Source organism: Emys orbicularis, chromosome 2 (assembly GCF_028017835.1).
Source record: "Emys orbicularis isolate rEmyOrb1 chromosome 2, rEmyOrb1.hap1, whole genome shotgun sequence".
NCBI classification, from domain to species: Eukaryota; Metazoa; Chordata; order Testudines; family Emydidae; genus Emys; species Emys orbicularis.
The window spans coordinates 285679307-285823485 of record NC_088684.1 but is presented as its reverse complement, the minus strand read 5'-3'; the positions used below and the strand labels follow the sequence as shown (position 1 = coordinate 285823485).

Below are 144179 nucleotides of genomic sequence, written 5' to 3'. Positions count from 1 at the left end.
TCATAGCACAGGACCTACCCCAGAACTGCATTAATTGGTATCCTTGTTGGCAGTCTCAAACAATAGGCAAGGGACTGAAGAGACATAGAGACTTAACTGCATTCTTCTGAGGTAGAGGGTGTCCCTAGATCGGGGTGTGTCCTGCTGGGGGAGACGGGTGGAAAGCACTCTACTGCTGCTGTGGTTCTGTGGGCTACCTGGCAATAGGAGTTGATATGTCACCTTTCACAAGCCCTGGTGCCTGCTCTACACTACAGAGATTCCAGCCTGTGCAATGTTTGTAAGAACATTCTGTCTACATACATAAGGGCCCCAAATGGTCTAGAACAGCCCTCCTGTCAGCAGATTTAATAATGGATAAAGGCTCAACCAGTTCAGTGCCAGGATGGACGCAGACTAGCTGAAATAGTTCAACTCATCCTCCCTGTTACCATCCCACAGCTTACCAGTGGGCCAATGAAAAAACCTCCTAGAATAGGAGCTGAGCCAGGAATTGTGGAGTAGGTGCTCACAAGGCATTGCAACTAGTCTGGATGCAGGGAGGACCTGAAACGGATTCAGCTGGGCTAGAGAGGGCTCATTGAACCGTTTAGTATAGACCTGGCCTAAGCACCTGATCCTGCACCACGAGTCAATAAGCATATGCCAATAACTTCAATGAAAGCAGGAGCAGGACCTAAAGCATTACAAAGTAAAACAGTGATTGTGATGTACTGAAAACTGTTAAAATTGTAAGCTATCACTTTACATTTCAAGGCTTTTTCTGGTGCTGTTTGCTGGGTAGGGAATTCCATGCAATCTGGGCCTAGTAGCAGGCAGTCTGCAGTCAGCCACTGTGCTGTAAGGTTGAGTGAGTTGTGCCTCAATGTTTTTAGAGAGCAGCCTGTTTTGTCTCTCTCTGTTTTTTGCTCCTTGTGTAAGTTATCATTCTGAATTCAAAGAAATAAAGTAGTGTTGCATTCCAAGCTTCCAGCAAGAGTACTTGTGTTTTTATCTAATTTCCCTGTGTGTATGCCCTGAACATAACAATGATGATGAATAATGTAGACAGGCTAGATTATAGACAGGTCTGGTCCAATAGGCTGCAATGCATTGCAAACTATTAACTGTCATACTCAAAGTATCCCAAAGTGCTTTCCAGTAATGAAGACTGAATTGCTGTCATGGGACAACAGAGTTCATTATTTTCATTCCTCCTAATGCCCATCATTTTTGCCTGCTGGTCAGTGGTTGATGGGTGAAGAGGAAGAGGCAAACTTTGTTAGAGACTTTGGAGACCACTCCCTATGCAGAAGGCTATTCAATCAGACACAACACAGCAGGGACAGAAGTGACCAGAGCCAGGGCAGTATAGGATATTCCTCCCACACTTTAAGGCGCTGCATTTCAGCCAGTGCAGCTGGGCATTGTTCTTTCTACAGTGCTGCGTAGTTAGGGGGTTCATGCTGGGAGGCGCTGAGCACCCCTTTGAAGTGCGGAGTGCCGTCAGCTCCAAATAACATCAACAGGAGTTGAGGGTGTTCAGTTCCTCGCAGGCATGTCCGGTATCTGGCCAGATCAAACCCTTGGAGATCCATCTCTTTAAAGCCAGCCATTGTCTTGCAACATCCCTCCAAGATGGGAGGGCAGACTTTCCAAAATCTAGTGGGATCCCCTGTTTTATCTCAACCCACTGCTTGCCACCTTTATTACCACCATCATAGTATCATCACACAGTATGATTAGAAGGGTCACTTTAGATGTGCTTTTTCGACAGCCTTTCTTAACTGTGATTATGGCAGTAACATGATTACAGGTTTGTGATTGGGGCTTGTAGAAAGGTGAGAGGTTTGTAGCTCCAACAAGACTCTTCAGTGTTGAGAGACATATGAAGAGTATAACATGAAGAATAATGCGCATCTTACAAAGGCGCTGCAAGGCTGCAATTTTAGCTAATGGTTCTTCTTATCCTATGTAATAAACTATGGCAAAGTAGCACAAGATGTTCCTGTCACAGGAGCCTGAGCAGCAACAATCCTCTTTGTAATGATGACAAGATAATGACCCTGAATTAGGGTTTACTTTCTCACAACATTTGGTTCTTCTGCCATGAAACGTGCACTGTGCTACTTGCTCCTGGCTGTTCCAGAGACTGATTCTGATCTCAGTCAGTCTGAAATAACTCCACTGGCTTCAATCACTGACACCGGGCGTGACTGAGATTAGAATCTGACCTTTGGGGTTAAAGAAGCAACATCTTGCTCAACATCCAAAGCAACTTGTGATAACAGGTTTAAAATGGCACAGTCAGGGCTGTTGCCCTAAGCAAACCGATCACAGTCACTATCTGTAGGGGAGAGCTGGCCCTGGGCACCCTTATTTCTAGCTGATGACAGAGGTTGTTAGGAGTCATGAGAGGCTAATATCAGAGACAGGCTCACGGTGCACCATTCAGATCCCCAAATCTGAAAGGTCCAGAGTTCACTGGGTTCCAATCCAAGGTTTTGGATCAAGTCTTCCGTTAATTTATTCAGGCCAGGATAGGTGCAGTCTGTCAGGCACTCGGAACACAGCAGTCTTGGCCCTGGGCCCTGCACATAGGGTCCTTCATCAGAAGAGACAGCCTGAGCCGCATGGGGCCTCACACAGTTCAGGTGAGGGCTAGATGCTTTCACTGGGTGAAATTCTATGGCCTGTGCGACACAGGATGTTACAATGGTCCCTCCTGGCTTTAAAGTCCATGAAAGGCCTAAAATCCCGTTTCAGGAAAGGCTTCCTCCAGAGTCAGCAAGGTGCTAAATATTCCACACACAAATCTGTGCTCCTCAGCCCCAGAGGGACAGGGAAGGATCGTTTTGTTCTGGGCTTTTGTGCATCATAGTTTTGGCCAGCACCTATATACCACAGTGATAGGCAGACAGACTGACCAGGTTAGACTGGACAGAACCACTGACACCTCAGAACAGGGGAACTGAAAAAAATGTGAGAACCAAGGGGTGTCTACACCAAACAGCCTGAACCGTTCACAATCTAACTGAACGGATACGTTCACAGTACCCAGGCTGAGAGCTGGATTAAGGAAACCTGGCGCCTCAGGCACACCAAAACACAGGATGCCCGAGGGCTCCACCCACACAATCCCATCTCCATGCCATTACCTACAGTGGCAGTGGGGGGACCCCTCAGGAACCATTGCTTGGGTGGGTACACCAAGGTTACCGCCTATCTGCTCTTTCAGCCACACAGAATCCTCTGCTGGGGTGATGTTCTCAGCCCCCCAACCCCTGCCCCCAGAGGTGTGAGTCTTGGAGATAATCCCCCATTGTGGTGCACAAGGTAGGTCACACTTCTCAGAGCTATTGTTTCAGGCTCTCTGCACCCAGGCAGACGTCCCTGCATTGGTTACACTGGAGTCACATTTGTTCACAACCACAAGAGCTACAAACTTAATTTTGTTCGAATGAATGCTGAGATTCTGAGGTAATCACCTTGCACTCAGGAGCCAGGGCCCTAGGCATAGACCTTCTGCCTTAATCCAGCCTAGCCAGGTTCTTTCATTTTAAGAAGGTTTGCACTTCTGCTTCACATCCTCGCCTGCACTGAACTACAGTGAATCAGTTGCACTGCCCTTCAGGTAGTCCCCCAAAGCTCCTGGAGCAGCTCTCAGCACCAATGGCTACTGGGTGATTTTGCAGGGCTTGTGAGATACCTCCAGAGCATCCAGGGGAACTGAGCAGGGAGAGGTCAGACTCCTATAATCCCATTGGTAACATCAACATGGGCTCTTGAACCATTTAAAGTTACCTGGTTAAGTGTTAAAGGTCTTAAGGCCATTTGCTCCACTCTAACTAGTAACAAGAGCCGATAGAAGTATAGACTGTTAGGGGTGGACACAAAGTGTTTGACCAGGCTTAGGCTGATTCTGTGAACACAAGACTTACTGTAGTACCTGAGAGCGTTTCAGTAGTACGTCAAGTGACATGACTAACATCTATCATGTGTTTGTTCTGTCATCCTCTCCCCAGGGGAGAAGTGTGTGCAGGGGAGTGTCTTGTTTTGTTATTATATATATGTATATACACACACATGCACGTGTTGCTATATGTTTATATTAGAACAGGCAGGTCCAGAAATGCACCTTGCACTTTGAGTGGAAGGTACAGAGCTTTGGGATGGTCCTTAGCTCCTGAGGGAGTTCATGCCACAATCTCAGACCGGCTCCCCAACAAAGTTCAGTCTTGGCACAGATGAGCTTTACCCTTATTGTAGAGAGTTCCATTGTGCCAGAGGAGTCTAGTTGTCGACCACAGCCTGAATCCTGGAGCTTTAGCGGATCTTTTAGATACCCTGAGCCTAGGTCATTGAGCACTGTGAAAATAAGGATGAGGTCTGATGTGCTCGCAATAGCCCGTGTTGCTGAGGAGATTCACTGCAGCGTTCTGAACTAGTTGGAGTTTCCTAATTGCTGAAGGTTTCATGGCCAGGTATATCTCATTGCTGTAGTCCAGCCGAGAGGTCATGTAGGTGTCAGTAACTGAGGCCAGGTCATCACCTGTTAGGATGGGACAAAGTCTCCTAGAGCGCATTGCTCGCAGCTGCTGTTACGTGAGTTCTGTGTCAGCAAGGAATCGAGGAGCACTCCTAACTACAGACTGAATTGGCTAGTCATGGGTGTGAACCTTCAACCAAAGGAGACTGCAACATGGCTCTTCAAAGTGCTTTCCTCTGCCCACCAGCATCACCTCAGTCTTGCTCAGGTTCAGCTTCATCTCGTCCAAGCACTGGGCCATCTTGGTGGTAGTAATGTGGTCGAATGTGGTGAAGGATAGTTAGAGCTGTGTATCCTCTGCGTATTGCTGGCACTTGAGTCCATGTCATCTGACCAGTTCACCTAGTAGCTGCATGTAGCTGTTGAAAAGGACGGGAGAGAGAGTTGATCTTTGTGGGACTCAAGTGAGGAGTCTAAGGAAAGTGCTGTTTCCCATCACCACTCACTGGGTGCATCCTTCCCAGAAGGACTCAAACCATTTTAGATCATTACCCTGCACTCTTGCTACCTTTTTTAAGCAAGAAAGCACTGTTGCTTTCTGCAGCATGGTCACGAGGATGAGCATGGATGTCTGCCCTCTGTCCATTGACAGGAGGAGATCTTCCATCAGTGCCTGTAAAGTGGTTGCAGTTCCATATTGTGGCTTGAATCCAGATTGTGCTGGTTTTAGAGTGTTGGCTTCAATTAGATGAGCTTGTAGTCACCCTTTTGCTAGCTTCTCTATGAGTGTGCTCGGGGATGGGAGATTTGACATTGGGCAGTAGCTAGCTAGAACCGATGCATCTTAGGTAATTTTCTTCAGTGTCGATTGGCCAATTGTGTGTTTGAAGGAAGAATGGAAGATTCTTTCCCTGAATGATGCGTTGGCTATTTTGGTCAGGAGTTTTCACCAGTTACTCATGATTCTCTTTCACAAGCCAGGAAGGGGCAAACTTGGATTCATAAATCTTGGACTGAGACTCATTTAGGGTGTTCAGAACTTCTTGATAAGTGAATGTACTGAATTCTGGGAATGCAGGCAGACTATTGGTTGGTGGAAGTAGGCAGGTTGGATCCAGGTTGTTTGGGAAGCCTGGCTGAATATCTGTGAACTTTTTAGGCTATGTCTACACTTAAAATGCTGTGGTGACACAGGTGCAGCTACACCACTGTAGCACTTCAGCATAGACACTCACTACAGTAGGGTGACCAGATGTCCCGATTTTATAGGGACAGTCCCGATATTTGAGGCTTTTTCTTATATAGAAGCCTATTACCCCACACCCACTATCGTGATTTTACACACTTGCTGTCTGGTCACCCTAACTACAGTCTCCCATTGCTGTAGTTAATCCACCTCCCCAAGAGGCAGCACATAGATCGACAGAAGAATTCTTCCGTCAGCCTAGTACTGTCTACACTGGTGGTTAGGTGAGCATAGCTACACCTCTCAGAGATGTGGATTTTTCACCCCCCTAGATAGATGTAACTGTGCCAATGTAACTGTTCAGTTCACTTGAGGCTATAGGCACTCAGCAGTGATGGAACAGTTCACCATCCTGATTAGCTCCTTTGGACAGGATATGGCAGTTTCAATGGAGGCTGAGGGGAAGGTTCTCTGTGCCTGTAATATTGCCTCAGCAAGGGCTTGGAGGAATTCATTATGTTTCATCCTCTCTCTATCAGCCTTCATCTTCCACCAGTGTATCTAGCCACTAAGGTCCAGATCCTCAAAGGTATTTAGGCTCCTAATTTCCATTGAAATCAATGGGAGTTAGGTGCCTAAACACCATTGAATCTGGGCCTACGCGACCAAAGGGAAGGAGATAGGAATGAACTCATTCCTTTAAGGATTCCAAGTGGCATCGGTTTTGCAAACCTTTGTAGGGCAGGTCACTGGAGCACTTGGGGTACGTCTATGGAGCTAGCGGCTCGACAGACTTGGGGGAGTGGGGCTCACACTAGCACTTAACAATAGCTGTGTAGTCAGGGCTTTGAAGTTGCAGTTTGGGCTGGAGGTCAGGCTCTGAAGCCTGGGTGGGCTTCAGAACACAAACCCCGACCCGAGCTGCACCTTCAAAGCCCTGTCTACACAGCTAGGTTTAGAGTGCTAGGACGCGCCCCACTACTCCAAGTCTATCGCCCAGGGCTAGGAGGCTCACTGCTGCAGACTGTGTAGACATACATACCCTTGGAGACCAGGAACCCAGTGACTCTCAGTCAATGCTTTGTCCAGAACAAGTCTTATTTTTAAGCCTGTAAATTCCTCGGGGCAGGGCCTGTCTCTGTTTTCCATTGTCAGAATTGCTGGGCGAGCAGCTGAGGCAGGAGCAGATGCAGGCTGGCACAGGGGCTGGCTAGTGTGGAAACGGCCGTGGGCTACAGCAGGAGCAGTCTATTGAAAGTACTGGCAAGGAGAGTGTTCCTGGCCAGGTAGCGATGTTGAGCATACCGGAGAGACTCCTTCCCTTAGCAGCCTCTATACGTGGATCGCCTGGGTGGATCTTCGCCTGTGGCTTTGTTGAACCCTGGTTGAACGGCCTATGGCAAGACTTGCAGGTAATTGCCTCTAATGACTCATCACACTCTCTGGCTCAGGGATGACTCATGGGGTTTAACCAAGCTTGAGCTCAGAGGTAACTCACTCAGGTTTAGGCAGGCGCCGAGGTAACTCGTCACATCGCTACACCACTGAGCTGTCTGTCAGCACTTTAAGAGCAAACTAAATAAACAAGCAGCTAGCACAGCAGCAGAATAACATGCTCGCGTGTCCCTGATGTTGAACAAATGCACAGCGTCCAGGGCTCATGTAAGCCATAACAGCTTCAACGGTGGAGTTCCAGCCTGTACCATTCTTTAAGGAAGGAATGGCTCCCGGGAGCTGTAAGCCCTTGCTGTAGGCAACTGGGATATCTTCCTCATCAGCGGCATCTGATTTTCTTTCTATATAGGACAGGCTTTGTGTATGCCACATATAGAGGCGAAGCAGCTTGGCCCATGCAATAGGGCCCAAAGTCAGGCTCCAGGGCTAACGCTCTGTACCTTATTTACCACCAGATTGAATTATTTAGTAAGTCAAGCCCATTTTTTTTAATATAGCTTTAACAGTCAAGTGGTGTCATGTTACTGCTGTGCCATGAACATCCCACCTCTGGTATTCAGGGATCATTTGTCAGACGAACCCTGTAATCCTAAGCGCAGCAGGAGTTGTGCAAAGCCCCAGCCTGCCTGTTGCATCAGGCTGTGAGCAGAGCTGAGGTTGACACATTATGGATGTGATATAACAAGGGGCTCTCTGCAGTCAATGGGATGTTGCAGAGATTTGAGCAATTAGCTTTGCAGCCCTTTTTAATTGATGTTGTCCCATACCAAGTACTGAGGGCCAGTTTCGAGGGGATGGGTTGGATTTCTGGCATGTGTATATCAGCTTTCACCAGCGTATCCCCAATTGATCTGGGTTTATCCTCGCAGATCATCTTTTTTAGTGTATGCGACGAGAAAATGGTGCACCCAGGATTGTGTTGCATCAGACAGCACGTGGAAATGTATGCCCTTACCATGGGCAGCCTCTAGGTCTAGCAGCTTGTCTTCCAGCAGCTCTGTTGGTCTTTGTGAAAGGAACATATGATCTACAACCATAATTAGGGATGTGGTGAATGCACTCACCATATTAGCTGTCACCTATGTAGGCTACCCCACCCCAGCAGGTGAGAGGAAAAGCATGCTAGCACCGATGCAGAGAGTCCATGATGACACCAGGTCTGCTGCCCCTTCACAGTACTGCATGCTAATGTGATGCTTAATGGACAGCAGGAGCTCTGCCTCAAGCAATAAACAGGGGCAGAGGGAGAGAATTCTATTGACTTGCATGGTCCGTCCTTGACTGCCTGATGGTTGGCTTGGTTTCCAGTGAGGTTTCTTAGGACTCATGCTAGCTACTTTGGTGCCCTAGGCTGCTGCTACCCAGGGCAGTAAGGATGCCCTTACAGGGATGCTCTCCCTCCCAGAACTTGCTTGGCTGGTGGGAAGGGAATAGCCGGGCTGGGCAGGAGTCATGCTAATGTGTCAGCTCCTGGTCTGATCTCTGGAACTACCAGCAGTGGGAGGGGAGAGGTGCCCTTAAAGGGATAGACTGGCTTAAACTGTCCTGGCTGACCTGAGACATGGCCCAACTGGAGAATCACTGTGGCCCTGCTACTGCTGCTGCTCCAGCCGTGCATTGGAGATGCTCTTATAGCTGCTGCCTGTGTAACTTGGTCCCACGTGGACACAGGAAAAGTTTGCTTTAGAGATGCCCAAGTCTCCCCTTCAGCTCATCAGGAGTAGTGACTGACAAAGTGGAGTGGATATGGGACAATAACAATAGCCAAGGGTTAAGAAAGCCCAGTAAATGCAGCTCTTCCACAGCGTCCAGGCTTCAGACGACCTTTCCCATTATCCACCACATTGTCCTGGGCATAACAGCTCCACCAGTCAGGCTGAGAACAGATGGCTTGGTCAACTACCAGGGAAAATAGTTTTCTGCAATTTGGCAAGAAGACTGCCACAATCTGCAGGGAAAGAATAGATGGAGAAAACCAGATCTGCATTCCACAGCTTCGTAGTCGGAGAGATGGCATCATGTCAGATGGCAGGACATAACCTTGAATGACCTCACACAACAGAAATGTAGCATGATTACTGACTTTCCAAGCAGTCAGATACTTATGGAGATAGAGGGCTCCAGCGTTGTCACGTCAGCACATCACATGGACTCATCCGTGGCACTGCGGAATTGGTGTCTACAACCCCGACACAGACTCTGCAGGTCTTTGTCTTTCCAGCCCTTGCTATCACATGCCCTGTCTTGCTCAGGGGGCATGACTTGCATTCACTGTAGCTCCACAGTTGCATGCATGCACATACAGACAGACTTTCCACGTGCACTAGCAGACCTGTGCATGCAGATCCCTGCTCTGGGTACACAGGGCCGGCTCCAGCTTTTTTGCCGCCTCAAGCAGCGAAGAAAACAAAAACAAAAACGTTTGAGCTGCCGCCGAAGAGGAAGAGAGGGAGTGAAAGACCCATCGCCGAAGTGCCGCCGAAGACTGAAGTGGAGCGATTGAGTTGCCACTGAAGTGCCGCCGAAGAGGAAGAGAGGAAGTGAAGGACCCGCCGCCGAATTGCCGCCACAGACCCGGACGTGCCGCCCCTTTCTATTGGCTGCCCCAGGCACCTGCTTCCTTCGCTGGTGCCTGGAGCTGGCCCTGTGTGTACATGCATGGCTAGCCGGGCAACTGTCTAGCTAATGTGCGCACACAAATCCAAGATTTGCATCTATAGGGCCACATGAAAAGTAGGCCTGTGTTTGAACACATGGAAATGGTCTTCTGGAAACTCACTGTGCTCACCCTGAACATCTTCCCACTCTTCCTCTCTCTTCACTATAACAATCATTTCCCTTGACGTTACAAGGGGCTGGCATTATCAAGAGACCATTGTAAGCCAATGCATATTGTTGCCCCTTGACCTGAGCAGCTGGCCAATATTTAGGGTCTTGCCAGGTTGTTTCCATTAGGAGGAGAAATTGGTGATGGAGTCAGATATTTCTTTGGTGCAATGCTGTTTATTTACAAAGAATGTACGCAAAGTCCTGCTTCCCAGAACACAGCGGGAAGTTGCTCACAATTTTCAAGCCTGCCTTTCCAGCCATTTCTGTACCCCGAGGTGCTCTGTCTGAGCTCCCACTCAGGGCCACGCACACAACTGCTTCTCTGGCTTTCTGCTGGCTTTCGCCTCCCTTTCCGACTGCTTTCTGCCTTCACAGACAAAACACAGCTGCAACCAATCAGTTCCTCAGCCCCTGCATTTCCAGTCCTCAGGGAACCCTCTCTTACTTTCCCTGAGTTAGTTCTTACTCAGGCTTTCTTAAATGGTGCAGTGTCTTGGGAGGTGGCTTCTATTGTTTCAGCTATCTTACTCCAGAAAGGAGCTTAATTGCTTCTCCCATGTAGCCTGAATGAAGGGTGACTAGCATGGCCATCAGCTTTAACCAGGTCTGTGATTGCTTACATGAAAGACATGATTGTTGGCGGCTATTAAAACCTTCCAGCATAACAGTATTGTAAACACAGGTCCCTTTTGTGAGAAGCGTAGGAGTTAGCAGAGAGCAGAGAATATGGTGTCTTTAAGATCCTTTCAGTCAGCCTGGAACTGTATGTACCCTAGGGTTTGTCTACACTTCACTTTCACAGCCTAGCTAAACCGGTAGAGCTATGGCGGGAGAGACGTCTAGTGTAGATGCAGCGTAAGCTGAGAAAAGGAATTCCTTTGATAGCATCGCTACACCACCTCCCTGAACTACTTTCGCTAAGCTGACAGAAGCACTCTTCTGTGTCAGCATAGTTGCGCCTACGATGGGGGCTTTGCTGCCATGGCTACGCCCACTAGTAGGTGTGGTTTTTTCGCATGCCTCGCTGACATAACATAAGAACATAAGAACATAAGAAAGGCCGTACCGGGTCAGACCAAAGGTCCATCTAGCCCAGTATCCTGTCTACCGACAGTGGCCAATGCCAGGTGCCCCAGAGGGAGTGAACCTAACAGGCAATGATCAAGTGATCTCTCTCCTGCCATCCATCTCCACCCTCTGACAGACAGAGGCTAGGGACACCATTCCTTACCCGTCCTGGCTAATAGCCATTAATGGACTTAACCACCATGAATTTATCCAGTTCTCTTTTAAACTCTGTTATAGTCCTAGCCTTCACAACCTCCTCGGGTAAGGAGTTCCACAAGTTGACTGTGCGCTGCGTGAAGAAGAACTTCCTTTTATTTGTTTTAAACCTGCTGCCTATTAATTTCATTTGATGACCCCTAGTTCTTGTATTATGGGAATAAGTAAATAACTTTTCCTTATCCACTTTCTCCACATCACTCATGATTTTATATAGCTCTATCATATCCCCCCTTAGTCTCCTCTTTTCCAAGCTGAAGAGTCCTAGCCTCTTTAATCTCTCCTCATATGGGACCCGTTCCAAACCCTTAATCATTTTAGTTGCCCTTCTCTGAACCTTTTCTAGTGCCAGTATATCTTTTTTGAGATGAGGAGACCACATCTGTATGCAGTATTCGAGATGAGGGCGTACCATCGATTTATATAAGGGCAATAATATATTCTCAGTCTTATTCTCTATCCCCTTTTTAATGATTCCTAACATCCTGTTTGCTTTTTTGACCACCTCTGCACACTGCGTGGACATTTTCAGAGAGCTATCCACGATGACTCCAAGATCTTTTTCCTGACTTGTTGTAGCTAAATTAGCCCCCATCATATTGTATGTATAGTTGGGGTTATTTTTTCCAATGTGCATTACTTTAGATTTATCCACATTAAATTTCATTTGCCATTTTGTTGCCCAATCACTTAGTTTTGTGAGATCTTTTTGAAGTTCTTCACAGTCTGCTTTTGTCTTAACTATCTTTAGCAGTTTAGTATCATCTGCAAACTTTGCCACCTCTCTGTTTACCCCTTTCTCCAGATCATTTATGAACAAGTTGAATAGGATCGGTCCGAGGACTGACCCTTGGGGAACACCACTAGTTACCCCTCTCCATTCTGAGAATTTACCATTAATTCCTACCCTTTGTTCCCGGTCTTTTAACCAGTTCTCAATCCATGAAAGGACCTTCCCTTTTATCCCATGGCAGCTTAATTTACATAAGAGCCTTTGGTGACGGACCTTATCAAAGGCTTTCTGGAAATCTAAGTACACTATGTCCACTGGATCCCCCTTGTCCACATGTTTGTTGACCCCTTCAAAGAATTCTAATAGATTAGTAAGACACGATTTCCCTTTACAGAAACCATGTTGACTATTGCTCAACAGTTTATGTTTTTCTATGTGTCAGACAATTTTATTCTTAACTATTGTTTCGACTAATTTGCCTGGTACAGACGTTAGACTTACCGGTCTGTAATTGCCGGGATCACCTCTAGAGCCCTTTTTAAATATTGGTGTTACATTAGCTAACTTCCAGTCATTGGGTACAGAAGCCAATTTAAAGGACAGGTTACAAACCTTAGTTAACAGTTCCGCAACTTCACATTTGAGTTCTTTCAGAACTCTTGGGTGAATGCCATCTGGTCCTGGTGACTTGTTAATGTTAAGTTTATCAATTAATTCCAAAACCTCCTCTTGTGACACTTCAATCCGTGACAGTTCCTCAGATTTGTCACCTACAAAAGCCAGCTCAGGTTTGGGAATCTCCCTAACATCCTCAGCTGTGAAAACTGAAGCAAAGAATCCATTTAGTTTCTCCGCAATGACTTAATCGTCTTTAAGCGCTCCTTTTGTATCTCGATCATCAAGGGGCCCCACTGGTTGTTTAGCAGGCTTCCTGCTTCTGATGTACTTAAAAAACATTTTGTTATTACCTTTGGAGTTTTTGGCTAGCCGTTCTTCAAACTCCTCTTTGGCTTTTCTTATTACATTCTTGCACTTAATTTGGCAGTGTTTATGCTCCTTTCTATTTGCCTCACTAGGATTTGACTTCCACTTTTTAAAGGAAGTCTTTTTATCTCTCACTGCTTCTTTTACATGGTTGTTAAGCCACGGTGGCGCTTTTTTAGTTCTTTTACTGTGTTTCTTAATTTGGGGTATACATTGAAGTTGGGCCTTTATTATGGTGTCTTTAAAAAGCGCCCATGCAGCTTGCAGGGATTTCACTTTAATCACTGTACCTTTTAACTTCTGTTTAACTAACCCCACCATTTTTGCATAGTTCCCCCTTTTGAAATTAAATGCCACAGTGTTGGGCAGTTGAGATGTTCTTCCCACCACAGGGATGTTGAATGCTATTGTATTATGGTCACTATTTCATAGTTATGCCCACTCATTTTAAGTCTCAGAGTCAGCATGTTTGCAATCATCAGAGCCCCTGAAAATTTCAGGGGGCACAACATGGTCAATGTATTATAGACAGGTGCCTTAACCTTACTGTACTTTTCTCTCGCTGCATTTTAACTAACCCAATAGACTGAAATACGAGTTAAGCTCTGGAACCAAAACCAAAAGGGATAATTTAAAATGCAATGATATGAACATGAAGGACAAGAATGATTGTTGTTTTAAATAGGGTCTGGCCGCCGCGCGTAAACAGTGTCTCCAGTGATGAAATACCCTATTGCCATCCAGCTCAGAGATCATGCTTGCTATGAGCTACCTAGGAAATGAATCCTTCTGGGCTACAAATGAATACAAACAATTAACATGAAGTATCCCCTTTGCCCAGTGAAATGACATCATACCATCGCTCATTTTTTGGTTCTGGCCAAGCACAACATAGGACACATCTTATGACTGAGAAAATGTTTTAACACTGTGGTTCTCAACCTTTTTTTGGTGTGTTTGTGTGGGGAATGAGACAAAAAAATCACCCTATGACTCAGGAGCTGCAAAGGATTGTGGGATTTGGGTAACAGGAGGATTTTTGAGCCATTTTGGGGTGGGGCTGGTGATACTGCTGGTTGAGGAGCATGTGGTGTGGGAGCTTATGCTGTTGGATGAGGGTGCTTATATGGTGGACGGTTGGTGTTGCTGTGGGTGGGATTTGGGGTGAAGGATTGGTTCTTCTGGATGGGGTGGTGGTGTTGCCAAGTAGGGCACCTGTGGGGTGGGGGAGACTGGTGTTGTCAGCTGGTGCTTATGGGTGTTGGTGGGGGAGACTAGTGATGCCTGGTGGGGGACTTGTGGGGTGGGCGACTGGTGTTACTGGGGATGGACTTGTGGAGGGAGGGTAAGCTGATGCAGCTGCAGGTGGGCTTGTGTGATGAGGATGAGCTGGTGCTGCTAGGTGGGTGCTCATGGGTTAGGGGTGGGGCTGGTGTCACTGGGTAGGAGGGGCCTATATTATCGCCTGTGCAGTGTTGGTGTGGACTGTTGAACAGCTGCTGCGTTCCTCACCAGAAAGGGAAGGGAAAGGGGAGATAGCTCAGGGGTTTGAGCAGTGGCCTGCTAAATCCAGGGTTGTGATTTCAATCCTTGAGGGGGCCATTTAGGGATCTGGGACAAAAATCTGTCTGGGGATTGGTCCTGCTTTGAGTAGGGGGTTGGACTAGATGATCTCCTGAGGTCCCTTCCAGCTCTGATATTCTATGCTGGGTGAAGACAGTCCTTCAAATCCCTTTAAAAATTAGAATGTATTTTTGTAAAGCCAAAATCCCATTGGTTTCCTGATCAAAACAGCAAAACATGAAGTTTAATACAGTAATGAGTATGACATTTTACCTAGATGTGGCATATAGGAGACTCTCACCTCTAATCTTTATATTAGAAAAACATAATTGACCCCAAAAAATGTACCACTGTGAGTATGTCTACATGGTAAAACCCCATGCTGCAGTGAGTCTCGGAGTCCGGATCTTCAGACTCAGGCTTGCGCTGCAGCTCTAAAAATAGCTGTGTAGACATTTGGGCTCAGGCTGGAGCTCGGGCTCTGAAACCCGCCCCCCATTCCAGTCTTCAGAGCCTGAGCTCCAGCTGAACCAGAACATCCACAGGGCTATTTGTAGGGCTGTAACGTGAGCCTGTGAGCCCAAGTCTGTAGACATACCCTGTTTCACTCCCGTTCCAGGAACCATCTGAACATATGTTTTATCGCCACTTCCACATCTCCTTTTAACCAGGATGGCTTCTTACCCACTGTAACTTTTTTCATGTCTGTGGAATTGTGGCTTTGGGGGCATCCAGTAGGATGTCCTTGAACAATTTTCAGGTGCCATTAGCGCTTCCCACTTTAAATTTATATTCCCAAACAGTTATGCCAACAATTACTTTAAGCTTTGGGGGGAAATGGCCCTTTTAAAAGTTCCAAATTCACTTTGTTGCCATATTTTGTTTGCAGAAGGGAAACGTAACCAGATCATGATCACTGATACTCGCTAATTTTTAGATACGCAAGTATCTCTTTTTTGTCTGCCAGGATGATGTCCAATATTAGGCTGCCCTGCATTGAGTGCAAGACTCTGTGTTAAGAAATCATCATTTATTATTTTGGGAAACTCTAAGGAAGTTTTGTCACTGGCCACATGACATGCCCAGCAAATGTCCCCAGTTTTAAGTCACTCATCAAAACACAGTTTTTCTTCCTATACATTATGGACAGATGTTTAAGGAGCAGGTTTTCCTGTTCTCTAGTGAGATTTGGTGGGCTGTAACAGATGTCAGCAGTGTCCCACTTCTTTAGTTTCACCAGTTAGAACTATAATCTATAAGCATTCAACGTCCTGTGATTTTGAATCATCCATAACTCTGTAACAGCTAACAATATCTTTGGAGTAAAGTGCTCCTCCCCCCTCCCCCAGCCCACTTTTCCCACTTTATCCTTTTGAAACAAGTTGTAACCGTCAATTTTAATATTCTAATCACAAGACCCTCTCCTATCAAGTTTCAGTAATACCAACCATATCATACTTTACCCTCCTATATAAGCATCTCCAATTCCTCTTGTTTAATGCTAGGCTTCTAGCATTAGTATATACTTGAAAAATGTGTTCCTTACATACCCCAACGTGCTTGGATTTATTGCTGTAAGGCTGGTTTATATATTTGAGTGTTTGTACCATGATTGCCCAGTTGTCACCCTCCCCTTTCATGGATAGTTTAAAGTCCTCCTGACTACCCTAGCTAATCTATCACCCAGGAGATTGGTCCCCATACTACCGAGATGGAGGCCATCAAGACCATACAACTCCCTTTTCCCAATGTTCCACAAAACCAGAATATTCCTTCACACCACCTACTTAACCAATTGTTCACTTTCTGTATCTTCCACCTTCTTTCTTCTCTCACTTGAAGGGACAGGAAAGATGTCTGAGAAGATAGTCTGGATATTCCTCTCCTTCAGTAAATTCCCTTCCGAGATCTCTGAAGTCTTCCAGGATCTGTGGAATGGTGCTTGATCTGCTGCCGTTGCCTCCAATGTGGATCACTGCCAAGGGTGTCTCTCCTGCCAACTTCAGAATATTGTTTATTCTAGTGGTGATGTTCTTTGACTTTGCTCCTGGAAGGAAGCAAACTATCCGGCTCTCCTTCTGCCTCTTACATTAGCTGTTCAGGATACAGAGAAGGGAGACTGCTCCGATGAAAGGCCATAGGACTGTGTTGTACCCCAGCCTGCGGGCGTTTTCTGTGGCTCTCAGTTTGCTTATGTTAACTTGTTTTGATTTCTGATTCTGAACCAATTCTTATTAGACGACGAGCTTCTTGGAGCAGGGACCATCTTTATTCCAGTGTTTGGAAGGTGCCTAGCACACAGTGGGTGCTACTGTACATAAAAAATAATAATAAAATGATAAACATCCCTTGTGGAAAGCCCTTGCTGACTGCATCCATATTCCATTTCTGCTGAGTCAGCCCACCTGCTCACACTGCTGTCATTTGCCTGAACGTGCACATACTGGGCCAAATACTCATTTGGCATAGATCAGTGTAGCTCCACTGAAATCAATGGAGTTACACGGAGTTATGCCTGCTGAGAATCTGAACCACATTATGTTTTTTAAACCATGGCATTATTGAAGAGAGAGTGAGAGATGCAGTGGTGTTGTAGCTGTGCTGGTGCCACAATATTAGAGAGAGAACGTGGATGAGATAATATCTTTTCTTGGACCAACTTTTGTTGTTGAGAGAGACGAGTTTTCGAGCTTACACAGAGCTCTTTTTCTGCCCAGATTTTTAAAGGTATTTAGATAACTAAAGATGCAAATAATTACTTAGTGTAATTTACAATGGTGCCCGGACACCTAACTCTCTTTAAAATCTGATCCTGAGACCCTGATAGGTGGTTTTTTTAGTTATTATTTAAATCAAAATAAACAAACAGTGGGCTAGTTAACTATAACTTCACCTTGATCAAATGTTGATCAACTTAACTTTTTAAAGATACCACTCCCCCACTTGGATGACTTTTTAAAAAATCTAGTTCCTTTTGTCATATGCTAAATATTTTGTATTTGATGCTACAGAAAAGAGCATACACTTTATCTTAAAAGGCACAAGAACCGTTATGTAATATTAAAGGTCATAAAAGTAAAACAGAATATTTTTTCCACTCTCAGGAAAGGGCTTTTAGTTAATATATGGGAGAACCTAGAAAATATTGTCAAGTGCAATCAAATAACTTAGTGATTTTAAAATTAAAATCTATCAGTACAGATGCTCTCCACTGCTCTTACAGATCTTGCAAAAATTCTTCACTGCTTCAGCTTCATTTGTACTTGCCATAATATACAAGATTTATCTATTTGCAGATCAGAAATTATATCTCATTGATAATAACTGTATCTAAAAAGCAGCTCCCTTATAGATCTGTGAGTGAATTAAATGATAGTGTGCCAGGATATGTATGCATTCTTTCATCATTTAGATCCAAAGTATTTTCGTCAAGATTTGGCCTTTGTATAGTTGAGCAAAAAACAAAAAACAAAAAAAAAATTATTTGATGTAATGGTGCCCTTCAGTGGCTATTTTGGTTAATTACAAGTATAAATGCTGTTATACAGTTCCAGATGATTAATGCAGATATTGGGTGGAAAGCACAAAGGGCCATATCATGCCCTTGGGCTCTGCAAGCAGCTATGAGATTGAGGACAGAACAGGGGAGTGCACAAAGAAGTTAATGAGCTGGAATGGAAGCATTGGTAAATTAAACAGCAATTCTGTAGTTTTAAAATGTTTTCCTCCTATACAGCTGAAAGGGATTTGGCTACGGGTGGGCGTGTAGCTTCCCCACATACTCCTACAAGCTCCACTGCTCATATTGTAATCAACCAGAAAATGAATCTGTTACCTCCAACTCCAGTAACAGGGGTTGAGTGCTTTTTTTCTGCTAGTTTCATAAACTCAATATCACCCCTGAATGGTTCTGAATCATCCTTTAAGCAGTTCACAGAAGTATTGTGTCTGGTAAGAATACACATTGTTACTAAGCTCCGATTATCTGGGATGGTGAATTTGGACATCCCAACACCTCAGTGTGTATTATCATCATCACAGGGCTGAAACAAGAGCTTCTCTTGCAGCCTTTGCTCCAGGCCTGCCCTCGCCACTCCACCAGCCATTCCAGCCTAGAAGCCATTGATCTCCCTCTGTCACTCTCGTCCCGCATGGAACTCCCTCTCCATTCCAGTTCAGCAAGGGCCTGATCCTGCTGACATCAGTGACAAAGCTCTTACTGAATTCAATGGTGCAGGCTCAGGCCACCACCTTCTCATTCAAATGCCGCCTAAAATCTGACCTCTTTTGCCATTTCCACAACAAGTGATTTAATAATAATTTTTTAAAATCCAAGCTAGCTCTTTCCTCTGGATTTCCCAATGCCAAGTTATTTTTCTGTGCCTGCCTTTTGAGGCCCAGTCCTCTCTCATAGAACTGGAAGGGACCTCAAAAGGTCAGCCCCCTGCCTTCACAAGCAGGACCAAGTACTGATTTTTGTCCCAGATTCCTGGGTGACCCCCTCAAGGATTAAACTCACAACCCTGGGTTTAGCAAGCCAATGCTCAAACCACTGAGCTATCCCTCCCCCTAACACATAAGCAGGTTGGGTTCGGAGGGATGATTCCTAGGTGTAGTATCGCTCATATGCCAAAGTGTTTGTGGGATTGGGGATTTAAATCTTGAAAACACTTAGGCCATGTCTACACTGCCACTTTTTTCAGTATAACTTATGGCACTCAGGGGTCTGAAAAAAAACATAAGTTACACCAACAGACGCGCGGTGTGCACAGCGCTATGTTGGCGAGACAGCTTCTCCCACTGACATAGCTACTGCCACTCACGGAGGTGGTTTTATTATGTGGACAGGAGAGCTCTTTCCTCTTGGCATAGTGTGGCTACACGAGCACTCTTATGGCTGTGCTGATGTAAGCTTGCTAGTGCAGACATGCCTTTAAACACATGCTTAACTTTCCATGCTGTGAGTAGTTTCCAGTGAGTTCCATGCAATTGTTCCAGGTGCTTAAAGTTAAGCATGTGTGTAACTCTTTGCAGGACTAGGGGCTTGGATTATAAGCTCTTTGGGGCAGAGACCATTGTCATTTTTGTGTCTTGTACAGCCCCAAGCGCACTGTCAGAACTTAATAAATACTATAATGAAGCTTAATTTGGCTGAAAACCGTACCAAGGACAAATTGATTTATTCTGCATTAGAGTGTGTAACTGAAGTTGCATTCTCAATGCTCAGGAATGAACTACATGATGCGAACTCACTAGTTTTAAATAAAATGGTGTTTCTTCTACTGATTAATTAGCTGGATTTATCTCTGATGTGTCTTTGTCATCAAGAGCCATCCATCTAATGTACTTATATGGTTCCCATTACTGTAGCACATGAGCAGCTCACAATAGTTAATGTATTTAAATGGGGATGGGGAACTAAGGCACAGAGAGAAGTAATGACTTGTCCAAGGTCACAAAGGAAATGTCTCCAGAGCCCCAGACTACTCTGCTAGCCATTGGACCCTTCTTCTTTAGAAGATTTCTCTCTAATACCTAGAACCACTGAGAAAATTAAACCGTTTGAATTTGTAAGTGAGCATGACATGCCTCCTCATATCATTCTCCTACACAGTTGACTGGGAATAAAGCGGGGGGCACATTCTGTTCTCAGTTATAGTAGCATGATCCCACGGACCGCAGTAGGGAGCCATTCTGCACTGGCAAGGCAATAGAAATTGGTGATGAAAACATCTCGTCTATAAATTGCATGAAATCAGGCACAAACGGCTGGCCGAGGCTACACAAAGTTTTTCTCATCTGCATTTTTTATTGTTTCAGAAGTTTGAGTACAAAGGGAATCACTTCCTATCCACGGAGAAACATGAGTGCACGAGATAAAGGGAGAGAAAGGGATCACTTTCTCCCCTCTAATGGAGCCCTATCCCAACCAAAGGCTTGTCTACACTTACCGGGGGATTGATGTGCAGTGGGGATCGATGTGTCACAATAAAATGCCCCCCACCCCCATGGGGTCCCCTGGGTAAGCACCAGCATTGTATATTGCTCATGCCTTTATATGCATTGGAAAGTATCTTGAAGGTGTGAGTGTGGAGTGGAAGATTCCTTTGCAGGTTACAAGAGGCCGAAGGGGGAAGAAGGGAGAAAGGAACGGGTTAACTTGACGATCCAGCTAGGCCCGAAGATAATGAACGAAACTGCAGCCCAAGGCCAGCGCACACAAACAAGCTCTCTGCTGCCAAACAGCCAGAAGCCTGTATCTCAACCCTGGCCAGCCGTGAGAAAGGAGAACTGAGACAGACAGAACTGAAGGGGTAGCAAAACTAGTAAAATTGCAAAGGTCAGTGAGTTGAAAAACAACAGTCTCGCGACCCTGAAACTGATGTGTTTTGGGGAAACTAAGGGAGCCGTGGAAGGCCGGTTCGGACTGGTACAGAGAGCACAGGGGACGAGGGTCCCTGGATGACAATGACCCCGGAAGAACCCAGGGCTTAAAAGCCTCCCGAGAGCTGAAGCAAGTCGGAGATTTACAGCAGACCCTAGACAACTTGTGCACAGGGCAGAACTCTAGTCTACCCTTCCCCCTCTTCTTCTTACGTTACACCCAGGCTTGGCCAGCCTTGGGTTGTGCATGTGTAAGTATGAAAGTGGGTTAGGGCTCGGGCACTAATGCTTTCTTCCTTCCTCTGAGTGACGTGGGGCGCGCCCAGCACTCACTGCTGTTATTTGGTTAATAAAGCTTTAAACTTAGTCACTTGGTGTGCTCCTTCATCTCCTTCCCTAAAGGTCCTGCGGCCTCAGCCTGATCACCTGAAGCCCCAGGCAGCTTAGTAACATAAATCTGTCACAGATGCATCAGCGGTCGATTTAGCCGGTCTTCAGACCGGCTAAATTGACCGCAGATCGCTCCCCCATCAACTCCTGGACTCCACGTGAACGAGAAGCACAAGGGGAGTCGATCGGACAGCGTCTCCCATCGACATAGCATAGTGTGGACCCCATGGTAAGTAGATCTAAGTACATCGACTTCCGCTACATTATTCATGTAGCTGAAGTTGCGTAATTTAGATCGATCTCCCCCCGTAGTGTAGACAAGGCCTAACTTTCAGAGAGTTGAAGGCCAGAAGGGACCATCATGATCATCTAGTCTGACCTCCTGCCTAACCCAGGCCATCGGACTTCACTCAGTGATTTCTGCATCAAGCCCATAACTACCATTTGATCTATAGACTATTTTTTTAGAAAGACATGAAGTCTTGATTTAAGTTAACACACCGGACTGGCATGAGTTGTGTTGTGCCAGCGCATCAACAGCAGCAGCAGCATGTGAACAGCTGTGCATAGCCCGCGCACAGGTGTGCTTTCTGGTAGCTTGCCTGCATCTGCTGCTACTGGTTCCATTAGGAGGGCAGCTGGCATTGACACCATGCTGTTCTCAAGGTGTCTCTTTGATGGATAGAACCTCAGCGATGACACTGAAAAGTGCTACAGCTGTCAAGGAGGTGGGTAAAATGGTCTGAATTTCAGATTTTCTCCACGGACAGGGCTTCTCTCAAGTGTTTGGGTTTCTTGCACATTTAGCTAAGTGTACAGTAGTTGTAAGTGGTCAGGGCCCTAGCCTGGGATTTGGGACACCCAGGTTCAATACCCTGCTTCACCACAGTGTGATCTTGGGCAAATCACTTTGTTATTTTGAGCCTCAGGCTAATAGCACTGCCCTACCTCACCAGGGTCTTGTGAGGATAAATGAACTCGAGATTTTTCAGGTGCTCAGATACTCCAGTAATGGGGGTTATAGAAGTACCCAAGACAGAGAGCTTTAACTCTGAACTTCCTGGCTTTTTAATGGTGTTTGTTTGTTTTACTAGCCAGTGTTCTTGTAAGGATTTTTATCTTCATGTCATGTCATGTCAATTTTAACTTTACCTTAATGAAGATTTTTGTCTGTGGGAATACATAAAGGGAACCATTTTCTTCCCCCATTCTGCGAGCAGAATGTTCTCTAACACCAGTGGCAGTTTTATGCAGCGTCCGAGAGTAAAGTGGCACGTGAAGTTTTTTCCTACCTACATGCACATGTTTTACTGAATCTCAATGATCACAAAGAAAGGATCAACTGGAAGCTCAGGGAAAATACTCCAAAATGGTAATTTGTTTCTGTCACAGATCCTTGTTGAGTGCCCCCTTGTGGTCACTCACTAAACTGCTGTGAGGGGAATCCAAGCCCCTGGGTAAGTTAAGCCTCCTTTGGCAAGCTGCAGCACTGTTCTCTCCCTTGGTCACTGGTACATTTCCTAGGCACCAATTCTCAGTCTACTTCTTCACAGAAATGGAGCCCTACAGCCCACATGCCTTAGGCCCAGTGCTGACCCCCAAGATACCCCAGTTGCTAAACACACCCTCCCCCAGAATGTCACCGAAAGGTGCAAGCCTTCTGTGTTAGAGTTTAACTCTCTCAGGAGGCACTTAGTAGATGTGAGGTATATAACACACATATAGCCACGGTGCAACCACAATGCAATCTCCTTTGATTGAAGCTTCACATCCACGATTGGTCAGTTCAGTCAGCAGTCTGACACTGAGCTCTCACATCATGATGGCCAGGAGTAATGCCTTCTACTATCTCTGGTTGGCTAGGGGACTCCATCCCATCCTGGCAGGTGATGACTTGGCCACACCTTCACCATCTCTCAGCTGGACTACAGCAATGCGATATACCTGGGAATGAAGCCTTCAGCACTTAGGAAACTCCACTTAGTTCAAAACACTGCAATGCATCTCCTCAGCAACACGGGCTACTATGAACACATCAAACCTGTCCGCCACGCTCTGGCTTCTAACAGAATGTCAAATCGGCCCTTATCTTCAACACACTCAATGGCCTCAGCTCAGGGTATCTAGAAGATCACCTCAAGCTCTGGGACGAAGACTGTGGTCAACAACTTCACTCCGCTGGCACAATGGAACTCAATAACAAGAGTAAAGCTTGTACGTATGGGTGACAGAACCTTCTTTGGGGGGCGATCTGAGACGTGGCATGAACTCCGCTGGGAACTAAGAACCATCACAAATTTCACCATTTTCTGCCCCAAGTGCAAGGCTCATTTCTTTGACCGTGCCTTCTGTAACTGGTATATTTAACACACACAAAAAACCACCCCTCAAAACCCTACCAAAGTGGGACACTCCACTCCACACACTCTCCCTCTGGGGAGAGGTAGAAAGAACAAACAACATGTGACAGATGTATAGCCACATGGCTTAATGCAGTACCGGAAGACACTCAGATACTACGGTGATGAGCATGGTAAGAAAAGCCTACATAGAATAGAACAATGATCCCTCACTTTCACAGACCTTGGGAGGCAGGCCAGTCCTCACCCACAGACAACCCGCCAACCTTAAGCATATTCTCACCAGCAACCACGCACCGCACTATAACAACTCTAACTCAGGAACCAACCCATGCAACAAACCTCGATGCCAACTCTGCCCACATATCTACACCAGCAACACCATCACAGGACCTAAACAGATCAGCTACAACATCACCGGCTCATTCACCTGCACGTCCACCAAAGTTATATATGCCATCATGTGCCAGCAATGCCCCTTTGCTATATACATTGGCCAAACTGGACAGTCACTGCGCAAGAGGATAAATGGACACAAGTCAGATATCAGGAATGGCAATATACAAAAACCTGTAGGAGAACACGTCAACCTCCCTGGCCAAACAATAGCAGATGTAAAGGTAGCCATCTTACAGCAAAAAAACTTCAGGACCAGACTCCAAAGAGAAACTGCTGAGCTCCAGTTCATTTGCAAATTTGACACCATCAGATCAGGATTAAACAAAGACTGTGAATGGCTATCCAACTACAGAAGCAGTTTCTCCTCCCTTGGTGTTCACACCTCAACTGCTAGCAGAGCACCTCACCCTCCCTGATTGAACTAACCTCGTTATCTCCATACTGATTTATACCTGCCTCTGGAAATTTCCATTATTTGTGTCTGATGAAGTGGGCATTCACCCACGAAAGCTTATGCTCCAATACTTCTGTTAGTCTTAAAGGTGCCACAGGACCCTCTGTTGCTTTTTACAGATTCAGACTAACAGGGCTACCCCTCTGATACTAGAACAGAACAGATTCTTTGCACGGAAATCTAACACATTTTCTCCTTTGCTTAATCATATAAAGCACAAGAGAGTATAGATGATTTAAAAAACAACAAGCATTCTAACTGCAATGCCCCTCACTAGCTCACCCTCCCCTTGGGAATCCTTGGAGGGTCCATCTGTGTTCAGGAAAGCAGGCAGGTTCCTCTGCCTCATGAGGCTGCTACATGGTGGTAGGGTTGCCAACTTTCTACTTGCACAAAACCGAACACCTTTGCCACGCCCCCGGCCCTGGCCCTCCTCGGAGGCCCTGCCCATGCCCCGCCCCTTCTTCAAGGCCCCGCCGCCGCTCACTCATCCCCCCTCCCTCTGTCGTGCACTCTCCCCACCCTCCCTCATTCACTCATTTTTACTGGGCTGGCTCAGGGGGTTGGGGTGCAGGAGGGGGTGAGGGCTCCAGCTGGGGATGTAGGCTCCAGGCTGGGGCCAGAAATGAGGAGTTCAGAGTGTGGGAGGGTGCTCCAGGCTGAGGCAGTGGGTTGGGATGCGAAAGGGGGTGAGGACTCCAGCTGGGGGTGCAGGCTCTGGGGTGGGGACAGGAATGAGGGGTTTGGAGTGCAGGAGGGGGCTCCAGGCTGTGGGGGTGGAGCCGAGGGGTTTGGAGTATGGGAGGGGACTCTGGGCTGAGGCAGGAGGTTGGGGTGTGGGAGGAGGTATGGGCTCTGGGCTGGGGGTGCGGGTTCTGAGGTGGGGCCAGAAATGAGGGGTTCAGGGTGTGGGAGGGGGCTCTGGGCTGGGGCTGAGGGGTTTGGAATGCAGCAGGGAGCTCTGGGCTGGGGCAGGGGGTTGGGATGTGGGGGGTGTGAGGGCTCTGGCTGGGGGGTGCAGACTCTGGGGTGGGGCTGGGGATTAGGGGTTTGGGGTGTAGGAGGGTGCTCTGGGCTGGGACCAAGGGGTTCGGAGGGTGGGAGGGGGATCAGGGATGGGGCAAGGGGTTGAGGCACTGGGCTCAGGGGTGCAGGCTCCGGGTGGCGCTTACCTCAAGCAGCTCCCAGAAGCAGTGGCATGTTCTCCCTCCGGCTCCTATGTGGAGGCGTGGCCAGGCAGTTCTGCACGCTGCTCCGTCCGCAGGCGCTGCCCCCACAGCTCCCATTGGCCATGGTTCCTGGCCAATGGGAGCTGCGAGGGCAGCGCTTGGGGCGGGGGCAGCATGCGGAGCCCCCTGGTTGCTCCTACACGTAGGAGCCAGAGGGGAGACATGCCGGCTGCTTCCCAGGAGCCATGCAGCACAGAGGCTAACAGGAAGCCTGCCAACCCCGCTGCGCACCACCACCAAACGGTCAGTCAACAGCCTGGTCAGCAGTGCTGACCAGAGCCACCAGGATCCCTTTTCGACCGGGTGAAAACCGGACACCTGGTCACCCTACATGGTGGAATACTTCTCCATCAGGAAGACTTTTCCCCGTTTCCATGATCTTCCTTTCTCCTCCCCAGTGCTTCCTGTGTCTGTGTGGTGCTCCTTGCAGGGCCGGCTTTAGCAAGAGCGGGGCCCGATTCCTGGGCCCCAGGAATCGAGCCGCGCTCCGGCCGGGGTTGCCGGGCTTGGGTCCGGCCCAGAGCCGCGCCGCGCCGCGGGGGCCGGAGCCGCGGGGGCCGCGCCAGGCCGGAGCCGCGCCGCGGGGGCCGGGGCCGGAGCCGCGCCATGGGGGCCGGAGCCGGAGCCGCGCCGCGGGGGCCGGAGCTGCGGGGGCCGCGCCGGGCCGGAGCCGCGCCGTGGGGGCCGGAGCCGGAGCCGCGCCACGGGGGCTGGAGCCGGAGCCACGCCGCGGGGGCCGGGGCCGGAGCCAGAGCCGGGGCCGCGCCGCGGGGGCCAGGCTGGAGCCAAGCCGGGCCAGAGCTGCTGGGGCCTGCGTGCTCGGCCGGAACGGGCCGCGCCTCCCCGGAGCCCTTCTCGCGCCCCCCGCCACCCCAGCTTACCTGGTGCTGCCTGCCCGCCCCTGCTTCTTTTCAGACTTCCCGCGAATCTCAGAGATTCGCGGGAAGCAGGGGAGGGGGCGGAGCGTTCAGGGGAGGGGAGGAGGGGGAAGTGAGCTGCGGGCGGGGTGGAGAGCTGCAGCGCGGGGCCCTCTTTGCGCGGGGCCCAATTCAGCCGAATCGGCTGAATCGGCCTAAAGCCGGCCCTGGCTCCTTGTTTCCATAAGCTCTACCTTCCCCAGCCAGAGGAATAAGTGTCTTCTTGCCACTGAGCAAACCACTTAGCAGAACCATTGTGGTCAAAGTATGGTTGTTAAAAGTTAAGAACCTCCCCATTGTCCCCAGTCTGGAATGTACTTGCTGGATGTGCTGTCAGCACTGGTGGATCCTCATGCATATAGGCCTTCCCTGACAGTAATTTCATGATACAATTTCATAACATCATCCGGAATCCATAAGATGTACAGACAGAGCCCCCAACTCATCACATTCTGTCCTTTCAATTTTCCGTAAGTTATTTTGTGTTGTAAAAGGTGCCAAGTTGACAACCCTGAAGTCCTCTATTCACAGTTCATTCAGCAGCACCTTACGCTTCCCAACACTGTTTTGGCAACGTGACTCACTCTTAAGGTATGTCTGCAGTTCAGTCAGAGTGTGTGTGTGTGTGTGTGACTGCAACACACATACACTTACCGGAGCTAGATTTAATCTAATGAGCTCAGGCACCAATAGCAGCCAAGCCACAGTAGCGTGGGCTTCAGCATAGACTCTATAAGTCTGCCCAGGATGCTGGATACTTGGCTGTAGGGCTACCACCTTTGAAATGCAAAAAGGGGGGCCCCCTTCCCCCACAAGGCAAGCCCACCACAACCCCAACCACAATGCACCTCCGCAACCCACCCCCCTTCAACAGCCACTCCTATAGTAGAGAGAACACCTATAGAACAGATTCATAATATGGCATGTCTCCTCACTCTCGTGTGACTCAAACCCTCTCTCACACACACGCACGGTGCGCTTGCCTGTTGGTGGGCAGACAGCTGCTGTACTTTCAACAGTTTTGATCCGTTATCGGTTAAATTGCGGAAGTGGAAACACTGCAGCATCTTTAGCTGGACACAGAAACAGTTAACATTGGATATCCCAGTGTATTGTGATAATAACGCAAATCTTTACACCCACACAAAAAACCCCGGCAGATTCAATTATTTTTCTGGCACCTGGCAAAGCCATAAAAACACCAGCCAGGCCGAGCAAATACCAGCCAGGTGGTAACCCGACTTGGTTGGCTAGCCTGGGCCAAAGTCCATGCTGCCGCGGCTTCAGTGCTCTTGGTACCTAGCTAGCTTGAATATATTTACATGTGCTGCAATCACACCTCCAATTGCAGCGTAGACATACCCTAAGACCCTCTCTACACATGGGCGGCAGAGCCTGCCCAAAAGTGGGGGTCCAGGGCCCTCTGCCCCCACCCCTCCTCTTCCACCTGAGGGCCGCCCCCCTGGCCCAGGGGGAAGCTGGAGCTGACCAGTCCCTCCATCGGCCCGGGATGTGGGGGTTGCGAGCAGCCCCCAGCCTGTGTCCCCACCCCGCGGGCCCCCCGCCCAGGGCAGGAGGGTCCGCGGCTCCTCACAGCTGCCCGTGCGCCATGCACAACTCTTACCTGAACCCAGCTCCGGCCAGGGAGCCACAGCCTGGCCATGGTAAGAGCCTCCTGAGCAGCTGTGGGGAGCCATGGTGCACCCTCCACCTGCCTGGGGCGAGGGGGGTCAAGAGCAGTCCCCGGCCCGTGTCCCTGCCCAGGCAGGTGGAGGGTCCGCAGCGCAACGCCCCACAGCTGCCCAGGCTCTTTGAAGGGTAGCCGACTTTCTAATCTCACAAAACCAAACACACCTGCCCCACCCCTTCTCCGAGGCCCTGCCCCCACTTGCTGCAACCCCCCTCCCTCGGTCACTCGCTCTCCCCCAACCTCACTGACTTTCACTGGGCTGGGGCAGAGGGTTGAGGTACAGGAGGGGGGTGAGGGCTCCGGCTGGGGGGGTGCGGGCTCTGGGGTGGGGCCAGGGATGAGGGGTTTGGGGTGCGGGAGGGGGTGAGGGGTGCTGAGTCCCGGCGGTGCTTACCATGGCACCCGGAAGCGGCCACCAGGTGCTTGCGGCCCCATGGCACATGGGCAGCCAGGGATCCTCCGTGCGCTGCCCTTACGCCCACAGGCGCAGCCCCCGCAGCTCCCATTGGTCACTGTTCCCAGCCAATGGGAGCTGCAGAGCCGACACTCAGGGCGGGGGCAGTGTGCGGAGCAACCCTGGCCGCCCACGCGCTTAGGGGTCGCAAGGATCTGGCAGCCACTTCTGGGAGCTGCACGGAGCTAGGGCAGGCAGGGAGCCTGCCTTAGCCCCAGGCCCTCGCTGCGCTGCTGGCCAGATTTTTAACAGCCCGGTCGGTGGTGCCGACCAGAGTTGCCAGGGTCTCTTTTCGACTGGACGTTCCAGTCAAAAACCGGATGCCTGGCAACCCTAGCTCCCCGGCCAGGGAGTTAGTTTCCTTAGTGTAGACAGGGCCTAGATGTTGAGTCTTCAGCTCAGGGCTGAGAAGACAGTTAAGTCTCCACAGCTCATTCACTCTTTGGCCTCTCTACTAAGACTGCCAATAAGGGTGCTCATTTGGGGCCAAACGTGGTAGTGGACACATTCACTAGGAACTGGGCTGAGGCCAAACTCAGTTCTCATAGACCTACAAAGAAATCAGCAAGCTCTCATTTACTACTGACCTGGCCTGGATTTGAACTAGTGATGGAAAACTCTGTATCCTCCTTACTCCGACTGTCCCAGGAACTATCCAGTGTCTCTAAGCTATGAGTATTCCTAATAAAGCACTGGTATGTATGCTCTAGTTATGTGACATCCACGTGACAAGTACAACAGCTACCATATCCCATCCCATATGCACTACGTTGGGTTTCACTATATATAAGAACATAAGAGCATAATAACATAAGAACAGCCATACTGCGTCAGAGCAAAGGTCCATCTAGCTCAGTATCCTGTCTTCCGAAAGTGGCCAATGCCAGGTGCCCCAGAAGGAATTAACAGAACAGGTAATCATCAAGTGATCCAGCCCCTGTCACCCATTCCCAGCTTCTGGCAAACAGGGACACCATCCCTGCCCATCCTGGCTAATAGCCATTGATGGACCTATCCTCTATGAATTTATCTAGTTCTTTTAGAACGCTGTTATAGTCTTGGTCTTCACAACATCCTCTGGCAAGGAGTTCCACAGGTTGACTGCATTGTGTGAAAAAATACTTCCTTTTGTTTGTTTTAAACCTGCTCCCTATTAATTTCATTTGTTGGCTCCTAGTTCTTGTGTTATGAGAAGGAGTAAATAACACTTCCTTATTTACTTTCTCCACACCAGTCATGATTTTATAGACCTCTATCTTATCCCCCTTAGTTGTCTCTTTTCCAAGATGAAAAGCCCCAGTTTTATTAATCTCTCCTCATACGGCAGCTGTTCCATACCCCTAATCATTTTTGTTGCCCTTTTCTGAACCTTTTCCAATTCCAATATATCTTTTTTGAGATGGGGCGACCACATCTGCACACAGTATTCAAGATGTGGGCATACCATGGATTTATATAGAGGCGATATGATATTTTCTGTCTTATTATCTATCCCTTTCTTAATGATTCCCAACATTCTGTTCGCTTTTTTGACTACTGCTGCACATTGAGTGGATATTTTCAGAGAACTATCCACAATGACTCCAAGATCCCTTTCTTGAGTGGTAACAGCTAATTTTATATGTATAGTTGGGATTATGTTTTCCAATGTGCATTACTTTGCATTTATCAACATTGAATATGGAATGCACAGTCCTACAGGTTTTTAATTCATTGTTGCTTTATTATTATTGCAGCCAACCCATTCTATTAATGTGACCATAAGAGAGAGAGAAATTTAATTAACAGACATATCTTTTCATTCAAACAGTAGTTCACATTCATGTACAAACTGATCCTTCCTTAATATCCACCATTATTCTCCATAGTCTGAAAAACAACAGAGAAATGGATTCAGTACAGAATATATTCAGTTTTCTTCTTACATTATTTTTAAATGACTGAATAGGCCATTCCTCAGCTGTGCCAGACCTCCATCCTGCAGAGCTCAGGAGCGTGGGGGGGGCAAATTGGACTATATTCCATCCCTGGGTTCTCCCATCTGGAGCTGGTGGGGCTGGTTCAACTCCTGGTGCAAATTAGAGCAGTTTTAGGGCTGTTCCACCTGCCGGGAATTGCCCCTGTACGGCAGCACTTGAGCCATGCCCTCTTCATCACAGTCATGTCTTTGGCATGTCCCCTGAGCCAGAGGGTTGAGGGAGGCCAGAAGATGGCTAGCTATGCTAGCTTTATACCAGCAAGGGGTTCTCCCATATTAGGGGAATTCCCAGCTGGCTGGATCCACCAGGCTTCCAACTGCAGCTGAAGCGGGGCTAAAAATCCGATAAGAAGACAACAACTTTCCAAATATACAGAGTTCAGGTTAGTCACGGGCACTTTCCAACTAAAGGGTAAGTTACTTCAAATGAATCCATTGAGTTTTGTCCTATCTCCTGTTGACTGTAATTGGTGTAGTGCAGATAAGACTCCATTAAACCCTTTGAAAGTTGGCTCCCCAGGGCCTATTTTTACTAGGTGAGAGGGATGCATTGCAGAGACAGCCATCTCATGGAATAAAGGGTTGTCCTGTTTTTATTCATAATGGTTTAGAACATCCATCTTGTTTCTATGGAAGTCTGGTACACAGCACATCTTACAAACATGATTGTACTACAGCATTTTCCTGTGACCCTTGAAGCAGATGCCCCATTGTGGTACACAATGTTGCTGGGAGCAAGGGATCTTTGGACATTTGCAAACCCCAGGCATTGACTGCATTGTGGGAATCAGCTGAACTGGGGTAGCTACAGCACTTGTGCATTTGTAGATACAGTCTACAACTCTATTGCCCCAGATTGGATTCAGAGATACAATAGGAGACTGCATGGATTCCTGAGGAACACGAGTTAAAGACCTCATCCCAGATATTATAACCAACTGGTACAACCATGCTTGTCATAATCACCTGGGATGGCTGCTGTATGTGTGCACAAAGCATTGTACAGGTGTCAGTCTCAAAATATACCAGGTAATTCATGGATCTTAAGGCAAAAAAGGACCAGTATGATCAGCTAGTCTAATCTCCTGCATGACACAGGCCATAGAATTACACCAATGGTTTGTTGCAGTGTCTTTTTGCCTTGTGTGGGTAAAGCCTAATTGATCAGATTTCATACCAAGCAGGATTTGCCAGCCTTAAGTGTTGTACAGTAACTCCCCACTTAACGTTGTAGTTATGTTCATGAAAAATGCGACTTTAAGCGAAACGATGTTAAGCGAATCCAATTTCCCCATAAGAATTAATGTAAAGGGGGGGGGGGTTAGGTTCCAGGGAATTTTTTTTCGCCAGACAAAAGACTATATTTTTATATATATATATATACACACACACACACATATACACAGTATAAGTTTTAAACAAACAATTTAATACTGTGCACAGCAATGATGATTGTGAAGCTTGGCTGAGGTGGTGAAGTCAGAGGGTGGAAGAGGGTGGGATATTTCCCAGGGAATGCCTTACTGCTAAATGATGAAGTAGCACTCGGCTGAGCCCTCAAGGTTAACACATTGTTGTTAATGTAGCCTCACACTCTACAAGGCAGCAGGAATGGAGGGAGGGGAGACAGCATAGCAGAGAGAGAGATACACACATAGTGTGCGTGAGAGAGAGAGAGGTGTGCATTGCCCCTTTAATATGTCGACCCCACTCTAAGTACATTGCCTTTTTAAATAGATCAGCAGTTGAGACAGCAACTGCTGCCAGCAAGCTCCCTCCATCCTGAGCCCTGTTGTGTCCCCACCCCACGCTGTGGAAATTGGGTACAGGAGCCAGAGGCAGGAGCGGGGGGAGGGGGCACCCTGCCATTAGCACCCCTCTTCCCCGCCTCTTGCACAGCAAGCATTGCGCAACTTTAAACGAGCATGTTCTCTAATTGATCAGCAACGTAACAACATTAACTGTGATGACTTTAAGTGAGGAGTCACTGTATTTCAATCCTAGTATTTCCGGACAGTGACTGCATTCATTCTCCTTCATTAAATTTATTTGAATGTGCCAAAAATAAGGCCAACGCATTTTGGATTTTAAACTTTCAAAGTTTCTTAATTCTGTTCTTAATGTAATAAATGAATGGAGTGGGTCAAACTTATCTCTGATATTACTCCATTAATTGCATGGCAGTACATCCAAGATGAATTTAAACCATTAACTTTGGAGGAACTTACATTGTAGATCCAGTCGATGTAAGCAGATACCCGTGTGAAGACTGTAGGCTTCTGATAGGTGTTGCAGTAGGGGACAATCCCATAACTAACAATCCCATGAATTTGCCAGCGACCATCCCTGTAACACTGCAACGGGCCCCCTGAATCACCCTGCAATCAGAGCGGGGAGAAGTGACACACAGTTAGTTGCACCCAAATTTTCTTAGCAGTTTAGAAAATGGGCTGGAAAAAGTGGTGACAGCTGATTAATTCATGAACATTCCAATCAATGGGCCCAATACTGTGACATGCTGAGGACCTTTTGAGACATGCTGAGTACTCCCAATGCCTATTGAAATCAATGGGAGCAAAGAGTGCTCAGCACCTCCCAGAAGGTACGTGACACATTGCAGAATCAGGCCCATAACTATTTGTTCTCTGAACTATTCCTGGGGGGATTCTGTATCAAAACAATAAAAATTATGTGCCAAAAAATTAAAAATTCTGCACACAAAAAATTAAAACTGACTGAGAATGGGAACAGTTAACTAACAATAAGATCATTAACAATGGTACTATGCAGACAGGCTGCAACATTTCTGCCTCAGAGAATTAGATCAATTAACCATCAACAGCAACATTAAAAAAATGTATTTTTTTTTTTACAAAAGCTATTTTCTTTAACTTAAAAACAAACAATTTTCAGTAACATGATACTAATATTTAATTACGTGTTTTTTACAATTCTCAAGAAGTTACCGACATTTTACTAGGCAGGCAGGCTGCTACATTTCTGCCTCGGGGACAGAGCCTTCCTCCTGCATAACAAAAAGACCTACCCTGCTCCACGCCCCTCGAGCCACAGTATCAAGCGAGAGGGATAGCGTCTCTCTCGCTTGTTGGCCAGCCGCGCCCCCTGACGGTGATCAACGTCTCCCCCACAGGCACACTCGCCCAGCCTCTCTCCTCCTGCAGTGATCTGCGTCTCTGAGGCTATTCCAGGCATGCTGGAACAGACGCGCTGCCTGGGCTGCTGGGGAAGAGACGCGTCCCCCTGCAGATTTCTTTTGTGTTCTTCTGTGCAGGGGGCACAGAAATATGTGGGCCATATGAATTCTGCGCCCATTCTGTCAGGAGTACTGAACACACACACACACACAGAGCAAGATAACTCTTTCTGCCTGCTCCCATTCAATATAAATTGATGTTTAAGGCACTTATCTACTGCCTATTGAAGTCCATCAAAAGACTCCTACTGAGTTCAATTCAAAGATGAGGCTCTAAATGAATCAGAACACTCTTCAGGTATTTGGACCCTGCAGGAAGCTTCAGCCTCTAGCAGCTCCCATATTCCACCAGGAATGTTCCAATTCTTCCCAAGCAGAGACAAAGTCAAAGGATCACTGAAAGCTACAGCCCATGGATTTAAAGAGATAGCAGCACAAGAGAGGCTATAACTAAAACAACAGAAGAGAAAGACAAACAGACTATTGGCTCCTGCTGGGTCTTAAAGCCCTGGGTTTTTTCAGGTTCCTTTATAATGAATTAATACTGGAAATATAGTCAAAACCAAATGTGTTGCCCCTTGTTTTTAGGGTTTTACACCATTTCCTTGACTTGACTGCACAGCTGCAATGGAGGTCTGGGTCCCTGGTCTAGTACTAATGCCCAGGATCTGATCAATGGGGTGTGCTGGTGGGATGGCAAACCTTGCCCCCTCCCCCCGCCCCAGGAACAGCTGGGGAGAAATATGTGCAATGATGTGCAGTAATTGAGGTTCTTCGAGATGGGTGTCCCTGTGGGTGCTCCACTTCAGGTGTTGGTGTCCTGGCACTGTTGATCTGAGATTTTTTGGTAGCAATGTCCGCGCAGGTCGTGTGTGCACAATTGCCGCTTTGACTAGCATGCACAGAACCCGACCCCCTCAGTTCCTTCTCTACCATAGAGTCCTTACTGCAAACTGGAGTAGAGGGGAGGAGGGTGGGTAGTGGAGCACGCCCAGGGACACACATCTCAAAGAACCTCAGTTACTGCACAAGGTGAGTAACCTTCTCTTCTTTGAGTGCTATCTCTGTGGGTGCTTGCTCCACTTCAGATGATTGTAGAGCAGTGCCCTTGTGCGGATGGAAGGGACTTCGGAGTTGTGTTCATAGTGGAGGTTAACACTGTTAGACCTAGCATTGTGTCTGAGCTCAAACCTTGAGTAATTGCATATTGGTTTGTAAATATGTGTTCAGAGGCCCTGGTGGCTGGTCTGCATATGTCTATTATTGGTACATTATTTAAGAAGGCTATTGAGGTAGATACTGATGTTGTTGAATGAGCCCTGATCCCTGATGGGGATTCTGTTTTGAGTTGTTCATAACACATCTGGATACAGTTGGAGATCCATTTCGATAGTCTCTGTGTGGATATTACAGACCCCTTGGAATGCACCGTCATTGAAATAAAAAGCCTTGGGGATTTTCGGAAAGGTGTTGTTCTGTCCAGGTAGAATGCTAACGCACGTCGGATGTCTAACATATGTAGGGCAGTCTCTTGTGTATTCACATGAGGTTTGGGGTAAAATGTAGGCAGGTGAATCAATTGATTCAGGTGGAAAGAGGATGATATTTTTGGTATAAATTTTGGATATAGTCTCAATGTGACTTTGCCCTGGAAGAATATGGTGTACGGGGGAAGAGCCATGAGAGCACCTATTTCGTTTACTCATCATGCGGCTGTAATTGAGATCAGGAACGCCACCTACATTGAAGTAGGGAGCAGGTGGCTAGTGGCTCAGATGGGGCTCTGGTAAGGCTTTTGAGCACCAGGTTTAAGTCCCATGGTGGGGTGGGTTCGTGTATTTCTGGGTACATATTTTGTATGCCCATGAGAAAAGGTTTTGTCATCGGGTGCGCAAATATCGATACGCCATTGACCTTATGGTGAAAGGCAGTAATGGCTGCTAAGTGTACTCTAGACGAGCTTGTGGAAAGTCCTGAGTTCTTTAGTTCTAATATGTATTCCAAGATCAATGGTAGTGGTGCCTTGAACGCAGATACGTGCTTGTTCTGGCACCATAAGGAGAATCTTTTCCATTTTTGGAGGTAAGTGGTACATGTGGTTGGTTTTCTGCTGCTTACTGACACCTGTTTTACTTGTTCCGAGCAGGTTAACTTGTCATGGTGGAGCCATGGAGGAGCCAGGCCTTCAGGTGAAGTGTGATGGGGCATCTGCCCCACACTGGCAAAAAAGGGGTTAAAAACAGCCCTAGGGAGACTGTGCAGGAGGCAGCCAATCACAGAAGGGCTTATAGGAGCAGCCAATCAGGGCCAGGCTGGCCCATATAAGAAGGGCTGCAGAACAGAACAGTGGGAGTCACTCCCTGGAGCTTGAGAAGGGAGGAGGACTGGCTGCCTTGCTGGCGGAGGGCAGCAAGCACCCTGGACCGAGCAGTGTTGTAGGCAGAGACTCAGAGGCTAAAGGCAGCTCCTGTCAGGCTGCAGGGATCTGCAGACTGAGGCCCTGATGCAAGGGCAAAGAGGGTGCTGGAACCACTGAAGGAAGTGGACTGCGGTTTGTCACTGAAGGAAGTGGCTAGACAGTGGACTGCAGATCCCCCCAGACGGCAGGGAACATAGAGTGTGGCACAGTCGGAGGGCAGTATCACTGAAGATGACGTTGTGGTCCTAGGAGTGATGTGGGACCAGGAACAGAGGTGACAGCAGGCGAGACACTACCAGTAGAGATCTCAAAATTGTTTTAAATCATCAGCTGTGGTGGGAGGTGGGGGCATAATTGTGTCAACCGGTGAGGATGATGAGAAATGAAAATCAGTTGGATCCTCTGGGTCCGAGAATTCCTCCTGTTCTTCAGCCCCGTGTTCAGAGGTGCCAGACGATGCCTGAGATGTTAATATAGGTGGTTGGTGTGTGCCAGTTATGGCACACTGGTAGGTGCACACTGTTGCTGCTGTTGGGGGTATGTAGTCCACTGATGCCAGAATGGCCATTTTGGTTGGAAGGGCACCGTGGGCATCCAAGGTTGCCTGTACCAGGGCTGGTTCGGAAGGTTTGCAGGGAAGCCTGTGCCTGGAAGGGCATGTGTGGTGGGAGTAGCCACAGGAGAGGAATGTTGTGGTGCGTGTCCAACATCCTCCTCTCCATCTTCCTCTTCACTAGACAATTGTGGTGCTGAGAGACATGGGGACCTGGGTTGGCTGATTACCGCAGGTGCTGACGTACCGTCGGTGCCGAGGAGAGAAGACTCCGGTCCTATGAATTGTTGTGAAGTGCCCGGTATCGGTACCGTTAGGGTGGTAGGAAACAGTTCCGTGTGCAGGAGAGTGCTCATCAGTGACAGTGTGTGGCTGGAGTGCATAATGCCAGCACTAGGTGGCAGCATTAGTGGCAGAAGTGCCGGTATACTCGGTACCAATTGCTTGATCACAGTTGACGGTACCGCAGCATGGGGTTTCACTTTCCCCTTGGTGCCTGTGGTGGAGCCTTACTGCTTAGAAGCTCTTGGTTTCTTGGTACTGATGGTGCCAGAGGGACCTGTTTTGTCAGCCATTGACATGGCCGGTGCGGTCGGTACCAGAAGAGTTTGACCGGTATCGGAGCACCTTTTCTGGGTTGACTCCGGAGTTGGGGACGTGGTACCCCATTTTTTTGCTGCCTTCTTGGCAGGTTGGTCAGGAGCCCTTTCCATGGAAGAGGGGCCCTTGTCTGAGGCTGCAGTCGGTGATTACTGGCCGGGAGGGGTGCATACCTCAGGCTCAGATGTCGGGCAAAGAGATTTCTCCATGAGGAGAAGTTTTAGCTGGAGATCTCTTGCCTTTCTGGTGCGGGCTTTCAAGTTGTGACAGTGCAAGCACTTCTGAGGTATATGTGCCTCACCGAGACAGCGGACGCACTGAGAGTGCCCGTCTGAAAGGGGTATTGACAGCTTGAAGATAGTGCAGCGTTTGAACCCTGGGGAGCCAGGCATGGCCCTTAGCGAGCGTACTCTCTCTGTAAGATGGAGAGAGGTACAGCTATCGTGCTGCTGCAATAGAGCAGAACGGAAACTTACAGTCCTATGAGGAGAATTAAAATAAATTTTTTTACAGGGACGGGGATAAGTAGGAAGGTTAAGTATTCTAATCTATTCTAACTAAAAACTATAAACTAAGACTAATGGAAGAAAGGGTATTCCTAAGCTGCGAGGCACTGCTGAGTCCTTTGACTCGAGCCAACGGCAGTAGAGAAGGAACTGAGGCGGGGTTGGTCGCACAGCGCCAGTTAACCAACTGAAGCAGCGCGAGACGGGGACCACGCATGTGCGACCCAACCAGGTACTGCTACCATAGATCTCCGGCTACAAGCGCAGGGGCGCATCGACACCTAAAGTGGAGCACCCACAGGGACAGCACTCGAAGAAGAACTGGGGGGTTCAGGTCTAGTCAAGGTGCCAACGGTGCTGTGAGACAACTACTGCGCAAGCGCGGCCCTGACAGACACTGCTACTGAAAATCTCCGATCGACGGCACCAGGACGCACTGACATCTGAAGTGGAGCACCCACAGGGACAGCACTTGAAGAAGAACTTTGGAGCTTTCCTCTCCTTTACCCCCTTCCCATGGGTTCTCTTGTGGGAGGGGGCAAGTAGGAACAATAATAATTAAGAGGATGGTGCTCAAGAAGAAGTAGTTAGCTTGTCGGGAAGGCCTGAACTCCTGAGATGTTGCAAGCATTGGGGGAGCGTGTTGTAAGTAATTCACAATTCCTGTAGGAACAGGGTTGTATAGGAAAGAAAGAGTTAAGGGGGAAAAGAGAAAATATAGCACTTACACTGCACCCGGACCTCACACCATCTCCACCAGCACACACCATGCTCTCCTTTGCTTGAGACCCCCACCAGTTATTCTGAGAGCAGATGGCATGGTCAACCACAGGGAGCATCACTTCTTGAAGTCTAGCAGGAATGCTGCCACCGACTAAAGGAGAAAGGACAATATTCTGCTCAAAGAGACACTATAATTAAAAATAAAGGCCCACCTCTGCCCCCCTTATTCACATTGAGTAGTACCGTACTATGCATGACTAGTTACATCGGGATCAGCAGTACTACTCACTGAGTAAAGTACAACTCAATGAAACCGTAGTGGGATTGGGCCCAGGACGAGGGTAATATGTCCCCTGCTGACTCATGGGATCTTCTCCCTGTGTCTAGTCAGTCATATCTGCTGAGTTTAGTGATTAAAATAAGTTTTTACCACGTAAATCATGATAGCTGGTCATGGTCAACCCTAGGTTGCATCCCAGGATGAACCACTATCACTGACATGTTAAACACGACAGTGCTTGTCCACACTGAGTGCTAAATGGTGCCAAACATCATGCTATTTAACAAATGTTTATTCTGGGAAAACGCATCATGTGATGACAAGAGCTTATCACGGCATTCACCCCCCTGCTGAGAGCCATTAGAAGACCCATGCACCACTTACATCCTACTTAAGCTGTCAAAGATGTTGCATAGCAACAGGTTTTATTTACAAAAAGAGTTGTGCTGGGTCTCTGATCTGGGTCAGTCTTTCTGGAATGAGGAGCAACTTTTTTCCACTTACCACTAGCCAGTCCCCATCCAGTAATATAACATGGATAATTATTAGGCAAAATGTCTCCTTCAGATGGAAGCATTCCTATCTCAACAAAGCCATTACCATAGGCAGGTACAGAGAGATGCAGCAGGGCAATGTCATTTCTGAAATAGGACACAGATATTAGCCCTTCGGATGCCACAAGGCAAAATTCTTGAGTTAGTCATGACCAGATCCCGAACACTCTTGCTCACTTTTTACTTATCTATTTAGGCACTTATATAGCCTCCACTGCCATAGTATCTGAGACCTCACAAACATTAATAATGTACCCTTAAAATGCCCCTGTGAGGTAGGGAAGTGTTATTAACCCAATTTTACAGATGGGGAATTGAAGGCACAGAGGGATTAAATGATTTGCTCAAGTCATATGGGAGGTCTACAGACCAGAAACTGAACCCATATGTCCTGAGTCCCAGTCCAGTATTTTCTACAAGGCCATCCTTAACCTCAGTGGGTGATGGATAGAATATGTACATAAACATTTGCAGGATTGGCCCCTAAGTAAGGACATCAGTATTCATTCCCATGCCAAAGTCATATTCAAAAACAAATTACCCATTCCCAATATCCCTGGGATTCCAGTCTTCATGAATAAATATTTTGTCCACACCAACAAAATATTCAGTGCCATCCAATTCAAAGAGATTGTGCTCGCCCAGAGCCACTTGGTAATTTGCTTGTATTGGCCTGAAAATGAATTGAAAAATAATTACCATAAAGCATCCCCTTTGCTCCACATTGGTGCCTTTGTATGATAGCTTCTGCAGCAGTAAGATCTTTCTCCTGTTATAGTCATTTCTACAGCACCTTTCATCTGAGGACCCTCAAAGTGCTTTAACAGATATACCTGTGAGCTAGGGAAGAACTATCCGCATTTTACTATTTGGGAAACTGCAGCTCTTGTATCTGACCTCCTTGTTCAACTGCTCATAACGTTTTCAAACCAGAATCTGGAATTGTTCCTGTTCCATCTATACTTAAAGTTTTATATATAAAATTATGGAATATATATATGGAATGTTAAGGATGTGTTTATTATGGATACTTTATTTATGGATACATTTGCTAAGGGCATCTGTAGCTAAAGATATATTTCTTCTTACTATTATAATGAATTGTTTATATGGTGTCAAAAATGTGAGGAGCTTTGTGGATCATATAAGCAGACATGGCATGCAGAGGGGGTAGGCAGGGTTTCCTTCCTCACTCTGCCTTTGTGCAGGTTTATGCATATTTAAATTTATTTTCAATAGTTACATGTATGCAAATTTGTATGCATTTATGTAAATTTGCAATCAGCTGTTTTTTGCTTCCAGGAAGTTGGCAGAAATGGGTAAATATGGATCAGTCTTATAATATTTACCATAGGTCACAAACTAACTGTGGTTAGTCACACTTGCTTGTCTCAGAGAATGAACATGTTGAAGGCTGTGAGTATTTGAATGGCCCGGTAGCAGTCCAGAGTGAGAAGCAGAACTGGGATTTGTAGCAAGAGTTAAAAGTCTCATATTATTTTACTTACATTTGGATGCAGTGGGCAGCAGTCATGACCCAGTTGGGACTAATAAGGGTGCCACCACAGATATGAGAAAAATATTCAGGATAATATGCATCAGCTATTTGGAGGGACACCTGTATCAAATGGCAAAATATTTAACCTCAGCATTCCATTCCGGACTCTGCAGCAGTTTACAAGTGCTATTTTGACATACCCTGCAATCCACCCATGCCCTCACTGGAGCTTGCTTTCTGTGTCTGCTTAATTGTCTGCTGCCCTTAGTCCAGTGGTAGGAAGTAAGTCTTCTCCAAGGCCTTGTCTAAACTAGGAAGAGAAGGTACTTTTTTGAATTGAGTTAGATCAATCAAGATGGCTTAACTCAATTGTTTACTTACCATCAATGTAGACCAAGTTTAACACCTTTAGGAGCTAACTCGATTGAAAGAAACACTTTACCTAGTGGAAGCAAGGCCTGATTGAGGGTTCAGATTACCAGAGCAACACAACACTTAACTCTTTAGCATCTGAACACTTGACATTAGTATGCTACAGAAAGCCACTCCTTCAGGATTAGTGTGCAGGTGAAATGTCGGGATGTGGAACATCTTTATCATTAATGTATGCAGAATCCATATGCTTGAGTATAATTAACAGGTGTGAATAAACTTTATGGGATTGGAAAAAACATTATTTAGGATGAAAGTTCAAAGAAAAATGACATATGGGAGGACAACAGCTTCCATGTGGGGATTGGAATGGGAATCCCTCACATGGGTTGGCAGAGAACCATCCATGACTTTAACCTCTTTGTGTGGGTACGTCTACACTACCCGCCGGATTGGCGGGTGGTGCTCGATCTATCGGGGATCGATTTGTCTAGTGTAGACGCGATAAATCGATCCCCAATCGCTCTGCTGTCGACTCCTGTACTCCACCTCGGCGAGAGACGGAAGCGGAGTCGACGGAGGAGCGGCGGCAGTCGACCCCACACCGTGAGGACACAAGGTAAGTCGACCTAAGATACGTCGACTTCAGCTACGCTATTCTCGTAGCTGAAGTTGCATATCTTAGGTCGATTCCCTCCCCTCCCCCCCGCCAGTGTAGACCAGTGTCTCATTTTGTCCAGCAATAAAATAAGGATACCACCTAGATATAGACACCCTTAATCTAAAGATGTTGTGTCTAAATAGGCTTAGCTCTACTTAATTAGCTCCTAGGTAGCAGTGTCTGTCTGAGCTTGCTCTGAAACCTGGCTGCAAGTTAGCCCATGAAACCCCAGATTGTTGGCTAGCTCATGCCACTGGGCAGGGTAGAGTTTTCAGAACCACTACAGAGGCCTGCACACCCCATCACAATAACCTTTAAACCAAAGATGGTCAATTGGGCTATTCACAAAGATGGATTACCAACAATTGTGGTTTTCCGGGGGGGGGGGGTTAAAATACAAAATTTAAACATCAACAGTAACCCTTTAAATAATTTCTGTCGGATTAGATTTTATATTAACTAATATCAAACTTGCAAGCTGTTTTTGTTATACTACAGGTCAAATAACTAAGGTCCAGAGTACAAAAATATGAAAAGATATTATGTAGAACATGTACAAAATAGCCCAATAAAGTGAATCATCAATAACTTGAGAGTGCAGTTTCCATTTAAAATTCATCAGTTTATTTAATATTAATATTAGAATTGTGTCTTGAGTGAAATCGTAAGCCGTAACATCATTTAGTAAGTGCTTATATCTTGCTTGGTATTTTCCTCGTATTTTTAAGGGAAGCTATTTGCCCGAATTTACTCTAACAATGGGGATAATTTTTCTGTACATATATTTCTCAAATGTAGAATAATCCATGCTGTATAAATGCCTAAATCAGAACACTCTTTAACCATTTAACATTCCCAGATTGTATTTTTATTTAAAAGGAGAATGAAAATCATTGCTTGCTGAAACTTTTTGTTCCTAATTGTGTTATTTTTACTGTGGAAGTGTGTGATAAAATGGGAATTTTTGGCCTCTACAATGCATTACAAAATTTCCTGTTGTGGTTTTATGGTCTGACTAAATATTATCAATGACATTTGGGTATGAGATATCAGTGGTAGCAACCTAATCACTTAAAGTACTAGACACATTTGTACACAATGCCTATTATTTTTAGTCTGAATATACATTGCTTATCTTCTTCAAGACTGAGCCTCACGACACCAGAAGTTCTGTTTCAGCTGTATTTCTGTGATGATATTCTAAAATGGCTAGTTATGTTAGTTACTGAATTAAGATAATAGACATAAGGTAGTTTTAAACAGATTTCAGTATGCCCACACAGGGGTTTGTACTAGTTTAACTACATTGATTTAAAAGCAGATTGTAGTAATGCAACTGATGCATGTAGACAAAGGTTGGGAGTCACAGCCTTCTACTGAACATAAATGTTTGTTAAAGAGGAATTAAGTTTGTTAAAATGCAGCTACATTCTGAAAAAGTGACTCTGTAAAAATGGCATCAAAAGATTCCAGGCTTATTGTTTCTCAGTGGTTTTCATATTAAATAACTTAGTTTACACAGAACAAGATTTTCTTCTAAATGCTGGACCTGTGAATTCAAGTGGGATCTTAAAGTCATGTTGGTTTCCATTGATTAATAGATTCCAAGGCTAGAAGGGATCATTGTGATTATCTAGTCTGACCTCCTGTGTAATGCAGGTCAGAGAACTTCCCGGAAAACAGTTCCTAGGGCAGATCTTTTAGGAAAACATCCAATCTTGATTTAAAAATGGTCAGTGATGGAGAATCCACTACAACCCTTGTGAATTGTTCCAATGGTTAATTACCCTCCTTGTCAAAAATTTCCACCTTATTTCCACCCTGAATTTGTCCAGCTTCAACAGATGATTGGTGCCTCCCCATACTGGTGCCTCCCCATGTAACCTCCCCATGTGACTCCTCCCTGCCCCGCCCCTAGCCCACGTTCTCCCTGTCCCCTCCCCACCCCACGTTACCAGGCTCGACTTCTGGGGACAGGAGCCGACTCTGAGCATCCCGGAGGGGCGTGGGGGCTCCAGCTCGCTTGGCCACTGTCCCCAGAAGCTGAGCCTAGGCGGGGGGCAGCCTGCTGCAGCCGCAGCCAGGCGCTCTCCCAGTCAGCCGCTGCGCTGCACCAGGCAGTGTCCCAGGCACTGTGGCTGGAGGAGGCTCTGGCCCCGCCTCTTCCCTTCTAGCTCTGGCCCCACCCCTTCCTCTCCCCACACGGGCTGGCTCCTGGAGAGGCACTTGACCATGCTGGAGGAGGGGCACTTGACCCTTCGTGCCCCTCCCACGAGTCGCCTCGAGTCCATTATTAAATATTTATTCCACGTGTAGATACTTATAGACTGTAATCAAGTCACCCCTTAACTGTCTCTTTGTTAAGATAAATATATAGAGCTCTTTGAGTCTATCACGGGAAAGACTGTTTTCTAATCCTTTAATCATTCTTGTAGCTCCTCTCTGAATCCTCACCAAATTTAGCAACATCTTTCTTGAATTGCAGCTATGTCCGCACTAGGGAAAAAAGGTGCCTTTTAACATGTGTTAGAATCCTAGTATAGACAAGACAGTAATAGTTTAATAAGTGTTAGTTGATTGAGGTAAATTAGTGGAGCCTAGGGTTTAGGCTCCACCAGCTAACACCGGCTACAACTTGCCTTTTCTATTCTTGGATTTTAACACGTTAACTAACATGAGTTAAAAATACACCTTTTCCCAAGTGGAGACAAAGCCTGAGAGTAATAAAAGGTATTGGAACTTAGCTAACAATTCTGATGGCACATAAATCCAGAATCTTTCTTAATCCACTTTACCATATCTTTATTAATTCTCTGGTGCTAACTGGAATAAAAAAACTTAGCAAAAAAGTATTTTTGACAGTGAAGCAAGCAAAAATTATTTTGGAGATATACAAAAGAAGCAGACATGTCAGTAGGGAGATGCCATTTTAATCTACTCACTCTTCTAATCAGAATCATATTTTTTTTTAAAAGAACAACAACAGGAAAAAATCCCCTTCTAGGAAAATGCACCCTAGTCAAAGCAAAGCTCCATTATTTTAGTTTTATATTATGAATTTTGGAGATACTGTTTTTCTAAATTCTTGGTACCAAACTACCACAAGCAAAGAAGCTCCCTGATGATGTGGTCAAGGGATAGTTTGTAAACCACAGCCAGGGCTGGTTCCAAGCACCAGCCCAGCAAGCAGGTGCTTGGGGCGGCCAACGGAGGGGGGCGGCACGTCCGGATCTTCGGCGGCAATTCGGCAGTGGGTCCCTCACTCCCTCTCGGAGCGAAGGACCAGCCGCCGAATTGCCGCCGAAGACTGAAGCGGCGGCGGTAGAGCCGCGATTGCGGCATTTATTTATTTATTTTTGCTGCTTGGGGCGGCAAAAACCCTGGAGCTGGCCCTGACCACAGCTTCTGTTTCTTATTAATGTGCTGGACTGACAGATTTAAAGAAAGTTGACTAGCACTAGAGAAAATTCATCCATATCTGATATCCCATATTTCTGCTTTGCTGTCATGTTCTCAAACCTTTTTTTTTTTTTTACTAAGCAAAAGATTTCAAATAAAAATTTTACCTGCCACTTCCAGCTGTTTCGCGCGGCCTCGTGTCCTCCAATTACTCGCTCTATTAGCATATCATTGTGAACCGGATGGCTCAGAGGGCTTCCAGAAATTGCCCCTAACCACAAAGAAATGAATGCAGTTCATCATGTGGATCCTTAACCAGGCTCAGTCAGTTTGGTTTAATGTCAGCTACAAACCTGTGCTGCACACTGCAATCAAGTAAGCAAGACTGAAAGCTCAGGTAACTTTTTCAGTTATGAAAGAAACTGGTTAAAACACAGTGGACTGTGATAGCAGGAGGTTCTGTTCTTTGTTTCTCTTTCAGGTTCATATTGATTTTTAAATGGTGACTTTAAAAAAGGAAGCTATATTACTGCATGGTACAGAGCTTTCCATACCAGCTCCTCAAAACACAGAAACTCATGCAGGAATTAACACTAGTAAATGGTTTTATTTTTGTATCCTTTTAAAGGAAATGTCTGGGCTAGCTGGTGGTAGGTTCAAGGCCTATTCCATGAATTTGGGATTACCTTCATTAAAATGCTGTAGCCCTGTCTAGCGTCTCTCTTGAACTTTGCATGATGGAAAATTTTAGGAAAACAATCCTAGTTTAAACAGCTTTAAAGGCCTGACCTCCTCATGCAATGTTAAACAATCTCTTTTTTACCAAGGGCTGCTGGATATCCCATTGCACTTTCTGGAATGAGCAGGGCATGTTTTTGGTGTCCTGAATAATCCTTCCTTCAAGAAAAACAGATCCTGAATATCTGCATGTAAGCTCTTGAGCTGTTCAGCTAGCTGCATAATCATTACAATGCTGAAGCTTCCCTCAGTATTTTAAAAAACCCTTCATGAAATAACTTGCACGGCGTAAAACCAAATTCTACTTTCTTCCACATGAACTCGCCTATTATCAATGAGATATGCTGGAGTATGAATGTGAACAAATATCATGAGATTTCTCACACAGTGAAAGTGTCTTAGTGTGATATATCCCACTTGAATTCAATGCTATCATATAAACATCCTGTACAAGAGACCTGGTTCGATTCCCAGTCTCTCTCCCACCCACACCTGTGCTGCAGTAGCAACATGCTCATCCCTTAGGATGCAAGACTCCCTTTGCGTAAAGACAGATTTTCTGGTAGGTAACCAGTCTGACAGATTCTGGGGGGATCCTTGTCTAGCCCAGCTCAGTTAAAATGTGGCACTGACAGGATAGTTGTAAATTATGAAGAAAAAACAAAATGCTCGAAGGCTCCAGCAGTTGTTCAGCAAATCCAACCACCCTCCCTCTCCCAGCTCAAATCCTCTAATTATAACTTACCCAGGCAACTAAGAAGGATCAAATAGTGAATCATTTTTTAAAATGCAATGACAACACTTTCCCAATGAAATACGTTTTATACTGAACCATTTGATAAGCAGCTCTGTTTGAACTAGTAATTAATATCATTTATCTGCACTGTCTCATGATAAGCCACTAGGCTGACCAGAAATGGTCTATGTATAGAGGGGGGAAATGATAACCATTTAATGACACAGCACAAGGTTACATAAACACTTCCACACCTGCAAAATTCCCATGGACTTGAAAAAACAATGATATATTTAGTGGATACTCAAGTTATGAGCTCAGGGAAAAATTATGCCACCATGGCATAATATTAAATATTAATACCTTACCTGTCCATATTGCATTTAATCCCAAAATTCTTTGGAAATTAGCAGCCAAATTCTTCTCCCACCTACACCTGTGCAACATCAATTAAACCAATGGGTTTGCATTCATGTAAATGAGAGAACTTGGCTCTTTCACTGTTAATGGCACTTCACCCACTATTGAGATGCAGTCGCCAACAGGGTGAATCTTAACAATTGTATAACAGCATGCATAAATACAACAGTTTAGTACAGGAAGTGAAGAACATAGGAATCGCCATCCAGGATCACACCAGAGGTCCGTATAGTCTCATAACTTATCTCTGACAGTGGCCAGCACCAGATGTTTCAAAGGAAGGAGCAAGAAACCCCATAATGGAATAACCTGTTCACAGGAAAGTTTCTTTCTAATCCCAATCAGTTAGTGGTTGTTTGGGGCCTTGAAGCATGAGGGTTTATATCCCTTAGGGCTGGTCCACACTAACCCCCCACTTCGAACTAAGATACGCAACTTCAGCTACGTTAATAACGTAGTTCGAACTTACCGCGGGTCCAGACGCGGCAGGCAGGCTCCCCCGTCGACTCCGCGTACTCCTCTCGCGGAGCAGGAGTACCGGCGTCGACGGCGAGCACTTCCGGGATCGATCCGGGATCGATTTATCGCATCTAGACAAGACGCGATAAATCGATCCCAGAAGATCGATTGCTTACCGCCGGACCCGGAGGTAAGTATAGACGTACCCTTAGAAATGATTTTACCCCATGTAATATAGCTGTGGATGTTATCGTAGAATACTATTTCCATTAGAAACTGCAGTGGGGAGTTAAACAGGTGGAATGAAATCACCTGGCCTGTGTTGTAAATAAAGAGGCTTCAAAAGCAAAGTCTATCCAAACAGTCTTGAATGACAAGGTCACTCAGATTTGAATTAATAGATCTATGAACCTATTTTTCTAGTTCCATTTCAAATGTAGCTGAAATCTCTTGTGAGCAGCCATTCTCACAGGATTTTAACTCAAGTTAGCTTCTCATAGGATTTCCACCAACCAGGATGGTAGAAATCGTGCAAGACCATTTGGCCTTATGATGAGTCTGCCATTTTGGACCAGTTAGTTAGGTTTTGATGGCAGCACATTTGAACCCCGGTCCTGACACAGCCATGCATTTGAAAGCCATTCTAAACATCTCCTTGATTACACCTTGCCACATATTCTCCTAACAGTAAAGATGAATCCATCTAATTTTCTGGCATTTATAAAGGATCCATCTTGACAGTATTTGAGAGTCTAGTCAGAGTAATAGTATAAGACATGAGTTAAATGTGAACTAGGGCCTAGCCCTTGCAGAAGTGTGTAGTGGGGGACAGAGCAAGGAACCTGCCTCCCACATTGCATGCTCATGGAAGGGAAAATGGCAGTCCCTGTACTTGGAGTGGGGGAAATGCTGGGACTCATCCGATGATGTACCCCTTAGGGTACACCTAGCCTCAAAGGGAACGAGGCAAGGGCAGCCTTTATCGTACTGCACTGGCCCACAGAGAGACTCAGGCTTTGTCTGCACTGGCAACTGAACGACAAAAGTTTTGTCGTTCAGAGGTGTTAAAAAAACACATCCCCGAAAGACAAAAGTTTTGTTGACAAAAAGTGCCGGTGTGAACAGAGCTTTGTCAGCCGGAGCACTCTCCTGCCGACAAAGCTACCACCGCTCATTGGGGGTGGCTGTTTTTTGTCGGTGGGAGAGCTCTCTCTTGCCGACAAACAGCAGCTACACTGTGCGCCATTTAGCGGCATGGCTGTAGCGGCACAGCCATGTTGCTAAAAGGTGCATAGTGTAGACAAAGCCTCAGACACTGAGTAGTAGCCAACACATTCCCTAGGCACACAGAAGAGCTTGGAGCGTTACCTCTTGGGCGCTGCAACTCCACACCCCTCTCTATTGAGGTCTGTCCTTTAAGAGCCAGTTCCACGAAAGCTTATGCTCAAATAAATTTGTTAGTCTCTAAGGTGCCACAAGGACTCCTGTTCTTTTTGCAGATACAGACTAACACGGCTGCTACTCTGAAACCTGCAGTAAATAGGAGTCTTTCCATTGACTTCACTGATCTCTGGATCAGGCCCTAATGGCACAATCTAGCCCATAAGGAAGTGTTAATGAAACAAATGCTGGAACATACCTATTGCCGTATAAGTAGAATCCACTGATTCGTCTTGTCCATATCCTGTCACCAGCACTGGGCTTTAGAAGAAGCCTTTGAAGATTTCACATTACACTTCAGCAGTGGGAGCTTCTTTAAATTGTTGAAAAATATGTTTGTTTTCTCCCCCTATAGCACAGTTCATTTTTAGCTTCTCTCTCTTTCTCAGTCAGAAAGGGACCTTCTGGCCAAAATAGTCTCTTCACAAACTTCCACTTAATTCATAGGTGCTGACTTTTTTTTTTTTTTGCCGGTGGGTGCTTTTGAAGAGGTGTGTGTGTGTTTGGGGGGCTGGGGTGTCACTCTGCCAGTTTTGTGGGGAGGCTATTTTCAGCATATTTATACACGTCTTTCATATTCTAGTTATTGAATGTGTCTATCATTGGTGTCTTTCCTATTTCAATAACGATTCAATTGTTATGAACTACATAATTACTAGGGATGTCAATTAATCACAGTTAACTCACGTGATTAATTAAAAAATTAATCATGATTAAAAAATAATTGTGATTAATTGTGGTTTTAATCGCACTGTTAAACAATAGAATACCAATTGAAACTTATTAAATATTTTGGATGTTTTTCTACATTTTCATATATATTGTATTGTGTTGTAACTGAAATCAAAGTGTATATTATTTTTATTACAAATATTTGCACTGTAAAATGATAAACAAAAGAAATAATATTTTTCAATTCACCTCATATAAGTACTGTAGTGCAGTCTCTTTGTTGTGAAAGTGCAACTTACAAATGTACTTACAAATGTATATATTTTTTGTTACATAACTGCACTCAAAAACAAATAATGTGCATTATTTTCTTTTTGAATGCAGGTTTTTTTGTACATAATTCTACATTTGTAAATTCAACTTTCATGATAAAGAGATTGCACTACAGTACTTGTATTAGGTGAATTGAAAAATACTATTTCTTTTTTTTTTTACAGTGCAAATATTTGTAATCAAACATAAATATAAAGTGAGCACTGTACACTTTGTATTCTGTGTTGTAGTTTTGTATCATCTGCAACCTTTGCCACTTCACTGTTTACCCCTTTTTGCAGATCATTTACGAATATGTTGAACAAGCTCTGCTCCCAGACCAGTACAAGCCCCTCAGGGGACACCACTATTTACTTCTCTCCATTCTGAAAATGGACCATTTATTCTTTTAACTGGAGTTCCAGGGAATGCTTTCAGGATCATCTAATGATTCTCAATTTAGTTTAATGACAAGCCTTTTGTTATCTTAATTCCCCTGCCTCTGTTTATAAAGAAACTCCCTGCCCCAAGGGCAGAAGTTGTTAGCAGCACAGAACTTATCACATACCACAATCAAGCTCTGGCTCCTGGGTGTTGAGCACACACTATTCCTCCCCCCCCCCCATGGGTGCTTGAGCCCTGGAGCACCCACAGAGTCAGCGCCTATGAATGAATTATTCATTTTTGTTAGGCCTGGCAAGCTCACTTAGTTTTTGTTGCTAATTTGCTATTCCAAAGGCTATTGCTTGTTCCCAGGGTTGAAAAATACTGTTGTTTGTATATTTTGCTTTTGAACATCATGCCATTTAGCTTGTTTGTCCATAATCTGTACTTTACAGTAATACACAGGGTATCATATTCATTTTGGAGCTGAATTGCTTTGATGTAATGTCATGTTGTAATACCAAAGGAGAAATAAATTACACCGATGATGAACTACAGCTGTTTGCAGCATTCCTCTGCTTTAGCTGTTTTAGGGTAGAGCTAGGGTTACCATACGTCCGGATTTTCCTGGACATGTCCGGCTTTTTGGGCTCCAAATCCCCGTCCGGGGGGAAATCCCAAAAAGCCGGACATGTCCGGGAAAATCGGGACATGCGGGGCCGGCGGTGCTGGGCTGGGGACCGGGCCGGCGGTGCGGTGCCGGGCCGGGGGCCGGGCCGGTGGTGCCGAGCTGGGGGCCGGGCTGGGGGCGGGGCCGGGGCCCCGTGGAGTGTCCTCCTTTTGGAGGCTCAAAATATGGTAACCCTAGTAGAGCTCTTGAAGGACTGTCTGATTTCTGTTCTGTGCTATACTTACTGGCCTTGTGAAAAAAATGAATCTTGAGGAAGTATCTGAATAAAGAGAGGAGGTAGAGCTAATGCACTAGGAAATTTGCTCCATGCACAGGGCGTTTGTGACACATGGCTAGAAAGGGTTAAACATCCTGCAAAATAAATAACCCTCAAAAGACATGTGGGGAGATAATGTTTGTGTTTCTGTGTATTTACATATGTATGAGTAGGGTGGACAATGTAATCAACAGTCCCTGGCTATGCTGTATTCTGATAATTCCGAGGTCAAAAGAACATCCTAGCATGTAAATGAATTGTAAACATGGGATATCTCAGTATTCATCTCTCTTTGAAATGTACTGGGAATGGTGGAGGAACAAGCAAATGGCCATATGTTACTTTGTATTGCTAAGTACCGGTGATGGACCTCCTTCAAAGTCATCCTAATGACCTTTTGTTCCCTGAGGCATTCCAACTTGTCAAAAGACATGACATTATATAAACGATCCTTGGGTCCTGATTCTGTCATCTCAGATCTGCTTAGACTTCATCAGGGGAAGTTTGAGTCGCAACACTGAGGTTCCAGTTAAGCTGGTATGCCCTGTATATGAGATTTGGACATTGGACTATGACCTATGAACTGAATTCTAAAGGAACTCTTGGCAACTACAAAGCACACCATCTCTGCTGTGAATCTGAACCTCAATGAATTGAACTCATGTCTGTATGTATATTGATCTTTTAACCATACTCTCTCCCTTTTGTTTTTTAATACATTTTAGTTTAGTTAATAAGAATTGGCTGTAGCATGTATTTGGGTAGGATCTGAAACATTCATTAACCTGGGAGGTAATGTGTCCGATCCTTTGGGATTGGTAGAACCTTTTCTTTTATATGATGAAATAAGATTTACAGAAATTTTCATCATATTTGACGTGGCTGGATCACTTTAAGGGAACTATGTTGTTTGGACTTCTGAGTAACCAGTGAGGTAATAAAGCAGCTGCTTTATGCTGGCTTGGTAAATCTAAGTATTGGAATATCCACCAGCTTTTTGGGTTTGGCTGCCCCATTCTTTGCAGTTCACCTTAATTGAGTGACCACAGCTGGCTCCCCACTAGGACCCCGGTCACAGGGTTGCATGGATGAAGTTATAAAGTCAATAATGGGAGAAGGAAAAAAAGCCTGGAGACTGGTGTCACTGGCAGAATGAAGGGGCTGAAGGGGAATGTGAAAGATTGTTTATTTGTATTGTATTGTAGTCAAGCCTACGGGCTCCAAACAGAGACCAGAGCCCCACAGGACTAATTGCTGTAAAAACAAGTAGTAAGAACCCAATCCTGGCCCCCAAGAGTTCACAATCTAAATGCAGCAAGTGGGTGAAACTCAAAATAGGATGAATGTGGCTGGAAAAGAGAAGTAAAACAAAAACATTTTGCATAGGAAGCAGTAGCCTTAGCTCGCCACCTGCCTAGCCATTATGAGCTATAAGATGTAGGCTAAGGAAGAGGATTTTTCACTGAAGAATTAAGTTGAAGAACTAGTAGCTTTTCGAGACATCTACAGAGAGCTAAGCAATCTCAGTCTTCTCTTCCATCACACACTAAGGCTCCAATAAAACCTGGAATTGATTTTCTGGGGAATGTCTCTACCTCACTACTACCAAATTCATGGCCAGGAATATTGAGAAGATATTTCCAGGGCATCACAAGTTCCATGCTGTCAAATTCTACTCATCAAAATATAGACCATAACTTATGCAATACTGTAAATACTAGCCTTGGGTGAACACAATAGAGTTTGAGATTTTGTAAGTCTTGAACAATTTGTTTACAAAGATTCAGAAAACCAAAGTTGAAGTTTAATATATCTACAGTATATAAGATGAATGATTTCATGATAACTATACTGTAGTTTTGATATTTGTATGTGCCACAAAGTCCTATTCATTTACTAAACTATATTTACAGTACAGTTACAATGTGCATGAAAAATAACTTCATTGTAGTTACTGTGTATAATTCAACACATAATTCTTAGTTGAAGTTTACCAACATTATGAACCATTTTTTGTCAATTACATGAATTTCTTAGTAGATATAGTGTATTGGTACTTAATCTATAATTAGAGAGAAGTTCAAACCAAAACCTTGAATCCAAAAATACTCCCAGATCTTGGGAAACCTCACATCCAACTCCAATAATCACAGAAAACCTCTCAATATAAAATGAACAGAACAAAAAGTCTGAATTTGAACTTTGCAGTTCAGACTCTTCTCTATGTTGCAGTAAAAGCTTTGTTTCCTCTCCTTTATGGCCCCAACTCAGTAAAGCATCGCTATTCAAGATAGCACTTAAAACACATACTTAACTTTAACCATGTGCTAAAATTAAACGTGCTTAAATGTTGTCCTGATAGGGATGAACTTAAACACAAGTTTAAGTGCTTTCCTAAATCAGATCCAGAATTATGTATTAGTGAGAGAAGATCCCTGCCAAAAGCTAGACTTACGTAAGTAACCTACATTTGGCATTTCATTTTTCATTCAAGTTTCTTTCTCTGCACCCTCTTCTCACAGTCTCATCTAAGTGGAATGCAAACTCACAATCACTCAAGCTTGATTTGAACTTTCAAAGTCAATATTAAAGTTGGCTCAAAATTAGGCAAGATGAGTATGTCCACCTCTAACAGAACCCCATAACTACATAAGCAAAAAGAGTTTGTTGATACATAATAATGAAGACAAACAAAACTTTAATCAGTTTAATTTACTTTATATATTGGTCTCAGTCATCAATAAACAAAGGAAAAGGGACAAATTACTTTTCCTTGCCCTGCCTTCTGCTTTTGTTATTGGAGGATGAATTATTTATTTCAATATAACTGATCTGAATTGTTTGATTATTTGAAGAAGCTGTGAATAAAAATGACATTTCTCTCTCTGTCAGCCAATGCTCCTCCTGAATTAACATAAATTGTGGAGAAAAATTATGTTATATCTAAATATATATATATTTCAAAATGAATTCTCAGCAAGTGACCAAAAAAAAGTAAAATCAAATAAATGAATGAAGAAGCTTTAAAAATAAAGTTCAAAATAAAAACCATAACACGCCTTGGGACAGTACTAGTTCATTTATTTTTTTAAAGCATAGATTAATAGATTTTTTTTCAAAAGGATGACTTAAGTCTTATTAAATATAAATGTCTAAACCATATTTGTTGATAAGACACTAAAGTGGTGTCTGATCTGAATAACCAGTCATTGGTTAAACACTATAGAGTTAATACATACAGAAATACACACTTCTTTGAAAAGAACTTTAAATATTACATTCAGTAGGCAAGTGAGTCCCACAGGCATGCCATAAAGGGAACCTTCCAAACTTTCCTAAACTCTGTACTTAAAATATTTTTACAGTACTTTGATATATTGTAAATTAAATATATTGAGCCTGAGTCCCATTTACAGTAAATCCTCCTTACACCACTCTGGTAGGGTAAAGGGGACTTAAAGTGCATGTAAACATAGTTTAACTCTCACTTTAAGACTCCTTCACTCTAATAGAATGATAGAAAGGGGCCTTATTAAAAATGAGAATCAGGCCCACTCTGTTTTCTTTTAAACTGAATCCTGTAAATAATGTAGATAAGATAAAGAGGATACTCTCTTCTGCTGAATTTACAATTCCCCTTTGTCAGTCCATATACACAGTTTAATGGCCATGTCTGAAGCTTAATAGCTGTTTATTTCCACATGTTTTCAGTAGCGTACTCTCTGCAAAGAGGCAAGGCTGAGTTTTGTACTAATTAGAACATCTAAAATGCCTAATAATCTTTACTTTAAATATGTTTTTATTTCTAGTGCTCGTTGACATATTTCTAATATCAAAACATTTCATATTATCCAGACTTTTATTTTTTAGGGTTTGAGAGCTGTTTGAGCCTTTTCCAAAATCTCTTCTCTAATTTTTGGGTAACTTGGGCATATCTTCAAAACCTAGTGAAAAAGAAAAGATGGACAGTCAATAAATTAGGCACAATCTATTTCATGATCTAATTAAAAGTTTTCGGTAGAACTTACATCATGACAAACTTCTATTGCCTCCACATATTTCTTATCTTTCAGGTAATTGAAAGCAAGTTTGAAACCTGCAGAAGGGATGGAAAAGATGTGATTTCATTGAATTTGAACACAAAACTACATATAGTCTTACAACTTAACATTTATTAAATAGCACTTCAGGCAAATAACTCTGATGAACTCATGTTAAAATATGATAGAATTGCATCAAAAGAATTTACTTGTAACTTGTGGTGCAAATATTTTCTACAAGGGCATTTTAATTGGATTAATTTATGCGTGATGTTAGCAAAATGAAAAGTCAGAAGTCCTTAAAAGAAAAATCCCTGATAAGTAGACAGGGTTTATGCACCCTTTGAACCTAACTCAGCTTGCAGTAAAAGACAGTTACCTTTTCCGTAACTGGTGTTCTTCGAGATGTGTTGCTCACGTCCATTCCATGTTAGGTATGTGTGCTCACCACATGCACCAGTGCTGGAAGCTTTTTCCTCAGTGGTATCCATAGGGGACCAGCTCTGGAGCCCTCTGGAGTGGCACTCACATGCTGCGGTATAAGGGCACCGCCGGCTCCCCACACCTCAGCTCCTTCTTGTCGCAACTCCAACAGCGGGGAAGGAGGGAGGGTTATGGAATGGACATGAGCAACACATCTCGAAGAACACCATTAGGGAAAAGGTAACTGGCTTTTCTTCTTCGAGTGCTTGCTCACGTCCATTCTATGTTAGGTGACTCCCAAGCAATACCAATGGAGGCGGGTAGGAGTTCATAGACGTGTAGCTTGTAACACAGCTCTGCCGAACCCAGCATCATCTCTGGCTTGCTGGGTGATGGCATAGTGAGCCGTGAACGTGTGAACCAAAGACCACATTGCGGCTCTGCAAATGTCCCGGATGGGGACATGTGCCAGGAAGGCCGCCGAGGACGCTTGCGCTCTCTTCGAGTGGGCCTTCACCAGAGGCGGCAGTTGGACCTGCGTCAACTCATAACAGATCCGGATGCAGGTGATCCAGTTGGCGATCCTCTGAGAAGACATCGGAAGGCCCTTCATCCTGTCTCTTGTCGCGATGAAGAGCTGTGTCGACCTACGAAAGGGCTTCGTGCGCTCCAGGTAAAATGCCAAGGCACGTCAGATGTCCAAGGCATGCAACCACCTCTCCTCTCTGATCTTGTGCGGCTTAGGACAGAACATCAGGAGGAAGAAGTCCTGGTTGATATGGAAGGAAGACACCACCTTCAGCAGGAAGGCCGGATGGGGTCTCAACTGTACCTTGTCCTTGCAGAAGACTATACATGACGGTTCCGAGGTCAGGGCTTTAATCTCCGACACTCGTCTAGCCGATGTCACTGCCACAAGGAAGGCAACTTTCCACGAAAGGTGGGAAAGGGAACAAGAGCTCAAGGGTTCAAAGGACGGACCCATGAGTCTAGAGAGAACCAGATTGAGGTCCCATTGTGGGACAGGATCCCTAACGGGAGGGAAGAGCCTTTCAAGGCCCTTCAGGAACCTGACTGACATCTCGTGCGGGAACACTGATTTACCCTGGATTGGCGGCTGAAAAGCTGAGATGGCAGCTAGATGAACCTTGATAGAAGAGAGGGCCAAGCCCTGATTCTTCAGAAGGAGCAGATATTCCAAAATGGACTGCAGAGAAGAGTGCGTTGGGGAGACACTATGTTCAGACGCAGAGTGGGAGAACCTTGTCCACTTCGCCAGGTAAGTCGCCCTAGTGGAGGGTTTTCTACTTTCTACTGCCGCACCTCCCTGGAGCAAGCTTGTTCCTCTGGGTTCAACCATGCAGCATCCACGCCGTGAGGTGGAGGGAGGCGAGGTTGGGGTGCAGGAGGCGACCGTGATCTTGCGAGAGAAGGTCCGGGTGGTCGGGCAGAAGCCACGGGGGGGCTACTGCCAGATCCAAGAGCAGTCCAGGATCTGGCCCAAAGTGTATAACATTCATTAGTCATATGCAGTAGGTCTGGAAACCAAGACGGATTCTTCCTTTCAGTCTTTCAGCTTATAAGAAATCTTTTCCAAATATGCTAATACCTCCATCTCTACAGAGATCTCTTCTGCACTCCTCTACATGCAACTATTTTGTACTTGGCCCTTCTGCAGATTTTCACTTTTCTTACACTATTATGCAATATTAAAATTAGCTGTCAATAAACTCTTAGCAGCATTCTGGATCAAATACTGCCCTTAGTTACACCTCTGTAACACCACTATCTTCAGTTTGGTTGCATGGGTGTAACTGGGGGCAGAAGCATCTATTACATCATCACAATTTGTTACACTTTCAGGAATAAATGTGCTGGATGATATTCAGGTGGAACTTGAGCTAGAACAGTACATTCTCAACTCACCAACAGCAGGATTTGCTTGATTACTGTATTTCCACGCTAATTCATAATTAGTTGCAGCATCCTTATAGGCCTGTTCTTTCTCCATGATAAAACCCATATATTCATAAGCTTTTGAACAAGACTAAAAAAACCAAAACCACAAAATGTTACATCATTATTGAGAATACTTAGCATACCCAAATGTCATAACAGCATTGATCTTTCATATCTTAGTGAATTTAAATTGTGATCAAGATTGTAAATACAGGGGCTCAAATTATATTTTCCAATTAAATATAAATATAAAATTCACTGTTTCCTCTGTCTGGTTTTCTTATTAAATGTATAGCTTGATGTTTTATTCTTAAGATAATAATAAGATGTGTACTAAAACACAGAATGCGCAACATGACCAAGTTAACATTACCGTTGTGAGCTTAACTTTTGCATTTCCAGGCTTTTTGTGATTTAAAATGTGCAACCTTAATGTTGCATTAATTGTGTGTGTGTGTGTGTGTGTGTGTGCGCGCGCGCGTGTGTGTGTGTATTTAGGGTCACAATAGTAAAATCAATAATGAAACTCTCACCAATTTCAATGTGATGAAGATTTTGCCATTAACTATAATTAAATGAATTATTATTATCCACTACCTAATTTTATTGTAAATCAGGTTCTAAATTATAGCTGCTCCTTATAGCTGTTACTTTTGGGGTTATTGTAAATGGCTATTAATGAAAAACTCTATTTGTGTTCCTAACTGGTCACAATGTTTTCTGACCTTTCAAGATCTCCTTGTAAACACCTCCTTTTCCTCTCACCTTATTGTATTGTAAGCAGCGTTTCAGTTGTTCAGTTGCAAGATCATACTTTCCGCTTTTGCAGTATATGTCAGACAATAACATCCAACTTTTTTCTAACTCTTCAGCATCAGATAAAGTCCAGTTAGCTTTGGCTAACCGTTTTAGCTGGGTTCTGGCCTTGGGAGTCTGTTTCAGAATCATATAGGCTTGGGCCATTGCCAAAATAGCTGGAACGCTTTCCCTCTAAGAAATAAAAGCATAAATACTATTGTTTAAACATTAAGCTCTTCCCATGGTCTAGAAACATTACTGGTTTTATTCTCTTACTTTAAAAGTTAACGACTTTCATTATTGAACCAAATTTCACTTGGATTATTAAAAACAACATGGTTGTCAACAGATTGTTAAATAAACTTTAGTATTTTCCTTATGCTATCTAGTCTGTCATAAACAATTAGAGATGACAATCTAATGCCCCAATCTTGCAGCTGAATCCATTCAGACAGACCATTATGATCACACAGTGTAGATGGATCTACAGATGAAAGCATTACATGAGAGTTATATATTTTATTATTATGATGATTAAGAATGAGAAGCCAATGGGACTCCAAGCACACCCAAGATCCACGTGTGGATCCTATTGTAAAACTGAGGTCCTAGATGTATTGGTATTTGGGGTGACAAGGTAATTGTTAAAAACAAACGACCTCAAATTTAACTATGACATTCTAATATGTTTATAAAGAATGTCCTCTCTCTGTCCCCATGAAAGCACCTAGGATGGGTGTGTACAATCATAAAGCACTGTATAAAACAACCCCCCTCCCCCCACTAATATAATGAAAAACAAACAGAATGGTAAACACAAAAACAGAAAGCTAGGAAGGTAAAAGGCAAATGTTCTACATATAAAGGCCAACAGTGGTCACAATAAAAACAACCTTTGAAAAAGAAGAGTTTTCAGTTTTTTCTTAAAAGTGAGTATAGAAAATACCAAGGGGGAAAACATTCCATATCCTAGGAGGCCATGGCAGCAAACACACAACTGCAATGATGCAGTCCCTTGGAGCTGGGTGTTGTCGGAGTGTGCTAGCACAGTTGTGCAATGCAGTACAGCACAACTTGGACTATCCAAAGCACTCTGTTAATCAAACCAGGGTCTGGGGCTCAATTCTGCCTAATGCTGAGCATTTTACCTTCTATTTAGCAAATCATTTATGCCTGTGCTTATCTTTAAGCGTTCATGTAGTCCTCCTGAAGTCAGTAAGAGTACGCATTTGTTTACAATTAAGCATGTCATAAATACACCTCTACCCCGATATAACGCGAACCGATATAACATGAATTCGGATATAACGCGGTAAAGCAGTGCTCTGGGGGGGTGGGGCTGCGCACTCCAGCGGATCAAAGCAAGTTCGATATAACGCGGTTTCACCTATAACGCGGTAAGATTTTTTGGCTCCCGAGGACAGCGTTATATCGGGGTGGAGGTGTACTTCACTTGATTAGGACCAAAGTGCTCAGCAACTTGTAGGATCAAACTCCTGTTCCCCAACATTTAGTTGACTACAATGAAAATTCCCTTAATTAACCAAAACCTCAATAATCCAAACTTAATCATGCACTTCATATAATTAAAGCATTCATCAATGAAAATGAAAAAATCTTACCTATTTTCTTTTCATAATATTAAGAATAACTTGATCTGACTTACCTCCAGACTATGTTGAAATATATATATATATACAATATATATCCTACTCCCACTTATTTCCATTCTGGCAGTAGCAGCTTTGCTACTGAGTACCAGTTGTTGAAAGCCTGTACAATTGTACATCTATTAAGAGTGACTAGCTATTTTCTCACAATTTGCAAATAAAACATCTTCTTTGGAAAATTTAGTCCATTAAGTTTTCAAAACTCTGGGTAAAATCCTGCCTCTATTGAAGTCAATGGGAAAAACTCTGTTACTTCAATGAGGCTAGGATTTCAACCACTGACTTTGTAGAAAAGGTTCATTCTGAGATCAAAGTACAGTGATGCTGGCAGAATGACAACAAAAAGAAAGCTAAACAGACATTCTACAGCTTTATCTCTATCCTGCTGATGTTGCAGCTTGCAATTTTCTCTCTTTTACTGATCATCTAACAAGGAAATAACAAAACACACACTGAAACAGTAACACCTTATAATGCCTATTAAATTAATTTCAAAGCTGTTATCTTAAAATTAAGGAGAAAACGTGTGGCCACTCAATTGAAAATACTCCTAGTAAAAACCAAAATGTTATCTATTAGCATTTTACAACAGAAGGGAACTTAAGATGAATTGAAGAATTTTCTTACCTCATTTTGGGCCATTTCTACAAATACACTGAGGGCTTTCTCCACATTAATTTTGTCTTTTGTGGCCATCAGACAGCAGTTCTGTAACATCTTCATCTGATTTTGTCCCTCTTGTGAGTGAGGATAAAACTCTTTAAGTAGTTTCTCAGCTGTGCGTATCCCACGTTGCTCAGATTCTCTCTTCTCTTTTAAGTTACTGTTAAAATTATCATTAAACATCATACATGATGATTCCTAGTGTGTCAAATCCTGTCTAATGATAAAGCAATATCTTTTAATTCTAATAGCACCATATTTAACAGAGGAGATTTGCATTTCTTCTTCTAATACATCATAACTCACACATATTAGATTACAGACCATTGTCCCTTCCAGACCAGAGCTGATGCACCTTAAACTGCCATTCCCCATGTATCTGTTCTGTGTCTAAATACAGGCCTTCAGCCTCCAGGTCTCTCAGTCCAGTACTTTCCACAAACACTAAATTCGCCTCCTTTCTTTTAAACCCACAAATATGGCAAACGTCTCTATTTTCTGTTAGTGAATATAGTGTAGAGGGCACAGCTGAACTGAAATGCTGTGTTTAGCCTCTCTTTACACATGTAGGGGGGAAAGAAATGACCAGAGCTTTATGTTAGTCTGAGACTTATAATGGAAAATGAATTTGATATTCCATTATGTTTCTCTATTTCAAATTGTTTCCATAAGTGTTGGGTTTCTCTTTTACCTGTCCTCTTCATTGAGGCTTTCAAACACTTCTCCTCCTATTATCTCATTATCAGGATTTAGGCAGATCTGAATCATATTGTTGATGGCTCTCTGGCCCCAGTCACTATCCTTTCGAGCTTTGTTGAAATACTTCAGTGCCTGATTGGGCTGTCCCATGTGCCTGTTTGGAGAGAATATGTAATATGCAGTTGCAGGCGTGTAGGGTGATCATCAATCTTAACAATAACATTTCCATATTTATATACATAAAGCACTAATGAAAAAGGCCTTTGTCAGCGTGGAAAAATCTTGTGATATTTGTTATAAGTATAGAACATTTGTACATATGGATTCTATGAAAAATAGGAATAAAAAAGTGCATAATCTGCACCAGATGCTTGTTTAGTTTACTTTATATTGTACTGATCTTCTTGTGTGTATGGATTCTTTTACTGTACTGTATACTAATTCTTATTACTTATTGTTCTATGGATGATAATCCTGTTTTCCTGTATCTGTTTGTCTTTTTTTGATATATTAATGTAAAATCAAACTAACTGTACAGAAAGCCACATAAATAGAAAATGTTATATCGGGGTCTCAAACTCCTGGCCTGCGGGCCATCTGCGGCCCACGAACCTCCCCAATGTGGCCCGCGGGGCTCCAGCAGTTTTGGAGCCGGCTCTCTCCCTTGGCCCCACCTGCCGCCCCGGGTGCTCCCTACCCCAAGGCGATTTACAATGGCATCTGCCTGCTCGCTCCATGTGTTTGCCGGCCCCTCCCTGCGGCCCCAGGGCAGGGATGTGCCTCTGTGCGCTGCCCCTGCCCCGAGCGCCCCTGCAGCCAATGGGAAGCTGTGGGGGCGGTGCCTGGGGGCAGCAGCGCGCAGAGGCCTCCCCCCGCCCACCCCGCCTTGGAGCCCCAGGTAAGCGCCGCACCCTCCGACCCCCTTCCAGAACCTTCTCCCCCTCCCCCTTCCCACACACCCCCTCACACCCCCAAACTCCCTCCCAGAGCCTGCACCCCTCCTCCCTCCCAGAGCCTGAAACCCCACCCCCTCCTCCTGCACCCCCACCCCCTGCCACAGCCCAGAGCCTGCACCCAGCACCCAAACTCCATCCCAGAGCCTGGACTCCAGACCCATTCCCCCACCCAAACTCCCTGCCAGAGCCCAACCTCTCACCCCTTCTGCACCCAAACTCCCTCCCAGAGCCTGCACCCCAATCCCCTACCCCAGACCTCTTCCCCCACACAAACTCCCTCCCAGAGCCTTAGGCAGGTGGGGGGCGGAGTTTTGGGCGGGGTGGAGTTTTGGGGGGCGGGTTCTGGGCGGCATGAGCGACATTATTGGTCCGCTGGGAGGATTTGAGGACTGGCACTGGCCCTAAGGTAAATTGAGTTTGAGACCCCTGTGTTATATGAATACATTATTTAAATGTGGTTGTGGTTTTGTTTTTTGCTAATATTATCAGAGTCTGGCAAAGGCCCCAATTATATAGCAACCATACCAGACCTAACATGAAGGAAAAGGAAAGTGAAGGAAAGTGAAGTTAAAAGATACTCAAGCCCCAGTTCAAGAAAGTACTTAAGAATGTGCTTAAATGCATTCATTTTCAGGAAACCACTTAAGTATATGCTTAACTTTAAGCATATATCTCATTGACTTCAGTGGGATTTAAGCATGTATTTAAATGCTTTCCTGAATAGAGGTGCATACTTGAATTGGGGCCTCAGTGAGCATTGCTGGAATCTTGGAAAGCTAGAGGTTGGAAAGGAGCATAGACTATGTACACTTAAAAATGAACAAACAAAAATACCAGAAACAAAAACCTAACGAAAGAAAACACTCCACTGAGCACACAATTCTCCCCCTAGGGAGAGAATGAACCATACATTACAGATGTTGGTCAATTGTTTCATGATTTTTTCACGGAGGTCACAGAAGTCACAAAATGTGTGACTTCCAGTGACCTCCGTGACCTCAGACCCCAGCGGATGGGAGCTGCAGGGTCCCCCTACCGTCCACAGTGGGAGGACCTCAGAGCTCCCGGCCGCCGCAGGGTTACCCTGGCTGCCACAGGCGGTGGGGGATTCTGGAGCTCCAAGCCCTCACAGGTGGTGGGGGCCCTGAAGATCCAAGCAGGCCCCTGCAGCTGCCTAGCCACTGTGGGGTGGTGTGGGGACCCCAGAGCTGAGCTCCCCATTTTGTCATCGATATTTTTAGTAAAAGTCACAGACAGGTCACAGGCTTCCGTGAATTTTTCTTTATTGCCTGTGACCTGTCCATGACTTTTCTAAAAATACCTGTGACAAAATTTTAGCCTTATTTATGCACTACTGGAAGGTGGTCAGATACTACCATGATGAGTGTGCAATATGAATCTATACAGAATAAAGAATAGAACCTCCTTTGCTGACTGCTGACTGGAATAACTCGTGGGCAGCGTTTATACTTGGGAGGGAGTAGTGCAAAATAGTTAGTAGGGGGCCTGGCTCATGCCCTATCCTGTTACTGCTGTCCATGATGGTCAAAAAATCTTGAGAGATAGGTAAGTTCCACCACAATCATGTTAAGAAGCCAAGACCCAGGAACTGAAAATCCTGCACAGATGATATCTACAGAATAAATATTTTTATTCCTTTTTTCCTTTTAGCACCGCAAAGCCATCACAGCTAAGAGTAAGTGAGTTGTGCATTGTATTCCAACTTGTGCATCATCAACAAACTCATTTGTTAAGTTCCAATCAATTACACCTGTGGAACCCCCTTCTGATAATCAGGATGCACACATATTACTAAGGGTATAATTTGAATACAGTACATTTTCACAGATGTGAACAAGGAACATTTTGGCCTATGGAACCTTTATTATTCATGAGAAGGAAAGAACCCAGCTTGATCAGTCAGCTCCCAGCTTAAGTCGCAGGGCTAACAGTTAGTAGAAACACATCTTTTGACTTGTCCTAGTTTGATACTTGAATCACTGAAACATAGTATATATGGAACCCCGCAATGCCATTTTTAGAGTCACATTTTCAAGCAGAGACAGACTTCAAGGCTTCATTAAGGTAGGCTAACTGCAGCTTTGATTTATCAATCTGTGAAACAAGTAAAATATCTACCTGAGGTGCTTTGTGGGGCTCATATGTTTGGAAAGTGCTTTGAGATCCCCAAATAAAAAGGTGTTATATAAAGCAGAAACTATTCTTCATTATTTGACCCTCATAACATGAAGTTTAACATATTATATCCAAATATCTTGGATTAAATCCTGGCCTCACTGAAGTCTACAGGACTTCTGTCATTCACTTCAAAGGGGCCAGATTTCACTCCTTGATTTTAGAGCCATGTGAAGTATTTACAATCAAATTTCAACTCTCTTGTATGGAGTTTGATATATTCAAGTCAACTGAATATTCTATTCTATTCAGGTTCTTACACACCACCCATTACTTTCCTATATTCACCTGAGTTTCTTTTTTCTATTCCAACATTGCCCTCTCCCACAAAAAGCCTTGAGCCCAGTAGAAAATTGAATTTGTATTAGAACTTTAACTTCCCAGCAAACCTGAGATGCTGGTTCACTTCCAGGTCTTGCAAACCAAATTGCAAGGCTCAGTTCCCAAAATGAACCTGAAACAGCACACATAAGCTATACAGGGGTTGCATAGCCTTACTCATCAGGGTATCTATAACATTGCTAAAGACTACTCAGTATAAATTACCAGCAGTAAAGTCCTTTGCAGTAGTTATAACCGGGCTCCAAGAGTACTCGAGTTGACTTTTTCTTAGCCATTTCAAAGAAATATGTAGCTTTATCAAGCTTACCACTTCTTCTTAGCAAATCTATTAACCTTTCCATGACTGAGAAGTTATCTAAAATGACATAACAATGTAACAACGTAAGAAAGTAAACTTTACCTTTGTATTGAAAAAACTCAGCCTATCTGAATTCATGTTAAGCTTACATTTTAATTTAAAATGTGAAAAAAGGCCATGTTTTGCTGTAGGCAGCTATCAGTAGGGTATTGCAATGTTGCCTGGAGGATTCAAAGCTGGGAAGAGACTAAGGCTTTCAAAAGGGAAAATGACAGAGCTCCAAAGACACAAGAGAACCCAGTCCCCACCAACTTTTCCTGTTCTTTTGAAGTGCCAAGGCAAAGTCTCCATCCCAAAGCTTCAGACCCATTCATCTTGTTCCTTTAAGTGTTGTGGGACTATAGAAGCTCCTTGTAATAAATAGAACATGCTACTTCGAAGTCTTGTAGATGAAATTAAGCCAACAGAGTTGTCACATATTTTCATTAATTAGTCTTTTAAAAATAGGGTAAATCTGAAAAAACTCCAGCTTATTTAATAGAAGATACCTGGTGCTTTATCCAGAACATTTTGGTAAAGATTTATAGCTTGTTCATACTTCTGTTTTCTGAACATGAGGTCTGCCATCATCTAACAGAGCAGAAAAAAACTACATTAAAAGTGAGTTGAATTCCTTGAAAAGAACCAGAAATGTAAAAGCTATTTTACCCTTCTGAGAATATCTCTGACAACCAAAAAAGGAAATGTTTAAAGAATAGCTGAGCATGAACTAGCATTAAACAATGTTCCAAATGAAAATATGAAATATGCAATAAAATCACTATGCACTATTCAGATGGACACTCGAATGTAAAGACCAGATGTTCCCTCCTGTTGGATTTGGGCCCAATTCTCTCATTTGTACTTCGAGGGCCCTGTGTATTCTGCGATTCTGCAGCTGTGCAATTTGCCATAGAATTCATCCCTTACTAAAGAATTATGCTCCAAAATCAAAGCTTTCCGTTAAAAAAATATTTCTAATAATTATGGTTGCTGAAATCATTTAGAAAACAAACCAAGTGTAAACTGATATAATGCTACCTTTCTGAGTTGCAGACAAGCATGAAACATTAGTTTTGAGAGATGTGAACAGCCCCCTTCATTTAAATAGGTTGTGTTAACTCTGAAATATAAATAAGATCATTTCATTGTCAAGGCTGTTAGCTATTTTGCTGCTGGTCATTTTAGCAGAAATATGTACTGACATGCTTATCAAATATGAAATTTCAGATCTGCTAACTGTGGTGTGTAACCTACTGCTTAAATCAGCCTCTGTACAAGCTGATTGAAAGAGAGATAATGTAATGCTGATTTTTAAAAAAAGGCTCGAGAGGCGATCCTGGCAATTACAGGTCGGTGAGCCTAACTTAAGTACCAGGCAAACTGGTTGAAACTACAATAAAGAACAAAATGATCAGACACATAGTTGAACACAATATATTGGAGAAGAGTCAACGCAGCTTTTGTAAATGCAAACCATGCATCACCGATCTATTACAAGCATGTGAACAAAGGTGATACAGTTGAGATAGTCTACTTGGACATTCAGAAAGCCTTTGACAAGGTCCCTCACCAATGGTGCTTAAGAAAACTAAGCAGTCATAATTAAGAGCAAAGATCCTCTCATGGATCAGCAGCTGGTTAAAAGATAGAAAACAAAGGGTAGGAATAAATGGTCAGTTTTCACAGTGGAGAGAGGTAAATAACAGGTGTAGAGATATGTTTGTAGAAGATAATAATTTAGAAATGCTCCGGAATTTAGAGATGTGCCCTGAAGGCAGGGGTTGGGAATATCGCATGGATGTGTGCAGCAGTTCATCAGAGATGCTCTCCAGTTTGTTTTATTAAAGTTTTATTCCTTTTTCATTGACTGGTTTGTTATTTAATGAACCCAAAGATCATTAGAGCAGGGTCTCCCAAGGATCTGTACTGGGACCTGTACTGTTCAACATATTCATAAATTATCTGGAAAAGGGGGTGAACAGTGAGGTGGCAAAATTTGCAGATGATACAAAATTACTCAAGATAGTTAAGTCCAAAACTAAATGTGAAGAGCTACAGAGGGAGCTCATTAAACTGGGTGGCTGGGCAATAAATTGGCAGATGAAATTCAATGTTGATAAGTGCAAAGTAATGCACATGGGGAAAAAATCCCTACTAAACATACAAAATGATGGGGTCTAAATTAGCTGTTACCACTCAAGAAAGACATATTGGAGTCATCATGGACAGTTCTCTGAAAACATCTGTTCAATATGCAGTGGCAGTCAAAAAAAACCAACAACAAATAACAGAATGTTAGGAACCATTAGGAAAGGAATAGATAAAACAGAAAATATCATAATGCCACTATATAAATCCATGGCATGCCCAAACTTGTATTCTGAATGCAGTTCTGTTTGCCCCATCTCTAAAAAGATGTATTAGAATTGGAAAAGGTACAGAGAGGGGCAACAGAAATTATTAGGGGTATGGAACAACTTCCATATGAGGAGAGATTAAAACGACTGGAATTGTTCAGTTTAGAAAAGAGACAACTAAGGGGAGATACGACAGAGGTCTATAAAATCATGAATGGTGCAGAGAAAGTGAATGGAGAAGTGTTATTTACCACTTCATATAACACAAGAACCAGGGGTCACCCAATGAAATTAATAAGTAGCAGGTTTAAAACAAATAAAAGGAAGTACTTCTTCACACAACACACATTCATCCTGTGGAACTTGTGCAATGAGATGTTGTGAAGGCCAAAAATATAACTGGATACCAAAAATAATTAGATAAATTCATTGAGGATAGGTCCATCAATGGCTATTAGGGATATAACCCCATGCTCCGGGTGTCCCTAATGACTTCTACGAGCTGGGACTGGCTGACTGGGGATGGATCACTTGAAATTGCCCTGTTCTCTTTATTCTCTCTGAAGCTCCTAGCACTGGCCATTGTCAGAAGACAGGATACCGGGCTAGATGGACCATTGGTCTGACTCAGTATGGCTGTTCTTATGTTCTTATCCCACTGCCCCAAGCTGCCTCTCCAGGAGCCCAAATGCCCAGCTGTCCCCTCCCAAGCTGCCAAAATCTCCAGCTTCATCAGAGACAGCTTCCACCATGCAGTTTGGTATTGCCACAATGAAAATCTTCAGCATACTAAATGACGTGTAATAAATGTAATGGGAGCCAATACAAAACTCCTGAATTTAACATTGAAATAAATAACACAATGGCTACTTTACTACTGTATTATTCATTGTTATACTTAATTCAAAGAAAACTTCCATTAAGGTAACTCACATGTGTATGTGTTTAGGGGATCAGTGCCTGAGTTGGGACTGAATTCTTCAAGCGAGTTATTCCTGGTACAAGTTACTGCACTGATTGATCCATCACATGGCTAGAACATACACTTCAGTAATAAGGTATACCCTGTGTGACAGACCCAGACCAGTGGGGTACAGGAGTCTGGTAGAGGGCAAATATACTGGTCACTGGATGAGTAGTTTTCTGTTCCCTGAGTGACCAGAGCAGGGGCTGCACTAGAGTAATCAGGAACCTGCTAGAACCAGTTAAGGCAGGCAGGCTAATTAGGACACCTGGAGCCAATTAAGAAGAAGCTTCTAGAATCAATTAAGGCAGGCTCATCAGGGCACCTGGGTTTTAAAAAGGAGCTCACTTCAGTTTGAGTGTGAGTAGCTGGGAGCAAGAGGGTGTGCTGCTGGAGGACTGAGGAGCACAAGCGTTATCAGACACCAGGAGGAAGGTCCTGTGGTGAGAATAAGGAAGGTGTTTGGAGGAGGCCATGGGGAAGTAGCCCAGGGAGTTGTAGCTGTCATGCAGCTGTTACAGGAGGCACTATAGACAGCTGCAGTCCACAGGGCCCTGGGCTGGAACCCGGAGTAGAGGGCGGGCCTGGGTTCCCCCCAAACCTCCCAATTGACCTGGACTGAGGGTTCTCCCAGAGGGGAAGGTCTCTGGGCTGTTCCCCAACCCACATGGTGAATCTCTGAGGCAAGAAAATCCACCAATAAGCGCAGGACCCACCAAGATAGAGGAGGAACTTTGTCACACTGGTGTCAGAAGTGGGATCTTGGGGTGCACAGTGCGGCGGAAGGAGGGTGATTTAAACAAAAAACAAAAAAAAAGGGAGAGGGTTTATTTTTTTTCCATCACAATGGATGACGTAGTGCGGGCACTGATACAAGCTACGGCGGCCCAGCAGGAGGCTACCCGTGTCCAGGCAGCCGCCCAACAAGAGGCAGTGCGGCTGCAGCAAGAGACTAATCGCCTGCTGATGAACCAGGCTGCTCAAGACTGAGCTATGTTGCGGGAACTGGTAAACCAGGTAAAGTCTCTTACAGAGCTGAATCACGGCCATGATGGGACCCGGCTCATACGGGCCAGCCATTGGCTGCAGAAAATGACACGGGAGGATGATATAGAGGCATACCTTCTGGCCTTTGAGAGGACAGCCCTACGGGAGGCCTGGCCTCGAGATCAGTGGTCTGGCATCCTTGCCCCATTCCTGTGTGGGGAGGCCCAGAAGGCCTACCATGATCTGCCTGAAGAGGCTGCGGCAGACTACCCCCAGCTGAAAGCAGAGATCCTGGCCAGATCTGGGGTAACGACAGCAGTGCGGGCCCAGCAGTATCACGGTTGGAGGTACCAGGAAGACAAAACCCCGCGGTCCCAATTGTATGACCTCATCCATCTCACACGAAAGTGGTTGCAAACAGAGTCCCGGAGTCCGGAAGAGATACTAACGGTTCTGGTCATCGACCGATACATGAGGGGACTACCACCAGACCTTCGTGCCTGGGTAAGCCAGAACAAACCCTCCACCTATGATGAGGTTGTCGCCCTGGTAGAGAGGCGAAGGACAGCGAGGGAGCTGACCCGACCAGTTAAGGAAGAGGCACCCCGGGTTAAACTAGCAGCACCAAGCCCTAAAGTTCGGGTGACTGGGCCACCAGGAGGGCCCAGGTGGAAAAAGAGAGAGGCTGAAGGCCCATTAGAGGCCACAAAGAGTCGGAGCAATGAGGGAGAAGAGGATCGTGATGTTAGACTGCCCAAACCAAGAGACTGGGGAATGCCTAGGGCTCCATACAGATGTTATGCCTGCGGGGAGTGGGGACACATAGCTGCACAGTGTCCCAATGCTGAGGAGCCTATGCAGTGTAACCTGGGGAACTGGGCAGATCCATGCTCCCTAATCCACCTTGTGGGGGTCTCACTAACCCACATATGTATACCAGACCAGTGAAACTAAATGGGGTAGGGACCATGGCACTGGTTGATTCGGGGAGTGCTATCACGCTTATCTCAGGGAAGCTCGTGAAGCGTAGTCAGCTGCTGCCGGCTAAACGTACGGGGATAACATGTGTCCATGGGACAGTTAGTTACTACCCCACCATCCCAGTAAAAATCGAGATCCAAGGGAACACTACTGAGGTAGCAGCAGGTGTAGTCCCTAAACTCCCATACCCGGTGGTCATAGGGAGGGACTTCCCAGGGTTTGAAAACTTATTCCCAGTAGGGGGATTGGAGAAAGATGGGGACCCTAAAATTGATGAGGCATCTACAGCAGACTGTCAACCCCCAATCTTCTCTGAAATACCCCCAGATTTGTTCTCCACTCCCAGACAGGGTAGAAAGACAAAAAGGGAAAGAAGGGCAGCTAAGGCCTTGGGAACCCGAATACTGACCAAAAGCCAGAGGGTCGCTCTTGTAGGTAGGCGGACCCGCGCAGCTGAAAAGGAGGCCATGCAGGAGGGAGAAGCACCTGAGTCTGACCCCCACCCTAATGCTTCTGAACCAGTAGAGGCAACAGAGACTGGGCCCCTAGATCTTGGGCAGATTAGCCCCGGGAGAGGAAATTTTGGACGGGACCAGGCAGAAGACCCAAGGTATGACAACATTAGGAAGGAGGTGACTGAAATAGATGGGGTCCCCGTGGAAGGAAAAACCCAGGGACCAGGACCCTACTTCATAATGAAGAAGGATCTCTTATACCGGGTTGCACCAGTACAGGGGCAGAAGGTACAGCAGATCCTAGTACCTCAAAAACACCAGAACGCTGTATTAAGTCTTGCTCATAGTCATCTTTTTGGGGGGCATTTGGGGGTAGAGAAGACCCTGGCACGAGTCCTACGACGGTTCTTCTGGCCCGGAGTACATGAAGAAGTGCAGAGGTACTGTGCCTCCTGCCCGGAGTGTCAGCTGCACAGTTCCCGTCCCCACTTGAGGGCACCTTTAGTACCCCTTCCCATCATAGAGGTCCCCTTCAAGTGAATAGCCATGGACCTAGTGGGACCCCTGGAGAAGACAGCTTGGGGCCACCAATATATCCTTGTTGTTTTGGACTATGCTACTCACTACCCAGAAGCCGTCCCCCTGCAGAACACGGCCTCTAAAACTATAGCCAAAGAGCTGGTGGGGATCTTTGCCCGAATGGGGCTACCGAAGGAGATATTAACCGACCAAGGAACCCCATTTATGTCGAAGCTAATGAAGGACCTCTGTACGCTGCTCCATATACATACCCTGAGAACTTCGGTCTACCATCCACAGACTGATGGGTTGGTAGAAAGGTTTAACCGAACCCTCAAGGCTATGATAAGGAAGGTGGTAAGTCGGGATGGGAAGGATTGGGACACCCTACTACCCTACCTTATGTTCGCTATCTGGGAGGTACCACAGGCCTCAACTGGGTTTTCCCCCTTCGAGTTATTATACAGGCGTCACCCCTGTGGCATACTAGATATCGCCAAAGAGATCTGGGAAGAGGAACCCAATAAGGGGAGAAATATAATAGAGCATGTAATGCAGATGCGAGACCGGATAGCCCAGGTTACCCCTATTGTACGGGAACATTTGGAGAAGGCACAGGAGGCCCAGCGAACCCATTACAATCGCCAGGCAAAAGTGCGACAGTTCCAACCAGGGGATCGGGTTATGGTGTTGGTACCCACGGCAGAAAGCAAGCTTCTGGCCCAATGGCAGGGGCCCTATGAGGTGGTTGAACCCGTGGGGGAAGTAACCTACAAGGTGCGGCAGCCAGGATGCAGAAAACAAGAACAGATTTATCACGTTAACCTTCTGAAACCCTGGCATGCACAACGGTCCAAAAAGACCTAACCCAGGAAAACAAGCCTTCCAAACAGGTGAGAGTGTCTCCCGATTTAACACCAGACCAGAAGAATGAGGTGTCTAAGATGATCTTCCGGAACCAAGATGTGTTCTCGACAAAACCGGGTCGAACAACCGAGACATATCACCACATCGTCACGAACCCTGGGGCCAGAGTAACAATGAGGCCCTATCGGGTGCCAGCGGCAAAAAGGGAGGAAATAAAAGCAGAAGTAAAAAAAATGCTGGAGTTGGGGATCATTGAAGAATCCCACAGTCAGTGGTCCAGCCCAATCGTGCTGGTGCCCAAACCTGATGGCACCACAAGTTTTTGCAACGACTTCCGGCGACTAAACGAAGCATCCCAGTTCGACGCGTACCCCATACCTTGCATAGATGAGCTAGTGGACCATCTGGGTAATGCCCGGTACTTGACTACCCTAGACTTGACAAAGGGGTACTGGCAGATTCCCCTTGCAGAAGACGCAAAGGAAAAGACTGCGTTCTCTACACCAGAGGGTCTTTTTCAATATACTGTCCTCCCTTTTGGACTACATGGGGCCCCAGCTACCTTCCAGAGCCTCATGGACAAGCTATTACGCCCACATAACAGTTATGCTGCTGCCTACTTGGACGATGTGGTCATTCATACCCCAGACTCGGAAACCCACCTGGAGAAGGTGGAGGCAGTCCTCGATACCTTCAGGCGAGCTGGCCTTACAGCAAACCCTGCCAAGTGCGCTGTAGGGTTTACAGAGGCCAAATATCTTGGCTACATTGTGGGAAAAGGTCTGGTAAAACCCCAAGTGAACAAGTTAGAGGCCATCCAAAATTGGCCCCGACCAAGTCGCAAGAAACAAGTCCGGGCGTTCCTAAGTGTGGTGGGGTATTACCGATGATTTATCCCCCACTTTGCCACAAGGGCAAGCCCACTGACAGACCTAGTGAAAGCCCGTGGACCTGATCTGGTGAGATGGTCTGACGCAGCAGAAGAAGCATTCACAGACCTACGGACTGCCCTCTGCAATAACCCCGTACTGATAGCCCCTGATTTCACCAAGGAGTTTATCCTGCAGACGGATGCATCGGAAGTAGGGTTGGGGGCCGTTCTATCACAGATGGTCAGGGAGGAGGAACACCCAATTCTATACCTCAGTCAGAAACTCCTTCCAAGGGAACAAAAATATGCAGTGGTGGAGAGAGAATGCCTCGCTGTAAAATGGGCCATGGAAACATTGCGCTACTACCTGCTCGGGCGCAGATTTGTCCTCGTGACCGACCATGCCCCTCTTCAATGGATGCAGCGGAACAAGGAGAAGAACACAAGGGTGACCAGATGGTTCTTATCCCTCCAATCTTTCCAGTTCCGTGTGCAACACAGAGCAGGGAGCCGTCATGGCAACGCCGATGGCTTGTCACGTGTGCACTGTCTGGCGTCCCAAGCTGCCCAACCCCTTGGCGTTGAGCAGGGGGGAGGGATATGTGACAGACCCAGACCAGTGGGGTACAGGAGTCTGGTAGAGGGCAGATATACTGGTCACTGGATGAGTAGTTTTCTGTTCCCTGAGTGACCAGAGCAGGGGCTGCACTAGAGTAATCAGGAACCTGCTAGAACCAGTTAAGGCAGGCAGGCAGGCTAATTAGGACACCTGGAGCCAATTAAGAAGAAGCTTCTAGAATCAATTAAGGCAGGCTAATCAGGGCACCTGGGTTTTAAAAAGGAGCTCACTTCAGTTTGTGGTGGGAGTGTGAGGAGCTGGGAGCAAGAGGTGCAAGGAGCTGAGAGTGAGAGGGTGTGCTGCTGGAGGACTGAGGAGCACAAGCGTTATCAGACACCAGGAGGAAGGTCCTGTGGTGAGAATAAGGAAGGTGTTTGGAGGAGGCCATGGGGAAGTAGCCCAGGGAGTTGTAGCTGTCATGCAGCTGTTACAGGAGGCACTATAGACAGCTGCAGTCCACAGGGCCCTGGGCTGGAACCCGGAGTAGAGGGCGGGCCCAGGTTCCCCCCAAACCTCCAAATTGACCTGGACTGTGGGTTCTCCCAGAGGGGAAGGTCTCTGGGCTGTTCCCCAACCCACATGGTGAATCTCTGAGGCAAGAAAATCCGCCAATAAGCGCAGGACCCACCAAGATAGAGGAGGAACTTTGTCACACCTGCTATTCTAGATTGAATCCCACATTCAAGTGTTTTGAGCTTCAGAGAAAACCTATAAAGCTGGCAGAGTTGAAGAAGGCTGAAAATGAATGGGATAGGGAAAGGTAGAAAGAAAAAGGGTAGAAGAAGGGTGAATATTTACCTGACTGTTTGCTGCTGGCTTTGTTTTTCTTGAACTGTTATTTTGAATAATATCAAAGGGTATCTTTCAACATTACAAATTAAAAGGCATAATGAAACAAGTAATAATAACCATACAGACTTATGTAGTAAACTGCACTTTTGGAGGGGATCCAAACTCATTTTCAGGTGTCCCATTTCATCTACTGACTCAGGGCTTGTCTACCTGGTGGGGCAATGGGCTCTACAGGGGTGTGGTATCTCGGCCACACTAAAGTGCTCACATGAATCGATCGGTGTAGACCCTGCTGGTGCATAGTAACATAGTGCTGTTTGAAACAGTACTACATTAAAGCACACTAGGGAACCTTTAGTGTGCACCAGCAGGGTATACACTGACCACTTAATGTGCAACACATTAGTGCCCTTTAGAAATCACAACTGCTATAGCACATTCATCCACAATGTAAACAAGCCATGTATCTCACTTATATGCAATAAACGCTGACATGACACTTAGTGCCATGTGAAACATGGACTGAACTGCAAATCAGAGAAACTTTGCCCTGGGCTAAATTGATAGAAGTATAAGATTACCCTCAAAAAAGCAAACACTTTTCCATTACTCATAGGTAAGTATATGCTTAATATTTTTTCTGCGCTTATGGAGATTGGGAGGTATACATTTGCCTTTCACTTTCCCCTTACCTCCCTTTCCTCTGATTCTTCATGGAAAACGTTTCTTTAGTAGGTGCAACCTATTTTGCTATCAATTGCAGTGTAGCTTCTTGGACATAAGACATATTATGCCAATACACAGAGGAATGTCTTTAGAATAGCCTAAAAATTGAAAATAATTCTTTAATCTGGTCTATAGATGATTAAATATTACCCATTTATACCATTGTTGCAATTTCATTGCAATTGTCATCTTGAAGAAGCAGAGCACAATGATGTTCACATGACCCGATATCTCCTTGTGTCAAATAAAGACGAGCCAACTGCAATAGTACCTGGGAGAATAAGGACAAGTAATTAAAGAAGGGAAATATTTCAGTGATCAGTGTAATTGATATTGAGAGTCATATTTTTTTTTTCTTTCTTGATTCAGAATCCTATCTCAGAGGTTAGAGATGGAAAAGATTTTCAGCAAAGTGATCTCAGGGATAAATTTGTCCCATAATAACATTTATGCCATCCTCCTGACAAAGCAGAATGCTCCAAAGACCAGTATGCTCTTCAGTGCTTTGTCTTGTCTAGTTTTAATTGTCCCAAATGATGGGTATAGCATTATTTCTCTTAGAAATAAACAGCTCCAGTTGATGTGGGGCAAAACAGTTACAGAAAAGTCACAGTACATGCCATGTAACCTTTGGAAATGAGTGTGATTTACTCCAGGAAAACATGCATGTTGTTCTCATTTAAATGGAAGTTGCAGATGCTTGATCTTGTGACATGCCTGAGTGCCATCAGCTCCCAGTGAAGTCAGTTGAAGGGGTGACAAAGAGAAGAAGGCTAAGAGGTGACTTGATTACAGTCTATAAGAACCTAAATGGGGAACAAATATTTGATAATTGTCTTTTCAATGTAGCAGAGAAAGGTCTAACATGATCCAACAGCTGGAAGCTGAAGCTAGGCAAATTCAGACTGGAAATAAGGTACACATTTTTAACAATGAGAGTAGTTAATCATTGGAATAATTTACCAAGGGTCATGGTAGATTCTCTCACTGGCAATTTTTAAACAAGATTGGATGTTTTTCCTAAGAGATCTGCTATAGGAATTATTGTGGGAAAGTTTTATGGTCTGTATTATAGAGGAGGTCAGACTAGATGACAACAGTGGTCCTTTCTGGCCCTGAAATCTATGAAACTATGAAGTTGAGAGTGTACAGCATCCCAAAGTTGTGCTCATCACTGCACACTTCTTGCAGAAAGGGAACATTAGCATCTAACTTGGCAAAATTCACATGGACTTCAATTGAGGTTCTGCACACAGGGGGGAGGGATAGCTCAGTGGTTTGAGCACTGGCCTGCTAAACCCAGGGTTGTGAGTTCAATCCTTGAGGAGGCCACTTAGGGATCTGGGGCAAAATCAGTACTTGGTCCTGCTAGTGAAGGCAAGGGGCTAGACTCAATGACATTTCAAGGTCCCTTCCAGTTCTAGGAGATAGGATATCTCCATCATATTCAAGGCCATGTTGTACTGCTTAGTGGACATGAGAATCTAACCCCCAAAATTGTAATGGGAGTTTTGCATATGTAAATCTTATAGGGCTGGGCCCTTTCTTTGTTGCAAATAGAAACGTGCTTCAGAAGTTTAAGAAAAATGTATAATAGAAAAAGGCTTTTTTTTCTGGAGGTAGCAGTTGTCATTTAATTTCTCTTAAAAAACAACTGTTTTTTTTTTTTTTTTTATTGTACATATGCTCTGTGTTTTTTGGTAACTGGATGAATTTTATAAAATAAATAAATGAAAAAGTACTAATAAAAGCCTGGACTAATATTTCCTTCTTGCATGTATTTGTTTTTTTCTGGTTGCTGTTCTGCTGAAATGCAAGTTTAAGAATTCACTCACAGTACTTTTTATATTCTAAATATTCAAACATATTTTCATCATACCCCTTAAATAACAAAGTGGCTAACATAACTATTTTTCCAACTTAATGTGCACTTAAAGTATTGTTGAACAGATACTGACTTGGATTTAAGACAATACTTACTTTACTATCTGTCTGAGTATAACACAGTGCATCTTTATACCATTTAACAGCTTGTACATACTCTTTCTCAATTAGGTATTGCTCAGCAAACTGTACACAGATCAATGATGTCAACTGCTTCTGAGAAGGGATCAATTCAGGTTGTTCCAGAGGGATACGCTTCAGTATTCTCAACTGTATGTCACAGGCCTTGTGGAATAAACAAATATACAAAGAGAAATTATAACTCAAACAGTAATGGAGTCACTATTTTAAAAGTTTTTCATAATTTTGTTGGGCAGCAGGAGGTCTAAAATTTATACTTGCTAAATTATTTAAGATGTTTCAAAAAGGTTTTTGTTATATTGTAAATCCAATTTCCATTTCATTCTCTGAAGCTACTTTCTTTTTTTAAGGTAATTAGGTCATCTTAATATTTTGCAATATTGGAGTTTATGTTAGTTGGTTAAATTACACCTGTTTCTTATAGACTTTTCATTTTCTGGTGCATACAATTAACTACTGTAGGCAATGGCTTGGTGCATCTTCTCTTTTACCGTGTAACAGGTGAATATTCTTAAGGGATGAAATTCATCCATGTTTAGAAAGGCAGCACAAAATCAGTGGGATCTAAGTGGGGGATAGGCCTGTGCTGTCCCTCAGCACAGGGGTGAATTTTACCAACGGCCTATACTTATAGTACCAAATGATTCTAGCTGTAGGTTTGATGGACACATTTTTCTTCAACATAATATATCATAAGAACATCATTTAATGATAATTGAGATAATGATTCTTTATGGTGGATTCACTGAATAAGTGGAGATTCCCCATTAATTTTAGACCCACTGATCATGCCAAGGTGCTCAGGGCACTGCCTAATAATTCACAATAACTTTTTAAAATATTATAAGTACACAACAATATAATAAAACCACCTAAAGAAAACAGACAAATAGAGGGAATCTTATATAGAAATAAGGTTATGGGAAAAGATTTTCAATATGGGGCTGATAATGGGGAAAAATATTGGGCCAAATTCTCTGTTTGTGTTATACCAGCAAAGAATTTTCCCTATTATCCTATGTTGTTTAAGAGACGGCAGAGTAGGGAAGGGGCAATGTATTCCATCCCTTATAGCCTGTGATAATAAAATTACAATTGCCTGCCTACCTAAAATGTAATGGTAGAATCCTTAAGAACTGGGAGGTATTAGAACATAAATACTAGTTAGGACAAGGCTCAAAAAAGGAGCTAATGAATATATCCAAGGCCCATAGCAAAATTCCATATTTACTGAAGTGTATAGTGAATAATTTGAGCTACACAATGAGGGCCTGGTTTTCAGAAGAACTGAGCACTACAACTGTGGGTACAGTCAATGGAAGTTGCAAATGTTCAACATCTCTGGGGGGGGGGGGGGAAACCTTGGAAGAAATGGTTAGTTGCTGTAACTGTGGTTCTTTGAGATGTGATGCAGACATGTATTCCACTTAGGTGTGCATTTGCCTAGCACACTGGAACCAGAGAATTTTGCCTGGCAGTACCTGTAGGAAGGCAGTGCTTGTGCCTTGTGACCATAGCCCTTCCCCTGGCTATATGAGGTGGCAAGTCCCAGCCCCCTCAATTCCTTTGCACTGGATTTCAAGAGTATAGACCCTGATTCAGATGGATTGGATTGTGGAATACACGTAGGGTAACCAGACAGCAAGTGTGAAAAATCGGGAGAAGGGGTGGGGGGGTAATAGGAGCCTATATAAGAAAAAGACCCCAAAATCGGGACTGTCCCTATAAAATCGGGACATCTGGTTACGCTAAATACACATTTGCATCACATGTTGAAGAACCACAGTTACAGTAAGTAATTGTTTCTTTTTCTTTGAGTAGATTTGTCATGTATTCCACTTAGGCGACTCACAAGCAGTACCTGAAGGAGATGGGGCCCAGAGTCTACTTAAACAAGGACTGCAGAACTGCTTTACCAAAGTTCACATCTGCTCTGGATGCTGCAGTAATGACATAATGCTTGGTAAACGTATGCACAGATGACTAAGTGGTGGCTCTTCAAATGTCCAATACTGACACATCACTTAAAAATACCATCAATGTAGCCTGTGTCTTTGTAGAGTGAGCTTGTACCCTTTGAGGGGCATTGCTCATGCTATTTCATATGCAGTCTTGATGCAGGAAGTTATCCACCTGGAGACCGTCTGCGAAGAGATTGTCTGTCCCTTCATCTGGTCTGCATACAACACAGACAGAAGAGGTGAAGTACGAAATGGTTTAGTCCTGTCCAGGTAAAAGGGGAGGCAGCGTCAGACATCCAGCGAATGAAGACGCTCCTCCTTCAGGGTTGAATGCGACTTAGGACAGAACTCAGCTAGATACACTGCCTGGCTGAGGTGAAATTAAGACATCACTTTAGATAAAAACTTAGGGTGTGGCTACAAGGTCATTTTGTCTTTAGAGAATTGCATATAAGGAGGCTCTGCCATCAAAGCCTGCAATGGTATGTCAAAGCCAGCAGGAAGACAGTCTTTTTACATAGAAGAGGAAAAGAAAAAAATGCCAAAGACTCGAATGGAGGTCCCATCAGAGCTGCTAAAATCATATTGAGATCCCACAAAGGAACCAGTTCTCTCACTGGTGTGTGGAGACAAAGACTCCTTTCAAGAACTTTGCTACCATGGCGTTCAAAAATACCAACCTCCCCTGGATGAGCAGATGAAATGCCAAAATCTTAGCCAGGTGGACCTTCAACAAACTGAGTGCAAGACCTGAAGCCTGAAGGTGCAACAAGTACCACAAGATGTCCTGAATGCCAGTTAACATTGAACATAAGAACATAAGAAAGGCCGTACCGGGTCAGACCAAAGGTCCATCTAGCCCAGTATCCTGTCTACCGACAGTGGCCAATGCCAGGTGCCCCAGAGGGAGTGAACCTAACAGGATATGATTGAGTGATCTCTCTCCTGCCATCCATCTCTACCCTCTGACACACAGAGGCTAGGGACACCATTGCTTACCCGTCCTGGCTAATAGCCATTAATGGACTTAACCACCATGAATTTATCCAGTTCTCTTTTAAACTCTGTTATAGTCCTAGCCTTCACAACCTCCTCAGGTAAGGAATTCCACAAGTTGACTGTGCGCTGCGTGAAGAAGAACTTCCTTTTATTTGTTTTAAACCTGCTGCCTATTAATTTCATTTGATGACCCCTAGTTCTTGTATTATGGGAATAAGTAAATAACTTTTCCTTATCCACTTTCTCCATATCACTCATGATTTTATATAGCTCTATCATATCCCCCCTTAGTCTCCTCTTTTCCAAGCTGAAGAGTCCTAGCCTCTTTAATCTCTCCTCATATGGGACCCGTTCCAAACCCTTAATCATTTTAGTTGCCCTTTTCTGAACCTTTTCTAGTGCCAGTATATCTTTTTTGAGCTGAGGAGACCACATCTGTACGCAGTATTCGAGATGAGGGCGTACCATCGATTTATATAAGGGCAATAATATATTCTCAGTCTTATTCTTTATCCCCTTTTTAATTATTCCTAACATCCTGTTTGATTCCTAACATTGTCTGGCAGGTTGAACCCTGCCAGACAATGAGCACACTGAAAACATTCCCATTTCGCCAAATGGGTCAATGTGGTAGCGGGTTTCCTATTGTAAAGTAAAACTCATCAAACAGCCTCCAAAATGTTGTTCCTCCACCGCATTTAACCATGGAGCATCCACAAAGTGAGAGAACCGAAGGCAGAATGCAAGATCTGACCATGACACTGAGTAGGGAGATCTGGATGAAGAGGAAGAGATGTGGGAGGCCGAATTGATAATACCAGAAGGTTGGAGAATCGACATTTTTTCAGCCACGCTGGAGCAATGAGGATGACCTTGGTGTGGTTCAGCTTGAGGATTACTTGCAAGATGATTGGAATCAGAGGGAAAGCATACAGGAGTGCTGATTCCCAACTCGGGTGAAAGGAGTCAGTCAGGGAGCCCAGACTGAGGCCTCCTCATTTCTGCAACTGCAGAGCTGCCCAGCTGAAGGAGGCTGCATCTCGGCTCCGCTGACTCTGCAGCTGAACGCTGCCTCCTGGGTCCTAGTGGGGACCAAACAAAGGAAATGCCCTGGCATTAATTGCATTGAACTGTCCTCCACTGTAAGGAGTCCAGGATCGGCACAGGGAGCTGGACCAAACTGTCCAAGGGATGATGGGTGGATGATAAACTGTCCTCAGCCACATTTGGCAAGGGTGAAGATGTAACTTGGGAAATTGGACTACCTGCATGCAAGCAGCCATGTGACCCAAAAGCCTTAGGCACACTCAAGCTGTAGTTTACTCCTGGGGGGATTCTGTGTGACTGCGCACATGACAACCACCACCACCCCCCCGTTCCCTCCCCTCAGAATTCCTGTGCTTCCCTGCAGAAAATGGTAGGGAAGCAAAGGGAAGCCATGTGGGGGGAAGGCCCAACAGTGGGCACATTTTGGGGGGGAGGGGGATTGCCCACCCAAACAGAGGTGAGGCATGGGGGGCACACAGGGTTACATGCCACTGCCCCCCCCCATTTCTTCAACTGCAGAGCTGCCCAGCTGAAGGAGGCTGCATCTCGGCTCCGCTGACTCTGCAGCTGAACGCTGCCTCCTGGGTCCTAGTGCCAGTAGAGCTCCCCTTCTATGTGCTGTGAGCCTTCCTTTTTTCTGTGCAACAGTGAGTGCCCGCGGTGGGGCTGGGTAAGAGGGGGTGGGGGAAATGAGGGAAGGGGGTGAGGGGAAGAGGCAGCAGGGAAGGAACGGGGGTGGAATAGGGCAGGGGGAGGGGAATGTGGGAGTTAGAGGGGGATGGAGAAGAAAAGGGGATAGAGGAATCACGGGGCGCGGGGGGGCGGGAGCCTGGCATGCAGCGTCCCCTCGTCAGCAGCTGGGGCTCCCCGTTAAGCAGGCCCATCGAACCCTCACCCTGATAAACCCTACCTGCCTACACCTGGACCCCTCTAATGAGACTTCCACACCCAGACCCCCACCCCACTGATCCCCAAGCAGCTGCACTGGACTCCTACCCCATCAAGCCCTCTCCCACAGCACCTGGACCCCCCAATTGAGCCCCCCACACCCAGACCCCCACCCCACTGAGCCCCAACCACTTTCACCTGGATCCCCTGAAGAGTCCCACGGCCCCCACACCTGGAACCCTGCAACGAACTCCTGTGGATCAAGATTTCCCACTGAGCTGCCCGCACCCAGATTGCCCCACCCAGAAACCTCTTACCCCACACATGGATCACCCCACACTAAGCCCCTCCACACTTGGATCCTGCTGGGCTGAGCCTGCCCACCCACACCTGGTGCACCTGGTGCAGAGAGGCAGGGCCCCAGGGTGTTTCTGGGGCAGGCTCAGCCCTTGCACTGTGTCAGGGTCAGGTGCAGCCTCACTGCTGAGTCCCTGTACTGGGGGAAGTGGGGACTTCAGGGTGATCTCCCACCTCAATGCAGCCAGTGGCCTGGCTTCAGCACCCTAAGTGGGATACACAGCTGCATCTACTCAAAGAAGAACTTAAGCTATTTCTACTGATAAATGATTAGGGGAGATCTCTAGCATTGTATATGGCTTGTATAACCTCATGAATTACCTTGTTCAAAGTTCCCATCACTTCTTCTTTTTTATTGTTTTTGTAAACCTTTGCTAGTAAAAGCAGGCTCTTGACATCCTTCATCATGGAAGGCAAGTCATTAACTGAAAGATTAAAAATGGTAATATATTACCTCTTGAGTCTGACATTTTTCTGGATATCAGAAACAAGAATTGATATTTGGAGTACAAAATGAAGTATTTTTGTGCCACCCACAAATGTGTAAACCAAGGCCTGGGAGAGTGCCCTCATGCAAGGCAATTTAAATATTTATTGAAATCTTGTGTAAGTGTACTCAGTCTAGAAATATAATTAACTAGAATACTTATTTATGAAGAAATTAATGTTATATATTGTAAATGATCCACAGGCTTTGATACTACACAGAGCAAACTTAATAGAAAGGATGAATAATGCTACCAGAGTCATGCTCCATAGCTTGATTCAGAACTCTTTCTGCCTTGTTAAACTTCTTGAGTTTGAGGAGGAGTTCAGCAAGATCATGGCACAAGAAGTCCTGCTTACTCATCTTTAGAGCTACTTCATAATAATTAATAGCCTACAAGGAAATTTTAAAATGTCAATATAATATCCCAAATACAGAATTACAGTAGGTCAAAATGAAACATTCATTTATAACTTCTGTCGTCTATTCAATTTTATAATTTCTCTTTGTTTCTTTGTTCTTATGATTTAAATGTTCAACGAATAAAAGAAATCCTTTGTTTTCAAGACCTTGCTATATTGATGAGTTTTCACATATGCTTGTCCAATTTTTCTGGCCAGTGTTGCATCTAAAGGATTCTTTCTTTGAGCTGCTTCATATACTTCCACAGCTTTCTCTGGCTAAAAGTAAGGGACAGAAGTGGGAGTTATTTTTATGTGTAATATTAGCAGTTAGGAATATTTTTGCCAATGATTCAGCAACATTTATTGTATGTTATATAAGTGCTAGTTATTAATTTATTATTATTATTTAAATCCAGCTTTTCAGTTAAATGTATTTTTGTTTGAATTACTACAGATTTATTAAACAAATTTATACTAACCTCTTGAATATTCATGTAGGCATCTCCCAAGAGAAGGCTAGTATGAGGACTTGGCAATTGTTCACACAGTTCGCTATAAAAAAAAGTAACAACAACATTTAGAATCAAGAAACAATAAGAGACAAATTTTGAAATCTAATGCATGAAATGTAAGAAAATATATGAACCCTCAAGAAAATAAAGTCAGTTCTGTCATTTAAAAAAACAGAGCTAGAACTTAAGTCAGAGTAGCTCCAATGACTTTAACAGCCACTGTCCCAAAATGCTTGCACAATCTGAATGAAGACAAGATGCAATACACTGGTGCAGCAAACAAACTGAGAGAATTGGAATGGAAAATTGAAGATAACAGTGATAGGAACTCATGGTTACATAGAATAGTTAGAAGATGTTTGCATGTTTTGAATTAAGAAAATATAATTTTTAACAAGTTTCCACAACCACAGTCTGATTCTAGCCCCTCTTCGCATACACACACAAAAGTAACTAGTAGAAAAAGGCAACCTCTCCCCAGCTGTATCTACAATGAGGTTTTTGTCAAAGTCTCTCATCATTGGACTACCACTGGGGCAGGTCCACAGGTGTTAGCAAGGATGGGAGCATAGTATGCACCAGATGTGGGTGTTTTTGTTACTAAGTCACCTAGTCCTAAACAGAACAAATCTAGACCACACGGTAGTAAAAAAAACCACCTGTGCTCAGACTACATTAGTGCTCTCACCATTTATAGCAGTGGTGAAGCTGCACTGGTACTATAGTGCAGTAATGGGAGAATTTGACAAAACTTCAGAGTGGGTAAATTCAAGCAGTTTATCCCCCTGAGATTAATCTAAGGGCTTGCCTACACTTGGAAATATACTGAAATAGCTATTCCAGAATAATTATTCTTCAGGCTGAACCACGCTACTGTGGAGGACAGTCTCTTTATTATATCTAGTTGAGAAAATTATATAAACTCAGTGCAAAAGAGCAAAGCAAGGCAGGAAAAAAGTGAAGTGGGCAAATGGAGGGGAAATCTCTGTTTTTCACTTTGCCCTAGATAAGGATTTGCTGACTTGACAATCTCTGATAAACACAAAAGTCTTTTTGGGGAGCTGAAAATATTGGTGATATTCCAAGGAGGATATGAATAAAGCATACAACAGCTGTACATAATGGCTCTTTATCAGCTATGTTGACCTTCTGGCTAGGATCAAGTGTGTTATATGAGTTTAATATTGGATATTGTCCTTTAGAGGCAGAACAATATCATGCACTTGAAGGGGGGTGGACTTGATCTAACAGTTCTTTCTCCTCTAAGTTCTATGATCTTATATTCTTTTCCCTCACCAGAGCAGACATCAACATCAAATATTAGGAGACACTGTGACTTAGCAAGGGACTGGGAGTGGGGAGGTCTGGCTTCTCATTCTCACTGTGTCATAAACTTGCAGTGTAACCTTGGGTGAAATCACTTAACTTCTCTGTGCCTCGGTATAAAATAGACATAAAATTTCTATGCTTTTAAGGACTTGATCCTGTTTGCATTCAAGTCAATGGGAAAACTTCCATTACCCCTAATGATGCAAGCCCAAGCCCTAGAGAAGTTTGAGCTCCTCAAAACAAAGGTGCTATTATTACCAAACAAAAGAAATCTCCCCACTCTTTTTCGTGTAGGAAATCTTACACACAAAAGTAATTTCAGTTCTGCTTGTCTGAACATTGTTGCACACTGAAAAATAGCCAAAGGACCATAAACAAAGGAAAATGATAAAAAGCAATATATCAAATATGTAATGGTGGGGGAGGTGCCTAGGAAGGTACTGCACAGGAATTTTATTAGGTTCCATCTTATTTAATATCCTGATGGGGATCTGGAAGAGGGAAAATATGTAAATGGCACCAAACTTGGAGGTATTGTAAATACCAGTGAGAAATTATTACTTAATAATATGCATATTGTTATAGTGCCTAGAAGCCAAGCAGGTTGGGACCCCATTGGGTTAGGTACTGTACAAATATAGAAAATGATATTCCATGCTCCACAGAGCTTACGATTCAAAAGACAGACATGACAGGTGGATGACACAAACAAGTAGGTTAGATTGAGGGGAGTGGAGAGAGAAAATAAAAATAAAAGGAAAAGCACAAGTTTTAGCAAGTCAAGAGTAGTAATCCCAACTATCCCCTTGTCTTGCTGTATAAGGGCTTTTCTGTACAAACAGTTATGGTGCAGTAAGCTGGGGTGTAAATCTACTCCACACCAGCCTGCTGTACACTAACTGTGTGGACCTCACTGCCACACACTGAAGATTCCCTAGTGCACACTTATCTATCCCACTTTGAAACAGGAGTATATCAAAGTGCACTACTGAACTGTTAGTCCACAGCAGCAGGGTCCACATGGACAGTTTAATGAGCAGCAATCTAGAGCGAAGCAGTTTTATATCCCAGCTTGACCCGCACCAACTGTTCATACAGACAAGCCCAAAAAAATACTACCAGAATTCCAGAATATTTGGAATATGAGCAAGAAATAACAAAAAGAGTTATAACTTGGAAAATGCAAGCTAGTGCATCTGGGCAAACATATTATGTGGCCTGTTTACATGGATTACTCACATTATCAGTGAGAAACCACATGCCAACATTCAGTTCTCAATATAGAAAAAAATAATATTCTGAACATCATTTAGTGCATTTCTCTAATACTTTTAATGTGTATGGAAATTCATAACAATGATTATGTAAAATCTCTTTCAGTTATAGAGGTGCTGGACTGAGGATTTTGCTGTTTGTGTGACAATAGAAAGCTGTTAAATGAATGATTTATCTATCACTCGGGATATATAATCATTTAATCATAGAATCATGATGTCTACTTTTATTTTTGTAGGTTCAGATTCTGCCCCTTTTTCTCATTTTGAGTAGTATCTTACTCTGAGCCAAACTGTGACCCAGACAATGGGGTGGCATGAGGGAGTGCACGATGCTCCCTCGTGCTCCTGTTGCCATTTACCTTAGTCATCATTATTAGCATGGGAGGTGATGCAGGCTAACCATGCAGGTGAGCCAGAGGGAGCAGAGAGAGGTCAGAGCCTTAGCTCTGCTCTCCCAACATGCCAAACACCGTGGGTGTGCTTGATGCTTCAGGGAGCGTATGCTGCATTGGGTACAGCCTCCATACAGAATGCTCTCTCTGCGAATCACTGTTTCCTGCTCAAGCTGCTCCTGGGGCAACACAGCAAAGCACTGCCCATAACACAGGGCTAATGGCAAAGACATAATTGAGCTCTCTGCGAGCAGTCCTATTGATTGAGCGGTCTAATTTTGGAGGAAGGCCATACTGCGTGTGAGAGTGACAGAATCTGGCATTTAGTCTTCCCCACTTCAGTTCTTTTCCCCATAAAACCGATGTTATCCAATAGTCAAAATCAGTAAGTATTTTACGTTTCTGATGACAGAAAAACTTTTTTGCCTTCTTTAGCTGAAGATGAAAGCCTCTTTCAATAAAGAAAATGCTAGTTCTGAAATAGAAATATCTGACCCTTAATGCGAATTTTGGGGGAAATATTTACTGTTGGCTAGTGATTAAGTGGCAAATTCTGCCATCCGTACTCACACTGAGTACTAACTTACTTCAAAAAATTGATTTTTGTTTTCAGTAGTACCACCTGCGGAGTAAGGCAGTACTCAGGATGAAAAAAGGTGGCACAATCTGACCCCAACTGTTTAGCATAATATTTTATGTCATAACAATGTTTATTGTGGTATTTTTAAATATTAATGTATTTCCTTAAGATTCTCAACTGTTTCTATTTTTTTCTCTTTCCTCCAAGATACTTAGAGGTCTTGTTATCTTAACAAAAATATGAATGATTATGACAAACAACACTGAAATAAAAAAGTGACTTGTGGAAATGGACCCTGTTTTCTGGATTCACAGTTCTGTACTTTAACTCCTAGACTATACTTCCAAAAGGTTCTGAAATTGGTTTTGCTCTATATTGTCAGCATTTTTTCTGTATATAAAGCCATCATCTTTTTAAAATAAAATATTTGAAAATGTAAACATTTTTAACAGAATTAATCTTAAACAATATTACCAATAACATCCAATGTATAGTCTCTTATCCTTCCGTATCTGAAGGTATATCTGAGCCATCTTTTCTTTAACCTCAGTATAATATGGCTGACTTGGGGTGATATTTCTCAGCATGCTTAGCGCTATTTCCACTTCCCCTTTACTGAGAGCCAAATCTACATTAGCAACAGTGATGCGGATTTCCTCTGGAGTTCCACTAAATTCATTAATGGCATCCTGCATAATTTTAGTTGCTTCATGCTGGAATATTAAAAAATAAGTAAAATTGTAACTAAATTACTCTATTACCATCAAAGGGTTAGCTGGTGCAAAATGTATTTCATTTTAAAGCAGTTGGGCTTGCCAAACCCATTTTCATTTCATATTAAACTGGAGGTTCAATTGAATCCAAACCCCTAATATTGCAAACAGTGTGACCACTGCTTTTCTTTTCATGCTAACCAGTTTTGTCTCACTGTTACCTTCACAGTTCCCTTTTGTTTCCCCTGTCTGTTTGTTGTATCCATATGTTCAGTCTTATACTTAGATTGTAAGCTCCTCAGGGCATGTACTGTCTTTTGGTTGTGTGTTTGTACAGTGCTTACTACAGTGGGATTCTGGTCTATGACTGGTGTCTCTAGGCACTACTGCAATACAAATAAAGAATAGTGTGATGCTCTAAGTCTGACAGCATGCAATGTTATATCTGGCATTGAATAAAAGTGTTTCCTTAAGCAAACAAGAGAACTATTGAAAAAGTTTAGGCTTTATTCAGCTAATCTATAACTGAGTAACTTGAATGTTTGTGATATATTCTATTTTTTAAATTTACTATATATAAGCAATAGTTATCTCCTTTGTAAATTATGTAAATATTTCAGACAATATGTGCTATCTACCTTTGAATAGCAGACACCGATTTGAAAGTAGGTTATTTAGGGAAAATATTCAACCTAATTCCCTTTTGTTTGGAGACGCTTTATTTCAATTAACCAATTTGTCCCAACTCTAATGGCAAACTTTCTCATGAGCAATATATATTTGAATTGGCAAGAGAGGGAATGTTCAGCACTTCAGAACTGCATAGACTAATTCTCCATGAGGAGACAAGAATGACACTGGAAGCTGTCGATGCTATTATTACCCAAGGAAAAAAAGGCACCAACAAATCATGAGACTTTCTTCATTGTCTATTCTCCTGATTTTTTTAAGTGTGTCAGAATGCGCTTCATTTTGGATTTATTGCAGTTGCCACATATCTCAGATGACAAGTTTTACTACACATAATTTAATGATCACCACAGAGGACACTATGGACTATGCCCAAAGGAGTGCACATTCTAATCACTTGATTCCAAGAAATTCTGAGTGGCTATAGCTCACACTAAAGTGAAAGGCACGTCTCAGGATCAGGCTCTAGACTAAGCTGAGGACAATGTATACACACATAATACACAAGATGACAGATATACTACTGTTTCCAGTTAGTATAGGTATTTTAAATTTGAAAGTATGAATTAAAATGTACCATGCAATTTTTGTTTCTAGTTAGAACTACAAATGGCTTTTTTTGAATGACTACTTATTGTGGGAATATTTTAATAGCCTTTTGAGGGTGAGATGGAAAGTTTTAGTCACACAACTTCTCAGCTATTAGTTGTAGGATCCTGTAGCAGGGTGCTGGTGCAGAGGCACCTAATTAGCCCCTGCTCAGCCAGCCCCAATCAGGGGAAATAGATTGGGGCTGGGGAGAAGTCTGGTGCCTGGCCTTTAGAACTGGCTGCACCTGTGGGCCTGAGGGTTCAAGGGCTATAAAGGCTGGCTGGCAGCCAGAAGGAAGGAGGATGGCCAGGGGAAGGTCAGTCTCCGGGCTGAGGGCAGGCTCTGGGTGGAAGTGGAGATTGTAAGGCCTACAAACTGTATATAGTATATCACTGGTGGTGGGAGAAGTCTGTAAATAAAGCCACGGGTGCTGCAGAAGGAGAAGCCTCTCTGTGCTTTATTGGGGCAGCCAGTGGGCCCCAGGAAGAGGGGCGGGCAGAGGACCTGTTACAGATCCATATATAAAACTTGTTTGCATATATATAAAACCCCTTGTTATCTTATACTGTCTGTTCTATGTAGTGAAGTACTTAGTATGTATGGTACACTACACTCAATATGGGTGAAATCCTGGCTCCATTGCAGTCAAAGGCAAAACTCCAATTAATTTCACCCAGTATGTTAGGGGTAGTTTTGTTGGCATATTCTGTATAAACACATGCTTTCAGATTAATTGCCATCAAGTAGCTCACAGGTAGTATAGAGGACAATATTATTACATACAATAATAACATAATATATAGTGGATAACTGATAACGTGAATATCAACTATCCCCTCAGTGACATTTGGAATCATCTTCATTGTATTGCTAAGGAACAGGGCAATTTTCATAGCCTAATGAAGTTATGAGCCTAATGAGACACTTGGACTAACTCTACAGTTCCTAAAATTTACGAAGTATAGTCACATCATATAAAATATATGAGGAGCTTGCTATAATAAATGGACTGTATACCAAAAGGACTTCTTCTTTGAAGAGTATTTTCAACTGTGCGGTTGGGTTCAAAATCCCTATAGTTTGAAAAATTAAGACTCTTTTACTATGTAAGAAAAGTATAGTTCCGGTGTGACTGCCCCTCAAAACTGCTTAGGGAGGCCCAAGAAGACTGATTCTGTACCTTCTTCTAGATGTCTCCTTTTCCTACAAGGTCAGACACAGACTGGACACAGAAAGGCCTCCTATGGGTCAATTTACAATCATAAAATATCATATCTGCCTAATGAATTTCACAACATCTTTCAAGAGATATTTTAGCAACTAATCTAGATTACAAACATCATTCTTGTTGTGCTCTATTAATGTATGGCCAGTTTAGTTTTCCTTACCGAGTTTCATTACTCTAGATTTGCCTAATCAGAACGGCTCCTGACTTTTTAATTAAAAATTTATTTATAACATTCTCCTTACTGAAAATGTAGTTTATATTCAATTTCTTACCAGTTCCCCATTGAGCCGAAGAGCTTCTGCAAGTTCCAGATATATGGACACCCGTTCACTGGTTGTTATACTGGTACCAAGGATTTTTTTACTTTCACCTTTCTTCATATAAGGTAAACTGATAATCATTTTTAAAATTTTTATGGCTTCTGGATAATCTCCTACTTTATTCAGTGCTCTGGCCTTGATGAAGTGATACAGTGGATAATCACGAACCTGACAAAAGTAGTAAGTATATGCTGTATGATCATGATAAAAATTCAGTTACTTTGCAACCAGAGCCTGATCCTGCAACGATTACTTATGCAAGTACTCAAAGTCTATTCTCAATTGCTGGTTGTCATGAAACCATTACTGTGGAATTGTCAAGTGCACTGAAACCACTTTGACTTGGAACACTAAATAGATGTCCTTCTGATATAGATAAATTGCTCTCAACTCAAGAATGTTCACTCGAAAATAAAACTAAGAAAATATCTCAAGATCATAAATGTTGTAACCCTTTTTGTTAGGAAGGCATCTGTTACTACAGATAGGGAGAAGAAAAGTGACCACGCTCAGGACATTAGACCACACCCTTTACTGTAGCTCCTCCCATACATTTGATATGGTGATAAGGAGACAGCCACGAAAGATCACTAGATGCGGAGTACTGACTCTTCTGAAAGCACTAACATACAAAAGTGAACAAATGGGGTATGGAGTTGTATGCCACTGCTGAAGCTGGTATCAGTATATCTGCATTTCTCATTTCTGTGTAAGTTACTTAAGGGTATTTCCTAAGAGAAAAATGTTTAGTACAACATATAAGGGATTAACTCACACAGTGTATTGTATATTGTGAACAAATACTTCCAATAAAAAGATGTTTTGTAGTCAGTACTAGCTCTTACCTGAAAATTATGACTGACCCCCAACTCCAATGAATGAGAACACTCTCTGAAATTTCCTTGAGACAGATAGATCTGGGCCATGAGAAGATGGACATCTGCTGATGTAGGGTCCAAATCTAGACAACGTTGCAGAGTACCCTGTGCATTTTCCAACTCACCTAAAAAACAACTGACCATTTTCTTTTGTTTTGACCTGCTTTTCTTACGAACTGTCTGAAATGAGCAACATGAATATTCTGCAAATGTAATGTCTGATATGTGTCATGATGCTGTCAGTATCTCATATGAGAAAAGAGCCAGAGCCTTTCACCTATGAAGCATATAATTCCTCCTTAAGGATGAGAGCATAAAATAAATAAAACATGATGTACAGAGCACGTCCAAAGTGCTAGTTTGTCAAATATATTCTATAGCTTCGTGATATTCTTCATGGTCTTACATAGTTCTTACTGACTTTGCAGATCTGATGAAAACTCACTTGCTCTGCTTGGGTCTCTGGCAGTTAAAGGAGCATCAATCAGAGAAGCCCAGCTGTGTGATGCAGGGAAATAGCATTCTGACTCCTGGAGTAAGAATCACCAGAATATTACTGTACTTCTCTCCCAGCAACCAGAACGGATAGACGATAAAGGAGAGAAGAAACAACCTTCTGTTTTTTCCCCAGATGAGAAGATTGGAAATACAATGTTTAATGAGTAGGAGAGAACCACAAAATAGTTCTGGTATGATGTCTTGACATTGTTATGACGTTTGCCTTATGCTTTTACATTATTATTATTTTTACTTTAAAACATTCATTAGTGTAGTGTCTTGGCATCAATTAAATCAATTTAGAAATGATAATAAATCCCTTGAGAGGGGAACTCTCTAACTATTGCTAACACAAATATAAGCCCATTCTTTGGAGGAATATACAAGTATGTTGAGTCTCAGTGACAACATATAGGTGCAAAATCTCATTTCAGCTTTACAATGTGAAATAAAGATATCCCACCGTGATTATATGGTGGTGTCACAACTTTGATTTCAACAATGAAGTAGCTCTACAGTTCTTCTGTTCTCCAGTACTGCTTTGGAATAACTTTAAATAAAGGGGCATTTTACCAGATAATTTAATTAAAGGATGATGTAGTTCCAGCCAGGCTAGTAATGGCTCCCACAGAGACCACCTCATTCAATGCAGACACTCAATGCCACAAATGTCTTATATAGCCATTGGCAGTCATTTACATTTTCTGCTCTTTCATTACAACCTCTGGAGACTGGGTCTGTGCCCATAAGGCCAAGGGAATATTTAGTTGGAAATGCAACAGGAGTAGTATTTTCATCAGATCCTAGCATTTTTTTTCCACTTTTGAGAAATAGCAATGGCTGGTTTAATCCCAATAATGAAGATATTCCTAATGATCATATTTTCTTCTCTCTCAGTTTCATTATCATAAACCAAATAATGACAATTTCCTAAACATTTTACTACTCCTACTCTTGAAAACTGCCACTTGCATGAACCAGTGTCAAAATCCACCTATGTTTCAAATTTTGTGGTGTAATGCAATTTTATTGGACAAACTGAGGGACACAAAGAAACATAGTATCAGAGGGGTAGCCGTGTTAGTCTGGATCTGTAAAAAGCAACAGAGGGTCCTGTGGCACCTTTAAGACTAACAGAAGTATTGGAGCATAAGCTTTCGTGGGTGAATGCCCACTTCATCAGACGCAAGGGATACTTGACACCATACAAGGCACTGCATTTAGCCAAATGGAAAGAAACATAATACGTCAAAAGGTACTAAGAGACAAGGTGGGTGAGGTAATATCTTTTATTGAACCAACTTCTGTTGGTGGGATTGTCCCAGACCTGAAGAAGACTGCTATGTAAGTTCAAAAGCTTGTCTCTCTCACCAACAGAAGTTGGGCCAATAAAAGATATAGCCTCACCCATCTTTTCTCTCTAATATCCTGGGACCAACATGGCTACAACACTGCATACATCAAAAGGTACTAACTCAGTTTAATCCAAATTTTCAGAATGTGTTCTAGCTGTCAATGAGTCTTAAGCCTAATCATTTCTTAGCATGTACAGTTTTCTTTTTCTTTGGATTTAACATGGTCTAGTCTTACCTGATAAATATTTGACTTGTGCCATTAGATAAAGAGGCTCCAGCATACCAGGAGCAGCTTTAACCACTGGATTCAAAATTATAGCTGCTTGTTTAAGAAAAGGAGATACAATTTGACCAGGTGACCTAGGCTATGAAAAATTAAGAATTAGATTGGCCTTACTACATATTTTCCAGAAGTATAGTATACAGAGTACCATTTCAAAAGGAAGACATATTGGTGTCTAGTCTCTCCTCCATTTCTACATATATCATCTCATAAGTTCAACGAAAGTTATGGACATGTATTCTGGAGAAATTAAACATCTAGATTTCTAAATTACAATATCAAAGTTAAATATAAACAGATAATAAATGAATACTAAATATTTTATCTAAAATATTTCTCACCTGTTTGGGACAGAAGACTAAATATTCCTTCACGATTTCAATCAGGAACATGGGGTTTAGTTTTTCATAGTATTCCATGCTCAGAGGAAGGCCGTGCAAAGCAGAAAAATGAAGTTCTGCAGCTTCATTCAGAAGGGCAGTTGCAACTGGTTCATTCTTGTTTTTCTTTGAAGCAATAACTGCCTGAAGATAAACTAGAACCTGTAAAAAGGAAAATTCCACATTTTACTATATTAGGACAAATGCTGTCTTTGGATAAGTGCACATAGCTCCAGTGGATTTCAGTGCAAAGACAGAGTGATCATCTGAAGGTAGTTTTAGGCTACTTACATCTGTTTACATCAAATTGTGTGTTTTATTTTGGGAACTATCCCATCCCTTGTCTAAATGTTGGACCTTTAGGGCTTTGTATAGTCATTTACATCCATGCAAATAAGTATCAAATTAGTTTAAAACACTACTAAATCATAAGATAAGCATGTGCTTTAAGTGCTTTGCTAGACTGGGGCTGGAGTGCTCAGCATCTTGCATGACTGAAGCACAGATGGTGTTGCACCTTAGAAGCGTTCAGAAACTACAGCTAGAGCAGAATGTGGTCCACTTGTTAAGAAGCATCCCCCACTGGGTGCATGTTACACTTGTGTTCCAGGGTCTGCACTGGCTGCTAATCAATTTCCAGATGAAGATTGATATTGATTTTGACCTATAAACTCCTAAATGGCAGGGACTATCTGCTTAAAAGACTCTTTCCCCATGTGATACAAAAGCAATTGCAATCATTGTGCTAGAGCTAACAACCCTGATTAAATGAAAGGAGGCTGGCAGTAGTGTTTTCTGTGAGGGTTCCTTGATTCTGGAACATTTGGTAGTCTTCAGAACATCCTTCAAGACCTAGCAGTCCCTTCCTGCTTTTCCCGAGGATGAATTGTGTGGGGAAATGGAGTTGGGAAAGTTTTTAGGCAGTCTAGTTCTGAAGATTGATTTAATATATTTTGTTAATGTTTGTGGGACAGATTCTGTCAGTCAATGAAGTTACTCTGGATTTACACCAGCATAACTGCGCAGAATTTTTAAGGTGTGCAATGTGCCCGGAACATGTGTAGAAATGAAGAACAAAAATACAGTAAACAATTGTATTTCTATATCTAACCGCAGATTTTCCAGTGGACTGCTGAACTTCCTTTAAGAATTCCAGCTGATGCTCTGCTTCATCCAGCTTCCCTTCTAGCACCTGGCACCAAATAATACCTGTAATGCAACAACATTAATACAATAACATGTCATGTGCTTAGAAATACAATAAAAAGGAATTTTAACCACAACAATAAAAAAGTTACTTGCCTTACAGTAATTTGGTTCTTCGAGATGTTCTGTCCACGTGGATCCCACTCTAGGTACACAAGCACCCTGTGTGCATGAGATTGGATTCTTTGGACTAGCAATGTTGGTTGGGCTGTTCATGCACCTTGCATATCCATGAGCACAAAGGGCAGGGCAGCCCCAACTTCCACTCAGTTCCTTCACCAATACAGAATCCCAAGTTTAAAGGACTCTGCATTAGCAAGAAGGAGGGCGGGTTATGGGATCCAGGTGGACAAAACATCTGGAAGAACTACAATTACTCTAAGGTAAGTAACCGTTTTTTCTTCTTCAGGTATTTTTTCATACAGATCTCACTCTGATTGGCACGCAGAGTCCTATCTAAACAAGGACTGTAAAACTCCCTTGCGAAATTGAGCATCAGATCTAAAGGCTGACATGAGAAAATAATATCTTGTATAGCTATGTACTGAACTTCAAGTAGACACTATACAGACTTCAAGTATAGAGATCCCTACTGGCAAGGAGGCTGCCTGAGCTCTAGAAGAATGTGCTTTGATGTGAGATGGTGAAGTTAGGATTTCCTATTAACTGAAAAAGTTAATATAGTCTGACACCTATTTTGAGAGTCTCTGTGTTGGCTTCTGGATCTGTAACCAAAAGAAACAAAATATCTTGATCATTTGTGGTTTGTTTTTTTCTTATTCAGACAGTAAGGAGAAAGTTCTTAAAACATACAGAATGTGAAGTTTAGTTTTTGCAGAAGACAAGTGATGTCTTGGAAAGAACACTGGTAGGTGAATAAATTGATTTAATGGAAGTACAAGATGCTTCAGGTAGTAATTTGGGGTGTGGAGAAAGACTAGCTATCCTTATGGAAGGTGCTATACGGTGGTCCTGCGATCAGTGCTGGGATCTGCCTCGTCCTGAGAGCAGAGGTAATGATTACCAAGAATTCCATGTCAATAGACAAATGATACAAAGAACAAGAAGACAGATTCAAATGGAGGCGTCAGCAAAGATAGTCAAACTACATCTAAGGGTATGTCTACACCCAGCCGCTAGTTCGGCGGCTGGGAATCGAAGTTCTGGGTTCGACTTATCGCGTCTTGTCTGGACGCGATAAGTCGAACCAGGAAGTGATCGCCGTCGACTGCGGTACTCCAGCTAGACGAGAGGAGTACCGCGGCGTCGACGGGGGAACCGCGGCGTCGACGGGGGAGCCTGCCTGCCGCGTGTGGACCGAGGTAAGTTCGAACTAAGGTACTTCGAACTTCAGCTACGTTATTCACGTAGCTGAAGTTGCGTACCTTAGTTCGAATTGGGGGGTAAGTGTAGACCAAGCCTAAGTCTCAGGGAAAAACCTTCAACAGGTAGGAACATGTGTTAACCTTTTCAAAAATGTGGTTACCATAGAATGGAGAAAAACTCTGTGGCCCTTTATGGGAGGATGGCAGGCAGATATGGCTGCTAAGTGAACTTTAACAGAGAGACCTGAGTGTTTCAAAGATAAATTATCAAGATGATTGGTATAGAGATCTCTACGGGGGGAAGGTTATGGCAAGCAGCCAATACTGAAAACCTCTTCCACTTGGCCACAGTAATAAGCCTTGTTGAAGGCTTTCTGCTCTGAATGAGAAAGTCATAACTGCTGTAGAGCAGTATTCATCTTCTAATATTAACCAGGTAATGTTCAAGCTGTCAGATACAGAGATGATGCTTTCAGGTGTAGAATCACATGTTGGTTCTGTGATATGTCAATTTACATGCCATACCTGCATAAGAGGTAGATATGCCTTGTGAGCTAGACAAATTGCCCTGAGTTCTAGTATGATTATATGTAGTTGAGATTCTGCCAGGGACCACAGTCCTTGTGTCTGTAGATGAGACAGATGTGTCCCCCTGGCCCTATTTGGAGGTGTCCATCAGAGGAGCATTTTGGGAGTTGGAGACACAGGCATCACACCTAGTAGACATTTAGTGGATCCTTCCACCAGAGTAGTGATGACAGGATATTCTCAGTAATGACTACTTGCAGATTCACGCCATCTGTTTGGCTGATAGACTAACTTTAGTAATTGTTGGAGTGGACAGATACAACATGGCAGTATCATGTATGTGCAAGAGGTTACATGACCCAGAAGTCTGAGACAGACTTTTAGTGATGTCCTTGGCTGAATCTTAAGATCTGATATAAGATGACTCATGGTGTCAAACCACACTTGAGGGAGACAAACCCTTGCTGACTTTGAATCAAGAAGCAGATCTATAAACTGGCGATGGTGATTGGTGCCAGGACACAGTCCTAGAGCAGTACTCTTTCCTACTATGGGCAGGAGGAGTAATTGACTGCCCCAAGGGGATCTGTGTGATGATGTCAGTAGACTCTGTTGAGGTGCCAGGTCTCTTCGAGTCCAAGGAGACTCAGGATCCAGGACCACTGGCTAAATAGTTTTGAAGCAACAGGAGCTTCTTTTTACAAAGGGGTCTCAGAACCAGGCACACCTTTTATTTAGCATTTTAACAAAAATAATTTCAATCAGGTGTCTCCAGCCTATTAGGTGACATTTGAAAAAAATCTACAGATCAAATATTTTTCAGGGACGCATCCCTCACCAAGGCCAGAAACACACTTAACATACGCTCATTTAAGGGGATGGCTGCCACACTGGCTAGAAAGATTTTAAAATTTGGAGACATAGCTTCCACCACAGGGATGGTACCTAAGTATAGTACCCAGATAACTTGAGGAACTAAAATTTCCCCCACCTTTGTTAAAAGAGCCAATGGCCTAACTAGGTACTAATAACTATAAGAACTAACACTAATGGTCAGAAGAATAAGAAAGATACAGCTATGGGGTAGAACAGGACACTAAGGAAGTTCCATCTCGCTGCCACAGGTCGTAAGAAGGAACTGAGTGGCAGATGGGCCCTCTCCATCCTTTATGCCCTTGGGTGAGGAGCTTGAGGACATGCAGGGCACAAGTGCAGACCTAGAAGCCACTGCTGAACAAATCTGATCTTGTGTGCATGGGGCACCTATAGCACAGTCCATGTGGGCAAATACCCAAAGAAGTTCTTTCTAAATTGATAAAAAAAAATGTTAACTTGTATACTCCACATTATTATCCAAACTGAACAATCTATCACTAATCATCAAAAACACTTTAGCATGTCCTTAACTTTAGGCATTTGCTTGAGTCTTAGCTTCAGTGGAATTTTTAAATGTGTTTAAAGTTAAATAAATGTTTAAGTGCTTTGCTGAACTGAGGCCTATGAAGTGCCCAATCTTGCAAGGTACTAAGTGTTATGTGCCCTCAACTGACGTTGATTTCAGTGATAAAGGAGCTATTAGTACATTGCAAGATTGGGCCATAGGCATGCTTTTTTTTTTTTTTTTTTTTTTTTTTTTTTTGAGATTTGCAGCACTTACAAGACTGCAACTCTAACAAAAGAGCATTATAAGTGGGACTGCTAGCTCTGCCCATTATTAAGGCTGTCCAACACTTCCCAATTTAAGACTTGTTTTCAGTTGCTTATAACTTTGCCAAATTTAACTACTTGGGCTGAAATTTTCCACTCTGGGTGTTTGCCTCAAGTTGATTTTTTTTCAAAATTTAAATTTCAACAATTTCTAAGATGAAAACTAGGAAAAATATGTTGTTTTCTCAATGTTAAAAAATCCTAGCAACCTTTTCTTTGAGAAGCTCTTGCTTGTGCTTTGGAACAGGGACTTGAAATCTGGCAAGGGGCAGGCCTTTGTGTCAGGGATGTGCCTTTTGCTGTTCCTGTTGAAATCGGCCCAATTTTGGTTAAGTTATAAGCCTTTGAAAAATTGTAGTTCGCACCTGCACAGTAATGACTTACTAGAACTTTGCAGCTAAATTCCCAAAGATTCCATCTGCACTGGGCATGTGTGACACACCAAGGTACAATCCAGACTAATGAGTATCTGTGCCACCCCTGCCTTGTAACCTGGAGTGCCCTTTACAATGCCTCGCTGCTGTAGCCTCCAACCTGGACTGCTCACAAACAGCCTCCAGCATGTAAGTCACTTCCAGCTATGTCTGTGTGTGTGCTGCAGCCAGTCAGCCACCCCTTGGCTTTTACCAGCCTTGGTTATGCTGCAGAGTGACCCAACACACTTCCAGTCCCAGATCTTCCCCCAGAAATGTACATCCTATACTGCTCAGCCCTCTGCTGGACAGTACAAATATGTCACGTCCGTTATTCCTTTAAGGGAATAATATGCACACAACTTGTTACCCCAAAAGGAGTTACTCAGACTCTTCAACTTTCAACACACTGAATTATATCCACAAGTTTATTAACTACAAAGAGATAGATTTTAAGTGAGTACATGTAATGAGGCATAAAAGTTAGAAGTGGTTATAAGAAAAATAAAGATAAAACACTTACTGGTGCCTAACTTAACAAACTATGTTAGATTCAAAGCAATTTTTTCTCACCACATGTTTTAACAGCAGTCTTACTGACCAAACTCTTTAAGTCAGCACCCCGCCCCCAGAGTCCAAAGGCTGCTTCCTTTGTCTCTTCAAGTACAGTGAATGCAATGGGCAGGCAGAGAGAGAGGAATGTCTTGGGGTGTTTCAATCCCCCCTTTGAGCAGTACTGGATACTGCAGGGGAACATTGCTAGGGAACTCAGGGACAGGAAAGTGCAAGGCAAGATTTTAGACTGGCATAGTCTTGAAGAGTTTGCTTGCAAGGCAGAGTCAGGAGGCTGACACACAGCTTAGCAGCAGCAAAGCTCTTACTTGCTGAGGCCCTGGGGAACACAGTGGCTCACAGGTCTGGGTGCCTTGAGGAAGATGCCACAAGGCCAAAACCAGAAAAGCTCTCAGGTCCAGGTAAAGCTGTTCAGGAGTATGGAAGGTAGTGCCCAGATGCAAGAATGCATGAGCGACAATGGCACCAACAGTTGGAACTGAAAAGGTTGCGCTTAGAAATGCAGAAGTTGCAGATACTGTACAGCTACCAGGAGAAGGAGAAACACTATGAGAAGCATAATAAACAGAGACTTTATGAGAAGATTCAGTGGATGTGAACACAAGCTGTGACTGAAGTGATGAGTAAAGGCCTTCATAGACTATAAGTTCATAAAACTCCTTCACATTTGAAAACTTTATTGCAGTCAGTAGATAGGGATGACTTGTGTTCAGATTTTTGTGGTGTGGATGACATTTGTATCTATGCAAACATACAAAAGACCTTATGGGCTTGTAATATCAAATTTTCCCCTTTGATAGAAGAATCCCCCACCTGCCCTTTTAGGGCAGTTATAAATCCCTTTTGTGCCACTGAAGCAGTGCAAAAGGGACTAAGCCCAGCCCAAGGATCTGGCCCACATACTCCATATATATGAGTGTATGTAAAAATACAAATGTTAATGCAAAAAAGGAAAACCAAAAACATAGATCAAACCCAGTTGCATTCAGATATTACATCTGTTAATAAAAAAAGAAGCTGAACTAGCTGGTGTGTTGAAATATTATTGGTATTTGTTTCCAATAGTATCCACAATGTGCTAACACTTTCCAAACACAAAGGAGGGCAGATTCTCTGCCCCAAAGACCTTAAAATTATCACAGTTCTCTTAAAATAACCAAACCAACCCTACCTGTTAGAGCATCTACACTGCTTTCATCCAGCTCCACTGCTCTTCTATACCACACAGAAGCATCTTTCCACTTCCCCTGAAGAATTAGTTGATATCCCAGCTCATTAGCAAAACATGCATCTGAAGACTTTAATTTTGTATAAGAGCGTTCAATAAATCCATATATTAGCTGCAAGATTTGTTGATTCTTCCCACACTGAAAGTAACAAAATTCACATGGACTACTGAACAATGTACAGAATATAAAGAAACAGAAATTTTACAAAAAATTCCAATTCAGTCAAGATAAAACAGGGGGGAAATAAGTACTTAAATATAGCAAATCTACAAAATAGTTAAAAATAAAATAGGCCCACTGTCTTGGAATACCAAGCAGTAAATAGAATATTTGGAGTGAAATCATGGCTCCACTGAAGTCAACGGGGCTGGGATTTCATTTCTGAGGAATATCCAATGGGTGGCCAAACATACTATGTATCATTCATAGAGCTTGTCTCCAATATTAAGGGTGAATCCACTTCACCTATAACAAAGCCAGAATAATTGAGTTCTAGGTATGGGTAGAAGTTGTCAAGGAAAAATGCTGGTTTTTCTGTTATGTGTAACTATTTCCTGTGAAATTCTCTGAGTATGTGAATGACATAGTCTAGATAACAGCTATGCCAGATAACACTATGCTAACTAATGAATCTCGGTTTTCCGCTTGAGACATTTCTTCAAATTGATGCCTGCAAACTTCTTAGCATTGTAGATTTTATGAACTCTGCAGACAAGTCAGACGGTACCCTTAAGTTTGTAAGTTTATAATGGAAAACTAGTCACACCCGCAACTATGTAGTTGCTTCCACAGATGCATAATTACTATCAGTTTTTAAACAAACAAACATGCTTACCAATCTACTGACCACAAGGATTTTTCGATGATGTAAGTCTGAATTATGAGGTTCTTTAGTCTCCAAAGAATGAATAAAATCTCTAAGTTGAAATGATGCCTGCAGAAAAAAATATTTAATGAACTAATGAATTTATTTCAAAATTAGAGAGAATAATTCAGATAATACTACCATTCTTTACACAAGAGTCCTTTGAATGGTACACAGGGTAAAATTCATGACCCAAACAAAGTCTGAGTAGACTGGCTTTGTGTAGGGGACTGTGTTGGGATGGAGTATAGAATCCTTTATCAAGACAGCAGGCAAGATACAGGGATCAGTGGCTGCTACTCAAGCCCATGGGCTTCATAATCATGAACCCATTGACCTCTCCTCTGCCTCTTCATCAGCCTACTCCAACCCCTACTCCATAGCCTACACCAGCTACATCACATGAAAATGATGTGAACTCTCCCTGTACTTCTGTTCTACAGGAGAATTACGAATGTTCTGTTGCAGCCTTCCATCACTATTGTGCTGCTGGATGAATTCTATTCTAACTGCAGAAATTACTTGGCTAAGTAAATTAGCATTGTGATTTACAGAGTACATTTATAACAGTTTAGGATACTAACAATAAACTGGCTCATGTGCCTTTCCACCAACTACATTTCCTCTTTTGCTCTTAGAATCACAGAACCACTTGAGCTAAAATGCACCTCTAGAAGGCTATCTAGTCCATCCCATGCACTTCAGAAATCTGGAAGGAGTCTAAAGATAGGATTGATGCAGGTGAGCTTTGAAGACTACATTCCAGCATCAGGTGTGAATGAAAGCATAATATTGATATTGGAGATATAGGGCTATGCTCTGACGGTGACAGAGGATGATTTGGGAGTCATGGAGTGTTGGGATGTCTTCTAGGATTAGGACCTCTTCATACCACTTCTCTTGAAAAAGTACCATGAGGTCTTTAAGGATCACAAAAAAATCAAGGCCTCAACTTTATACTTCTGTCATAACTATAAAGGGAAGGGTAACAGCTTTCCTGTGTACAGTACTAAAATCCCTCCTGGCCAGAGACTCCAAAATCCTTTTACCTGTAAAGGGTTAAGAAGCTCGGGTAACCTGGCTGACACTTGACCCAAAGGACCAATAAGGGGACAAGATACTTTCAAATCTTGGGGGGGGGGGGGGGTGAAGGCTTTTGTGTGTGCTCTTTGTTTTAAGGGGTTGTTCGCTCTTGGGACTGAGAGGGACCAGACATCAATCCAGGTTCTCCCCATCTTTCTAAACAAGTCTCTCATATTTCAAACTTGTAAGTAAAAAAGCCAGGCAAGGCGTCTTAGTTTTACTTTGTTTTCTCAACTTGTAAATGTACCTTTTACTAGAGTGTTTATCTTTGTTTGCTGTACTTTGAACCTAAGACAGAGGGAGGTCCTCTGAGCTCTTTAAGTTTGATTACCCTGTAAAGTTATTTTCCATACTGATTTTACAGAGATGATTTTTACCTTTTTCTTTAATTAAAAGCCTTCTTTTTAAGAACCTGATTGGTTTCTCCTTGTTTTAAGATCCAAGGGGGTTTGGATCTGTATTCACCAGGAGTTAGTGAAAGGAAGGAGCGGGGAAGGGTCAATTTCTCCTTGTTTTAAGATCCAAGGGGGTTTGGATCTGTATCCACCAGGAGTTGGTGAAAGGAAGGAGGGGGGAAGGGTCAATTTCTCCTTGTTTTAAGATCCAAGGAGTTTGGATCTGTATTCACCAGGGAATTGGTGAAAAGTTTCTAAAAGCTTCCCAGGGAAGGGAATGGTGGCAGCGGACCAGAACTAAGCTGGTAGTTAAGCTTAGAAGTCCTCATGCAGGCCCCCACACTTGTACCCTAAAGTTCAAAGTGGGGATACAGCCTTGACAACTTCAAATACTAGTAAATATAGAATACTCACTGCATTCAAGTTTCCAGTTCTTGAAAGCTCATTTACAATACTAGCTTGAAGTCCATCTATATTGGTCTCATCTTTGCTCAGGATTCTTAAACAATAATTATTATATGTAAGTTGCATACAAGTTTTACAAAGCAAAACAGAATACAGTACCTACAGTTATTTTTTAATAGATTGAGCGTGTTCTCTGATGTTGAAAGATAATCTAGTCATTGAGTGAAAGCTTCATAAATGATACATTTCTACATTTCTAATTGTGGTAAAAAGGGAAAGTAGGGGTAGGAAAAACTGTGGCTCTAAAGTATCCAAGGGTACATCTACACAGCAAAGTTTCAGACAGTGAGTTTCAGAGTCCAGATCAAATTGACTTGGGCTCACAGGGCTAAAAATATCGGAGTAGACATTTGGTCTCAGGCTGGAGCCCAGGCTCTGAGATCTGTCAAGAGAGGAAGAGCTTAGAGCCCACGGCTGCATCCTGAGCGTGAATGTCTACATGGCTATTTGCAGCCCCATATCACAAGCCCTACGAGCCTAAGACAGTTGACCTGAGCTCTGAGACACTGATAGGTAGGGTTTTTTGCTATGTAGACATAATCTGAGAATTTACACTCTGATATAAGTAACAAAATACTGTCCCAGGGACACACATTTCAGTTACCATGAAACTGCTTAATATCAGGAAAAATTATTCTGGGACCTCATGGAAGACAATTGCTTAAAATATTTTAAGTTGTTAAATGTATTTTGAGGAAATGAATCTGAAGAAGAAATACACTCTTAACGTTACAAATATATGTGTAACAACTTTATAGAGGCATGTAGTAGAATTTAGAAAGGAAATTACATATCTTAGTCTGTTCTGGATTTGTTTGGTTTTTATCATCCCTACCTTAGTGCAGTTTCTAAAGTTTGCTCCCAGTCTTGCTGAGCTAAAAATAGCCTCATCTTGAGGATAAATGCTGGTATGAAACCAGAAAAATTGACTATTATTTGGTTAACTACTTCCAGAGCACCTGAATAGTTCTGTTGCATCATGAAATATCTTGCCTATGGGGGGGGGGGGGGGGAAAAGAAAGAAAAACAATCTCATTGATTCAGAAAAATGGCAGATTGTACTAATATGCTAATGGAATATCATTAAATTGGTAGCTAATTATCATCTGCTTCATTATTTGAACCAACAAAAGATCCAGATCACTTATTTTTGTGGCAACTGGAGCCAACAAGAAGGGGGATTAAATTCAGGGCCTCCCAGCCCTCCCTACATAGTCATCACAAGACTCACCAGTAACCATTTTAGAGAACTGGACCCCAGCATCTCCCATTCCCTTCTCACTTTCATGGTCGGGACTAGCAAGGGAGGAGCTGGAAGTTAATGGGAGTTAGGCACCAAACCTGCTTAGGCACTTTTGCACATCTTACAAGGCACCTATTTGCATCTTTAGGTGCCTAAATCCCTTTGAAAACAGGCTATATATTTCTGGAAAGCAACCTAGGAGTCAACAATGGTATGAGTGGGCACAGGAAAAGGAAGTTGTCCTGTGTCCTCTCTGTCAAAAATGAAGTCCAATGACAATGAGTGAAGTAAGAAGGAAAGTATAAAATAGAGTTAAAAAAACCCCAAGAATTAACTATACCTTTCCCATCATCCCAAATATATCGGTGGTGTCTTGGATCCCTTCGTCTAAGTATTTGATAGACTTCTTAATAGCATGCTGTTTGTCAGATGTACAGTACACCCATCCTTTAAGCATAAGACCCTGTAAAGGTTAAAAAAAAAAAAATCCATATATTTTAAGTTACACAATAGGCAAATCATAATATGCAGTGAAAAGTCTTAATTTCTTGTCTCAAGTATATTTATTTTTGTTTAAATATTTAAATGCATAAAATAATAAAAAGATGCCTTTCACAAGCTCTAAGCACCTTTGAAAATTATTTAAAGCCACAAAAGGTATAATATCAGAAAGCAGCGTCACCTTTAGCCATACATAGCAATAAGTGATGCAGCCTAATAACAATATACCTGTCTTTAAAATTACACCTTAAGCATAAAAACATCCTCCTCACTAAAATTCAATGAGCATTATGGCCAAATGTCTAGCCAACCAAGAGGTGCCATTTCAGCACAATGAAGCACACCCTTCATGCCTTACCTTGATTATAAAATGGATTTTCGTTATTATTGACAGAAGAGAAATGACAGACCAAGATTCAAACATTTTCAAAGTCAGTATTCTGGCAAATATTTGAATTAGCCATTGCACACAATCTTTGTTAAAAGGGTCATTCTCCATTGGCAATGTATATGGATGAAACCAGAAAAAAAAAAAATTCTTGTCTTATCCATTTAATTAGGAGTAAAAAGTATCAAATTCTCAGTGTGCAACACATCAACAGATAGATAAGAATTTTCAAAAAAAAAAAAACTCAAGGAGTATATTTATTGAGAAATTTGGCTAGATTTGTCATCCACCTGTTGTGTATCAGTCAAAACTTCAATATATTAATATCCACACCTTATGGCCTGTGTTTACATGTGACAGATGTGACCAGCCTGTTTAATTTTTTGCATTTTCAATATTGCTTCTGTGACCAGACTGCTTTCTTCTGTAATGAAATCCATGGGAGGGAATTTAAGAGAAGGAAAAATCCTCCCTGGCTGAATTCCTCCAAAAAAATTTTCATCAGAGTGTGGGGTTTGCCTCTCTATAGCACAGGCTGTTGGGCCTTCCCAGAAATTGCACAGATTCCAAGGTAATCTGCATGAAGGCTGTGTAATTATGGACTGGATCTGTGCCCAGTTACATCAAGTAACTCCACTGATGTCGGTGGAGTTACCTCACATTTACAGTAGAAGCTGGCCCATCATGACATACTTGTGTGATAGTTGTCCTACTTCACAGCACCGTGATGAAACAATTTGCTTCATTCATTTCAAGTCAGTAACATCACACACACTAGTGTTTTGATCATCTGTGTACTGTGAAAATTGCTTCATCAGTTTTTACAACAAGTACTATATTTGTATACAGTAGTAATGTTTTTGTACACAAATGTATTTGCACACAATGATTAATGCCATTCCCATTTTTCATGGTAGAAACTCAGCATGTAGTTATTTTCCTTTGCAAAAAAATATTGATTTGGATTGAGGTGGAGACATTCACTTCAAACTGTTTTAAAAACAGCATCAAACAGCTCTTATCTCAGCTTGTGTATGAAACAAGATATTTACATCTAGGTAAATCTAAATTTTCTCAGCTCTCTGTGAGCTGAGGGGTGAAAACGTTATCTACTATGTTTTGCCAGTTTATTTTTTACCATCTAATTAAAACTGTGATCACATTTAATTTTAAATATTGAGAACTTCAGCCAGACATTTGTCTTATGGGTGAAAAACCTTTATATACATTACCTCTCTAGACCCATTAGATATTTTCAGCATTCTGTCAATGTATTCATTTGCTTTATCATTTTTACCCATCAGCCACAGAAACATTCCTGCATAATATAATGCATTAATTCCTGCAGTCTTCCGGGTTTCCTTTAATTTGTTTTCCAGCTCCAAAACAGCATCACGATCTGAAAGCAAATATCCCAACCAAAAATGTTTAAAACATATATAGAACTTATGTAATGCCAAAATATGGTATTTGGTAGCCAAATGAACCAAAGGCCCCAATCCTGCAAACACTTACACACGTGAATAACTTTTCATGTGGGTAGTTCCATTGAACTCAAAGCTACTCATGCAAGTAAGGGTTTGCAGATTCAGGGCATAAAATAGCAGGCTCTTTTCCTTTTAGAACTGGTATATTTTAACTGGAGTTATTTTTTGCATACAGACAAACTGAAAAAAGTAGCACATCATTCTCTATTACTGTAGGATCTATTCTCCCCATAACATGTGTGGGATTTGGGCCCAATCCTTGGTGGTACCTAGCATCCTACACTCCCATTCACTTTAACATGAATAGAAGGTGCTCAATATCTTGCAATATCTTTCTGCATATAACCCCAATTAGTTTTAATATTAGCTCCCTGCCTTTTTCTCCCTGGTATTATGAAATAATCTTGCACATTGCTTGGGAGATACCAAATACAATAAAACAGATTAATGACTCCTGGAACTGTCCAAACAATTAGTGAAATCATTTTATAATCTAAGCCTATTTTCCTTCTCTCTGTTTTCTCATGCCACTGTATTGTCGTCTCTTATCTTTCTATAAACACACCTCTTTCCCTCTCCATATTTTCTTTCTTTCCCTACTCCTCTCCTTCTATTTGTTCCATCTACTTTGTGTTCTTGTTCTTTAACAATTAACAACAAATAGTGCTCTGAATGAGGCACTAACATTGTGAAATGCTCCAACTCATTTTTGTGTTTGATGTTAACAGTAACAGAATAGAACCTTGCTAATGTGTACTAACGACTGGGCTACCCATTGTGAATTACAGAATTTTATAAATGAGCAAATAAGAGAGCAATCGATTTTAATAACATCAAGGCTACAGCATAATAAAATAAAATTTACCCATTTATTTTAATTTGTATAGTTTAATCCAGGGCTTTGGAGCAGAGCCCGGAGCTGGAGTGCGGAGCAGCTCCGGAGCAGTGGAGCTGCAGGTTTTTGCCTGGAGCTGGAGCGGAGCCGGAGCACAGCTCCAAAGCCCTGGTAATCTTCATAGTACAGTATTTTTTCCCCATTGATATCATTGCTGATTCACTCCACTCCTCACTTTCCTCCACCCTTGACTCTTTTGCCCCTCCTCTCCCATTGAAAGGTCCACCTCACCAGCCCCCAGCCCTGGCTCACCACCAACAACCACTTCCCACACTCCTGCTTCCCTGCTGTGGAGAGTCTCTGGTAAAAATGCTGTGACCAGGCCCACATCCTTCATTACAGATTTGTTCTCTCCTCTTTCAGTTCTAAAATCTTCCAGGCTAATCAACTCTACTTCACTGAATCTCACACCTGCAATACCAGCTGCCATTTCAGGACCTTTAATCACTCCTCAAACCTTTCCCTCTTCCTGCTTCCACTTCTCCCTCTGCACAGGCTGATTTCTTTCAAGAGAAAACTGAAAATATGCCTCTCCCCTAGGCTTGTCTTTCTTTCCTCTATTCCCCCTACAACTCTCTCCTCCTTCTCCCTCGTCACAGATTCAGAAGTTTCTCATCTGCTCTCCTCCTATAACCCCTCCACTTGCCCCAGTGGCCCCAACTCCTGACTTCCCTTGCATACATTCCCATACCCTACATCAGCGGTTCTCAACCAGGGGTCTGCGAGACCTTTCAGGGGGGCCACAGGCCACCCGACTGAAACCCAGTGCCCCGACCCCCGGCATTCCCCGTGGGCAGAAGCCCTGAGTCCCTGGGCAGAGTTGGGGGGCACAAGGGTGTTGCCTCCCTGCCCCAAACTGCAGTGCCTTACCCTGAGTGGGATAGTCCGGGGCACAGCTCCAGCTCCTTCTCTCCCTCCTCATCTCCCGCAATTCCCCTCAGGCCCCGCCCTCTGGCCAGGTTAATAATATAATATATGGAGATATACCTATCTCATAGAGCTGGAAGGGACCCTAAAAGGTCATTGAGTCTAACCCCCTGCCTTCACTAGCATAACCAAGTACTGATTTTTGCCCCAGATCCCTAAGTGGCCCCCTCAAGGATTGAACTCACAACCCTGGGTTTAGCAGGCCAATGCTCAAACCACTGAGCTAGCCCTCAGATGTAGATGGGAAGCCAGAGCCAGGCAGTGCAGGGCAGCTGCTTCTCTGGCTGGTAGTGCCATGGAGCGGACAGCTGTGGCATTCCCACATTTACTGCTGGTGCCTAGGGTTGTGGCTGCTCCTCAGCTCCCAGCCTCCTTTGACTGGTCATGCAGCCCATAAGAGCTACCTGGGCAGGGGGACCCGACTCTGGGGCGGCAGAGCCCTCGGGGGAGCAACCACTGCAGAGGGAGCCCTCCCAGCACACAGACTCTAGCTACCCCCCCACCCCGCCCAGACACAGCCCCTAGCTACCCCCATCCCTGCACTCTGAGCTACCCCCTGCCTGCACAGAGCCCCTAGCTACCCCTTTCCCTGCACCCTGAGTGGTTTTCAAACTTTTTGAATTGAATCCCCCCTCTGTGTTATATTTTTTGGTTGTGCCCCCCTGGGTGGCCTGCTGAGGTGAGTCAGGGAGTGGAGATGGCACTCCCTCCCTGGACCGCGTTGTGAAGAGCTGGCCCGAGCCCTGCCGGCCCTTGCCCCCTCAAAATAAAAGTCAAATTATGCCTGTGAAGGCCTGCCTCGCTGGACCGGAGCCCCAAGTCCTCCCCGCCCCCACTGGGCCCTGGAGTTTTTATAGCATGTTGAGGGGGGCCTCCGAGAGAAAAAGACTAAGAAGCCCTGCCCTACATTGCTCTTCTCCTTAATCTCCCTCACTCTCCTCTGGCTCCTTCCCCTCACAATACAAACATGCTTAGTCTATCTCATCTTAAAAAAGTCACTCTTGACTCTACTTGCCTCTCCATTACTGTCCCATCTCCTTTCTTCTTTTCACCTCCAAGTTAACTGAACACACTCTTTACAACAGCTGTCCAGAGTTGCATCTTAGACCATCTCCAATAGAGCTTCCATTCCTTGCACTCAACTGAAACCACTCTTGCCAAAATTGCTAATGTCTTTCTCTTAGCCCAATCTCAGAATCAGTACTCTAGCCTCATGTTCCTTGACCTGTCAGCTGCCTTTGATGCAGTTGACCCTGTTCTTCTTCATGAAATCTTGTCCTCCCTCAGCTTCCATGACTCCATCCTCTCCTGGTTGTCTCCTACTTCACAATGTGTCCTTTGGAGGACCCTCCTCATCCCCCACCTTTCAGCTTTCCTTGGGGCGTTCCGTAATTTCTGTTCTTCGTCCCATCCTTCTCTCTCTCTACATCTTTTCTCTGGGTAATCTCATCTGCAAACACACATTCAACTACCATCTCTATGCAGACTATTCACAGATCTACCTTTCTACTCCAGACCTGTCTGCTTCCATCCAAATAAAAATCTCAGCCTGTCTCTCTGACATCTCCTTGTGGATGTCTAGCTCAACATAGCTAAAACAGAGCTCTTAATCTCCCCACCCCCCCAAAGCCCTCCTCACTACCTCCTACCTTGATCACTGTGGACAATACCACCATTCTACCTGTCACTGAAGCCCATAACCTGGATGTCATGTTCCACTTGGACCTCTCTCTAGGTCCTCACATCCACGCTATGTCAAAATATTGATGATTCTTTTTGCATAGCATTTCTAAGACATGGCCCTTTGAATCCATCCACACAGCTACAACTCTTACCCAGGCTCTCATCATCTCACATCTCAATTACTACAACACCTTTTTCTCTGGCCTTGATAAATGCAATCTTGTCCACAGATATACATTCAGAATGTTGATGCAAAGATCTTTTTCTTATCCTGTTGATTTGACCATGTCACCCCTCTCTTTGTATCCCATCACTGGCCCCCTCTTCTCTATCGTATCAAACATAAGCTAATCTGTCTTCATTTTCAAGGCCCTTCACGGCCTATTCTCCACCTACCTATCATCTCTCATTCAGTATCCAAAGGGCGACTCCCGCCTCTGATCAGCCCCTAATGTCAGCCTCCATCACCCACTTGCTACACTTTCAAACAAACACCTTTGTGCTTTCTCCCATGCTGTTGCTCATGCTTGGGGGAAGCTCCCCATAAACATCTACAAAGCTAACTCATTCAAACCCCTCCTCTCCTTTCCTGTGAGACCTATAAAAACTTGACAATGGTTAGGTTGCTGGTGTGCTAAAACCACTGCCCATGATGCTGACCAATATTGTCTCATTGTTTCTTTGAGCTCCCCTGTCTGTCTGTCCATTTGTTGTTTCTTATCTTACATTTAGAAAGTAAGCTCTTAGGGGTAGGGACTGTATTTTGTTCTGTGTTTGTACAGCACCTAGAGCAATGGGGTCTTGGTCCATGACTGGGACTCCCAGGCATTGCAATAATGCAAATAATCAATAATAATATTAAAATATTCAACAATGTGCTTTGTAAAGTAGCTGCAGTAATAATAGCTATGTAATATGAGGTCACCTTACTGCATTCTGCTATGAAATCTCTGCTGAAATGTCAGATGAAAATAATAATTTGGGTGATAATTATTATTTTCAGGGTGGATAAAAATCAATGATTTAAAATTTTTTTTTAAAAAATCTGTTTATTTTTTATTTAAATCGGATTTTTTTGATAAAACGCTTTTGAGGAAAAAACCTATCTAAAGATAGTTTTAATTATGATACATTATAGCTCAAAGATGTCTCATACTATAGAATTAGAATTTATAATCCCTATTCCATGATGAGATAATATATTCATGTAATGTTTAAGAAAAGTTTTGTAAATGAGTTCCAATAGTTAATGGATTAGGGACCTAATTTTATGGGGTTCCAGGGTCTTCTGTATAGATTATTTAGGTTAATCTTTCTATCTACCCAATGGGACTCAATGCTCAGTCTAGAAGATACCATCAGAGATGCTTAGTTTTGCAGTTCTCAGACTGTGCATTTGTGTCTCCAGAGATAACAAGCTTGTTAACAGCAAAAATGTTTTTTTAAATAAATAATGCATAGAGGTGAGAAATAACAGACCTCAACCCTATTGTTCCTCTGCAAATTTGTATACACAGAGTCAATCCCTTACCTCTCTCTAAAAGTGCAAAGTTTCAAAAAGTTCAATGAATAGAAGATTGTTGGGGGCGGAATAGATCTGGACAAGGAGAAGAAGTCTGGAGATAAATGTGAGAAGGGAGGGACAGGCAGTAGAAACAAAAGTGAAACTGTTTGAGCAGCATATTCCAGAAGTCTTGAGGTCTTTCTGAGTGTAGCCTCCATTGATTTGAGATCTACCATACCATTCTCTCACTAGAAGAGAAAACCTATAATGGCAGCAGGCCATAAAAGAGACCCGGTTTGGGAATATTTTAATGAAGTTCCTTTACCTGTGGGTAAGACAGGCATGCTGCAAAATGCAAACAGTGCAACAAAGAAATGAAAGGCCTGGTTTCCCGAATGAAACAACATCATGAGAAGTGTTCCTGCTCAGGAGGAAGCTGCATTGAAGATGATGAAAGGAACATGTCTGAGCATACAGGATCTTCAGGTTGGTAAACTTTTTTATTTCATACTTCTTTCTTAAGGACTGCCTGTCTTCCTTCTGGACTATTCTTGAATTCTCATGTTTGAGCAAAAACTATAGTTGTTACTCTCCAGTACTATCATTTTAGATGCAGTTGTGATAAAAAAATAAATAGCTGAAATAGGCAGATCTTCCTTTTACAATTTCACTTTTAAAGTAGTACTGAGTGTCAGTGAATGCAATGAGTAATACTAAATGAGCAGTATGGTAATAATAATTAAATAACTGCAGTGACTTATTTTGTTTAGGAGAATCCATCCTCAACATACAGGATTCTGAAAACTATCCACCTTCAAGATCACCATCATTTTCTATAGTTTCAGAGTTATCTGCCAATGATAGTGTTTCAGTCGAATCATGTATGTCACATAGCCGCATTGGATCACCTGTAGCAAAAAGAAAAAAAAAATCTCTATCATCCAGAAACAATCAGCAGATTACAAAAAGAGATAAAAGGGGGAGGGATAGCTCAGTGGTTTGAGCATTGGCCTACTAAACCCAGGGTTGTGAGTTCAATCCTTGAGGGGGCCACTTAGGGATCTGGGGCAAAAATCAGTACTTGGTCCTGCTAGTGAAGGCAGGGGGCTGGACTCGATGACCTTTCGAGGTCCCTTCCAGTTCTATGAGATAGGTATATCTCCATATATATGAAAAAATGGCCCAGTTTGTTTATGCAATGAACTTTCCTTTCCATATGATTGAGAACCCATACTTCATTAACATGGTTCAGTCATTAAGACTAGGATACAGTCCACCCAACAGAGCAGATGTCACAGGGCAAATTGCTGGATAAAGTGTATGAAAGAGAAATTGAGCAGTAGGCAAAAGGTCTAGAGAGTAAAATTGTTAACCTGAGTCTTGATGGGTGGAGCAATGTCCACAATGATCCTGTTATACGTGCTTGTGTGACAACAGAAGAAGGGAATGTCTTCCTGAGAGAAACAATTGATACACCAGGAAATGCACACACAGCAGAATACTTATAAGAAGTAGCAGTAAAAGCTATAACAAACTGTGAAAAAAATTCAAATGTCTAGTAAGCAGCTTGGTCACAGACAATGCTACAAATGTATCCAAGATGAGAAGAAATTTAGAAGCGAGTGAAGAGAGTCCAAAGCTAATAACATACGGTTGCAGTGCTCATTTGATGCATCTCCTAGCCAAAGACTTCAGTGTTCCAGAAATAAAGGCTAATGTGGTTGAAATTGCAAAATACTTCCATAACAACCACTTTGCAGCAGCTGCTCTGAAAAAAGTGGGAGGAACCAAGCTAACTCTCCCACAAGACGTGCGATAGAACTCAGTAGTGGACTGTTTTGAGCACTATATCAAGAACTGGCCTAATCTAATGACAGTTTGTGAACAAAATTGTGAAAAAATAGATGGCACTGTCACAGCCAAAGTTCTCAACATTGGGCTTAAGAGAAATGTTGAACACATGCTGAGTACCCTGAAGCCTATTTCTGTAGCCTTGAACAAAATGCAGGGAAATAGCTGTTTTATTGCTGATGCTGTTGAAATTTGGAAGGAACCGAGTGAGATCTTAAAAGAGAAATATGCAATGACAGAGTTAATTTACAAGCATTAAAAAAACGAATGGGACAAGCACTATCTCCAGCTCATTTTCTTGCAAATATTCTCAATAATCGGTACCAGGGTCAAACCTTAACTGCTGAAGAAGAGGAGTTGGCTATGACATAGACATCCTGCAATCATCCCTCCATAATGCCAACTATAAAAAACTTCAGAGCTAAGGGTGAACCATTCAAGAAATATATGTTTGCTGATGATGTTTTAAAGTAAGTCACACCAGTGAACTGGTGGAAGTCATTTAAGCACATGGATTCAGAGACTGTTGAAGTGATAATCTCACTTTTAACAGCAGTAGCTTCTTCTGCCTGTGTAGAAAGAATATTTTCTTCCCCTTTGGACTAATTCATTCCAAATTGAGAAATCGTTTGGGACCTGAAAAAGTAGGAAAGCTTGTTTTTCTTTTCCAGATTATGAACAAACAGGAAAATGAAGGTGAAGACAACTGAGTTAGCTGCAGAAGCCAATATTTCAAGTTTCTCATGTTGACCTGGCTGACACAGTCGATTTAATTTTTGTTTTGTTTTTTTAAATATTTCATTTAACTAAACCTGATTTTAAAAAACTTGAATGTTTAACTAAATAAAAAAAGTCATATGCTTGTTTTGTTAAAATATTATATGTTTGCTGTTGAAGAAAATAATCCAGAATACATAATGTTGTTGTTTTAGTTAAATAAAACAATTTAAATGTCTGTTTGGTAATGTTCTCCTCCTAATGCAGCATGGCAAGAAAATCCTCCAAATATTAATGATTAACCTATTGAATTGGAGATAGTTCACCTCCCAATGACTTCATAAATATCTGCTTCACTTACCTTTGAATCATTCATTTTCTGATATAGCTGTAAAACTAATCTGAAAAGTTTTCAAAATAAATCACTTTAAAAATGTATAGTGTGTACCTTCTAAAAATGAAACCTACATCTATCTCTGAATTGTGAATAATATGTATTAAGGTTATAACAACCAACAAGAATGCACTTTTATGTAGAAATCCATGATTAAATCAAGTCTTCCTGACTAGTGATTTAAATCACGATTTAAATCAAATCCACCCTGATTATTTTTGCATATTAATAAACTGAGAATTAGTGAGGTTCTACTATAAAACTGATATAGCACATTTTATCCCCAAGGATCCCAAAGTGCTTTATTAACTACATTCATGTGGCAATTATATAGCCTTTTTCTAAGGTCAGAGGACAACTACTAGTCAGATAATGAGTGCACAATATGCTGCACAGAAGTTGGGATGTGTGTGTGGCGAGAAGGGAGGGATTATTCTGGCCAATGAAACCAAGGCAACTACCCACTCTTGCAAAAGTACTATGGGACTGGTAATGTCCACAAGAGCAGACAGAATATAGGTTTTAAGATCTCATCTAAAAGATCCATACACCGCAAACTGCAAGTAACTCACTCACCTAATTTACAAGGGTGAAGGGTATAGTCAAACCAGGCAGGATTTAATGTAGGGAACTTCTAGGTGTTTCCTGGTTCTAGGAGAGTCTAATGATTTCCAACCTAATGCTGAAACAACCAGACCACCCTGAACTCAGACCAGTCCTGAAGGCTGTTGTTTTCAATAGTAAAAAAAGATGTGTTGTTCACAATAAGAAAGCTAATTCAAGGCAAGTAACTGTTTTACTTCAATGTAACTGGTCAAGGCATACCATAGGAGGTTTGTCCAGGGTATATGTCAGCTAGCTACATCATGGTAAAAGGTAAAACTACTGTTTGCCTTGTCTTCATGAGGATTTTATAATGAGATAGTTATTTCATAAAAGACACACATTGTTACCTCGTGAAATCCCCAAGTTCTCTAATACCTAGCACATATATAACGCTTTACAAGTTCAAAGTGCTGTACAAACTAACTAATTAATTCTCAAAACAGCCTGGCAGGCAGATAAATGAGTGGTTGGGGGCAGGTTGCCCTTGTCAGCAGCGGCACCAACTTTCTCCAGTAGTGGTGGGTGCCCAGTACTGGAGAAATTATGCCCCTTTTACCGCCCCAACTCCACCCCATCCCCGCCCCTGCCCCCATTCCAATCCCATCCCCAAAGTCCCTGCCCTAACTCCGCCCCCTTCCTGCCCCTATTGGATCCCTTCCTCAAATCCCCGCTCTGGCCCCACCTCTTCCCCCAGCGCGCAGCGTTCCCCCTCCTCTCCCCTCCCTGCCCCGCGAATCAGCTGTGTTGCAGCGCAAGGGCTGGGAGGGAGGAGAAGCAGGACGCGGCAGCGCGCTCGCGGCGGAGGTGAGTTGGAGCAGGGCGGCGGGGCGGGGCCACGGGGAGCTGCCAGTGGGTGCTCAGCACCCACCAATTTTTTTCCGTGGTGCTCCGGCGCCTACGCATCAGTCAGTTTAGCAATTAATGCAGCAATATTTCTTTTTGGTGCTATTCCTTTTAACAATCAGAATCCTTTTAAAAGAAATCAGTTAGGGCACATATATTTCCATAAAAATACTTTCAGGCTACTTTCCCCCTATGGTCTTCATTTGACCTAAATATGTGAATGCAGCACAAGACTACTGATTTGGTCAACTTTCTGATTTTTGGAAGTTTGTGATGAATGACATTTAACAGATAAGAAAAACTCACCAACATTTTCACATATTTTGTGTGCATAAATGAGTGCTAAAAGGCAGCATAATGAAACATCAGAGTGGCATTTCCTGGCATTCTCTAGCTGTAAGATAGCATCTTGTATTTGACCTGAAAAGACAATGCAGATAGCAGATTCACTAATTCTCACGTTTTAACGATCACTCAAAGAATTCGCTGTATACCCAGCTCAGAGACTCAGGCTAACTGAGCAGTACATTTTAATTACATGTCCTTGGCACTGGAGCTACCTTGTTCATATATGTATATTTAGTTTGCATGCTAGCTTTGGGATCATTGGAACATTGAGGAATAATGTACTATGGGGGTACACTATGTGATCCAGGTTCAGGTCTCTCATTACTGGCCTGATTTGCTGTTTACTCCTGAGGGAATTCTGCGCCACTGTGCAATGCAGAGTTTGCAGAAATTGACATTGTACACACTGAATTTCCTTTCCCTCACAGAAATGGGCTGCAGTGCTGCTAGCCACCACTATGGGCCACTGGACTTGGCAGAGCCCGCCCAGTTTGCACATAGAAGACACTGCTGGGGGGAGGGAGAGGAAGTTAGAGGGTTACTGGCAGCTGCAGTTCCCAGCATGTCCTGAGGGAAGGCGAGAGCGGTGTGCAGGAAACTCTGTGAAAGCCTGGGACCCAGCATCAGGCTGTTTCTCTGGGCGGGAAGGGGGATGAGTGTCTGGACAAGGGGTGGGGGGCCCACAGTTGGGCTCTCCGGGGGTAGAGGTTCGGGTATTTAGGCTGGGGAGACCGCATAGCTGGATTCTGGGGGGGATGGGGTGTGGGTATTTGGCCTGGGGGGGTCCCACGGGTGGGCTCTGGGGAGGAGTGGGTTTGGGTGTATTGACTGGGGGGGGAGGGGTTGTGGGTGTCTGGGCCCCCAGCTGGGCTCTGAGGTAGGGGGGAAGGGGGCAGAGAAATAGGAACTGGGTTGTCATAGGGGTTTCTTAACTCTCTACTCCTGGGGGAATTTTCGTGTGTGTCTGTATTGTTACAGACATACTTGCTGACAGGTATGTTGAAATAAATTACCCAAATAATTGAAACTGGAGTGATTATGTACTGTTATTTTGACAAATAAAGTTTGCAGAATTTTAAAATATTGTGCGCAGAATTTTTAATTTTTTGGTGCAGAATGTCCCCAGGAGTAGCTGTTATACAAGAGGCTCTGGAAAAAAGAATTGCTCCAAGTTGAGCAGTTCCCTACTTCCTACTCACACACCTTCATTTTTTTTTCTTTGCAAGGGTGGAAATTAAGATACAATAAAATTATCTGATTGATTCTTGGATAAATGATGCAGTACATGTAGCAGGAAACTTGGTATGAGTGCGGTATGCATATGATTGAATATTAGCATAGTTTTGTCTTTTGCTGGCTCATAGAACTGTTTTGTTGTATTCTGGTGCCTTATATTACATTGAGCAATAACTTGGATATATATGTGAAGACCTGCAAGCTTGTCCCAGAGATAATATTGGGAAGGGTATTATAAAAGGCTCCTGGGTCCTTTAATAACACCTGGAACTCTGTATGGGGTAAGGCTAGTTACAGAAATGACTTAAGAGTGTAAACAGCTAATAAACTGTTAAGAAACTTAGGTTTCAGAGTAGCAGCCGTGTTAGTCTGTATCTGCAAAAAGAACAGGAGTACTTGTGGCACCTTAGAGACTAACAAATTTATTAGAGCATAAGCATCCGAAGAAGTGGGTTGAAGCCCACAAAAGCTTATGCTCTAATAAATTTGTTAGTCTCTAAGGTGCCACAAGTACTCCTGTTCTTTTTAAGAAACTTAGGGTCTGATACAGTAACATAAATGTTTAATATTGATTGGGGATAGTATCTCTCTTCTCTATCTGCTCTTTATTAGGTACCAGTATGAAACAGTAGGAGCCATATGGACGAGCTGGTATTCAAACCACGCATATATGAAACCACAGAGCCTTGTTCAGCCGGGAGGCTGAAGTTGCAACTGCAGACTGACTGTCTTGGGAGAAGATGGTCTCTCTCCTGACCCCACTGACATGTCCAGCCCAATTATACCAGCTTGGAACTGTGCTGGAAACAGAATTTGAGATTTAGGGATTGTCTACACAGGAAGGCAATATATTCCAATATAAGGCAATGTGTGTATTTAAGCCACTATAGTTATACCTATATAACTCCCTGCGTGGACATTCTTATTACGGTATAAACAGTACCTTTTTCTAGTTTAGTTTATCACTTTAGAAGTGGTTTAAGCTAAACCTAGTGGGCCATCTATCTCTTCCTAAACATTTCTGTTATTGAAAAGTAAAATAATCCGTTTTAAACAAGAGAATAAAAAAACACAGGTGGAAAGTAAAGTAAGTTCAATTGTTGCTTTTCCTTACCAATATAACAATCACCTCTTCTTTGTATTTACCTAAATGTAAGGTTCCATATGCCTTGAAAAACTGAAACACTGGATCATTGATGTATTTGTCCAGTTCTAAATTTGCAAATTGCCTTACATGGTTGAAATATTTTTCTTGAGCATAATATATAATATAAGCCTGGAGGGAGGAAGAGAGCAGGAAAATTATTTTTTATTTAAGTAATTGTATTCTTTTTAATTTGAAAAATATCTGAAATGAGGAAATTCTTTCACTAAAGAAAGATAGTTGCTGCTGATTATTCATCATATTATGATCCTTAATTCATAAACTGAAAACCAGATATTAAGGTATCACTATGACAGCAGAGAGATGGCTACAAAAGGCACAGAATATTTGTAAAAGTCATACTTTACATAATTTGTTAACACAAGAAAGGCTAAATGCTAACCCAAAAGACACTTATTGCTCTGTGTTGTTTCCCCCCCCCCCCCCACCAGTTTGTATTATATCAGTTTGTGGGCTTAAAGCCTGATCCAGCGCTGCTGAAGCCAACATGAGTCCTTCCATCTACTTTAATGGATGCTAGATCAGGCTCTCATATTGTAAACCTGCTCCAGGATGAGGATATATTTGAGTTTCTGGCCCATTTAATCCTTGATGTTTCTGGTCAGTCTAGCAAAAAAGGAGCCTAACAGTGTAAATGTGTTGGTTTTCATGACGCCTGTCAGTTGGAAGCCAGACAGAAATCACTAAATTTATTTCTACTGAAGTCATCAGTTTCCTCTGTTGGCTAGCTAATCAGCTCTCAGTGTGTAAATGGAATTGCTCATTAATTTTTCTGCTCTACTGCACACTGATAAATCCACAACTGGAGTAGTGTGTCCAGTTCTGGGCACCATGTTTCAGGAAAGATGTGGACAAATTGGAGAAAGTCCAGAGAAGAGGAACAAAATGATTGAAGGTCTAGAAAACATGACCTATGAGGAGAGATTGAAAAAACTGGGTTTGTTTAGTCTGGAGACAAGAAGACTGACTGGAGACAAGAAGACTAAAAAGCCACTCCTAAGCGACCAGAGGAGCTAGCGAACAGGAGTGGCTAATAGGGGAGTTTGGCGAGGGAGTTCACAGGGAGAGTGTGAGCAGGGGCTAGATACACCTAACATTCTTTGCACTTAAAGGTCAAAACACCGCTTGATAAAAACAAAGCACCAACAAGGGAACGAGCTTCGGGAGTAAAAAGAGAATGCAGGCAGAAGTCCAGCAACAGAGTGGGAGCTACCCAGTTTATTGCCCCCAATGCAGCATGTATGATTACCTGCCCTATGGACTGGTGGCATATGTGTGCATTCGGTGCAAGGAGCTCCTGGCCCTCAGAGACCGTGTATGGACTCTGGAGACCAGGGTGGCTGAGCTGGAGGAGCTAAGGGAGCAGAGAGGTACACAGATGAGACTTTCCGGGACACAGTAGAACGGTCCCACCCCCAGTCTGACAGCCTCAGGGAAGGCTTGAGGAGGATGGAAGCCTCAGGGAAGGAGAACATCCAACTGGAGCAGAGGGAAACGATCCCATAGTTGGGACCCTCCTCCCAGATGATGTTGTGGTATCCTCTCGCACTGAGGATACTTCTCCAGGGGAGGGAACTCCAGTTATTAGGAAGAGACAGGCATTAGTAATGGGCGATTCGATCATTAGAAACATAGATAGCTGGAAAAATAGGAGTACTTGTGGCACCTTAGAGACTAACAAATTTATTAGAGCATAAGCTTTCGTGGGCTACAACCCACTTCTTCGGATGCATCCGAAGAAGTGGGCTGTAGCCCACGAAAGCTTATGCTCTAATAAATTTGTTAGTCTCTAAGGTGCCACAAGTACTCCTATTTTTGCGGATACAGACTAACACGGCTGCTACTCTGAAACCTGTCATAGATAGCTGGGTTTGCAATGATCGGGAGAACCGCATGGTGACTTGCCTGTGTGTTGCGAAGGTTGCGGATCTCTCGAGACATCTGGATAGGCTTATGTGTAGTGCTGGGGAGGAGTCGGTGGTGGGGGTACATGTAGGTCCAACAACATGGGAAAGGATAGGAGAGAGGTCCTGGAGGCCAAATTTAGGCTGCTAGGTAAGAAATTGAAGTCCAGGACCTCCATGGTAGCACTCTCTGAAATGCTTCCAGTTCCATGCACAGGGCCAGTTAGGCAGGCAGAACTGCAAGGTCTCAATGTGTGGATGAGACGATGGTGTAGGGAGTAGGGGTTTAGCTTTATTAGGAACTGGGGAAGATTTTGGGAGAGGGGGAGCCTATACAGGAAGGATGGGCTCCACCTAAACCAAAATGGAACCAGATTGCTGGCACTTAAAATTAAAAAGGTTGTAGAACAGTTTTTAAAATAAGGGCTGGAGGAAAGCCGACAGGTGCGGAGGAGCATGTGGTTCGGACATCCCTTAGGGGAGGATCTATAAATGGAGATTCCCTATGTCCTAATAAGGAGGAGAGGATGGAAAATGATAAAATACAGGGAGGATCTGATGAGAAACAGTCAAATTAAAAAAAGTTCCATTCAATTACGTCATAGACTCATAGACTCTAAGGTCAGAAGGGACCATTATGATCATCTAGTCTGACCTCCTGCATGATGCAGGCCTCTAAACATGACCCACCCACTCTTGGAATAATTTTCTCCCTTGACTCATGTGTTGAAGTCCCCAAATCATTATTTAAAGACTTCAAGTCGCAGAGAGTCCTCCAGCAAGCGACCCCTGCCCCATGCTGCGGAGGAAGGCGAAAAACCTCCAGGGCCTCTGCCAATCTACCCTGGAGGAAAATTCCTTCCCGACCCCAAATATGGCGATCAGCTGAACCCCGAGCATGTGGGCAAGATTCCCAGCCAGACCCTCCTGAAAATGTTCTCTATAGTAACTTATAATATCCCATTGTTGAATATTGCTACTGATTACCTGCGATGGCAAGTTATTTCCCCACTATCTAAAATCACATTATCCCATCAAACCATCCCCTCCATAAACTTATCTAGCTTAATCTTAAAGCCAGAGAGGTCTTTCGCCCCCACCGTTTCCCTCGGAAGGCTGTTCCAAAATTTCACCCCTCTGACGGTTAGAAACCTTCGTCTAATTTCAAGCCTAAACTTCCCCACGGCCAGTTTATATCCATTTGTTCTCGTGTCCACATTAGTACTGAGCTGAAATAATTCCTCTCCCTCCTTGGTATTTATCCCTTTGATATATTTAAAGAGAGCAATCATATCCCCCCTCAGCCTTCTTTTGGTTAGGCTAAACAAACCGAGCTCCTCGAGTCTCCTTTCATAGGAAAGGTTTTCCATTCCTCGGATCATCCTAGTGGCCCTTCTCTGTACCCGTTCCAGTTTGAGTTCATCCTTTTTAAACATAGGAGACCAGAACTGCACACAGTACTCCAAATGAGGTCTCACCAGTGCCTTGTATAACGGAAGCAGCACCTCCTTGTCCCTACTAGAAATACCTCGCCTAACGCATCCCAAGATCGCATTAGCTTTTTTCACAGCCACGTCACATTGCCGACTCATAGTCATCCTGCGATCAACCAGGACTCCTAGGTCCTTCTCCTCCTCCGTCACTTCCAACCGATGCGTCCCCAGCTTATAACTAAAATTCTTGTTAGTCATCCCTAAATGCATCACCTTACACTTCTCACTATTAAATCTCATCCTTTTATTACTACTCCAATTTACAAGGTCATCCAAGTCTCCCTGCAGAATATCCCGATCCTTCTCCGAATTGGCAATACCTCCCAACTTTGTGTCATCCGCAAACTTTATCAGCCCACTCCTACATTCGGTTCCGAGGTCAGTAATGAATAGATTAAATAAAACCGGACCCAAAACCGAACCTTGAGGAACCCCACTGGTGACCTCCCTCCAACCTGACAGTTCACCTTTCAGTACTACCCGCTGCAGTCTCCCCTTTAACCAGTTCTTTATCCACCTCTGGATTTTCATATCGATCCCCATCTTTTCTAATTTAATCAATAATTCCTCATGCGGCACAGTATCAAACGCTTTACTAAAATCGAGGTATATTAGATCCACCGCATTTCCTTTATCTAGAAGGTCTGTTACTTTCTCAAAAAAGGAGATCAGGTTGGTTTGGCACGATCTGCCTTTCGTAAACCCATGTTGTAATTTGTCCCAATTGCCATTCACCTCAAGGTCCTTAACTACTTTCTCCTTCAAAATTTTTTCCAAGACCTTGCATACTACAGAAGTTAAACTAACAGGCCTGTAGTTACCCGGGTCACTTTTTTTCCCCTTCTTGAAAATAGGAACCACATTAGCTATTTTCCAGTCCAACGGTACCACCCCCGAGTTTACAGATTCATTAAAAATTATGGCTAAGGGGCTTGCAATTTCTCGCGCCAGTTCCTTCAATATTCTCGGATGAAGATCATCCGGTCCGCCCGATTTAGTCCCATTTAGCTGGTCAAGTTTGGCTTCCACCTCCGATACTGTAATGTCAATCGCCCCTCCTTTATTCCCCTCTGTCCTGCTCCCTCTATTCCTAAGCCCTTCATTAGCCTTATTAAAGACCGACGCAAAATATTCATTTAGATATTGTGCCATGCCTAGATTATCCTTAATCTCCACTCCATCTACATTCTTCAGCGGTCCCACTTCCTCTTTCTTTGTTTTCTTCCTATTTATATGGCTATAAAACCTCTTACTATTGGATTTAATTCCCCTCGCGAGGTCCAACTCTACATGGCTCTTGGCCTTTCTCACTGCATCCCTACATGCTCTGACCTCAATAAGGTAGGTTTCCTTGCTGATCTCTCCCCTCTTCCATTCTTTGTACGCTTTCTGTTTTTTCTTAATCGCCCCTTTGAGACGCCCGCTCATCCAGCTAGGTCTAATTCTCCTGCCTACTAACCGTTTTCCCTTTCTCGGGATACAGGCCTCGGACAGCTCGTGCAACTTCAGCTTGAAATGATCCCAGGCGTCATCTGCCTTTCGATCCCTAAGTATGTTAGCCCAGTCCACTTCCCTAAGTAGTTGCCTTAATTTATTAAAGTTGGCCTTTTTGAAATTGTAAACCTTAGTCACAGTTTTATTTCTGTTAATCCTTCCATTTAGTTTAAACCGAATTAGCTCATGGTCACTCGAGCCAAGGTTGTCCCCTACAACCATTTCCTCAACGAGGTCCTCAACAAGGTCCTCACTACTCACTAGCACCAAATCTAAAATGGCATCCCCCCTCGTCGGTTCAGGTACTACTTGATGAAGGAATTCATCTGCTAGCATGTCTAGGAACATCTGAGCCCTATTATTGTTACTAGCATTTGTTCCCCAATCAATATCTGGGAAGTTAAAGTCCCCCATGATTACACAGCTCTTGTTAGTTTTTACTTCCTTAAAAACATTAAATAGTTCTCTGTCCGCATCCAGGCTAGATGCTGGCGGTCTATAGCACACCCCAAGCACTATCCCAGGGGAGGCTCTAGTAGGTCTTTTACCCAGTGTAATTATTGCCCATACAGACTCTGTCTTATCCATTCCATCACTTATTATTTCTTTACATTTTAGCTCATTATTGACATACAATGCCACACCCCCACCTTTACCTTTTTTCCTGTCATTCCTAAACAGCACATACCCTTCCATACCTGTACTCCAGTCATGACTACAGTTCCACCATGTTTCGGTTATTCCTATGATATCAGGTTTCATTTCCTGGACCAGGAGCTCCAATTCCTCCATTTTGTTACCTAGGCTTCTCGCATTCGTGTATAAGCATCTTACTGTATGCTGTCTATCTTCTCTCCCATTAGTTATGCAATTTGGTACGGACTCTGTACTGTCCATCTGCCCCCTCCTTCTTATGTCCAATTCCCTACCCCTACCTATATCTGTGCTTATCTCTTTGCCCTCCTTTTCAGTGTTGGAATCTGGCGTGGAGATTAACTGGACATCTCCCAACCGTCTCCCCCAAGTTCCTAGTTTAAAGCCCTTTTGATGAGATGAGCCAGCCTCCCTCCCAGAAGTCTATTTCCTTCCCTACTCAGGTGAAGTCCATCCCGTGAGAACAGCTGTCTGTCCCCGAAAGCCTCCCAGTGGCCATACATCCCAAAGCCCTCCTTATAGCACCACTCCCTTAGCCAGCTATTTATCCTCACAATTCTGTCTGCCCTTTGCTGTCCTTCTCTAGGAACAGGCAGAATCCCACTGAAAATAATCTGAGCCTCTACTTCCTGAAGCGTCTTCCCCAGCCTGGCATAATCTCCCTTGATTCTCTCTAGCGAGAACCTAGAACGTCATGCAATAGGAGACAGCCAAAAAATGACAAGTTTATATACCAATGCTAGAAGTCTAAATAATAAGATGGGTGAACCAGAGTGCCTAGTATTAAATGAGGATATTGATATAATAGGCATCACAGAAACCTGGTGGAATGAGGATAATCAATGGGACACAGTAATACCAGGGTACAAAATATATCGAAAGGACAGAACAGGTCATGCTGGTGGGGGAATGGCACTATATGTGAAAGCAAGCATAGAATCAAATGAAGTAAAAATCTTAAATGAACTAAATTGTACTATAGAATCCCTATGGATCGTAATTCTATGCTTGAAAAATAAGAATATAGCAGTAGGACTATATTACAGACCACCTGACCAGGATGGTGTTAGTGACTCTGAAATGTTCTGGGACATTAGAGAGGCTATTAAAATAAAAAACTCAATAAATAATAATAATAATAGTAATGGAGGATTTCAACTATCCTCATATTGACTGGGTACATATCACCTCAAGAAGGGATGCTGAGATAAAGTTTCTTGACACTGGACCGCTTGGTAATAGTGACCATAATATAATTAAATTTAACATCCCTGTGGTGGGGAAAGCTCCACAGCGGCCCAACACTGTAGCATTTAATTTCAGAAAGGGGAACTACACAAAAATGAGGAGGTTAGTGAAACAGAAATTAAAAGGTACAGTACCAAAAGTAAAATCCCTGCAAGCTGCGTGGAAACTTTTTAAAAACACCATAATAGAGGTGCAACTTAAATGTATACCCCAAATTAAAAAACATAGTAAGAGAACCAAAAAAGAGCCACTGTGGTTAAACAACAAAGTAAAAGAAGCAGTGAGAGGCAAAAAGGCATCCTTTAAAAACTGGAAGATAAATCCTAATGAGGAAAATTGAAAAGAGCATAAACTCTGGCAAATGAAGTGTAAAAATAAAATTAGAAAGACCAAAAAAGAATCTGAAGAATAGCTAGCCAAAGACTCCAAAAGTAATAGCAATTTTTTTTAAAATAAGTCAGAAGCAGAAAGCCTGCTAAACAACCAGTGGGGGCACTGGATGAGATGCTAAAGGAGCACTCGAAGACGATAAAGGAGAAACTAAATGAATTCTTTGCATCGGTCTTCACTGTTGAGGATGTGAGGGAGATTCCCAAACCTGAGCCATTCTTTTTGGGTGACAGATCTGAGGAACTGTCCCAAATTGAGGTGTCATTAGAGGAGGTTTTGGAACAAATTGATAAACTAAACAGTAATAAGTCTCCAGGACCTGATGGTATTCACCCAAGAGTTCTGAAGGAACTCAATCAAATGTGAAACTGCAGGACTACTAACTGTCATCTGTAACCTATCATTTAAATCAGCTTCTGTACCAAATGACTGGAGGATAGCTAATATGACGCCAATTTTTTAAAAGGGCTCCAGAGGTGACCCTGGCAACTACAGGCTAGTAAGCCTCACTTCAGTACCGGGCAAATTGGTTGAATCTATTGTAAAGAACAAAATTGTCAGACACATAGATGAACATAATTTGTTGGGAAATAGTCAACATGGTTTTTGTAAAAGGAAATCATGCCTCACCAATCTACTAGAATTCTTTGAGGGGGCCAACAAGCACGCGGACAAAGGAGATCCAGTGGATATAGTATATTTAGATTTTCAGAAAGCCTTTGACAAGGTCCCTCACCAAAGGCTCTTAAGCAAAATAAGCAGTCATGGGATAAGAGGGAAGGTTCGCTCATGGATTGGTAACTGGTTAAAAGATAGGAAACAAAGGGTAGGAATAAATGGTCAGTTTTCAGAATGGAGAGAGGGAAATAGTGGTGTACCCCAGGGATTTGTATTGGGCCCAGTCCTATTTAACATATTCATAAACTATCTGGAAAAAGGGGTAAACAGTGAGGTGGCAAAATTTGCAGATGATACAAAACTACTCAAGATAGTTAAGTCCCAGGCAGACTGTGAAGAGCTACAAAAGGATCTCACAAAACTGGGTCACCGGGCAACAAAATGGCAGATGAAATTTAATGTCGATAAATGCAAAGTAATGCACATTGGAAAACATAATCCTAACTATACATATACAATGATGGGGTCTAAATTAGCTGTTACCACTCAAGAAAGAGATCTTGGAGTCATTGTGGATAGTTCTCTGAAATCATCCACTCAATGTGCAGCGGCAGTCAAAAAAGCGAACAGAATGTTGGGAATCATCAAGAAAGGGATAGATTACAAGACAGAAAATATCATATTGCCTCTATATAAATCCATGGTACGTCCACACCTTGAATACTGCGTGCAGATGTGGGCGCCCCATCTCAAAAGAGATATATTGGAATTGGAAAAGGTTCAGAAAGGGGCAACAAAAATTATTAGGGGTATAAAACGGATTCCGTATGAGGAGAGATTAATAAGACTGGGACTTTTCAGCTTGGAAAAGAGGTGACTAAGGAGGGATATGATAGAGGTCTATAAAATCATGAGTGGTACAGAGAAAGTAAATAAGTGTTATTTACACCTTCTCATAATACAAGAAGAACAGGCCACCAAATGAAATTAATAGGTAGTAGGTTTAAAACAAACACAAGAAAGTATTTTTTCACGCAACGCACTGTCAACCTCAGGAACTCCTTACCAGAGGGTGTTGTGAAGGCCAATACTATAACAGGGTTCAAAAGGGAGCTAGATAGATTCATGGAAGATAGGTCCATCAATGGCTATTAGCCAGGATGGGCAGGAATGCATGACCTGGTGGTCCCTACCCTCTGTTTGCCAGAAGCTGGGATTGGGTGACAGGGCATGGATCACTTGATGATTACCTGTTCTGTTAATTCCCTTTGGGGCACCTGCCATTGGCCACTGTCTGAGGACAGAATACTGGGCTTGACAGACCTTTGGGCTGACCCAGTATGGCCGTTCTTACATGACAACAGTTTTCAAGTATGTAAAAGATTGTTACAAAGAGAAGGGTGCAAAATCGTTCTCCTTAACCTCTGAGGATAGGACAAGAAGCAATGCGTTTGAATTGAAACAAGGGAAGTTTAGGTGGGACATTAGGAAAAACTTCAAAACTGTCAGGGTAGTAAAGCCCTGGAACAAATTACCTAAGAAGGTTGTGGAATCTCCATCACTGGAAGTTTTTCAAGAACTGGTTGGACACCTGCCAGGGATGGTCTGTTATTACATAGTCCTGCCTTCATTGCAGGGGATTGGACTAGATGACCTCTTGAAGTCCCTTCCAGTCCTACAATTTTAGGATTCTATGATTACATACACCCGGCTAAAAGGAGAAGAATCAGGCCTGAAATGCACACTAGGAAGGGATTTGGAAGAGAAGACAGCATCTGGCCGGCAGGAACAGAGCCACTCTCCCCGGCCTTGGGGGCAGCAGGATAGAAAGCCTGCAGCTGCGGGCGGGCAGGGGGAGGGAAGAGACGAGCCCTGTGGAATCAGGATGGAGTAGAGGAGTGGGGCTGGGCTGGGGGGACGGAACGCAGCATTATGCAAGTTTATAGGTGGGGTTGAGGAACATGAATTTGCTGGGGAATTTGCCAGGGAGGGGATTCAAGGCCGGAGTGACACGGGTGCGGAGCACACACCGGCAGGGCTGGTCAGGTCAGGCGAGACTGGGGGAGGAAGAAGCTCGGATAGGGGAGGGAGGAAGAGCCCGGAGATCGATGCCTATGAGCCCCCACCCGATCCCCCACGTACGACAGCCACCCTCATCTCCCGCTTCCCTCTGCGGAGCGCCCGGTCACGGGGCTCGGCATCACCCGCGCCCCTGCCTGTCTCTCGTTCTCAGCCGCGCCTCGTTCGTGCCCCGGAGCAAGCGCTCCCCTCCCCCCCAGCTGCCGGCCCCCGACCCCTCCCACGTCCCGATCGCTCGCGGCCCGGGGCGCGGTCTGTACCATGGGCTGGGGGTCGCGCTCGGTCATGGCGGCGGCTCGGGCGCCTCGCTGGGGCAGCCGAGCGGGGCGGGGGGCTCCGAGGTCCCCGCGCCAGCCTCCCAGAGGGCTCGTGAGATTAGCTGAAACTAAACGGCTCCAACCACCACCAGCCGCGTCCTGAGTTACCAGTAGCCCCGCCCCGTTACTAAGCGCGTCTCTTGTCACGTGACAAGGTCGTAGCCTATCTGCGACCAGAGTATAGCCCCACCCTCCACCCAGGCTTGAGCAGCCGCTCAGATAGGTCGGTTCGGCACTCGCTTGATCGGGTCTGTGGTGCTGGCAGTGCGGAGGTGGCGGCCCCGGAGCCTTGCGCGCCCCCTGCTCCCGGAGTGCGGCGATGGGGTTGGGCTCTAGCTCTGAGATCCCCGACGGGGGCGCTGAGGGCTTTCATGTGCACGGGGTAAGGATCGGGGGATCTGCCCCGGGGTCCTGGGAGGGGACCGGGATCTGGCCCCGGGGAGGGGCTCGGGGTGACCGGGATCTGGCCCCGGGGAGGGACTAAGGGGGACCCGGGATCTGGCCCCGGGGAGGGGCTGGGGGAGACCCGGGATCTGGCGCCGGGGAGGGGGGGGGCGGGATCTGGCCCCGGGGAGGGGCTGGGGGAGACCCGGGATCTGGCGCCGGGGAGGGGCTGGGGGAGACCCGGGATCTGGCGCCGGGGAGGGGCTGGGGGAGACCCGGGATCTGGCGCCGGGGAGGGGGGGGCGGGATCTGGCGCCGGGGAGGGGCTGGGGGAGACCCGGGATCTGGCGCCGGGGAGGGGCTGGGGGAGACCCGGGATCTGGCCCCGGGGAGGGGCTGGGGGAGACCCGGGATCTGGCGCCGGGGAGGGGCTGGGGGGGACTCGGGATCTGGCCCCGGGGAGGGGCTGGGGGGACCCGGGATCTGGCGCCAGGGAAGGGCTGGGGGGGGACCGGGATCTGGCCCCGGGGAGGTGTTGGGGGGGCCCGGGATCTGGCACCGGGGAGGAGTTAGGGGGGACTGGGACGGGACCCATCCCAAGGGGATGGGGGTAAGACCCTGAGGAGCATGGGTTCCGTCCTGGGGAACAGCCCCGACACAGCCCCATCGAAGGGATGGAGATCCGTGCTGTGATACGGCCCTCCTATTGTGCAGCCCCTGGGGCAGGGGTGAAGGAGATGAGGACTCTCCCTGGCTTCGATGATGGGGATCTTTGGGAAATGTCCCCGCATCACCGCCCCCGAGGCTTCAGGGTCCGACCGCCCGGCCATGCAGTGCCCTTTTGGACATACGTTCTGTGTCAGGAAGGCTCAGCCCCACATTAAGGGTTCATGGGGAATAAGCCAGCCCCTGTGGCCCACGTTATACTGGCACTAGAAAAGGTTCAGAAAACGGCAATTAAAATGATTAAGGGTTTGGAACGGGTCCCATATGAGGAGAGATTAAAGAGGCTAGGACTCTTCAGCTTGGAAAAGAGGAGACTAAGGGGGGGTATGATAGAGCTATATAAAATCATGAGTGATGTGGAGAAAGTGGATAAGGAAAAGTTATTTACTTATTCCCATAATACAAGAACTAGGGGTCATCAAATGAAATTAATAGGCAGCAGGTTTAAAACAAATAAAAGGAAGTTCTTCTTCACGCAGCGCACAGTCAACTTGTGGGACTCCTTACCTGAGGAGGTTGTGAAGGCTAGGACTATAACAGAGATTAAAAGAGAACTGGATAAATTCATGGTGGTTAAGTCCATTAATGGCTATTAGCCAGGATGGGTAAGGAATGGTGTCCCTAGCCTCTGTGTGTCAGAGGGTGGAGATGGATGGCAGGAGAGAGATCACTTGATCATTGCCTGTTAGGTTCACTCCCTCTGGGGCACCTGGCATTGGCCACTGTCGGTAGACAGGATACTGGGCTAGATGGACCTTTGGTCTGACCCGGTACGGCCTTTCTTATGTTCTTATGTTATACAGGACTGTGCGGGGGGGGAAGTGGACAATGGAAATACCCCAGGCAGGTTCCACCCCAAAATGCTACTGAGCATTAAATGTTGTCAGACTTCGCAGACATGTTAAATATTTGCCATACTGGCTTGTGCTGGTGTCTCCCCCCTTCCGACCCTCCACCTGTTCCCTTCTTCCTCTGGAAGAACAGCATGGCAATCATTTAACTCAATTTTAAGGCATCAGCAGGATGTTTGTACACCTTAAATTTATTGGAGTTAAAGGAGGGGTTTGGCCTGATCTTCCTATTTAACTCTCCAGGCAAAATTAGGACATCCTAATTGTTTTGTGATGCACAATATATATATATATATACACACACGCCGAGGGGCAGTAACGTCTCCCCATTATCCTTGCAATCAACTTTAATTATAAAAACCTAGTTTTGCTTTCCTATAACTATGGATTGGAAAACAGGCTTGGCCTGAAATTTGTTGGATTTACACTGAAAGTGAAGGAGAATATTTACGTAAATTTTGATGAATTTTCTTCAAATGGTTCCTTAGTTACAGGTAATCTTAAAAATTACCTTGATATGAGCTTTGACTTCTGTCTAGTCATTTAATATCCTCTTCATTCCTCTTGTCATGGTGTTCAGAATCAGTCATTAAGTGGCATTAATTCTTTTTAACATTACAAAGATGCACCATTCTAGACAGGAATTAATCTCTGCTCAGACCATAAGATAATACATTTGAGGAGATCGGTTTCTCCCGGCAGTCCTTAACAATTATTTTGTATGGCATGATGCCAGCACATGTGTTGTTTTGAATGTGTGTCTTGGAGCATAAATGTCAGGCAAAAATGTTGTTGATAGGCTAATTTGCATAACACTGCACCTGTCTTTTAACTCTTGGTATATGGCAACCTCACAATATAAGAGTTCACATATTATTGCTACATGCTTCTATACAGTTAATCAGCTGTTCACGTGTTTCAGTAAAGAAGCTGTACAGTATCCACAAGAATAGAGTACAGTTTTAGGCCAGTGCATCAACTATCTGTATGTAATCTGCTTTGCCTTTGTCCTCTGCTGTGTTTATGGAGTCTGGAGGGGCCTTGGCTCCTGAAGCACATTTCTGGATGGAATAAAAACAAATGTATATTTATTCAACTCCTCCTTATATCAGGAATAACATGATTCTTAGCCTCCTGATCTCAAACGTGATTATCATTTATTAATCATTAACAAAGTGCTCTCCCCTGTAGAGGAGACAAAAGCAGTCCCTACCCCCAAGAAACAAATAGAGCAGAACTTTCAATGTTGTTTTACCATCTAGAGTAGGTAAAGAGGAGGGCTCCTTATTGTGAATAGTCTGTGTCAGTGGTGACTGGTGTATAGAGTGTGTTATGGCACTGCCCCCAAAAAGTAGGCAAGTGCACACTTTGTATTTTTTAATTTGTATATATACGGATGTGTGTGTGTACATGTGAATCACAGTGTATTTAGTGACATACACATACTCTATAGATAAAATGTGTACAATAATAAAATAATATATGGAGATATACCTATCTCATAGAGCTGGAAGGGACCCCGAAAGGTCATCGAGTCCAGCCCTCTGCCTTCACTAGCAGGACCAAGTACTGATTTTGCTCCAGATCCCTAAGTGGCCCCCTCAAGGATTGAACTCACAACCCTGGGTTTAGCAGGCCAATGCTCAAACCACTGAGCGCGAGACTAAATATGCTGCGATTTATATTTAACAGCAGGATGTTCTTGTGGCACAGGCAGAATTCATCACCCCAAGCTGCAGGCTGTGGTGAATGTAGCACATGGTAAAGTGTCCCCCACACAGGGCTGGGGATGTCTAGGCCAGTGGTTCCTATCCTGCACCGGACTCAGCTGCTAGTCCTGGCTGGGCTGGGGGTGGTGAAGGAGTGCACTTCCTCTGCATGGAGAGGCCAGGTTTGGGTCAGACCACTTCTCAGAAACCTCCCCTGGCTCCGCACCCCCCCTCCTTCTTGCCCCATCACTCCTCAGCCACAGGAGGGAGGGGTCACTGTATGGGAAGCTGCTCCCCTGTCTGCCCAACCCCCGTGCCTCCGGACCCCCCATTCCTAAATACACCCCCCCCGCCAAGCCCTACCTCACACCTCCAGGCCCCCCGTTTCGAGCCCTACCACCCTGCACCAGGCCCCCCTGTACCCAGACCACCCTTGATGAGCTCCAACCAGCTGCATTCAGACCCCCCCCACCAAGCCCCACTTCTCCAGCACCCAGATCCCCTGCAGAGCCCAATCCCCCCACACCCAGACCCCCTCCTGCTGAGCTCCAGTCACCTTCATGTTGACACCTCCTCCCCCGCAGAGTCCCATTGCCCGTGCACCTGGAACCCCCCACTGAGCTGCTCACATCCAGATTGCCCCACACAGAACCCTCTCACCCCACATGTTGGTCTCCCCACACTAAGCCCCTCTACACTTGGATCCTGCTGGGCTGAGCCTGCCAGCTCACACCAGGTGTTCCTGGCGCAGAGGGATAGGGCCCTGGGGAGTTTCTGAGGCAGGCCTGGCCCTTGCACTGTGTCAGGATTGGGTACAGCTTCACCGCCGAGTCCACGTCCCCGGGGTGCAGGGTGATCTCCCACCTCAGTGCAACCAGTGGCCTGTGCTACCTGCCATGCTAGAGCCTCCACATTTATTTATTGACAAATAAAATTTGCAGAATTTTAAAATATTGTGTGCAGAATTTTTATTTTTTTGGTGCAGAATCCCCTCAGGAGTAAATGTACACAGTCCAGTCCCCAGCACAGACTTCATGGTACAGCTGGATCTAGTGGTACAACAAAGGGAGTGAGGCAGGCCCCCTCCTTGGCCATAGCAGGCATGGAGGTGGGATGGAGGTCTCATCCAATCCTGGTCTTTCTGATGGGAAAGGACCTAGATGGGACTTCACCCTCCCTCCTCTCCCCTTCCACTGGAGAGGCTCGGGCTGACTGAGAACTCCCCCCAGTCCCTCGTGCTGGGCCTGGGCAGGGGGCACTCAGCAGAGGGTCAGTGCAGAGGGAACCCGGACTAGGAAGGGGAATGTGGGGGTCGAAGCTGCTGGAAGCCTGGTGTGGAGCTGAAGCCAGGTAGTGGGGGCTCCCCACAGGGAGGAGGAGATGGGAACAGGATGGGCGCCGGGGGGTGGCCCCTGCTCTTCTGGGCATCCCCCAGCTCCTCCCAGCTGATCTGATCTTCCTCCCAGCTCCTTCTATTATCCCCCGAGCTCCTCCCAGCTGATCCGATAAATCACCCCACTGGCCCCAAAGTTCACCAGCCGCCACTGGTCTGTGTACTGATGTGACTGCTACTAGCTGGACATACAGAACTTTAGCAAAAAGACAGGCATGTATTTTACAATGGCACCTTTTTGACCCATAAATATTGTAGAGTTTTGTCATTAAGTGACGGGCTGAACAGTGCATCTTGAAATGTGTAAATTTCCATTTACTCACTTCTGTGCGCGTCTTGGCGTTTACTGTACTGTTAAATAGCTAGCAGATGACGCCAGCTGAATGGGCCTTAATTGAAAGACTCCTTATACTGTATTTAGAACGTAAACCCCTCCTGGTAAAGAGCCGTGCCCACTTCAGCAGTACACAAACCCTGACATGATTGTGAAGGCTGCTAGTTCCTTTGCTGTCATGGTGGCTAAAAGTGACATATTGGCTAATTATTGCATATTTGGAAGGCCGGGAACTACACTTAAAAAGTTTTACTGGCATAATTGTGTTGCTGCTTCTTCTGGTATATGGCTACTGACAGCACGAGCAATGAATTAGATGTCAGGTAAATGATGTAGCCACTCTACCACGGCAGCATCAGCCGGAAACATCAAGCGTATCCATCTACCATCAAGATGTTAAAGAGGGCGATCCATTACCAGATGGCACGCTGTTTGTTCTTGCGCTCCTCAGAAGCAGGATTGGGAGCCCCAACCGTAAAAATGTAAGTTAAACTGCCTGTGACCACAACATATCCTGTTGTAACTGAAGGATCTTTTGGTTCATGTGGGTGTTCTCAGAGGCATGAGAGAGCTGATCCACAGAGGCTAGGGGACACAACCCTGAGTTGTCTATCTGCCAACAAATGTGCCATCAATTCAAAATATATGTTTCTTATGGCTTGCTTTTTTTAGTTACATTTATGCCAGTAAAAGCCCTGGTGTAGACTCACTTATCCAAGTTACATAAGGTGCTTTTATATCAGTACAGCTTATTTTGTTATACTGAACCGGAATAAGCTTTACCTGTATAAGCACTTCTGTAGTGGTATCACTGCATCTACTATGCTAGCATAATTAAAGCTGCAAAACTTTTAAGTGTAGATTAGAGCAGTGGTTCTCAAACTTTTTTTTCGCGGACCACTTGAAAATTGCTGAGGGTCTTGGCGGGCCACTTAATGATCTTTCCAAATGTTGTTTGTACCGTTAGCTAACTATTGTAAAGCGCTTTGGATAAAAGAGCTATATAAAAAAAACCTTAATAATAATAAACTTTTTTGTTCTACAAATAAAAGCACACAACTCATATTTTAATATCAGTTGTCTTACCTTTCTAATGCGATGGATGTGCCCTCTCTTCCCCCACCGCGGCAGCCCCCGAGCTGGGGCTGGGAAGGAGGGAGGTCTTTCCCCCGCCATGGCAGCCCCCGAGCTGGGGCTGGGAAGGAGGGAGGTCTTTCCCCTGCCATGGCAGCCCCCGAGCTGGGGCTGGGAAGGAGGGGGGTCTCTCCCCCACCACAGCAGCCACAGAGCTGAGGCTGGGAAGGAGAACCGTGTCTCCGCCGCAGCCCTGGAGCTGGGGAAAGTCACCTCTTTCTCTGGCCGCCGCAGCCCTGCAAATTCCCCCCACCCCGTCTTCTCACCCCACTACCCCCTCCCACCTACCCCCTATTCCCCCCAAGGCCTCACCTTACATGTGCATCTTCTCCATGGTCCAGGCACCTAATTAGTGGAGCCATGCCTGCGCGGCTCCACTAATTAGGTGGGTGGCCCTTCATTCTCTTGCGTGTGGCCGCCCAGGCGTGCACCTTACAGGGAACTATCTGTGGACCACCTGAATGGAGCTCGCGTAGGATGACCAGACAACAAGTGTGAAAAATCGGAACAGGGGTAGGGGGTAATAGGCGCCTATATAAGAAAAAGACCCAAAAATCGGGACTGTCCCTATAAAATTGGGTCATCTGGTCACCCTAAGCTCACGGACCACTGGTGGTCCACGGACCACAGTTTGAGAACCTCTGGACTAGAGCTACGTTTTACTGTAAGCAGCCTGGTAGCGTTTGTTTTAGGGAGGAAATAGAGCTATCATGGTTTCACAGGCCTTAGATGTAATGTAAAGTAAGGAGGGTGGCAGTTATTTTTGTTCCAGAGGAATTGTGACCTCACAATCAACGGGGCACATGTGACTTATCTCTCTGTTTACTTTTCTGTTCACTTATAAGCAGTGTTGCCATGGCAACCTTGATATGACACTGCGTTTTTACCTTAAACTAATCATACATTCTAGGTTTTGATGCTGCGTTTAATGTCAATTTGTGCTCTTTTGTATCCTTGTCTGAACTGCATTTTAATAAATATTCTATAGAGCTTTTGTTTTATATTCTAAATCTGTTTTGTTCTCTCGCATGTACAGATGTTGAAAATCAACACGCTGTGCTTCTTTCATGCTTTAATATAGCTTACAGCGATTCATTAACTTCTTTGGGTCAGAACTGATGAGCGCTTATGTGTCCATGATCATCTCCTTATCCATGTTTCTAATCTAAAGCTGAATGAACATGACAATGACTTTTTTACTTTTTAATTCACACAAGCTATTAATTGCAAAAAAAACCTACTGAACATCAACCTATTCTGTGAAGTGTTCAGTGACCATGTACCACTCGTTCCCCTTTGCAACGCTTCTGTATACTGTACTGTTATCCCTTAAGGGTCTGCTCTTGGTACAGTAACTCTTCACTTAACATTGTAGTTATGTTCCTGAAAAATGCGACTTTAAGCAAAACAATGTTAAGTGAATCCAATTTCCCCATAAGAATTAATGTAAATGAGGGGGTTAGATTCCAGGGAATTTGTTTTTTACCAGACAAAAGACTATATATATATATATATATATAAAACACACGCACACACTATAAGTTTTAAACAAACAATTTAATACTGGTACACAGTGATGATGATTGTGAAGCTTGGTTGAGGTGGAGGAGTCAGAGGGTGGGATATTTCCCAGGGAATGCCTTACTGCTAAATGATGAACTAGCAATTGACTGAGCCCTCAAGGGTTAACGCTCACATTCTACAAGGCAGCAGGAATGGAGGGAGGGGAGACAGCATCCCAGACAGAGACACATATCGTGTGTGTATGTGTGTGTGTGTGTGAGAGAGAGAGAGAGATGCGCATTTCCCCTTTAAGTACAGTTCCTTGTTAATTAGATCCGCTTGTTGAGACCTCAGCTGCTGCCAGCAAGCTCCCTCCGTCCTGAGCCCTGTCTTGTGTCCCCCCCTGCTCTATGGAAGATGGGGTAAGCGGGGGCACAGGAGCAGGAGGGAGGGGGACACCCTGACATTAGCCCCCTCTCCCTCCCCTCTCCCCCCGCACAGCAAGCAGGAGTCTCGGGGAGCAGCTCCAAGGCAGAGGGCAGGAGCAGCACATGGCAGTGGGGGGAGGGACAGCTGCAATTGCTAGCCTGCTGGGCAGCTGCTGCACAGGGAATTTAGGGAAGCGGAGAGCTGATTGATGGGGGGGCTGCCGGTCCACCCTGATTCCAAGCCCCCACCAGCTAGCTGCAATGGGCTGCTCTTACTGCAAGCAGTGGACAAAACAGGCGGCTGCCAAACGACGTTAGAAAGGAGCATTGCACAACTTTAAACGAGCATGTTCCTTAATTGATCAGCAATGTAACAACGAAACAACGTTAACCGGGATGACTTTAAGTGAGGAGTTACTGTATCTTTAGTGGCTGGAGGAGTGGCCCTTAGGTGCTGATCCTGCAACCTGCTCCATGCAGATAAACCCCTGTTGAGAACTCCCTTGCCTTCAGTGGGTCCCTGCATGGATACAGGGATCCAGTTGCAGAATCAGGACCTTAGTTTGTAAGTTTCTTAGAGCAGGGTTTCTGTCCTTTGTATGGCATGTTACCCAATTGTAAAGCACCACACACAGCTAACAGTACTTAAACATATTGATGTCGGTTCTGCAGTTCTTAACATGTAGTTGTCCTAAGCACTGAGTGAGTGGAGATATCAATACTACAAAAAGGTTATTTCATTCATAGATGTTAAGACCAAAAGGAATGTAGATCATCTTGTCTGACCTGCTCAACACAGGCCAAAGAACTGGATTCATTTAGCAGTGTGTACAGCACTGTATTGAGCACTTTGTTAACCGTTTCACTGCAAACAGCAGATAGTACCTGGTACATTCAGGAAACATTATCCAGTGCTGGAAAGTACCTGGTGTATCTTCTCATTCCCTCGGTTTAAAGAGTGCACCGTAGAAGAATGCTGGCCAGAATATACCTGCGCTTTGTCAGCTACAGTGCCATTAAAGTTGTAGAAAATACAATGTCTCAGTTTCACCTGCTGAGGTTTAATTGACACCTGCTGTCTAATAGGACTATTCCACAGATGGCACATATGGATTTCATGGCTCAGACAATTGAGGAAAGGGAATTCAAATTTCTGAGAACCCTTCCAAGGTCTCTTAATTGGGACATTTGGTTCTATCCTGAATGTACTTTAGTCTTGAATCCAGTATTTACAACACTGTCACGTGGTGATATTTATTATAGATTTTTCTTACTGTAATTTAAAATGTGTAATTTTGCAGGTTCAAGAAAACTCTCCAGCTCAGCAGGCCGGGTTGGAACCTTTCTTTGACTTTATCATCACAATAGGACACACCAGGCTAGTAAGTGGCTTAAGACAAGTCATTTTCAATGAAGTAATTAATTGTTTTATTTTAATTTTGTGCTCTTAAGAGGTGCTGGCCTACTTGACTCTGGAAGATTGATGCTGTCTTTAGTCAGAATGGCAGCCATGCAAGCTTCCCTACACTTTCTTGCCACTGTGTCGAAACCCTGACCCAGAGGGATCAGCTGTGGGTGAAGTTATTGTTTGGTCTGAAGGCTCATTCCATCCTTGGCCTTCATGCTGAGAGTGCCAACTGATGCAAATGTGTTTGCTTTTCACAATGTGGACACAAGTCCACGGGAAGCTAGATTGAGACCATCAACCCCATTTCTTCTGAATTCATTAGTCTCTTCTTGACTAGCAAATCTAATCGAACACTGTAGCGCTGGTGTGAACATCTCATACAGCCTGAAACGCAGGGTAAAAATATTGTAAGAAATCTATGATCACCTTGGACTTCCCACTTCCCGCCAGGCTACATATTTTATGGCTGCTTGAAACCTAATGTCAGCAATAGGGATAGAACCTAGATACTCCTGTTTCGAAAGAACAGATCTCTGTTGCTTTTTCTGACAGAGTTGTTTCCAGGTGCAGTGTAGTGACAGGTGTGAAATCTTTCTTGCCCTGGGAAGTAAATGGATGTGCTGATGCTGGAGGAGTGATCACTGTTCCTCCACTGAGCAATCCTCACTTGAGCAGAAGAGAAACCAGTGAAAATGTTTGTGTATTTTTGCTAGATTTGTGAACAGGAGAGGAACTGGGTGGTTTTGCCTGAATTATTTTGTTACGCTGTTTTTTTTATAGAAACCTGTTTTTTCTAGTGACTGTCAGAAGAATGACATGAGGCAAACCCAGGCCTTAGTCAAGGCCTGATCGAACTCCTGAAATCAGGGAAGCCTTTCCTTTGACTTTAATGGGACTTGGATCAGGCTATCAGATATTTCTAAAACAATGAAGAAAAATAACTTCTCAGGAGAGCCTCCTACTCTTGTTTCCCTTCCCTGTTTTATAGGACTCGGACTCCATGGTGTGCTTATTTGGTCCTTCCACCCAGGGGTCTTTACGAGATGGAGTTGTAGTTCATTGTACTATAAGCTCCATAAGTCGCTACTACTGTCTGCCTCTGTAGTAAACTGTTTAACAAAGTCACTGCATTGTAAACCTGAGCCTACATAAAAGTTAAAATAACATTTAAAAATCTTCCCCATGAGACATTCTAGCTGTCCCCTTGGATCCATCTTCTATGCCTCTTGACTCCCTGAAGACTGGTAGAGTATCCTCTGGCATTTCCTCTAGCTGTTTTTCTGGCACCAGACGAAAGTCCCAGTTTTTAGATTGTTAGAACTCGACACTTGTTTAAACAAATGTAAACACTTGGTTAAATATGAACATGAAAATGAATCATTAACAAGTGGGAAGCTGCCATCTGGCCAGTCTCATGCAGGGAATGCAGTTCCTGTTTGAATGCCTGAGGAAAGAGGAGACTTTCAAAGCTGTTATGGGGAGAATTCTATTTTTAAAATGAGTTTTACCATTAAAATCAACAAATAAGTTTAAATAAATCCCTCGCAATGTTGAAGATCCTTTGCTTTCTTGTATTCAGACAGAAGCTGAGTTTTTTTTAGGTCTGTCTTACCTACATCAGACTGGATCTTCTATTGGAAACAGTCAGTACAATGGCTCCTTCCAGTGAGGGGCCAAGCACTGCATTAACCATGTGGAAATAGTGAAATTCTGGTAGATATTTGTAAAAACTGTTCTTAAAAATCCCATCTGTTCTTCTATAGCAGGGGTCGGCAACCTTTCAGAAGTGGTGTGCCGAGTCTTCATTTATTCACTCTAATTTAAGGTTTTGCGTGCCAGTAATACATTTTAACATTTTTAGAAGGTCTCTTTCTATAAGTCTATAATATATAATTAAACTATTGTTGTATGTAAAGTAAATAAGGTTTTAAAAATGTTTAAGAAGCTTCATTTAAAATTAAATTAAAATGCAGAGCCCCCCAGACCGGTGGCCAGGACCCAGGCAGTGTGAGTGCCACTAAAAATCAGCTTGCGTGCTGCCTTCGGCACGCATGCCACAGGTTGCCTACCCCTGTTCTATAGTAAACATTTAGCTGTTATAACTAGTCACTACTAATTTCTTTTAAGAATTTTACTTCAAGACTTCCAAAATTGTTGCATTAGTGAGGTAAGGAAAAAGATCAAGGTCACTATATAAAATATTGCTATTTATTGTAATGTAGACACGGTTCAGAACTAGTATAATTGACCAAAATTGTTATAACAGCATTACAAAAGAAAGGGGTTGCGGGAGTGACACTGATGGATGCGAGTAGTGAATAACCTTACCCAGGATTAAAATCAGTTACACTAGTTCATGCATCCAAAGGAAGTAGTGCTGGTGGGGTTGTTATGGTGGGTAGAAGTTAGGTCCCCACCTTAGTTTGTTCTAGATATTGAAATTCTGCCTCTTCATTAATGTTTTTGCATTCCAGATCCAGCTAGACACTGTCAGAAACAAATCTTTCCTTTCCTGTGTTTCACAGAATAAAGAAAACACCATGTTGAAAGATCTGCTGAAGGCAAATGCTGAGAAGGCAGTGAAGCTGGAGGTGTACAACATCAAATCAATGAAAGTGCGCGAGGTGGAGGTGATCCCTAGCAACATGTGGGGCGGGCAAGGGCTTCTCGGAGCCAGTGTGAGGTTCTGCACTTTCCAAGGAGCCCATGAACACGTGTGGCATGTTCTGGTGAGCAAGAGAAACATCTGTGTACTCAGGCTGTGCGCTTTAGCTTAGTAAAAATGGCTACTGGCCTGTTCTGTCACTTGTTCTTCGAGATGTGTTGTGCATGTCCATTCCACTCCAGGTGTGCGCACACCCAGTGCACCAGTGTAGGCCAGCCCAGGTTCACTGGGCACACAGATGCTTGAAGTGGAATGGATATGTGCACTCATTTGAAGAACAACTTACTTTATGAAAACAATTCAGCATATAAACTTGGTGCCTTAATGCAGCAGTTCCCAAATGTTCTTAATGTTTAAAGTACCTCATGCATATTTCTCCTTTTTGTGCATATTTATTTTAGGCTTTAATAGGCTTAACTTAAATATTTATGGACTCAGAGTAAAATAAGTTTTGAATTTGGCTGGTGGAGTTCTGCCTAGGGGACTTAGAAGAGAAGGGAGTCTGGTTGGGAAAATCTAGGTGGGAAGGTTAGAGGACATGATGTTTAAAGCAGGGTGGGAATTTTTCAACTGAAACTGGAACATGCCAGCTTTAAGAGACATGGATTCAAGTCCTTGCTGTGCCTGCTTCAGAACAAAAACACACATACACACACACACATGCGTCTTTTCCCCAGGTGGAAAAATTTATGTCTCCATTTTGTCCTGATGCGGAAGTTTCATGAGACAGAAAAAACATTTCCTGCATGGGTCGGTGGGGAGGGAGGTTGTGTAACTTGGGCACCAGGCAGCTTCAATTCATAGAATC

At 43.9% G+C, this 144179-nt stretch overlaps 3 protein-coding genes across 3 annotated transcripts in view; 1 reads left to right on the top strand and 2 right to left on the bottom strand.

Annotated features, from left to right (window-relative positions):
- Positions 1-30621: 30621 nt before the first annotated feature.
- LOC135874624 (chymotrypsin-like elastase family member 1) lies at positions 30622-47053 on the bottom strand. Its single transcript, XM_065399510.1, has 8 exons — positions 47020-47053; positions 45704-45807; positions 41115-41224; positions 40148-40279; positions 39557-39693; positions 38778-38923; positions 32986-33135; positions 30622-30648 (listed from the first exon to the last, which is right to left on the bottom strand). Exons 1-8 carry the CDS (start codon positions 47051-47053, stop codon positions 30622-30624), a joined length of 840 nt encoding a protein of 279 aa, XP_065255582.1.
- Positions 47054-55510: 8457 nt separating this feature from the next.
- TTC21A (tetratricopeptide repeat domain 21A) lies at positions 55511-120765 on the bottom strand (the record flags this gene model as incomplete). The annotated part of the gene is made up of 28 exons (XM_065398625.1): positions 55511-55588; positions 55673-55740; positions 58034-58154; positions 58832-59056; positions 61162-61357; positions 61889-62050; positions 65595-65745; positions 66237-66318; positions 76029-76139; positions 77849-78037; positions 83467-83570; positions 83887-84025; positions 84202-84312; positions 84516-84588; positions 88601-88839; positions 91621-91836; positions 92514-92671; positions 94635-94764; positions 95024-95224; positions 96174-96271; positions 101986-102181; positions 102879-102977; positions 104801-104885; positions 105687-105844; positions 106435-106557; positions 108216-108382; positions 118197-118310; positions 120621-120765. Coding segments are annotated over 28 exons (3939 nt in total), but the record flags the coding sequence as incomplete, so codon positions are not given.
- Positions 120766-131155: 10390 nt separating this feature from the next.
- The window catches only part of GORASP1 (golgi reassembly stacking protein 1), a 19697-nt gene continuing 6673 nt past the window's right edge, over positions 131156-144179 (top strand). Inside the window, exons 1-3 of the mRNA XM_065399699.1 lie at positions 131156-131218; positions 140600-140680; positions 143232-143435. Of these exons, the coding sequence (XP_065255771.1) occupies positions 131156-131218; positions 140600-140680; positions 143232-143435 (348 nt within the window). The remainder of the gene's footprint in view (positions 131219-140599; positions 140681-143231; positions 143436-144179) is intronic.

What these genes read in the sequence shown, in the direction of transcription:
- LOC135874624 (XM_065399510.1), bottom strand. Translation starts at nt 47,053, where the DNA reads ATGATTCACTATTTGATCCTTCTTAGTTGCCTGG. An exon ending in GAAACAGCTGGAAGTGGCAG is followed by an intron (nt 41,225 to 45,703) that starts GTAAAATTTTTA and finishes CATTTGATACAG; the next exon opens with GTGTCCCTCCAAATAGCTGA. An exon ending in CCCAGGGATATTGGGAATGG is followed by an intron (nt 39,694 to 40,147) that starts GTAATTTGTTTT and finishes GTCCTATTTCAG; the next exon opens with AAATGACATTGCCCTGCTGC.